General features: G+C 40.7%; 6 protein-coding genes across 8 annotated transcripts; 4 read left to right on the plus strand and 2 right to left on the minus strand.

The window, feature by feature from the left end:
* Positions 1–6,563: 6,563 nt before the first annotated feature.
* ddr1 (discoidin domain receptor tyrosine kinase 1) lies at positions 6,564–61,565 on the plus strand. The gene is made up of 18 exons (XM_053493645.1): positions 6,564–6,886; positions 35,111–35,259; positions 42,461–42,563; positions 45,422–45,650; positions 45,773–45,920; positions 47,408–47,510; positions 48,179–48,365; positions 49,754–50,003; positions 50,247–50,387; positions 53,412–53,587; positions 53,672–53,873; positions 55,148–55,261; positions 55,649–55,941; positions 56,139–56,266; positions 56,376–56,573; positions 56,692–56,956; positions 57,472–57,621; positions 57,729–61,565. Exons 2-18 carry the CDS (start codon positions 35,163–35,165, stop codon positions 57,867–57,869), a joined length of 2,925 nt encoding a protein of 974 aa, XP_053349620.1. The 5' UTR covers positions 6,564–6,886; positions 35,111–35,162; the 3' UTR covers positions 57,870–61,565.
* Positions 61,566–61,611: 46 nt separating this feature from the next.
* Positions 61,612–77,978, minus strand: flot1b (flotillin 1b). Its single transcript, XM_053493647.1, has 12 exons — positions 77,829–77,978; positions 72,944–73,004; positions 70,685–70,760; positions 67,507–67,741; positions 67,205–67,324; positions 67,022–67,117; positions 66,717–66,869; positions 66,406–66,587; positions 66,248–66,293; positions 65,846–65,983; positions 65,589–65,753; positions 61,612–62,986 (listed from the first exon to the last, which is right to left on the minus strand). The coding sequence occupies exons 2-12, from the start codon at positions 72,984–72,986 to the stop codon at positions 62,963–62,965; spliced, it is 1,278 nt and encodes a 425-aa protein (XP_053349622.1). The 5' UTR covers positions 72,987–73,004; positions 77,829–77,978; the 3' UTR covers positions 61,612–62,962.
* A 4,722-nt stretch (positions 77,979–82,700) lies between these two features.
* tubb5 (tubulin, beta 5) lies at positions 82,701–88,277 on the plus strand. The gene is made up of 4 exons (XM_053494635.1): positions 82,701–82,814; positions 84,962–85,070; positions 85,822–85,932; positions 86,041–88,277. The coding sequence occupies exons 1-4, from the start codon at positions 82,758–82,760 to the stop codon at positions 87,096–87,098; spliced, it is 1,335 nt and encodes a 444-aa protein (XP_053350610.1). The 5' UTR covers positions 82,701–82,757; the 3' UTR covers positions 87,099–88,277.
* A 4,754-nt stretch (positions 88,278–93,031) lies between these two features.
* On the plus strand, positions 93,032–114,102 carry mdc1 (mediator of DNA damage checkpoint 1). Of its 2 annotated transcripts, none has more exons than XM_053494633.1 (12): positions 93,032–93,066; positions 93,402–93,552; positions 97,055–97,618; positions 97,729–97,810; positions 98,015–98,982; positions 99,650–99,709; positions 101,376–101,669; positions 104,050–107,174; positions 107,402–107,584; positions 111,797–111,922; positions 112,205–112,315; positions 112,574–114,102. In XM_053494633.1, exons 2-12 carry the CDS (start codon positions 93,408–93,410, stop codon positions 112,772–112,774), a joined length of 5,859 nt encoding a protein of 1,952 aa, XP_053350608.1. In that variant the 5' UTR covers positions 93,032–93,066; positions 93,402–93,407; the 3' UTR covers positions 112,775–114,102. The 2 variants fall into 2 exon arrangements, with proteins under 2 accessions (XP_053350608.1, XP_053350609.1); XM_053494634.1 differs by having other exon boundaries at positions 98,015–98,976.
* Positions 114,103–114,350: 248 nt separating this feature from the next.
* si:dkeyp-77h1.4 (uncharacterized) lies at positions 114,351–137,191 on the plus strand. 2 transcript variants are annotated; one of them, XM_053495363.1, is made up of 9 exons: positions 114,351–114,503; positions 121,846–121,898; positions 122,723–122,743; positions 122,866–123,129; positions 124,482–124,787; positions 126,396–126,692; positions 128,554–128,732; positions 130,028–130,129; positions 130,244–137,191. In XM_053495363.1, the coding sequence occupies exons 2-9, from the start codon at positions 121,853–121,855 to the stop codon at positions 131,150–131,152; spliced, it is 2,124 nt and encodes a 707-aa protein (XP_053351338.1). In that variant the 5' UTR covers positions 114,351–114,503; positions 121,846–121,852; the 3' UTR covers positions 131,153–137,191. The 2 variants fall into 2 exon arrangements, with proteins under 2 accessions (XP_053351338.1, XP_053351339.1); XM_053495364.1 differs by lacking the exon at positions 126,396–126,692.
* A 2,116-nt stretch (positions 137,192–139,307) lies between these two features.
* On the minus strand, positions 139,308–142,950 carry si:ch73-54f23.4 (zinc-binding protein A33). The gene is made up of 6 exons (XM_053495306.1): positions 142,803–142,950; positions 142,540–142,635; positions 141,815–142,048; positions 141,404–141,426; positions 140,513–140,628; positions 139,308–140,003 (listed from the first exon to the last, which is right to left on the minus strand). Exons 1-6 carry the CDS (start codon positions 142,866–142,868, stop codon positions 139,453–139,455), a joined length of 1,086 nt encoding a protein of 361 aa, XP_053351281.1. The 5' UTR covers positions 142,869–142,950; the 3' UTR covers positions 139,308–139,452.
* Between the last annotated feature and the right edge of the window lie 1,229 nt (positions 142,951–144,179).

Below are 144,179 nucleotides of genomic sequence, written 5' to 3' on the forward strand. Positions count from 1 at the left end.
GGGGTTTGAACCTGGGATCTTCCAAACCGTAGTCCAATGCCTTAACCACTGAGCTACCCCTGGCTTATATCTGGACCAAACAAAAACAACATAGGGAGACAGCAAGTGATATGAAGACATTTTATCTTTATTACAGAAGGCTACTTCAATATAAGCAATAAAACTTGTTTGTTCACTGGGTCACCCGCACACACTAGACAAACACACTCCAGAACAAACCTGTCTACATTCATAAGGCATACATATTTCTAACAAGTCTCTGCTCATGTTCCCTGCCCTTGTGTCAGTGTTGGGATGTCAGGTCATAATAGGAGGACTGGAATTGCATCACTCCTGGTTCGGGAGTCCTATACACAAGTACTGTATAAGTGGAATATGGACATCCGGTTTGACTCCAAATACAGTGTATTAGGCAGTGGTGGAAAGAGACAAAACACACTTTGTTATTATATTGTTACTTTAAGAAAAATGATGTACTTAAGTAAAAAAGTAAAAGTACCAGTACTCATGAAGAAAAAATGTTCAAGTATGAGTGAATAAGTTTTCTAGTGAAAAACTACCTAACAAAGTATTTTACAAATGATTTTTTATACATCTATAACGGACACAACTAATGTAAAAAAGTTATCTATCGGAGGAATGCAGTTTTAAACAGTTATATAACTATAGCTAACACCACTTCAGTTGTTAACAGTGTCACAAAAGGTGATGTTAGCTGCATAGCTAGCAAATACTACTGAGGTTTATGAAGCGGCTAACTAGCTTATGCTAGTTCACACAGGAAGTTAGCCGGCTAACAAACCCCAGTAGTATTTGGCTAAGAAGTTTAATATTTTGTTTAAAAAAACTCAAGTTAAAGTAAAAGTACTATGATTATACTAGAAAACAGTACAATAATATTAAACCCTACACTCAAGTACGGTAACTGCTGTACAGTATGTCTGGTATTGATTTAGTATAATGATAATAATAAAGTGCAAAGTGCATTTTATGCAGTTTCCTACTATGTTTTACAATCTCACGATCAGTTGTGTGCAAGTCCCCCTTATTCGATAAGAAAGTTTTAAAAAAGAAATTTCGCCTGCCATGATTTCTTGTTTTTGTATTTCTCCAGTTGAAAACTCATAATGATGTACAGTACAGTGTAAATATTACACCTATATTACGCCAGTATCTCTCTGTTCTAGCAAGCTCTACTCGATATTCTCTGGTCAATTTATTTGACATTCCTCGAGTGTCTATTGATTGAAAACAGCAATCACAAGACCTTAAACAGCAAATACTGACCTTTCACATAGCTGGAAAAGTAAAAAAAAAAAAAAATGCATAAAAGGATACCTTTGTGTTTGTGGATAGCATTTCCAACAGTGAAAGCCATCATTCACAAAGAGAAGAAAGCTGGACACAAGAATGGAAAAAAAAAAAACCCTGCCAGAAACATTAAACAGAAGGAGACCTGACAAAGTCCTTGAATAAAAGTCAATGTTTCTATCATATTCAGAATTGTCATTTGGGATGTTTTTCCTATTCGTATTTCAGGCTATACTTTTTAATCATCCTGCTTCTGGTGTCCATTATGATACATCTATCTGAACTTTTTAATTTGAAAACAAAGAAACTTGTCAGACGCTTTGTTGGTTTCATAAAGTTAAAAAAGGGCAAGTATACTTTAGTGCTCAGCTGTAATTTGCAAGGTCCAATTTGCACAGCTGTGTCATCTATTTCAGCTTTGTGCAGCTCCTGCTGGCTTGTGTAGTTAGTGTGTGTTAATGAGGCATTACAGTGTTACTGTGTACTGTCCTGCTCGGGTATTTATTTTGTTATACTGCACTCATTTTTACCGTAGGATTCACATTCGTCTTGTTTTACACTCAACAAAGTAGATGCACTTTCTGTAGTCTTGTACACTAATAATAACAAGTTGCACACTTTAATATTTAGTTTGGTACATAATACTGCTTCCAGAGGCTTGTACAGTCGCCAGTATGCATAATGGGTGCATCACTTAATATTAGTCTGGACTCACACATGATCGTTTTCCATTTCTCCAAAGTCTTATCTGTATGCACCTTAGCAAAAAGTTTTTTTCAGATTAGTCATACAAAAAAAAATGAATTTCTTTGTCACACAGTTCTTGTCACATTTTGTTTGTGAAAATGCTCTTAATTTCATTAAAAAAAATTAGCTGCAGTTCTTTTACCATGAAAATTCACCAACTGTTTAAGTGTCTTGGCTGGTTTGCTCAGCCGGTTAGCGCATGGTGCTAATAACGCCAGAGTCATGGGTTCGGTCCCTGTATGGGCTGGAGTAATGATTTACAGTTTTGGGGCAGTGGAGGCTTAGAGGGCTGAGGCAATGAGTTACTGTTCGGCAGTTAGAGTTCCAGCTCCACTAGGGTGCCATTGTTGGGCCCTTGAGCAAAGTCCTTAACCCTATCTGCTCCGGGGGTGCTGTATCATGGCAGACCTGCGCTCTGACCCCAGTTACGCTGGGATATAAGAGGAAAGAATTTCACTGTGCTGTGATGTACAGTGTGCGCCAAAGTATACGGTACTGTAATGAAAAGACGAACAATATTACCGTACCTATTTCACCTAAATGAAACGAACATACTGTGTACACTATTAACGTGTTGATTTACCACGGAATACGTAATGTAAGTGTTTGCAGTGTGTGTGCACCGCCTGTGTGTATTCATTTCATTCACTCAGATTCTTAACCTATATTCTCTGAGCAAAGGTTGCTGCAGACTACTGCAAAAAGGAAAGAGCTCTTGGTGAACCTTCACAGTACTGTAAACTATACTGTACAGTACTGTATATTTTGCCGCATACCGTATATTTGACAAATAAAAGCTTAACTTAAGTGATCTCTGGTCACAGTAATTCCTGATTCACATTCCTTCCGCAAAGTTCACCATCCTTACCTCAATTCCATTCATTTAGAATCTCTTTAGTTGTTTTCTTTGCTTAATGCAGGCCAATAATGTGATGAAGCTGCAACTTTCTTTGGCCCGGCAGTATATTTACAGATCTCTGATCCCACTTGTATGGTGCACTGTACTACATGCTGATCCTCCAGTACAACCATGCTGTAAATGAATAAAATACTATAAATACCCCCCTCTGACTGCGTCAACTTTGGTTACTAACTGAAATGTGTACAGTGTGAGTTCACTGGTTTTGCAAATCATAAAATATCCACATTGACAGACCATCAGCTCTGTGAATGTCAATACCGTTATTTATTTATTTATTTATGCATCTTTAGAAACTGCTTCATCCTTGTCAGTTAGATATTGTAAAGAACACGCCCTAAACAAAATGCCAGGGTTTCTGCACACAGACACACAACTCACACTATTTGCAATTAGGCATAGCCAATCCACCTACTGGCTTGTTTTTAGAAAGTGTGAGGAAACCCACACAGACACCAGAAAACGTGCAAAATCCTGCACGGAGTGTTACCTGAGCTCAGGAACCTGGAGCTGTGACATTAGTGTTCCATCGGGTAAAATTCCACATAGACCTATTCAAGCCAAATGCCATTAACCACACCAGCATGGCAATAAAGCAGAGTGAGTTAAGCAAACAGAAAGGGAATAGCAGGAAAGCAGAGAACTTCATGGTTGTAAAGAGACTCAGGCTAAGCACCTGCATTGGGGTCAGTATTTAACAATCAAACACCTGGGCTGGACGAATATCTTCAGGGATCAGGTAAGAGAGTGTAAATACCATGCACACCCAAATAAATTACTGTTCTATAAGAGCTGGGTAGAGAGGAAATTTCCTGCATTAAACATGTCCTAGGTGCTGATTTGCTTTGTATTGCAATTTTGTAAATATCACATTTAATATTCAGTATTTTATTTCCAGGGTTGATACCATTCTAAACAAACTTTGCAAATAATTTGCTTCTACCACACAGGACTCTGTGCTTCCTGGTGACTTGTACATAGTTTAGAGCACACCACCTGTAGAATTATAGAGGAACAGACAGTTTGCAATTAAAATGCAAACATATACATTTTAATGGTAGTTTTACAAAAAAGTTATTCTGAAGATATATGAATTGCCAAACAAACAAATCATTATACTGTATATAACTGAATTCATTATCCCCTTCTCTGTATACTGTTTAAATTCCTTAACTATCTATTTTTTTGTTTTTTTTTTCCCTTCAACCTGCAATTGTTTTTCTTCTTCTTTTTTCTTGTTCATATCTTGTGCCTTGTCTAAACCATTTTGTATTTTTTCAGTAAACCCATACCCACAGGCTCATGTAAGAGATATGTGCTGATGCAGGAATACCTGTAGAGTCATAGCGCTGGATCCCAGTCTCTTTTGTTACAACCTTGCAAAGAGATGGGCAAGTATTAACACATGACTGATCAACACTCTCTCTTTTATCCTCCCTCATCCTTCACTTAGCCACACCCTTTTCTGGCTTATATTTGCGAAAGTGAGACTCCAATTGAGCCATTTTTCCAACTTTGTTACCTGAGAGCGATGCATGAGCATAAAGCGCAAAGCTCTGCTAACAGTGAAGCATTCAAATCACTGTCTTTACTGCCTCAGGCAGGTAATTGTATACAGTTAAAGATGCCTGCTCTATAATAAGGTACTCCTTTGAAGCAACAAAGAGGGAAAGCTTCAGGTGAAGACAGTACTGTGGTTGACTCTTTATTTCTCTATATAAACTCAAGGGGCGGCACTGTAGGTTCCTTTAGGTACTCTGGTTTCCTCCCACAGTCCAAAGACATGCAGCCATGCAAGCCTAATTTCCAAATTGCCCAAAGTGTGTGAATGCACATGTGAATGTTGCCTGGAGGCCCTACAACGATCGTAAAACCATGGTCTGTATATTAGCCATAACTTGCTCCTTTAGTAATATATTTATGTGTTATACATAGGAGGACCCAAAACTAGTCTGGAAAAAAAATCTGTCTGTCTGTCTGTATGTCTGTCTGCCCAAGCAGATTTTGTCATAGCATCACGCAAAAACTGGCTGGACAGAATTTTATGAAACTTTGCCTGTCCTTAGGTACTTGCCTAAAGTTAAACCTGTGCCATAAATGAAAACAAACTGTTTAGTACAAGTGAAGTTATGAGCAGTTATGTGCCAGGTTATAAACCACAAGTTTTGACAGTGTACTGCGCATATGTCAAACTTTGGGTCTGTCTTAAATCGACCTCTGGACAAAATTTAATGAAACTTTTGCAGTACTATCTGTCTGAAGGTTTACCTGCACCTTAAAAAAAATTAAAATGTTGAGTTGAAGTTATGTTATGAGCAGTTACGTGCCAGATTTAATGAAACAACATGCAATGAAACAAGCTTTGCGCTTTATGTTTATGCATAAAGCATTGTTTTGTTTTTTACTGTGTACTGAATTGTATATGGTTGAAATGACAATAAAAGCTTACTGGACTTGACTTGACTACTTTAAAATAAGCTACTAATAGGCTACTAATAGGCTACTAATAGGCTACTTGCTCAATGTAAACAAACACCTGCACCAATAGATATTAATTAGAAAATGTAAACTTTTTTACTAAGATCAGTTAATATTTTCAAGTTTTTAAAGTAGTATAAGTTAATTTTAACTCAGTGACAAAACCTAATCTTCAACCGATGTACTTTTTCGATTTCTCATCTGTGGTTCCCTGCTATCCGTTATCACCCAAATGAGGATGGGTATTGACTGGTTCCTCTTAGGGTTTCTTCCTATTGCCATCACAGGGAGTTTTTCCCATGCCACCTTCGCCCTCGGCCAGGGAATATCTAATCATTTTGCTTCTTACACATTCACATTTCATACAAACTTCCATAATTTCTTTAAATTGTGTAAAGCTGTTTTGTGACAATGACAACTGTTAAAAGCGCTGTACAGAACAAATAAAATTGGATTGAATAGATTACCGAACAGAGAATGTATTTATTTGGCTGATGACAAAAGATGTACAACTTGGCGTAAACAAGACATAACTCAGAAAATTTTATTTGTTTGTATTTATAAGTTAGGTAGAAAGTTCTGCCTTTACAGAAAGACAGCCAGATATGTAAATGGGCTTCAACCTGAAATAATAATAAAAATGATTACATTAAAGCTAATTTAAAGCTAACATTTGAACAATATCTACAAACTCTTTAACGGTACGTCAGCTAGTTCAGGTTATAATTGGTGTCGTAAAAATGACAGAAATGACAAATTCTCCAACCAAAAAAAAAACAGACAAAAAAAGACGATTTTTAGGCTATGAACGGGTTAACAAGGTGAATCCTGTTGTTTCCTTTTCAGTAACATGATCGCTCATATCCCCCCCTGACAGGGCTGTAAAAAATGTTTCTCTCAGGGGCGCGAGCGCACGTCAAGTATCATTTACAACCGCGCGCTGCCAGGTCACGGGGTCTTTTCTTCAACGCGCGCCCTGATTGGCTGAGCAACTGATCGAATATTTAAATCGGCGAGCGGTGATTGGACGCCGGCGGGATCAGGTTATGCAAATGAGCACCTGGTAGCGGTCTCTAGGAGAAGGGCACGGGCAAAGCAAGCGCGAGCGTCTTCTGCTCGAAACGTAGGAAAGTAGTTTGCGCGTGACTGTTGAGATTAAACCCCGCCGTTTGCTTTGCAGGTGTGTACAGGTGTTTACATCTGTATCGCAGTGTTTAATACCCTGTCTCTGACTTTAGTAGCGCGCAACGAGATTGTGTGTGTTTTAAACCCTGCGTGAGAATAAAACCGTTGGATCTTTTTTTAAATAATAATTACTTTAAATCTTGCACTGATACACTAGGAGAAGTCGGATTAAATCAGGACAAGAAAGCAAGAAACTTTTTAAACAGCTGTTAAATCTGAAAACTTCTTCTTGCCTCTGCCTTTTCGGTAAGTAATAAGAAGACTGGACCACTATTTTTATCCACACTCAGTCTAATAAAGTGTGTGTGTGTGTGTGTGAGAGAGAGAGAGAGAGAGATTTGGGATTATAAACTGCTTTATCAGAGTTGATATGGCGGATTCAGGGATCTGTTGAGCAGTTGTTGTTCCAACTGTTGCTGGTGTGTAAGGAGAGAGAGAGAGAGAGGAAGATCACACATGGGCTTAAATGGTCTGATATTTATTTGTTTATTTTTCTCGATCATGTTTACATTTTTTCAGTTAACTTGTAGCTACAAAGTATCATTCTATTTTTGTTTGATCTGTTTACACTCTCTAAGAGGTGCGTAGTCTTTAAATCTTTCCCGGTTTCTCGGCGTCAGTGTGTCTCTGCTTGAGTGTGTGTGTGTGTGTGTGTGTTCTCATGTAGTTTCTGGGGCAGGAGTTCATAATGCCTGAGGTCTTTATACACCTGTAAATCAAACCAGTGTGACTAATTCCAGGGATAACCGATATGCTGTTCATTCTCATCGCGATACCGATTTATTTATTTATTGTAGTGGCTTAGTGGTTAGCACCGTCGTCTTGCACCTTCATGGTCTGGGTTCGGGTCCCGCCTCGGCACTGTGTGCATGGAGTTTGCATGTTCTCCACGTGCTTGTTGTGTTTCCTCCCAAAGACATTTTTTCAGTTTGCAAATTGTCTGAAGTGTGTCTATATAGGTGTGTGCTCTGCAATGGATTGGTGCCCAGGGTGTCCCAGGTGTACCGCACCTTATGCTCTAAGTCTTCTGTAATAAGCTCCAACCCCTCTGTTACCCTGTACACAGGATAAAGTGGTATAGACGAGTCTATTTCTAATACTGCAGGAGGCTGACAGACCATTATTGTGCTAGATTTAGCTCTATATTTAATTACATTTATGAGCATTAAATAACAGAAAAACTTTACAAACCATGGCATTCTTACAGTTTTGCAAATATTATATTTTTGATTCATGAACATGAAAAATGAATGGACCCATATCAGTGCCCTGAGGATCAGTCGCTACCTGTGTACTGACCTTCCCTGTGTGAGACATCATGGCCTGTGTAATATGTCAATGGATTTTTTAAAGATGTATTCAGCTTAAATTTTAACTTGGAATATCACAACAGATGTGTAATTATTCACAGCATTTTGGCAGATTTCCCCTTATCCAGAGTGTCTTACATCTGAGCAGTTAAAGGTTAAGCCTAACAGTGACAGCTTGGTGGTGGTCGTGGTGGTGAGATTTGAATCAGGGGCTCTCCTTCGATCAAAAGAATGGTTAGAATAATGAATATAATGTGACAAATCTGTCCAAAATAAATGTGTTAACATGTTTAAAATAAACCTTTTTAAAAAGCTAAACTTAACAGATGTTTTCAAAAAGCGTACTTAGTCATATGACTTGGGATTGTTATAAAACGATTTGTTAAGTTGAGAAGAAAGCGACAGATGTAAAGTGACATCAAACAGTTTTTAATCAAAGTGCAGCTCACAAAGGACAGCAGTTCAAAAGACGTCTCTCACATGATTTTTGCATGTGTTGAATGCATTTGCACAATTTAATATTTAGCAATACTTGTGGTTGTTCTAAGAAGCAAAAAGTAAAGTTTTATATGTCTGCATGTAAGTCAGTTTTATTTTTAGTCCCAAAAAGCATTTCATGTGTCTTCTCAGATGTTTCTCATCAGTGTATCCGTAATGTGCTTTCATCATTCAGCCACGGTTATCAGCTTGTTAATATATGACACATCATACTCCTAACTCTAAATAGTCACAGAAATATGTGCGTTCCATATTTCTCTTATAACAAGTACAAACAGTCAGCCCTTATCCAACATCTTCTCGAAAAGTTTATGAAGGAACCTCAAAGCTGTTTGTCTTGAAGCTATGGGTTGTTACCAAACACTGATGCTGGAGATTTCTTCTATAAATGTTAAATAACCTTGTGTCCTTGCAAAAGACTTGACCATTAAAAAATGTATAAGATATAGATTATGTTTCCTATCTACCATACAAATCACTGAGAAACGCTAACTATTTAGACCAAGCACATCAAAATCGATGCTTCTTGGCATTTCTGAGCTGCGGTTTTACAGAACTAATCAATGCCCTCTGATCAATCTGTTTAGAAATTTCAGCAGCGATGTAGTGTAGAGCATATAATATGTTATGAGGAATGTCTGAGTAAGGAGTTAACCTCGAACCTTTAATGTGTTTACCTGGATTTACGGACACTGCCTTTTTAACAGGTAGTAATAAAACCACAGTGCAGCACAGAGACTCAGTTTATCCGAATTGCACTGATTTTTCCATGGGAAATTCCACACCGCTCAGTGAAGGGAGCAGTGACTTTCACTTTTTCTTTTAAAACAAATATTAAGAAAAACTGTCACATGCATAATTCTTCCAATATACAACAATAGGGAAAAAAAAAGAAAGACCTCCCTGTTCTTCTCAGAAAACAACCAAACACAAACACACACCCCTGGTTCAGATGGATCCATGTGCATCAAACAGGTCACATGTACACTCTGATGCATGACCCAGTTCGAACATTCAATCAAGGGATACCTGTAAATTTAATAATAATAATAAGAGATGTCATTTCTAAAAGAATGTCTCAGTAGAACCTCGTTGTGCATATTTAATCTTCTTTAGCTTAAGACTTTAATCCATTAAAAGATGGAAGGACACCTAATGGACCGCCAGTGTAAAAGTTTGCAATGTCTGGCCAACAAAGATGAAAAAAGCGATAACATCTTTATGTGCTGAACTCAACAGAACGGAATCATCTGGCGTCCCAAATATAGAAGTTAACAGACATAGTTTGTACTGTACTTCAAATATACCGGACATGATACTGAAATAAACCTGTCTAGAACTGTCCAGTTAACTTAAGTGACGTAAAGAGGAGTGACAACTGTCATGTCCTCAATCGGGATAGATTACAGCCAGCCTTGTTTTTGAAAAACCATAAACTGAATAAGACTGAGCCGGGCACAGAAAATGCTGGAGCGTATCCGGTCTGTGGCTTTCTCCCACCATTCCTCACTCAGTTGGAATCCAATTCATTTTCCCAAGCAGTTGTTGTTTTGGTAATTTTAGAATTACTAACTGATAAGATAAAACAACATATATTCTGGAGATCATTCCTCGTGGATGTGAATTAAATATGACCTCATTCCTTCCACACCCCTCAAGGATCTGTTGGGAGGCATCGAAGGAAAATTGGGAAAACACTTCGATACAACGTTGCGAATTTGCAGGTGGCAAAAGAAATGAGCTGCAGGCGGGCCGCACTCCAAGGACGTTCTTGCGAAACTTTTAAACACGCTGTGTTCCTGCAAATTATGAAAATGTTTAATGCCTTTGTCATGCCGTAATGAAAATACCGAATCTAGAAGTGACTGGGGAAACAAACTTTTTTATGCAATGGACCCAGTGCTGTTCTTAAGTGTATTGAGTAGCGCTAGATTATTGAGCAGTGAACTGAGCTTGGTTCTTTGGAAAAGAAGTGTAAATTAGAGCAGATCTAGAAGATGATCTACAAGACAGTAACTCTCAATCCATCGCAATTTGGGAACGCCGATCAGCCTCATGTCTTTGGACTGTGGGAGGAAACCCAACAAGCACTGGGAGAACTTAAAAACTCCATGCACACAGAGGCAGGAATTGAACCCAGACCCTGGAAGGGCAAGCTGACAGTGCTAACCAACTAAGCCACCGATTTTTCCGGTTGGAGGAAGAGGTAAACCACTGCAAACATTACCAAGCAGTAATAAGAGCGGAGAAGTTGGCATAGAAGAGATCAGACAGAGCGAGTCATGTTAATTTCATTATAATTAAAGCTTGAACAGTTAAGTTTAAAAGGCAAGTGCAAAAACAGCGTCTCTCATGCAGATTTAGTTTATATCCTGAGAAACAGCCGAAATGATCCAAAATGATTGAAAACAGCAGGAACAGAGGCTCCAGGGTCAGGTCGGTCTCGTATAACAAAAACTCATCAGCATATCGTGATAATTTCTGCCCCACAACGTTATGTGTTGTTACCTGTAAAAGCAAGACAAGATCTTTGCCTAATGGATAGCGGTTCAGTGGCAAGGGCAAGGAACATTGGCAAAAATGGGCACCCCTGCCGGGTCCCACATCAGAGAGTGAAATAATCACAGCTAACATCATTTGTGTGAACGCTGCCTTGAGGAGATTTGTAAAGCAGGCGATAATTTTATCACCAAACTCAAATTTCTTTATTAATGCGAACAAGTATACCCAAAACTTTCTCAGCATCCAATAAAATTACAACTTCAGGGGATACAGATGTTTCTTTGGAGTAAATTATATTAAAAAGTGGATGAGCATTTAAGAAAAAGTCAGATTTTTTTTTTTATGAAACCAGTCTGTATTATGGATTATACATCCTATAAATCGGGATGCGGGAACTTTCACATCAGCATCATTTAGCAAGGACGATAGTCTATAGGGCCTATAAAGAGTGGGATCTTACATTTGTTTTAGTAGACAGACTATTGAGAATTGGTTGAAATGAGGTGATAGTGAGCCCTGGTTTTGGCTTATTGATGGAATGAAGGATTGTTTTAACACACCAAGGAGCTGCGGTGCCAATTTGTCACCATCTGGGCCTGGAGTTTATTAGATTGCATTGCTTAGCAGGGATTTCTCCAACTGAGTTCGGTCACATTGCTTTTTACAACTCTTAATGGATTGCCTAGGCATAATAATAATAATAATAATAATAATAATAATAGCGCTTAGTTGTGAAAAGCAGTCGTATAGGGCTTTGCATTGTTTATACCCATTCAGTCATGTTAACCACCATTCAGTGGTTTGTGTGTAGATCAGCTCCTGACATGCACTGGATGAATGAGCTGACGGTTTTGGAGTAAGTGCAGGTGGCTTCTTTGTGTGTGTGAGAGGAAGTAGTGCCTCATTGACCTGCTCAAGGCCAGGTCACAGGGGGTGGGGCACCCGAGGACCGAAAAAACAGGAGAGATTGCGTTAACGGTACAATGAGTGAAGGAGGTGTGAAGATCAGGAAGTAAACCTTCCTCCAGTGAGCGGGTTTAGAAAAACGGGAAAAGTTTCTATTGGGATAAGTTATCGTCCTCCATGATATCATACTCTACTCTCAATTACTCAGGAGTTGAACAGATGCACTTTCCTTACACTCTTAGCTGCGTATATATATTAGTAATTTCTCTGCTAAATGATTCATAGTAATAACGGATATTAACAGGGTATTTTAAGGGGTTATAACTAGAAGGCAATATGCTTTTGTTTTATTTTCTTTCTGTTCTTTGTTAAATGGTTTAAGTGTTTATTTGTTCAATTTTTTTTTTCCGTGTCTAAGTGCAATATCATATTTTTCCCTTATATCGCAAACTATGTTGATCTAGTAGTGTATTCTCCAATGTCTTATTATATTGTGGTGTTTAAATTGTGCCAGAAGTTTATTTTTGTTTTAGTTTGTTCTAAACAACTCTTATTCTAATAGATACAGGTACAACGTTATATCTGAAAATGTAATACTTTGAACAATTGAATTTTTCACTTTTGCTTTGATGATGAACATTTGTGAGAATTAAATGCTCTTGGAGACGGACATATCTCACAGCATGAACAGGGTGTTGACGTTGTCGACGTTCTTCATCAGTATGAGTAAGTAAAGAGGTCTAATGGAACTCGTCACGAAGCTGTCGTGAGGTTTGATTAGATTTGATGAGGGTGTGGTGGATCTGGAATAGAGTAGAGCTGCACTATTAATTGTGTAAAAATGGAAATCAAGATAAATACTGGTGCACTTATTTAATCGTAAAAGGCTGAAATTTATTACACGTAATATAGGTATAGTCAGGTTTGTCTATATTTAACTTTTTTATTTATTACTTTTAATTCATTCAATACTTTTGATCTGCACTTTTGAATAAATATCGACAAACCTCATCTTAATGAGATCATACACTTAACAGTTTAAATCATAATGTGTCAAAATAATCGCAGTGTGGTGGGACGTTGTTTTCTTTGAGTGTTTCAACGGATAAAGCACTTTTTAGACTTAATATGTGCAATAAGATGAGTGGATAAAAATAATCTTTTTTTAACAAATCCTGCCTTCTGTGTTCTGATTGGTTAGGAGAAATTATTGGATCTCTGGTTGGGTAAAACTTTACAGGCTGTGAAATGTAAACCAAAGTTCATTATTTAACTGGGATTAAAAAATATCCTTAAAATAAAGCAATAAAGGGGACAAGGCTTATGCACTGTGATGTTGCATCTTTTCATACGGTGAGCATGTTTTTTTTATGGAAATGCATTCTTGTTTCAAAATTTTGTGTAGTAGCCTAGTGACTGCTGTCTACTGGTGTCCCCTGTGCTTATAGAGATGTGCGATTGAATCGATTATGCAAATTAATAAAGCTTTTGCAAAACTATAGCTGCGTTAGACGAATCAGACAATAAACTTTAGTGCTATTGAATAAAAAATTGCAATGTCCAAAAATCGAATCAAGTCGACAGTCTACTAACTTATTGTCTACAGTATACCGCTAAATCCTGTATTCAGGGTCACGGGGGGGTGGGGGGGCTGGAGCCTATCCCAGGAGACTTGGGGCCCGAGGCGGGGGTACACCCTGGAGAGGGTGCCAATGCATCTCCGGGCACACACACATACACTCACACGCACATACACATACACATAGATCTCACACACTCATTAACTTATTACAGGCAATTACAGCAAGACCCTGTCGGTGCAAGGTGCTAACCAAGACACCCTCATGTCATATGCATGACAGTAACTACTATAATATCAGCAGTTTTTATCCTGACACTGCAGTCCTTTTTCTTTTAATACTGAAATACATTAGGCGTGTCTTCACTTGCAGTCAACGCACCATTATCCAATACGGCAGTGAGTTTGATCACAAGGAGCAATACATCAGGCTGGTATGCCTACTGGGTACCTGCTATCTAATATATCTATGATTTTGACACATCATCATTCCGATGTTCCAATCAGAGCCAAGAAGCCATTTCACAGGCTCTTACACTCTCGTATGGGATTAATGAGGGAGAGACCTTGATAACTTCAGTGCAGTAGATGTTCTAAGAGTGTGTATCTTTTTTTTTTACTGTTAGCAATTTTCCCAGTATTATATCTGCAGCCTAAAGCAGTGATTAAATGTGTCTGCTCTTCTCCTCTCAGGTTGTTGCATTACTTGATCTAGTGCCTTGTCTCTCATCATAATATATCCCAGCTTCATGTCTTGTCCTCCTCTCGACACTCCCTCACTTCCTCTACTCCGCCCTGCCACTGCGTTTGAAGGCTCCATAAATCATTCACCCATCATCGCGTATTTCCCTGTCATCTGTTCCTCTCTCTTATCACAATCGACTGCTCTGTGCATCTTTGTGCCCGTATCTTTAAATTCATGTTTTTGTCTTTTAATGCCCCGTTTGAACTTCCGTATATAGCAAGTGTATACGTACAAGCCTTGGATTAAAGTACATTTCTTTTCTTTAGTGAATAAAAAGCAGTGTTGGGGGGGGGGTTACTTTTTAAAGTAACTAATTACATTACAAAATTACTGTCTTTAAAAAGTAATCAGTTACATTACAGCGTTACTTTCTGATAAAAGTAACTAGTTCGAGTACTTTTCCATTGCAGAAAATGAAAACTCCTTTGTGATTCCTTATGCATGATGTTTTAGTCAAGACCTTTATAATTATTCTACCGTCATCACTCAGCGAAGTTTGGCCCATAATCTGTTAACTAATACCCCTATCTCACCTACGCGGTTTCACGCGGTGGCCGTAAGTACATCATGATTCACCGCGAGTTTTGGCGCTGTGATTAGGTCTCCATTTTTCCGCGTGTCGGTCCTCGCATAGTCAAACCGCATAGGAATAACAGGGGGGGGGGCGGGTTATTGGGGGCGGGGCTTGTAGGACGACTGTCTGGCTCACGGATTACATAAATCGTCTGAATAACGGATTACATTTTCGAAAATATAACTAAATAAGTGAGTACTTAAATGTTGGTCCTAATGCGTGAGATCACTCATTACATCAAAAAAGTAATCCAAGTACTTTGTAGGGCGTTACACCCAACACTAATAACAAGTAAAAGGTTAAAATAAGTTGAGTACATGTTAATATTTACGGATTAGTAGCGCGCAGTAAAACTAAAAATCTCACATGATGCTTGGAGTCCATCTGATTTAGTGCTGCAATCAAATAATAATGTGTCCCGTGATATGTTCAGGCCCGCTGTACCCATCATGCATTGTGCCCACTGTACAAGCATCTGGAGGCAGTGTTATGATCTGGGTTTGCTTTATTTGGTCAGGTCTAGACTCGTAGTAGCGTTAAGTGGCAACAACATGAAGTCAGCTGACATGAATGTACTGAATGACCAGGTTATCCCATCTGTCTGATGTGAGGAATATTTTAGAAAAAGAGTACTTCTCTACACATGAGCTGGCCAACACAATATCCCATTGAAAGCCTTTAAGAGAACAGTTTACGGAGTGGTTCAACTCTCCTGTCATCAATACAAGCTCTCAGCCAAAAATTAATGAAACTCTGGAGGGAAAGACATTTCGATGTTGCATGAGTTTTTTGAAACAACGCCATGAAGAATGCGCACCAGAATCAACACTAAACGCGCTCCAGTGAAATATTAGAGGGTGCACATTTTTTTGGGCCAGGCAGAGTGATATATAAAAAAGACATTTGCCTAATGTATTGCCGTTATTAGAAACACTGTCAGGTCTAATATTCTCTTGTATAAGTATCTGTTTAGCACCCATAAGCATTTGCCACAACGCTGCTGTGAGGTTAATAAGGACACCGAGGGCACTTTCACACTACTCATGATGGATTTGTACCATGTGAAGGAACGATTGCTCCACATTCCCACCCCCTCACTGGCCAGCGTTCACATGAGACGCCATTAAATACAAAGAGGAGAAGAGAATGAGGAGGTCAAACTTTATGCTAAGCCTAATATTTCAGGAAAAAAAAACGTCTGAAGTAATGCTCTCTTGTGCCTTCCTACTTTATCAGATGTGGCCGTGGAGGTCAATTGACAAGATTAGCGCATGCTATATGTTATCAGGGCAGGGGAGATTGGGCCATGCCACACGCTATCAGGGCAGGGGAGATTGGGCCATGCTACATGCTATCAGGGCAGGGGAGATTGGGGCATGCTACATGCTATCAGGGCAGGGGAGATTGGGCCATGCTACATGCTATCAGGGCAGGGGAGATTGGGCCATGCTACATGCTATCAGGGAAGGGGAGATTGGGGCATGCTACATGCTATCAGGGCAGGGGAGATTGGGCCATGCTACATGCTATCAGGGCAGGGGAGATTGGGCCATGCTACATGCTGGGCACCTCAGGGCAGCCCCCAGGATGATGCGTCCACTACTGTTTTCAGGTACAATTGGCTTCCATATCTGATTTAATCTGTGCTTAAGTGCGCGCATCCCGAGTGTGAAATGCTTGCGTTCTCACTGATCAGGGCCCTAATGTAAAAACGCCCTGAACGGGAGAATGAAATACAATGGTTATGAAAATAGTACAATACTAGCCCAGTATTTTTCTTATCTGAAAGGTAATAGTTTGACAGACTGCACGAAGGTGCTCTGATTTCTCTTATCATGTATTCAAACGATCCAGTATTGGATATGATTCAGTCTCAGATTTGTGAGTTTTTTAGGAAACTCTGCTAATATCACCCACTAAAGATTCAGTTAATTGTCACATGTACCTTCCACATGTACATGATTTTTTTTACATGAGCTGGGGTCAGAATGGAGTGCAGGGTCAGTCCCCATGGAGCATGGAGATAGGGTTAAGGGTTTCGCTCTAGTGCCCAAAAGTGCTACTTGGCAGTGCTGGTGTTTAAACCCTCAACCTTTCAATCAGAAACCCAGAGCCTTAACCTTGACCATCATCTATACTGCTTTATCCTGTATACAGGGTCGTGGGGGGCCTGAAGCCTGTCCCAGGAGATTTAAGGGGGCCAGTCCATTGCAGGGCACACACATACACACACTAAGGGCAATTTTGGGAAATGCCAACTAGCCTAATCTGCGTGTCTTTGGACAGTGGGAGGAAACTGCAGCTCCTGGAGGAAACCCACCAAGCATGGGGGGAGCATGCACAAAGAGCCGAGTGGGGAATCGAACCCTCGACCCTGGAGGTGCAAGGCAACAATACTAACTATGCCACCATGCCGCCAGAGCCGTAACTGTTAAAAAACATTTTTGTTTGTATTACTGCCTGCCAGTATGCCCACTAGAAGTGAGGCCTGCTCCACAGATGTTGACTTTAATCTATCAGAAGTGTACACACCCACCTGCGTCAACAGACCTTTTTCTAAAATGACTCAGCCGTCTCACTGGAGGCTGACGAGCCTTATAAGCAATCAGCATTAATCCTCATTAAATGAGCAAATGTCCTACTGCTGCGAGGGTATCAGGTACAGCTTAGGGGAATTTCACATCTTTAGTGTTGCTGCTGGGAAAACAACATAAGCTGTTGTCTCATAGTGTTTTAAAATTATGCTAACACTCGCTCCGGGGCAGATGATCCACCTAACTGCGAATGATCCACCACCCCCGCGATATAATGTCCTCTGTGGTGGTCCGTTTTATTGATAGACAGGGTACAGGGGGACGGACATGTTTTCCACAGCAACTCTGTAATTGTACACCTACAGACTAAACTGCAGAACTGAGCAACGTCTATATGTCCATGTCAGTTTAAAGCATAACTAAGCCTCAAAAACATCTGTGTGTCCATGAGTCCCAGGGCGTGTACTTTTTGTTGTTAAGCATACAAACCTCTTTTTTTTCTGTGTGCCTGTTCTTTTTTTTCCCCTTTGTTAACGAACTAAGGTGGTCAAATACCGGCGAATATAAACAAGCTTTCTTTTTAACCAGCACAAGATATAGCGAGATTGATTTCTCATGCAAGCAAACAGTCACGAGCCAGGAACCCTCGGCCTGAATGCAAATATTTACCTGGTGAAAAAAGCCAATTATTTTAAAACAGGGAGGATGCGATGTTACCAGAAAAGAAAGAAACTCACTCCTGGAAGAGACGAACGTTGAGTTCATCTAGATGGATAGTAAAACAAACATGAGCCGATAGGAACCAGCAGGGCCATCCGCGCTCTCTCGCCTTCCTGGAAACAAAAAAGGAGGAATGCTGATCATTAAAGTTATAGTTTTTTTCCTTTGTTTTTCCTTTTTTTTTCAAGTAAGTCTTAAATCAGTATCGAAGTGCATACAAGTAGAATACGATAGGTCTTGGGTGTTTTACGTTTTCCTGCTCTGGTTTAAAGCTCAGGACCAGGTAGGATACAGCGCCCACGGAGCATGGAGATGGGGTTTAGGGCCGTGCTCAAGGGTGCAACAGTGCTACTTAACGGTGTGGGGTATTGAACCCTCGACCTTCTAATCAGTAACCCAGAGCCTTAACTGATTGATTGTGAAGTTTGTCACCCGGAACGTGAGTTACTTTGATTATTGCTGATGAAAGTTAAATTTCACAACCCTCGTTCCATGCACAAATACATTCCAAATTTCAGCTGAGGGAAAAGGAAAAGAGTTTATTTTTTGGGGGGATTTTTCCCAGATTTTCGACCTTATTTTGTCATGTTCAATTCCTTCCCGTGACTAGGGGGCTCCCACATTAAGGCTACTACTACCACTCACTCGGGAGTGATCAACCGCAGCTTTTCGAACTGCTCACTCACTCGGATACGAACCTCGATTTAGCTCAAGTGGGACTGCAGAAGCTTTGCATGAGTCTCAGCTGACCCTTGGAATTGATTTTTGCATGAACCGATGGTTGTATAATCTAAAAGGACTTACATTGTACTCGCATTCGTGTGCCGTGGAGGGAAAATGTCAAATTTAACCGCCGAGACCTATTGTAATGTCCGTACATGCACCTCACTTTTGATTTAAGACAGACTTGAAAAACCCAAACTATCTATTTAAGTAGCTCTTTTTGATCTATATTTCTGACATTATGCTCCAGCCTGTGAAGGGAGGAAACGTCAAGCGTGCATGACCTTTTTGTTAACCATCTAGACGATAAAGTGTTTAATTTCACTACAGTGAATCATGAAGCTCTCCTTTATCCTTTCCTCTACAGTTTGTTTTTTTGAAGGTTTCGGGACACGAGATGCTGCCTCTTAGACTACACAAGGATTATGTTGGTGATGCAGATGACATTGTCTACAGATGCTTCCTTACAGAGAATTTATAATTAAAAACTTTACAGGGCGTAAACGGTTATAAAGGTTTCCCGTTTCATTCGCATCAGAGTTGTGGTCCTGGATACGTTCCATGTTGAATTCTGATACACTATGGTTGCATGACCTAACTTGTTAATCCTGAGCGTCTTTGCAAACCGCAGTCTTGTTTTCCGTTAATTATTTAAAAAAAACATTAAATAAATTCTCACAAATGCTTCCCTTGCTTTACCTTCAGGCCCAAACATAATAACATCTTCATGATCGGTTAGAGCTCGAGGCACCAAACGTATGTCACATCTCTTCTGTGTCAGCATATGCTTCGTGCTTTGGGTGTGTGTAAGAGAGTGTGTGTGTGAGAAAGAGGTTGGGGGGGAAGACAGTTTTCTCACCAGTCTTTGTGAAAACCACAAAGTCGTGCCACATACTTCAGGGGCCAGAGTTACCACCACCATATAGGTGGCATAATTACTACAGAGCCGTGATGTTTAATCATAACGTGCTAATGGGTGCTCATCCACCCATGCCCATTTTGTTCCCGCAGTCTTCACGGCCTTTATATAAACATTCGATCCACAGATCTCGAATGGTATTTGATCTGGTACTGTGGTGTCTCAAAACAATACGTTTTAATACAGCTCCACCCGAATATGTGTCTTGGGCCTCTGTAGCATTTTTGTGGGCTCTTAGCGTCGGATAAAAGAACAAAATGTGTGCATTAGAACGTAACAAAGCACGACATGGATAATTAAACATCAGCTCTCCGAAGCACTGGGGTTTTTATTTCCCGTTCTGCTGCGAATATTACACAGCTCTCCGTAGCCCTAAATGTGTTTCTCAGTTCTGCATTCTCTATTACAGAGTAAAGGCTCACACACTGCCAGCCAGATGTTTAGACACACCTTCTAATTCCTTGTTTTTCCTGATTGTTATTTCTTTACATTGTAAAGCAATGCATAAATGCGAAAGTATGCAAAAATCTCTTTGATATTGTGGTGTACCTGCTACTTCTGTTCTGTGAAGCCACCTTTCATCTGAGGTGCAGGTTGTTAATTGGTGCTTTTCGAGGCTGGTAATTCTAAATGAACTTCTCCCTCTGCAGCAGAGGTAGGTTTTGGTCTTGATTTTCTGGGAAGGTCTTCATGAGAGCCTTCACGATGGTGCTTGATGGGTTTCTCAAATGTACTTGTCAATACTGTTCTCCAGTATTGTTGCAGAAAGTAGGAAATACATCACTAAGCAAAACACATTGAATTAGAAGGTGTGTCCAAACTTGTGACTGGTATTGCACATGCAGCTATGATGGTCCTGGTTGCTGCTGGGATTTTTTTGTTTTTTGTTTTCACTTAGGATTGAAATCAGAAAAGAAAGAGCTGCTTATCTGCACACGCGTCTGTTTCCAACTAGATTCACTGACCAGACGTTTATTACCGGTTTAATGTTTCATGCATGTTTCTGTGTTATACATTAGGATAAAGCCAAAGTATTCACAAAAAAAACAGACATAAAAGGGGACCTGTTTCTTTTTAGTTATTTTTAGACATCCGGTTGTGTCTCTAGTTTGTGTGTGTACAAACAAAAAAACATTCCCTGCTTTTTGTCCCTTTTAATTTTTGTATCAGACAAGTTTAAGCAGATTACTTCTAATTTTCCTGCCTATTGTGACCTCATATGAGCTGATATCCAATCTGCAGACATTATTAACATAGGTTTGTGAGATCGAAGTACTCATGGCAAACCAAAAACCTCCCAATCTCTGCAGGTCTATAAAGAGGCGTGGCTCAGGAGTAACCCTGAAATAGACTTTGAAACAGCACATTTGGAGAAGGATAAAAAATAAAGGAGGAATAAACCTCACATTACGAGTAACGCGGTTTGCGAGCATTTCATAAGACGAGCAATAATTTTTAATAAATTTTGACTTGGAAAACGAACAAGTCTTGGTTTACGAGTACCGAGTATCATGTAACGCGCATGCACTTCTTGTTTTGCTGCCGAGCGTCACGTGATCACAACTAAGCCAACGGTTTTCTCTCTCTTACACTGCGGAATTGTGGGTAATTGTCACCCCTGCTGGGTCTTAGTGCTCGTCTCTTACTGGTATAATCAACATCCGTGCACACGCATACTGTTTACTATAACGCTGTGACCACGTGTCTGTGTTTGTTTGTAAAACATATTTTATTTTGTGTTTGTATGCGTGTGTGTAGAGCGTGCTTGTAAAGCAAAAGCAAGTCTCATTAGAGAGGTTAAAAATCCCTTTTCTCTCTCTGTATCAGCGCGTTATTGGACACTGTGCCACACACACACACACACACAGACCCCTACACAGAAACACTGCTCTGTCGCGATTCTTTTACTGAGAAACTACTTGTTTAGAAGATGGAACATGGGTTTGATTAACGTTCAAGGCTGGGATTTTCCATCATTTGCTGTCTAGTTTAGCCTTGACCTGTTCCCATTCACTCGTCTCCTTCATCATATGATAAGGAGATCGAAAGCTGACATGCAAAGCAAGGCAACTGAATTTTGTTGAACTTCTGATTTTCAAACTGCTCGAGTGCTGTCCGCCCCCTTCCACATGAATAAACTCTCAGATTCAGATGATTGGCCAGTGTTGCTGTGATTGATATGGGAGAGACGGGACGTCTCATCCCCCGCAGAGAGCGCAGCTATTTTTACCTGTTGTTGTCTGATATTTAGTTAAACTGAGTTGGGGGTCGAATGACATGATTTAGCCTATTGTAATGTTACATTTCTAATACAAGCAGAAGCATTGCATGTGAAATATATCTATTTTTTTCTAGTTCAAAGAGCAGACATGTCAAGCTTAAACACACCAACCATTACAGTCAGTTATGTGTGTGTGTGTGTGTTTTTGTACCTCGTCAGGATTTGCAAAGTGAGGAACCCAAATTTGTGTGTGCGTCAGCTGAAACGCTGGTGTGTGGGAAAAGTAATAAATTTAGCTTTCCGTTACAAGCAGCACAAGTGTGCTGTGGGAACTGTCAGAAAGCAGGTGCGAAATTATCACCAGCACTGAAGATCAGGACAAGAGCAGACCTGCTCGTCTCGAATGCCGCTGTTTTTCCCATGATGAATAATGACGGTTAGTATCGTTCACAGTTTGTTTTTTGCATAAAACTGTTTCGACTGTTCAGAATGCAGAAACTGTTCCTGCATGACCTGATCCGCACTCATCATTAGAATTTGTCATTTTTACAATTACTTGTTTTTGTATAGAGGTTTTCTTTCTGCATACAGATTAAAATTTTTATTAGATAAAAAGAAACACATTTGCTTAATACAATTTCTTGCCCTTTTATGTAGTGTCTGTAACTTTTAATGATCTTAACTGTCATTCAGATGAAACTTTACCAAATTAGATTTCACATGAAAAAAGTCAATTATTCTAAAATACAAAAATGTTAAGATATTGCAACATTTGACATGGTTACGGACACTACAGATGTTTTTGCTTTTTAAGCTTTTACCAAAAAAAAAAACTATTTAAGCAAGAATTTTTACAGGTCATTTGCTTCTAGAAAATTACACCAATTTTAGCATTTCATCATGAATCAATCATGAAGCAATATGAATAATTAGCATTTTTTATTCTTTTTGTTTGACGCGAAACAGTATAATGCTGAAAAACTGACATTTTTGGGGAACATATAAAATCATCTCTACAAAATGTCTAAAGTTAACAACCTGAAATCTTTAGGGAAGCAAGATTGGCCACTTCCATGATGCATAAACTTTAGAACCTTCGGCAAGGTTTAACTGAAACTGAGAGCCCTATCCAGTCAACACTGTTTGTTTTTATCTCCCATTTCAGTACCACTCTTCTTTCCTCTCGGGCAGTTTAGAATGAGTCAGGCTTCCTCGTATTATGCTCGTCTTCCATGCGCTCGTTCTTTATTTCTGGTCCAAACATGAGTAACTCTTAGTCTTCCTGCTACTCACGCAGAATCCTCACTGAAGGTCGGCACGGCCGGATGCCTGAGTCACGCCATTAAAACGAGACACGCTGAAGTCATTGCTTGGCATTAAAATCATGTTTTCTTACATAAAAGACCAGCGAGCATCACAGAGCGTGCATGTTGGAGGTGAGGATGTGAACCTCCAGGAAAGGTCAGAGTGCATGTGTTGAGTGAGCGAGGTATTCAGAGGAACGGAAACAGGCAGTAATACTGGAATAGTAGTAATAACAGTATTGAGACACAACACACACTCCCACATTGTATTTGTTTAATTTTAAGGCAAATGGTAATGTATGCACTGTATGTAACGTTAATATTTTTGGTTGACCACCGTTAGCTTTAATGCAATGTGGTGGCTAGATCCTGTGGGAAAATAATTGCTTATTTTCCCAGGAACACCCGAGTCCTGGTATTTACCCGTGCCATCAGGGAAGAAAAAAATGCACTAATGTGATAACCTGGTCATTCAGTACATTCAGGTCGTCAGCTGACTTCATATTATTATTATTATTATTATTGCCACATAACGTTGCTGAGCCTAGACCTGACCACATCACCCCAGATCATGTGCATTAAGGGTTAATCGCTTCATGTGCTTCCCTTCTTACCCTGACACACCCATCGCTCTGAAATAGGATCAGTCTGGGCTCATCAGACCACATGATGTTTTCCACTGCTCCAAAGTACAGACTTTTTTTTTTTGCTTTCTAGGAAATTAAAACAGGGTTTTTGTCTGATTAGTCTGACTTAAACGTTTTTTCTCTTCTGACCACACAGCTGTTTAGTCCCAGTCCTGTGAATTCTCACTTTTTGTGTGTGTAATTGCTATTAATTACTTTTTTTTGTGACTTCACTGTGTTTAAGTGATCTTCAATGACAGTTTTCTTCAGCCCACATTTTTTTCTGCAGCGTAGATGGTTCAGCTCTGTCCTTCCGGGTTTTAATGAAGGTCAGTTCTTATTATTGATTGGTCGATTATCGATTGTAGTCAGTGATTGGTTGATTTTCTGTGTATTTTAAAGATCAGTTATGATAAAAGTAGTCCATTTTAATTGTTGCCATGTTGAGCTTTTCTTTCCTCTGTGCACTCTCACAACACAGCCGTGAATGGTAAACCAGGACTAGTTAGCCATGTGGCTAACTAGAATTAGCCGAATAAATGTACGCGAAATTAAATTGGAAAAGAAAAAAGTAACATTTATTCTAATGTAATTTTGAAAGATCCCAACTTGATTGCTCTCAGTGGGACTTTAGAATGCATTTTTACATGGAATTTGTGGAATTTGACCCCAAATCCTTGCAGTGCACTCGCATTTAGGATGACAAACAAGCCGGAAAATTTATGACGACCAAGACCTAGGGTAATGCACTCGTATGCACTATTTGGTTTTTAAATGACAGACTTGAAAAAACCCCGAACTATTAAAGAAGCATTGAACTGTGCAGTTAACCTGACTGTTAGCCAATCATCCATTTGTTTACTCAAACTAATGATTGATTATGGAATGATTACTGACTCCCATTAGTTCTACTCCTTAATAGAATTCATGTAATTACAGGAATGTTCTTAATTGTTTTCTGTGCTTGATGCAGGCCAATAATTTGACCCTACTGAAACATGGGTTCTTGTTGTTCCAGACCGAATGATAAAATCTTTATAAAATAAAAAGATATCATCCTCACCATAACCTCAAATAAACCCTTTGGGGGTAAAAAGGTACCCCCTTTTTAATTTGATTTATGTACATCTCCCGCCATAGACCGGACAATTTCATTTAAACAGTTAACAAAACCTATACTCACTTCAATTCTGGGCAATCTGACAATATACTATCAGCATTGTGGTAAGTAGTTGCAATGCTTTTTTTCAGAGATATTATAAACATTAGGATATTTTAATGCATTTAAAAAAAAAAAAATATATATATATATATATATATATATATATATATATATTTATTTTTTTTTTACAGTTTTTATCTTTGACAATTTGTTTTAACAGTCAATTTTTCAATTTTTTTGTATTTTCCTTTTGCTCTGAAATAGGATCAGTCTGGGTTTATCAGACCATATGACCTTTTTTCACTCCTCCAAAGTACAGTTTAATTGCTTTCTAGGTTTTGAATTGCCTTCCAGGTTTTTTAAATAAACTATTTTTAATAACTAAATTAAAAAAATTATATATATGCACACATTATTTAAAAGGATCTAAAACTGAGAAAATGTTAGAAAAATTAACTTACTTTTTTTTTATTATTAAAAAAATAAATACATAAAAATAATTAATACAAAATATAAAGTAAAAATAAAACAAATTAACCTTTGAAAAGAATCGCGACAGAGCAGTTGTATTAATTCCGCCGCACAAGAAAGAGAAAAACCATTGGCTCAGTTGTGATCTCATAATGCTCAGTGTCAAAACAAGAAGCGCATGCGTGATACATAATACTTGGTATTCATAAACCAAGACTTGTTTGTTTTTCAAGTCAAAATGTATTAAAAATCTTTGCTCGTCTTGCGGAACACTCAAAAAGCACTGCATTATTTGCAATCCGAGGTTCCACTGTGATATCTCCAGTTTATCCAGGTTAACTCTGGTTCCTGTATATTGTGTTGCATCTTGTGTATACATTATTTGCTGGAAAACACTAAAAAATACTGAAAATTAGCACTAAATTGTCAATGATACGAATAGTAAAACATTATTAAAAAACGTTTTAAAATGCACTAAAATATCGATATCCATAATATCTCAGAAAAAAGCATTGCAACAATTTATCACAAAAACGTATCACAGTATTAAAATAAATATGGAAATATTGTGGTAAGATATTTTTGTCATTGGAATCACTGGAAGGGTTAGAGAGTCAGTCTACATAGCAACAATAAAGTGTTGCTATAAGTAGATAACAATGAATCAATTTGAAGTAGTACGTTGTTGGATAAAACTTGTGTAGTTTGTCAGTGTGTAAAGATGTTAGTTGTACAATAGGCCTGTATTTACAGTGTGCCTGTAGCCATGCTTTACTGCTCCAGGTTAGCTTTGGGTGGAATTACAGCTCAGATAGAGGGATAGGACTCCAGCAAAGCTGTGCTGTAGCGTACGGACAAAGACCTTTCAGATAGTTAAAATGGCTGTGATGAAGGGATTAGATGAAGGCAGTAGTTAACCTGTGTGCTGCACACAAGCCTGATTAATGCCTCAAATGTGTGTGTGATCACCGCAAGCGATCAGCGTAATGGATGTCTGCTAATGTCAATGTGCACTGAAACAACCATCAGACAGCGATTCACACAGTAACATTAATGACTCATTTTCACCAACAGGTTGTGGAAATTAGCCAGGACCTTTAGTCACTGAGGTCATTAGTGCGAACTGGCTCCTGTTTACTCTGCCAACTGCCAGAAGTATTACCTTATAAGGGATGCTCATTACAAACACCTACTGAGCTTGGTTATGAAATCTGCGTATACTTTTATTTTATTATTCTCCATGGGCATAAACTCACAGAAAAACACCGCCCGGTACTGTATTTATCCAATCTTGTGCGCAATGAAGCCTTAGATTCCCGTTCTCGTCAGACAGTTGTAGCTCAACCTATTCAAAGGTTTGACACGTGAGCTCTGAGATGTTGTTCTGCTGAGCGTGGTTGTAACCAGAGTTTATTTATGAGTTCCTGTTACTCATCACCAAGACATTTCTTCTCCCAGATCTACTTCTCTGTATACTGAGTGCTTACAACTCAAGAGTGTTAACTAGTAAGATTTCTTTTGTATTTGTAAGATTCTACATTTTTTAGATATTTAGGTTTATTTATAAACAAAAAAACAAAAAAAAAACTTTTCAACAGTGGTTGATTGATGGTACCTACTTAGTCCCCTAGTAACCAGTGTAAGGATCTATCCAATGACGGAACCTTCAAAGCACTTTTGTAAGCCGAGCTGGATGTCTAAACGCCTGAATGTAAATGTAATGTTTATGTGTAAGACAGATTCTTAAGGAATTAAGTGATTAATTCAGTATGCCTCCAACTCTGTCCAGCTTATCTACCTAACCACCATTGAGTTTTGCCCAATCAGGCCTGCACTGTGCTGATTTCTGAGCGTGACTTGGCAGCGAATGTGTCTTATAATTAGACCCCCGGCACATAAATCAAACTCATTGGCCACAGTCTGGTGATATTTGCACTCATTTGCATGAAGTCAAGAATTCTGAGTCCTCTTCTGCCTCGTGCGACGTTCAGTCCTACAGACCTCAGGTTTTTTATCCATGCTTGATGCTTTACCTGAGTGCTGGGTGCCATTTCTATAAAGCAAATGGACAAATAAAATACACAATATGGACTCAGGGTTATTGTATTCAGGTGTTTAAATCAGGCCCCTTATCCCCAGTGAAGACTTTAAGGAAGAACTTAATGCTTCAGCTAGACATCAAGACCTCTTGGACAATGCTATGCTTCCAATTTCGTGGCAATACTTTTGTCTGTATAGTGTATGCTACAATTATAATTATGCATCCTTAGAGAGAAGAAGTCAATTTTCTTATGTAATAATATTAAACGGCATGTCCAGCATGGACAGGTTTGGAATCAGTGAACTACTTTTCATAACTTTTAATGAAATGTCTTTAGCCTAAGAACAACAAATACTCAAAATCCATATTTTTCTCATTCCATGTACATCCAAAAAATATTTACCATATTATCGATGTTATGGATGTGACATTAATTGAAATTTCATGAGGGGGGACGGAACTTTTTAAAGAATTTTAAAGACACCTGCAGAAAGCATTACACTTTGAAAGGGATCTGAATAACCTCAAGAAATGTAAGTTTGAAGATGTTTTCCAGGTTTGGAATAATGATTTTGGTTGAACTTTTAAAAGTTTTGTGGACGTACAAGTCCAGTTACAGTTAAAACTTAAGAATATGTAGTATTTTGGTGCATCAGCATGGTTTGAGGAGAAACCTTATGAATGATGCTGACTTGTTTCCCCATATACGTACACTCACCGGCGGTTCCATTCAACAGGTGCACCTGTTAAAACGGTTGGTAATGCAAATATCTAATCAGCTGAGCTCCAATTTAATGCATTCGGACATGCAGACATGGTCAAGACGATCTTCTGAAGTCCAAACAGAGCATCAGAATGACTAGGAAAGGTGGTTTGGGTGACTTTGAAGGCGGCATGGTTGTTAGTGCCAGAAGGCTGGTCTGAGTATTTCTGAAACTGCTGATCCACTGGGAAAAACAAGGTTTAAAGAGAATTGTCTGACAAAGAGAAAATATTCAGTGAGTGGCAGTTCCCTGGGTGAAAATGCCTTGGTAATGCCAGAGGTCAGAGAAGAATGGCCAGACAGGTTCGAGTGGATAGAAGAGCATCAGTAACTCAAATAACATCTCATTGCAACCGAGCACCTTTGGGATCAGCATCATGGATGCAGGACAAATCTGTGTGATGTCATTGTGATGCCAGACCAAAATCGCTAAGAAAAGTTTGCGAAAGGGTTCCAACTCAGAACCAACAAGGTGTAGCTAATGAAGTGTATGTTAATGCACCACAGCTGGTAAATTCATTTCACTGTGCTATAAGGTACACGTGACCAATAATGGAATTATTATCAATAATTAGGGATGCACCGAAATTTCGGCCGCCGAAAATTTTCGGCCGAAATAGCATTTTCGGTTTCGGCCGAAACGTAAGAATGCGCCGAAAATAAAAGCCAAAATTGTTGCCACGCCTCTCCCATCCTCCCGTCTCGTTCGCGCTGTCAGTACGCATCAAACACGGAGTATGTCGGCGGTTTGGAAGCACTTCAAAGTTTCAGATGAGGACAGCAAAGTTGCAATATGCAACATTTTTTTAATACAAACAAAAAGAAAATATTTTAAACATGTTTTTTAATGAAGCCATTTTCGGTTTCGGTATCGGTTTTCGGCCAAGTGCATCCAAAAATTTCGGTTTCGTTTTCGGCCCAGAATTTTCATTTCGGTGCATCCCTATTAATAATTATAAATGATGAGCGCCTTGTATTGTTCTTTGTCTTTTCTAAGTAAGAGCCTCTTAAATCCACAGGAATGAGAACCTTATGTACGAGGAATCTTTGATGTTCTTCCTTAAAGGAATTTCTATTCGTTTTACTAGCTGAAATTAAAAAGTAGTCGCGTAGCGCGGTAGGATTGCCAAGATTAATTGTACCTGATGGGCTGCTGCCTCTCAGTGTTTGTTTAAGGCCGAATCGTGTACGCTCTTCAGATGAGGCCAATACCGTTTTATGGCACACAGATGAAAGAAAGCGAGTTTATGAAAGGACGTGAGGGAGTGCACATGATGAACAATACGCCTAATTCTCCACCAAACACTAATAATGTCTGGGTGGAAGAAAAAATAAGACAGGGTTTTATTTCACAATAAAGGAGGGCTGAATCTAGTCCGACGTTTTTTTTCTTCTTGCTGAGGGGAAAAATTTTCCTGCCGTAGGGGCTAATTTGTGTGGGCATGAGGTGTCAGCTGAATTCTTTTCACGCAGTGTGTTAATGTGTTTATGCGAAGACACACTCGGGAACCCGGGGCACTATGTATAAGGGCAGATGGTGTTCCAAGTAAAAAAAAAACCTGAATGTCAAATCCCTACTCAGATTTGTTAGCTTCGGATCTAGATCTGCCCTCTGTTCTACGGTTTGTATTGGGGTTCGGTGGGATTCGGGTTTGAGCACCATTACATCATCGGTTAAAAAGACAACATTTTAAAGACACTCTTAAGTGAATATATGAAACAGCTGTAACAGAATGATCTTAGTGAAAGTTTAGCTTTTTAAGATTTGTGCGCCTACTTCATGTTCATCTTGCACCTACAGGGTCTGGGATCGATTCCCTCCTCGGGGTATGTGTAAATAGAGTTTTCACGTTGCTCATGTTTCATGTTCGTTACCGTCAATAAGGAATGACGGTAAAGTAAGAAATAACACAATAGGCGGTAAGGTTGGTGGCACAGTGCCGTAGTGGTTAGCACTGTCACCTTGCACCTCCAGGGTCCAGGTTTGATTCCCGCCTTGTGGTCTGTGTTCATGGAGTTTGCTTGTTCTCCCCTGTGCTCTACAGATTTCCTCCGGTTTTCTCCCACAGTTTAAAGACATGCAAATTAGGCTAGTTGGCGTTCCCAAATTGCCCATAGTGTATGAATGAGTGTGTAAATATTGACTGGAGGTTCCACCACGGTTGAGAAAATAGAAACAAATAGGTCAGCACTGGCCTCAATGGTCCTTAGATTGACTAAGTTCCTCGATGGATGGAGGCTGTAGGGTTATACAGAAATGGTTCACACTGGACCCTTGAGATAGGCATGACATCAACTGATTATGAGCTTTCATTTATTTATGAATGAAATGTTCCACATTTTATCAATTAGGAGTTAAGATTTAGATAAGAGGAGTTAATCCCCACAGTCATTCCTTCACCAGGTTAATTGATGAAGGATGACGGAGCATCATGATGAAACCGTCTCTCATGAAGACCATCCCAGGAAAGCAAGAACAAAACGTACCTCTGCTGCAGAAGAGAAGTTCTTTTAGAGAAATCATCAATTGACAGGACTTTACATTAGAGCTGTTATGAAGGCATAAGTAGCAGACACATCTCAATATCAACTGTTCAAAGAACATTATTGCATATTTTGGACGCCTTCAGTATTAAGAAATAAAAATCAGGGAAAACCGTGGCGTTAGAAGGTGTGTCCAAAAATCGATGAAGGACTCAGTGGTAGATTTCTCGCCTGCCATGTTGGTTTCCACCCGGTTCCCAAACCCCAGCCACTTGATGGGCATCCAGCATTAAACCTGTGCCAAGTTGTTGTGCGGATCAGAAGATGGCTGTATCAAAATTGAGCATAACTTTAACTGGCAGAGGTTGTAACTCTTCCCCTATACAGAGCTATTACTCCTCCATATCGTTTCCATCGCAAGCCGTGCATTTGCACCATCTTCAAACCCGACTCTCGAATCCTCTTTGAAAGCCCTCTTGTCGCATTTGATGGTCTCTCACTGCGTGATTCATCTTCAAAGCTTTGAACTTCTTTATTCATCTGTTCACATTGCTCTTGTCCAAGGTGTCCTGTCCGTGAACAGTCTGTAGCACAGTGGGAGACCATCAGCTGCGACAGAGAGGGTTCAAAGATGGCACAAATGGATATCTTGTGAATGATATTTGTGTTGAGTTGAGTTGGTATAGAGGAAGAGATACTCTACCAATATGTGGAATTTGAACAACGTACGTAAAGTAAAAAGAGTTATGCCTATTTTTGCTTGACTTTCTGGACAGTTCTCGTAACTTGTGTAATACTGGGCATTTCACTTCAGTGTTCTAACTATAAACTACAGAAAGAAGCAACATCTGAACTGAAGTGTAGTAGTTACAGTGAAGTGTTTGTCTGCGGTACAATAGCGTTTTCCGTGGAGGGTTCATTAGTTTGACTTTTTTGGTAAACCAACTCTAAGGTTTAGTTGGGGAAAGCCCTAGTGTGTCCTCAAGTCCCTGTTTTGTGTGGCATTTATCCAGCTTCTTGCCGTCGAATGTTTACTGGCTAAATAAAACCGCCGAGTGAAATTCCCCAGAAATGGATTTGGAGCGCGAGCCGAGATGTGTCGGGTGTGTTGTTGCGTCCGAACCCGAGCGTAGTCCTGCAGCTGTTCCAAATCCCAGATCGTTCCTGAAGCTCTTCCCTCAGCGGGCCTCTTGGCGCTGAAAAGCTGCATAGGTGGAGGCTGTTTGGCAGACTCGCCATCCAAACAGTGAACTCATTACAGCTGTATTGTTGCTGTGTGTCTCAGGGCACGGGGACAGAAAAGCATTTTGACTCATAGCTGGAGCGTCTCCAGGCCTGTCTCATCGCTTCGCTTCAGGTCGTTGAGGCTCACTTTTCAGTTCCACTGTGGGGACTCGTCAAGCTTCTTTCAGAAGCCTCTGTCTCTCTCATTCTCTCGCTTTCAGTTTGTCTCTGCTTAATTGTCCAAAGGAAAAACAGAGGATCTAATCAAGCCATATAGAGGTTAATCCTTTTCTGTGTTTTGTGGATCTGGCCCAGTGAGTTTGGTAACAGGTTGCCAGGGTTACTCAATAGCCCGCCATATTGTTAGCGGATGTGCGAGGAATCAGTGAGCCAACAGTAATAAATGCACAGCTTGCTTTTCAGCACTGAATCACGAGGCTCACGCTTTCCACATATTCTCGCTGTATGTTCTCTCAGTATTGAACACACTTGCATCCTGTGTCCGTGCATGTGTGTGTGTGTGTGTTGGCCACCGCCTGTCTCTGGCACAAGACAGCTGCACTTGCTTATACGCGCGCACGCTGACACGCACACGTTCAAACACCCCGGCGTCCATTAAGCAGGGATCTCTACGTGCTTCCCTTCTCAGTGTATCCCATAACAGTGAACGCTGCTCCTTTTCCACACCTCACTCTGGTTTCTTTCTCTCACTCGCTTCGCCCTTGTGCCTGCACAGCTGTGCGTCAGCTGCTTCCTTCAGAGGCTCCACAACAAGCCCTCGACTCTCCACGACGACAACTGTCACCCCAACTACCCCCCCCCCACACCCCCCCCCACACCCGCCGCCCCTCGTGAGTGTGTGTGTGTGTGGGTGTGTTTGGGGAAACAGGGAAGCACCTAACTATTAATCAGTGCCACCGTCAAGGTAGCTTCAGTGATGTCCGTGTTGAGAGCAGATGGTGTGCGGTGTAATTACAGCGTAACGTGCGTACGAGGCGTGTTTACAATGTGGGAGGATGAATATACACCGTCGCGCTCGCTAAGGGGAGGCAGGCAGAGGTGCTCGGCTTAATTAATGAAATGTTCAAGGCAGCGAGTTCCAATTGCAGGGAGACCACATCACCTGTTCCTGCTGCTTAAATGAACCACACACACACACACACACACACACACACACACACCAGGAATACTATTTCTATGAAAAACACAGAGTACTGCTTGTCCTGTCCTGAATGCAGTTTTATAGTTTTTACATGCATATTAGGAATGCATTGAAGCATTATCTATTTTTTTCGAGCAAGTTCTATAAACTTTTTTTTTTACGCTCTTTCCATGTTAATAAGACAAAGAAGTGCAGCTTTTTAAGCTACAGAGAAACTGAATAGTCCTCTGTTATTCAGTTACAAAGTGCCGACTCCTTCTCAGAGGTTTTTTTTTTCTCTATTATTAAAGGCCAGGTAATCGTTAGCTTTAGAGTGTAGGGGCAACTGGTGGCTCAGTGGTTGGTTTCTCGCCTGCCATGCGGAAAGCCTGGGTTCGATCCTCAGCCACGGGGTGCAGTGCCATCCCACGTCTGAATAAAATGGGACGGTTGCGTCAGGAAGGGAATCCGGCGTAAAACCTGTGCCATGTCAGTTGGTCCTCTGTGGCGACTCTTCAACGGGTACAGCTGAAAGACCAACAACAATTAGCTTTACAGTATCCTGATTGTGTTCTATAGAAATCCCTGTGAATGAGATTAAAGCTTTGTACAGCTATTATAATAAAACTCTTTGTATGCTTTGTATGCTTTGTATGCTTTGTAAACATGCTTTGTTAAACAAAAAAATAAAATATATCACAGCGGTACCCCGGCATACAAATCTATTTCGTTCCAGAGGCGAGTTCTTAAGGTGGAAGTTTGTATTGTGAAACGCATTTTCTCATAGGAAGTAATATAAAAGCAGATAATCCGTTTCAGCCACCCATAAAAATATTACCAACACTACATACACCAATTTCCAACAATCAAAACATTTCAATGAATTAAAATATAAAATAAATACACATCAAACCTCACTAAAATGCTTCAAGGCAAAAATTCTTAAGATGGGCTGTTCGTATGTCGTATGGTACCTCTGTATTAGTCTTAGATTATGTGTCACGTCCACTGTAAAAGTCTCTGCATACAATCTGTTATTAGAGAAACAATAACTTAAATCTGACTGAGTGCATTTTTATTACTCATTCATTCACGTTACTGTCCAATACACACATAATGCAGACCAGTCAGATTGAAGAATCCAGCCGTGGTGTGTAATCCACTTTAGGATGGGAACGCTTTGCATCATGGCTTATCACGCCACCTCGCTGCGGTTTATTTTCCTATAACAGTAACACCCGGTCATGTTTCATTCATTCATTAATCCATTTTAAATACCACTTATCCTTTTGAAGGAGTCTACACAAGGGGATTTTGAGACACGAGGTCGGGTGCATACCGGATGATTCGCCAAAAACATGACAGGGCACAAGCACTCACACTCACACACACACACACACACACACACACACACACACACAATATGACAGTCAGCCTACACAGCATGTCTTTGGACTGTGAGAGGACAACCTCCAAGCACAGAGACAGATGCGAGATTTAAACTTCGACCCTGGAGGCTGGAGACAACACACCCCCCCGACCTCAACCCCAACTTGTGCTTTAATACTTGCATACTATGAAACAACATGAAGTATAAAGGATACTGAATAGAACATTGCATTATTTTTTATACTATATCACTAGTCTATTTCAGCCAAGGTAGTTTAAAGCATTTGCGCTCATTCCTCAGGTTATGTTCCAGATAAGGTGATTGGTTCGACCTATAATTAAGTTAACGCAATGAACTTATCTTTTCCTCGCCAGTGCGTGTAATGCAATAAACTCGCTTCTTGTGCCAAGTCTCTTCTAATGTCAGAAAAAAAAAACAAAAAAAAAAAAACCAGACAATTTCCCAGCAGTCTTTGGCTGATGGTGCTTCTAGTACTTCAGTAACCTAGTGATCCAGTGTTAAGAATATACAGTATTTACTGATGGAGACTAGAACAAGGAGTAGTTTGCAGGTTTTTACTTCATGACTAGTATTGAACACCATTCTCTCTCTCTCTCTCTCTCTCTTTCTCAGGCATGTCTGGGGCAGTCAATCCAGACAGGTAACCAGGTGTGTCGCTGTTGCCATGGCAACACGGCTGCAGCCGATGTTGCGTCTCCTCCTCAGCGCCCTCCTGCTCTCCTCGACGACGGCACAGGAGCACGAGTGGCATTTTGACTCGGGTAAGGAGAAGCAGTCACCCTGCGCTGCTATTATGTGTGCGTCAGACCGGATTTATGACTGTGGACTCAAATCCTCAATCATACTCCGCTTAGACACCACGAGTATGGAACGAGGTTTTTGTTCTTCCTCTCGCTGCTGAGCTTTTTACAGCACTATTAGCGGCGGTAAACCTGCGCGACCGTTGACGGCTCACATGCTTACAAGTCCATCTGGTGTGTTTGTGTTTATTCGTCAAATTCATTCATTATTTTGTGTAGGTTTACGCGGGGCTCGGAGCCTATCCCTGGGTCACAAGGCGGGATATACCACGACGTAATAGGGTGCCAACCCATCGCAGGGCACAACACACATTCTCACACCGAATCACAAACTTTAGAAATAAGATAAGATTCAATTATTAGTCACATGAACATTACAGCAGAGTGAATTTTTTTTCTCGCACATGGCAGTTAAGAAGCTGGGATCAGAACGCAGGGTCCATCACGATACAGCGCCCCCTGGAGCAGAAAGGGTTAAGAGCCTTGCTTAAGGCCTCAACAGTGGAAGCCTGGCGGTGCTGAGACTTGAACCCCCACCCTTCTGATGCAGATGGAAATCAATTCAATTCAGATGACAATAGGAGGAACCTTGAGAGGAACCAGACTCAACAGGGAACTCACCCTCATTTGGGTGATAACGGATAGCAGAAATTATATAGTGACGTTGTGTGTTAGTGATGGGTTTGTCCATGAACGATTCGTTCTTTTTAAAAGAATCTTTAACGTGACTCAGAAGAACGAGTAGTCTCGGAGAGTCTACTGTCTACAAATCATCATAAAACCTCTGTACAGTAGGTTATGTATAGGAAACAGACTTGAGCGATTATTTTTCAATGAGTCTTCTACTCCGAGTCGTTCATTCTTTTGTCACGTGATTCCCATAGACGCTATGCGGTGCAATAGATTCAAAAGAACGAACGACTCAGACTGGAAGATATGAGAGGGGAGCTACAGTATTCATTCTGTTTATTATAAAATGTCCTTAGCTGCATTGTAATATTTTCATTAATGGAACTATAGCCAAAATTTGTGTATGTGAACGTATTGGGGTACGTTTTTATTGAAAATGCAACATTTTATTTTATTTCTGATCAAAAGAACGAAATGAACGTAATGACTCAAAAAAAGATTCGTTCATTTTAATAGCCGAGATTCAAAGAACCGAGTCGCTAAAATGATTCAAACTTCCCATCACTAATGTGTGTTAGACTGCTGGAAGTTCAATATAACAGAAGTTGTCCAAGTTATGATGGAGTCCAGGGCAGCACAGGGATGAGGCAGCAGGTGCAGAGGACAGAGGGGGGTCTGGGTGAAATCAACCTAGACTGCATCGTTGACTTTCAAGTCTGGGAGAAAACCCACCAGGCGCTAGGAAGAAACCAAATTAATATGACATAAAAGGAAAGAAAAAAATGCCGTCTTTATAAAGCAGAAAAGCCTTCAGTCGGATACTAGATCTATTAAAGGACCTTGTGTTAGGAATATGTTGGCAGCTCTTTCAGAAAGCGGTGTAGCTCATACCGTGTGGCCTGGGAGGAAGGGGAAGGATTTTGGCCGTCCTTGGAATGTCTCGAAAGCTTATTAAAATATTGTCAGCACTGTTTCATTCTTTTAGAGCTGAATTAACCTTAATCATCTTAGGTTTGGAAGCTGCCGTGATAGTATGGCCTGAGGGGTGATGGAGACAAAAACTTCCAATATATATATATATACATTAGATTATTACGATTATTTTGACACATTTAGTGACCACAATGTTTCACTAGTAAATGGATTACTTACTCATATAGTCTAAAAACAAATAATAGCACTAGAAGGTTGCACAAAGGCATCTTACCTTATACATTCAGTCTCATGTGTTTAATAGTTTCTGAAATATCTCTTTAACCACACAACCACCATCACCTTCGCTAATTAATATGTGACAGCATCTGTTATTTCTTGTCTCTCCGACTCTTTTTCTCATTTGTCATGATGCCTGCAAGTGCCTCCAATTAATTAATGCACCAGATTAATCTTTCCCAGCTAGGTTCATCATAGGGTTTTGATTTCTATGTGATTAATTGTGCTGCACTAATTGTATTTATACAGAGTGGCTCAAAAATCTATATCCATAGATATTTTTTTTCTATTATGAAATTTGATATTTTACTTCTTATTTCAAACCGAGAAATGTCTCCAGAACTTTTAATAGCAATATGAAATAGAACCAGACCTATAATCACTTTTTTTTTTATATCTGAAGTCAGAACGTTCACTGCACTCTATGAGGAAATCATCTCTTTATGTAACATCAGTTCTGATCGATTAAGAAGAACTGTTCAGTGTGCGTGCTTGTGTTCAGAGTACACACGAGTGCTACAAAGCCAAAAGCATCTGGTGTAGTTTATACAAGGGTGAGTCAAACAATATCCACAGTCTGGCTGTAAAATTGATTTTAATCAACTCGTAGAAAAGACAAATACAAATGATCTTTCGAAGTCATCTCCTTGCATCTCAATACACTTTGTCCATCGGTCAACAAGCTTTCGTATTCCCTCATTACGAAAAAATGTTTTAGGCTGAATTATGGATGCATCGCTGTCTTCACTTCTTCATCGGAAGTGAATCTTCATCCTCGTAGCAACCAAACCGATGATGGTCGGCGATCGAGGATGTTTCCGTTCCATACTCTGCTGTTTACTCTCAGGGTCAGAGTGATGAGTCCACGTCTCGTCACCAGTAATGATTCTCTTTAAAAACTTTCAGCTTCCTTAGAGTACCAGTCCGAGTTTTGTTTGCAGCTCTTCAAATCACAAGCGAGCGTCCATCATCGTTCGCACCGCAGTTGGAAATAAACTGATGTAACACGTTCACACCTGCACAGCAGTGACTGCGGAATGAAGAGTGCTGATAAGACGGAACAGAAGTATTAATATTGTATAACTGGAGCGCCAATCATTTTTGGCTCATCCCTGAAAGCACCTTCAACAATAGATAACATTTCAGAAATCCAGAGGTGATGGCCTTCAGAATATTCGAAAGTGCAAGTGTGGTTGGTCAGCTCCCAAGTGTAGCATGGAGGTTCAGGTATAATAGTAAGGGTGTGATATGCGTGTAGTGTTCCTGTACCCCGCCAACTAACGCAAGCTGATGATTAATTGACCAGAACGTAGCCTATTAGTAATGTAAAAAAATTATCACAAATAATAACTCCCTGTTCACTACTGATGCGCCAGTATCTAGGGTATAAAATAAAAGTCCCTTAATAAAAGTCACTCCACCGCGTGTCCCGTGTGCCATGTAGGTATGTGTAAGTTAGTGTGTAGTGTAAAAAGTCTTGAATACATCACTTTTACTCGAGTAAGACTAAAACATCGTTCTCAGTTGTGCAGTTTCTGTTTTGATGAAGCTCAGAGATGAACCGATGATAAACTACGTTTGTCTGTGAATGGAAAATCTGAATGAAGTTTCCTCTTTCACGCTCATAGGAGGGATCCGTGCTAGCGTCCGAGTGAGTAATAACACAAAATGCATGACTCCGTGCCGAACAATGAGATGTCGTCGTGCAAACAAGCTACATCCGGGAAAGTGATAAAGTCTTAAGGATTGTCCTGAACGCTCGCTTCTACACCCCATATTAGTCACAGTATCCATAGTGCGGGCATTGAGGAAGACTCCAGGGTCTTCAGAGGCGACAAAACAACATTCACTGCTGCTGTTTGCAGGTAAAAAAAAAATGTCAGCAGTGTAATCACTTATATAGTCAACTCATGCGTTCATCCTGAAAACTCTCACCAGGAATATCTGATTGAGTCGTTTCCTCAATCAGATATTCTCTGCGCCGCAGTATCTGTGTACACTTTACCTACATAATCCTTTATCACGGCCATAAATGTGGTGAGGCCTCTTTTTTTTCCTGGGGGGGGATTGGGGGTGTTTGCACATGATTGGATGAGTGAGGTTTAGTGGGAGCAGAGAGATGACGTAATGGTATAGAGACATGTGTGCCTGTGTGTGTGTGTGTGTGTGTGTGCATGCATCACAGCAGGGGCAGAATTTGTCCCCCATCCATAACATTCTTATTCAGTTACTCATGGAGAGCAACTGAGTCCCCTCCCTCCTTGTGAATGCACACACACACACACACACACACACACACACACACACACACACACACACGCAAACTGACAGCCTAGGTTTAATTGCATTGTGAATATTTTAGGAATGCATGCATGGATGCTGTACTATGGAACTTATTTCCGAGTTCACTACAATAAGAAGTTATGAAATTATACATCAAACATCAATATCTGTACTTTGATAATACAGCATCATTTCTTAGACCAGAGCCACTGATGGCTGAGAGTTCTTACTTTCGAATGCATCGTCAATAAAACTTTGTTTCAGAATCGTTGTTACTCCAAACTGTGTTTTATATATACGTTAGTGGTGGTCCTGATGGCTCAGACCTCCAGGGTTAGGGGTTCGAATCTCACCTTTGGGAAAACCACCTGCGTGTCGTTCTCATCCGGTGTAGCTGGCTTGGTGTTTTCTAATTGCCCATAATGTGTGTGAGCATGTGCCCTGTGATCAAACCATCCTGGAATGCACCCAGCCTTGTGTTCCTTGTGTCCCAAGTTCCCTGGGATAGACCTCAGACCTCCTGTGACCCCACATGATAAATGATATTAATGATGGATGGGTAGCACTGGGTTCTGACACCTTTATTATTATAGCTTGTGAGCAAAGAAACAACAGTTTAACAGCACTAGAGCATTTCTTTACACAGTTAAAGTGCTCTAGAGCGCTCGCTGTCACATTGTCAAGCTACTGCTACAGATTACAGCGTACAGTTAATGGAGCTAATCAAGCAGTGCATCATATTTTGGAGACCTGTTACCCGCACGAGACGATGATCCTTATTTAGTGAACTAATGATCTCAGAATGACGCGAGACCCAATCTGCTTCAGATTCATGAAATTGTTGTAGAACATCAAAACAAACAGCGATTTGAACACTACCGATGAATTATTTTCAGATGTGGTGGAAACAACTGTCAGCCAACTAATCCTTTATTGTAGACACCGCACTAATCTGATACTCAGAGTGGGTATGGGTCTGAGTATAAAACTGTGGGTGAAATGGGTGAAAAATAAAACTTTGATGGGATTATTAAATAGATGTGTATCCGGGAATCGCTTTTAGAATAACAGAGTGAAGCATGTGACAACCATGTGGCTTGACATTAACACAATAAGGGAGTTGACTGGCTCCATAATGTTCCACAAATAACCGGACGAACCGCACAATCTGAATAAAATTGCAATCACGTAACCCCCTCAGTCAGAGCAGTCTGACCCGATTCGTTCCGATAGGAATGAATTTCCAATCAGAATGAGAGGTTTTGAGAGGTTCCTGATCGATAATCTCCGTGAGAATCTCCCAACAGTCTTTACTTTCATCCCTGGGGTCTCTGGTTGAGAAAGGAGCATCGATTGGCTCACGTTTCTCACGAATTAAAGCATCCAACCAACATCCAACTTGAAATTAAATAAAACCAATGCAGAGCCTATTAGAATTGTCTCTTTGTTTTTTATTTTTTAATAATGCAATAAGTCCCCAACATATGAACAAGTTCCATTACGAGAGCGTGTTCGTAAGTCCAATTTGTTCGTAAGTGCAACAAACAGTGTCTAGGTTATTGTACCCGGATACTACCACAATCACACAAGTCTTGTTACACAGTATAAAACAAACATGTTCCATGATCTTGTCCTTGTTCTTTGGAATTGTGCCCATTCAAATTCAAATTTTATTCAAATTCAAATTTTATTTGTCACATACACAGTACGATATGCAGTAAAATGCTTAAAGAACAATCAGCATCTTTTCACCTCGCTCCATTCTCAATTATTTTCACTTTTGTCTACATTGTTATCGGTGGTAGCAGTACCAGCTTCATCGCTGCGGCTTTTAAGCTTGTTTTGACCGTTTGTAACTCGAATGGTTGTATATAGGGGATTTACTGTATTGTGTTTTGAAATGACTCTGTGTCTGTGTACACACACTCACTGCTTTATTAGGAACATCTGCATGTGTATGGCTCTGTCCAATCAGCCAGTCGGGTCAAGACCTCGCTGTTCACCTGTGTATCCGCAGAATGTTTTTGTATTGCACTGCTGCCACTTGACTGCCTGGTTAGATAACTGTACACATGTCCAGGTGTGGTAATAAAGTGGATGCTGAGTGGATGTACACACTTTCAAACCCACCAGAGTTTTCAGACTACAAAGAGATTTGATGGTAAAGAATCTGAATAAGAGCGTGTATGAATCTCAGGACATCATGAGTAGCATCTGACTGTATGACTCAAAAGCCAGCTTTTCACCTTTAATGAAAGAACTGAAATGACTAAGCATGTACAGTGATACCTCGGCATACACATTTAATCTGTTCCAGAGGCGAGTTCTTAAGTCGAAACACATTTTTAAATAGGAAATAATGAAAATGCAGATAATCTGTTCCAACCGGTCAAAATTAATACCAATATTACCAATTTCCAGCACTATAATCTTAGTTTTTAATATAAATTCAATCAAGAGATTTAGGAAATACATGTAAATTAGGTAAAATATGAAATAAATAGACATTAAACCTCACTTAACCTTGATTTATGATTCCTCTAGGCACCGGCTGCTTTAAAAACATAACTAAAAGTGGCTCCGTTTTATTCTTGCTGACGTGCTCCTTGGGAAACGTTCTTGGGACCCATGGTGCTGTGTCTTCACTAAATCTTGCACAAAATGCCAAAAAAAAAAACCACAAAAACTTTGTGAGCCCGTTTCGCTTGGCTTTCCGCTGACACAAACAGTTTTGAACGGCTATCGGATGCAAGCACAACTGGATAACGATGACCGGAAGCACACATAACTGGATGTACACATGACCGGCTGGGTTCCTCCAATGCCCGAAAATGCTTCGCAAATTTCTTGCACAATTTTAGTTTTTAAGGCGAGAATTCGCAAAATTTCCAAAATCATATGCCGAGGTACCACTGTATAATTGTTGACCATGAACAAGGCGGTCCAGATCTTAAAATATTAAGGACTGTTTTTTTGTTTTTTTTTAGAGTTGAATAATCTGTTTTATTTATGTCTCTCTTTGTCCCGCACCCCCTAGCTAAGTGTAGGTATGCACTCGGTATGGAAGACGGAACGATTCCAGATTCTGACATCTCAGCATCCAGTGCCTGGTCTGACTCCACTGAGGCCAAACATGGCAGGTAAGCGTCTCCGTGCGCATGTGTGTGTGCAGGCGAGGGTGTGTGTGTGTGTGTGTGTGGCTGTTGTGCTCTATATAAATCACGTCAAGCGACACTATTGCATTACGTGAGATGTTAGTAATGAGCTGTATCCTGATATAGCACATTAGGTAATGGCATTACTGCACTGACTGTCTAGGGTAGACTTACTCGATACAGAGCGCAGGCCAAAAAACACACGCACACTCCTTTATTATTTTAAGAGAGATCTTTTAGTCTGGTCTGCGGGTGGCTCGGTGGCGGGGGGGAAATCTGTGTGTGCGTGCGTGCGTGCGTGTGTGTGTGTGTGTGTGTGTGTACGTCCTTGGCGGACATGCCGGTCATGTGTTTGCGATTAAGCTCATATAGGGTGTAAGTCAGGCACGAGTATTTACATGGCCTTACAGGGATCATGTGGTTGTTGGAACGTTCTCAGGGTCTCCACCAGTGAGGTAGTGTGTTACAGGGTGGGATACAGAACAATGTAAAACTCTCACTTGTATTTTAAGTGGAAGAGATTGAGTGATTGATTGATAGTGATGCACCGTTATGCGTCGGGCAGGGCGCACTCGCCAGCTTGAAACCCATGAAAGGCTGAGCTCTAAAGCTCAAAAATCAAGCTAAACATCCTGATAATAAATTTCATGCCCTAGTTATAAAACGCCTTCGATATTACTCATCCTGCTTTCACATTTGGTCTGGGTAAGCTGTTTCTTTCGTACACACACCAGTGACAGGTTTTTATCTCTCGGGGTACGCTATAGTGTTAGCACACATATAATTCTACCCTGCAAGAAGTGACACTGAAATAACTGCGACGGTAAGGAAGAAGGAAACTATGTGGAAAGTCTCCGCTAAGTATCACTTGGATCTCAGCAGCTTCCTAATGAATTACCGCCACAGTGACACGTTTCTCAATGGCCCCTTTAATATTGTTCTGTCTGTTCTAGCATGCTTTAATCCTCAGCAGGCTCTCACACCAGGTGTGTACATATGGTACGGTAGTGTGAGGTCTTGGCAGCGCGTCGGAAATCCATCATCTGTATGCGCGGGCCGTCAGATAACTAAAGTGTAGTTGGGTTTCCGTCAGGATTATTATTGCAGTTCAGCCTCAGATCATCTGCGTTCAGAACAGTCATGCATCACTAGAGCTTTATAGACATTAAAAAAGTCTGAGGCTAACGTACAGGGCCGTTTGCGCCCGGATTCTAATGCGTCCTGTGTGTAATGGACGGAAATGTTGTACAATACACATGGCAGCACACAAAGCGCTACACCCTCTTCTTGAGTATATTAAACCCAAATGTCTTTATTATTCATCAGAAAAAAGAATAAGTGGTGTTCCAGTTTCGAACTGGGCGATATACACTGATCGGCAATAACATTAACATCACAATAAATGAACACGTTGACAATGACTCACTGTATACAGGGTCGTGGGGGGCCTGGAGCCTATCCCAGGAGACTTGGGGCACGAGGCGGGGTACAATCACAGTACTAATCCATCACAGGGCACACACACACACACACTATGGGCAATTTGGGAATGGCAGTTATCCTAATCTTCATGTCTTTGGACTGTGGGAGGGAAACCCATGCAAACTCCATGCACACAGAGATGGGAATCGAACTTGCCCGGGAATCGAACTCAGACTCTGGAGGTATCCCTCAAAGGCCAGTCCGTCTGGTCCAGTCCAACAGAAAAGCCAGTGCAGCACAATTTGCTCAAAAAAAAATCAAAGCCTGGCCCAGATAAGAAAGACACCAGAACTCCCAGTACACCACAGCTGTGGGATGCGCCAAACAAGTCAGATCCACAGAGGCCCCATCCCACCACCCACAGCACCACACTTCTCCACCAGTACACACCATAACACACCTCCCCAGAGATCTTGCCCCAAGGGAACAAATACTGGCCATAATGTTTTGCGGGTCAGGGGTAGCTCTATGGTTAAGGCAGTGGACTATGGATTGGATGGTTCTAGGTTCAAACACCATGACCACAAAGTTTCCACTGTTGGGCCCTTGAGCAAGGCCCTTAACCCTCAGACGTATAAAGAGACAATGTGAGTCACTCTGGATAAGGGTATATAAAACGTAAATGTTTTGTGTCTGTGTTCCAAGAGCACAAATTTGACTAGAATCTTTAAGAGATAGTGATGGGGTGCCTCGAGAGTCTTTACTAACATTAACATTCTAACATAACTTTTTACAGCTCTATAAGCGACCATTTTCACTATTTCAAAACAATTCGCACTTCGCATGTGGAACATGTATTACGTCGTCCCAGGCAGAGTTAACATATTGAGCTTGGACTTGTGTAAATGGAACGTGAATGGCAGACATATTGCGAGCACATTGTGCTCTGTGCTTCTTCACATACATACATTTGGCCCTTTGAGTTTGAAATATGACTGATTATACCTGGCAGCTTGCCCTGCTTTACTGATATGCGTCCTTGGCACTTATTCTATTGAAGTATAAGCATAAGTCAGATTTCCCAAACCAGGCACTAAACTTGGCCAAGAATCACCTCATTCTTTTTGCACATGACCAAGCAGAGACCAACTGGCAAGATCCTGATAGTTGTGGCTAGTCCGGCATATAACCTAGAGTTTAGAGTGTCCAGAGCTGGGACCAAATACGCAAGTTCAATTCCAGAAGATCCGCAGAGTCTCTCTAGAGATGCCTTTAACAACCCTGCTGCTAATATTCAACTTCTTACCTACATGGTAGTGGATTTCCTGGATAGGAGCTTGGAAACTGTTGCTTAAGGTTGTCAGTTACATGCATTAATATATAGTCATATGCTAGAGAAAATCCCTTTCTGTTTTCCACAGGCTGAGTACAGGAGAGGGCGATGGTGCGTGGTGTCCTTTAGGGCCGGTGTTCCCTAATCCATCAGAGTATCTCCAGGTGGACCTGCACCAGCTGTACTTCCTGTCCCTGGTTGGGACGCAGGGCCGCCATGCCGATGGGCACGGCCGGGAATTTGCACGCAGTTACCGGCTCCGTTACTCCCGCGACGGTCGTCAATGGATCACCTGGAAGGACCGCTGGGGCCAGGAGGTCAGTCAGAGACGGCTACATTTGTTTTTTTTTTGGTCTCATCTAACAAGTTTTAAATTGTGTGTACGATTTTGGGATATATATTAACATATTTAAAATCGTCTTCTGTGTGTATGTCTCAGGTGATCTTGGGCAATGAGAACACGTATGATGTGGTTTTAAAGGACCTGGGTCCTCCAATCATAGCACGAATGGTCCGGTTCTACCCTCTGGCTGACCGCATGATGAGTGTGTGTCTAAGGGTGGAGCTTTACGGCTGCTTGTGGAGTGGTAAGATTATTAACGGAACAAAAAACTTACTTCATTTTTAAAAGACGGGACACTAACTTTTACAAAGGACTGTAACATTATCAGGTTATGTTTACGTTTTAAAGACGAAAGCTATTTGTTTTGTTGTGCAAGCGATTGCAATGTAGGGTCTACAGCACCAGTAGGTTATACACCATACACCAGACAATTGTTTGGAGACATCATAATGGGTTTTCTTAAATTATGCTGATTTGGACGACACCATAACGCTTTACGTACCAGAAAATGAGGAGGAAAAGCCATCAATAGCGTATGGAACTTTGAGATCAAATCATATGAGTTTAATTCATGACAGTGCCCAGGGGATGGGGTGGGTGGGATGACTTACTGTCTCTCCCCTGTCAATCACAGTGAAACTAATCATGGGTGGTGAGCGCCTGGTTCCAAGTATGTTATGCCGCTTAAGCACTAGGTCAAAAAGATGCCCATGGTTGGCTTCACTTGGGGAAAAGAGGGTGCAGAATCTAAAGTATTTAATAGTATTCCTGGCTGAGTGGTTAGCACCTCACACATCATGGTGGGTTGGTTTTCCCCTCACAAAGCCCAAATACTTGCGTTGTAGGCTGATTGGTGTTTCCAATCAAAATGCCCATGGTCGATGATGATGCATGGAAAAATAAAGAAGGGAGCAAATTGAGAGCAGGTCCTTGGTTATAGCCGTACTCAGTAAAATAAGAGCATTGTGTGTGTGCAGATATTAGAATAACTGGCCGACCATTTGTCAGCTGTCAGTACGGAATCTGAAATCACCTTTCAGGTATTCGATTTCTCCATTAAGTTAGGAAGAATGTATGGAAATGAACGCCACATCTGGTAGTATTTTGATGCTGAAAGAGCAGCACAGTTGTGGTGTGCAATTTAGAGGTGCATCAGAAGTAAAAACGGTCCAGAGGGATGTGCGTCCTTACTTTTAAGGGGACGAGAGCGGTTTGGCAGATATGCGGCTCATGGATGGAGAGGATTACAGATGAAAGGTGCACATACTGTATAGGGTCCATCAGAGTTGCAGATTGAGCTTGTTTTACACCAGGAATGACTCTTTGCCAACTCTTTAAGTAAACACTGGTAAGTTCTATACTCTGGTTACATTTTAACATTTGTACAAATAATCATTGCTACAGACGAAGGTTAGAGGTTGGCATGGCCACCTCGCATATCCGGGGGTGAGGGTTCGAATCCCGTCTCCGCTCTGTGAGTGTGTGTAGTATCCATGTTCTTCATGTACTTAGTGGATTGTTTCCTCCAGGTAGTCTGGTTTCCTGCTATGGTACTGCAGTGTAAGGTGCTTGCCATGTTCTGGCTCTGGGTTGGCTCCCCATCCATGATGTACCCTATCTAGTGCCCTAAGCTCCCCAGGATAGGCTCCAGGCTCCCCTACACAATTGATGGATGTTACTGTATGTCTGTTCTGTGAACTCGTAAAGTTACGTGAATGTTCTCTTGATTAGATGGACTGAAGGCCTACACCGCACCAATGGGTCACATTATGCACCTTTCCGGCTCCCCTGTTTATCTTAATGACTCCATCTATGACGGCAGCGTGGAAGGAGGGTAAGGCATGCACACACACACACACACACACACACACACACACACGCACTATTTCGAGGTAGTGATGGATGAGGTGACTTTAAACAACAGCTGGACATTATTACAAAGCTCCTGCGATTCTTTTCACAATTCTGTATTATAAGGAGTTTTAAGATATTACTTATTAAACATATAGTACATACAATACTGAATAAAACTTCCCCAAGAGGCCAAAAGCAATTCCATTTACTATCCTCGCTCACAGTGATGTAATAGACACTGACCTAATGTTCGGTTTTCCGTCTCCCCTCATCCTGTGTGGTTTCGTACCTCATGATAAATGCGAGCTTCAGTTTCCTCACCCACTGTCATCACCGACTGTCAGGTTCCCTGTGTGTCAGAGCTGGTACGTGTGGGGTGTAAGCACTCCCAGATGTGTTTTTAATGGGCCTGAGATGTTTGCATTAGCTGAGCTAAGGGCTTTTTTTTTTCACCGAGGCCAGATGTGACTGCTGCAGCTGTGTATACTGTATGTGTGTGTGTTTAACTTGCTGGATGATTCGTCTATGGGGATTGCCCATGTTTTGTGTCAAAGCTGTGCATGCTCAGTTGCCTTCAGTTGTGTATAAGATTGGCTTTCAGATTAATTTGCGGTTTCTCTCTCCCGCTCGCTCTTTTCCTCTCCACAGGGTGTTGTTTGGAGGTTTGGGTCAGCTATGTGATGGGGTGTTAGGAGGGGACGACTTCGCCGAAAGTAAGGAGACACGCGTCTGGCCAGGTTACGACTACGTGGGCTGGAGCCGTGAAGCGCTAGGCAAACCCACAGTCGACATAGAGTTCCACTTCGAGAAACCACGCCTCTTTCACACCATGCAGGTGAGCATCCGTGTGTGTGTGTGTGTGTGTGTGTGTGACAATTTCTTCCGCAGCACCCACATAACACCGTATTAAATTCCCCATTATTATTGGATATTCCCCACATTCCTACCCTTCACTCACACCCAGTGTCCACTTTATTAGGAACGCTATTTACTTCGTTCTCCATCAATTAGAAGCAGAAAAATGCATAAACTCGTGAAGATACAAGTTAAAGGCCTTTCACTTCAAACAGCATGACATCGGCCACGGCGAAGTCACCGGTGTCACAAAGCGAAGACCTCCTGGGACTTTCAAACCCAACAGTGTGTAAAGTTTATACAGGAATGGTGTAAAAAAAAATGTCTCATTGATGAAAGAGGTCAGAGGAGAGCTTGTCGAGAGGCGTGCTGACGGACAGGAAGTCTATTGTAACTCACTCAAGTAACTTGTTGAACGTTGAGACTGTAACAGCGAGAACAGCTTTGTCAGGTCTGAGCAGGCTCACCCACAGCTACACATTTTCCGCGGCCAGTAACTATTCCATTCACACAATCCACACAATTCCCATGAAACTCTTCTCTCTCACTCTCTCTTTCTCTTTCTCTCTGTTATTTTCATAGCCTTTTTTTTCCTTTCGACCATTTGCTACGTTCAGCCACATTCCCTGGAGCTTCTAGCATTATTTCATTCGCGCGCAGGATATTGCCCAACAGCCTGACAAGGCAAGAGGCGCTCACTCGGTTGTTTGTTTTTTTTTCCTCCTGAGATTTCACCCTCCCTCCTTCCCTCCGCGCAGATTCCTGAGTTAGGCCCTAAGAATTCCCATTTCATTTTTTTCTGCAGGGGAAATGTACTGCTTTGAACGTCCGTTTTTCTGCCTCTCTCAGGACGCCCAGTGCACGGCCCGCGGAACCTTGTGCATTTTATCTACCTCGACTATTCGCAGACATTCGATGGGTTAATTTTGTAACCGATCTTCCCTTTATATAAATCCGCACGCGCACCAGTTTTTACTTAAATTGACCTCACGCATGTCCGGTTAATAACCAACCTATTACCCTCTAGTCATCTGTTTGCCCCCTTCTTTCCTCGCTCGCTTTCTTTTCTCCCCCTCATTTCCAGGCAGAGGTGTGACTACATGTGGTTTTGATTTTTCTTTGCTGTCGTCATCTCATCAGCTCTCTCTCTCTCTCTCTCCCGTGTCTTCTCAATCACATCAAGTCCTCCATTGTTTTCTTCATATATTTTTTTTTTTAAACCAAAAAAAAGAAAGAAAGACATTTTCTGCATTCCAGGAGTTCCAGTGTTGTTTGTGCGGTCCAGAAATTTGCCGCGCCGCTCCCCGTCTGCAACTCGGGATCGGATCGAGTCACGTTTAAAAGTTTTCTGTCGTAACGCTCTTGCAGGTGCACAGCAACAACAGGCACATGCAGGGCGTGCGCGTCTTCTCCGAGGTGCTGTGCGAGTTTAAGGTGAGCCTGCTGAGCCCGTGGAGCGAGCCGGCTCTGAGCGTCCACGTGCCCCTGAGCGACCTGCGTGACCCCTCGTCACGCACCGTCACGCTGCCTCTCGGGGGCCGGCCTGCGCACATCCTGCGCTGCCACTTCACGTTCTCTGACCGTTGGCTGCTTATCAGCGAGATCAGCTTCTACTCTGGTACGCACACACACACACACACACACTCCAATGCTGTCTTGACACACAAGTCTCATACACTCATACAGTACATACCAATCTCACACACATACACACACACCATGTGACGAAACTGTCACTTACCCCTGGGGTATACATGGCACATAACTCTATACACACATTTACACACACTTGTTTAATTATTAAAAATTTTATTCTCCATAATAAGCTACTTAAATGAATCTCTCTCTCTCTCTTTCTCAGAACCGTTCGATAGTGGTTTAGCATTACCATCTGTAGCGACCCCTCGCCCCTCCCTCACTCCTCGCTCTCCTCCCAACACTTCACCCTCCATGACCTCTTCCATCTTTCCCAGCACCACCAACTCCAGCAGGCGCCGAATGGGTGAGTCAGGGTTCTAATACCAAAGTCTTACTTACATGTGTGTGAGTGTGTGTGTGTGTGTGTGTGAGAGAGAGAGAGAGATTAATGGTGTGAACACACAGACAACAACAGTCAAGTTTTTAAACCAAAACAAATGCGCTGTAAAAAAAATGTGTGTCTGTTGGTGTTTTGTTAATAAAAGTGATTAGCGCTACACTACATTTATAAAGTCTGTAAAATTGGCGGGCGCTACTTTTACACGCCAGAAGCACTGCTGTGTTGTTTTTGTTTGCTTCTGGAGAAGGTTTGCTTTCCACAGCGTTAGCAACTTTTTATCACTCATGATAAAGAACACACAGACAGATATGACTTTCCTACTCAAAGTTTTCTTTTTTATCTTTTTGGAACTTCCAAGAATTTAAGCTAGCTTAGTAGCTATTGTCTGCTAGCTGGTTAGTGTTAGCCATAGTGTTAGGCATTAGGGATGGGAGTCACCAAGGACCACCCCGTACAATATTATCATGATATATTATTATGCTTTGTGGTTAATGTTGTTACCATTGTATACAAACTTTTATAGCAAATAATTCACTTCTAGCACACAGCTTACTGCCAATGTGGGACTAGTTTAAAGTGTTGGATCCACCTGTTGGATTTTTAAGGAACTGCAGCATTTTTTACATTTTCAGATGCAAACATTTATTCAGTTAAATCTTGGATTGCGAGCATAATACGTTCCAGGAGAAAGCTTGTGATCCAAATCACTCGTTTATCAAAGTGGGTTTCCTCATAAGAAATAATAAAAATAATTAATATATAAAGTAATTGGTGTGAGTGAGGGAGACGACAGAGAGGGGGAGGGGGTATTGTGTAGGACGACTTTCTCACACACACTAACAGAATCTTTTTTCGTTTTTTTTGTGACTTTAACAAGTAACCTCTCTAATGACACATGCTTTTGCCTCCTTTTTAGGATTTTGTGGAAATGTGATGTTGCATTGTAGGTAAACAGATACATCTCCTGCACTGCTACAGCCTTTTTAGCATTTTACTTTACGAGGGCTGTTGTTGCAGTACACTTACTAAAGAACAGTCACTACACTTGAACACAAAATTAAAAAAAATGCTTTATGCACACACACACACACACACACACACACACACACACACACCAATGTTGTGGTCACGCAGTAAGAACAGTGCATGTGCACATGGAATGTGACTATACGAGTGACACGCACACTGAGACTGAGCACGGGAGACGATCACCTACAATTCCACAGTGGAGAGAGAGAAGAAGTTATCACATGACGCTCAGCACATAAAGTGCATGCGTACTACTTGTATTGCAAGACCTTACTAGTTTATTAAGTATTACACATTTTTTGCGCATTTGGCAAAACACTCGCAGACCAGGTTATTCACAATCCAAGATTTTACTGTGTGTGTGTGTGTGTGTGTGTGTGTGTGTGTGTGTGTTTACATAATTGATTTAAAATCATGTTTATTAAAAGCCTGAAATCTGCCTTTTTCTCCCATCTATAAGTAAATTAGTGTAATCTCCTCTCATTAAACAAGTCTTAAAACACCCCCAATGCTAATTAGTCTGAGATCATGCATGATTACAAGTGATAAACTAAGTGGCTCAGGGAACAAAACTTTGAAATGTTGGATTTGTAGCCAGGAAACTCCCCAGACCTTAATCCCTTCAAGCATTTATGCAAGTACGGGCTGCCATCTGTCAGGATGTGGCACAAAAGTTGATTGACAGCATGCCAAGGTGAATTACAGAGGACTTGAAAAATACTTCAGTGTTATCATCAACAGTATATTGCAATACAATATTGATCAACAGGTCCAATACTGACTCTTTGCATAAACTTAATGTAATTGTCGATAGTAACATTGAAGTAGCAGACTTTGTGAAACGTGACATTTGTTCCATTCTCGAAACTTTTGGCACAGCAGACCTACGATGATTAGTAAAAATCTATGCACCGATTTCTTTTCTTTCTTTTTTTTTTTCTTGTTGTTGTTTTGGTATGCGCTCAACAAACTCGCAGCCCACGCAGTGAAGCTGCAGATCAGTCCGGTTCATCCCAGCACAACCCCTGTAATAAGCCATGATCTTAACCTTACGACTACCTACGGCTGGTTACACTTAGTGAATTTCATTTTCAGACTGAGTGTGTGAATTTTTGTAGCTCGAATCGTATCCAGGTTATAATCTGATCAATATGAAGTTATCTGATGATCTGATCTGCGAACTCCGTCCAGTTTTGTGACACACGCTGAGTCACATCTACTGTAGAAGAAGAAAGCTGAAAGTAATACTGCAGACTTGCACTCAGTCACAATTCGAACAAGTGCAGCCTCCCACCTCATTGTTCCCGAGTTGTTGAGGGTCAGAGAGCTGTTTGAGTCGACAGATGAAAAACATCTGTTGGGTGGCTGAACGCCGAGGCTTGCTCTCACCCCTCTCTCCGTCTCCTGTGCTCTTATGCCCTCTTTCTTTCTTGTGTCTTTTCTACATTTCTAAACACAGCTAGGCTATGGTGTTGAAAGAGTGCGGAAAGCAGAAACAGAGGAGGCTGAAGGTGAGATGAAGAGGGAGAGACAGGCCAGACATGCAGATAAGGGCTGTGCACATAGCCGCGTTTTTTGTTTTTTGTTTTTTTCAGTCCGAGCACCGCAGTAGCGCTTCTACCCCGATGTGTTCTCTTAGTGATACTCGCTTTGCATTGGAATTCTGTAAAATCTGCCTCGCATACAAATGCACAAAGTCAATCGTGTGCACCGTGGTTATTTGTCCGAGGAAAGCATTGCGGTCATTCGAACCTTAACGCCGCCGGTGTGAGTCAGCACAGGGAAAAGATAGGAAGATTTTTACCTCATTGTAGCATTCATTCATAACACCTTCATAAAGAGCAGCGTAACCTCCCCGGGGTGAGACGGTGTTCTAAAAAGCATTTTAAATGTAAATTAATGCAGACACTTATAAATATGTATGTTTTTTTTTTCCTGTCTCTTTTTTTTTTTTTAAAGCTGACGCCGGTGATGAATTTGCTGCTTTCACCCCAAGGCCAGGGTTACCTGTTGCTAAGGATGACAGCAGCAACACCGCCATCCTGATCGGCTGCCTAGTGGGCATAATACTGCTGCTCCTGGCTGTCATAGTTGGCATTCTGTGGAGGCAGTACTGGAAGAAACTGCTCGGCAAGGTGAGAGGAGCGTGCCCGAGAGAGGCGCTGTTCAAAACCAAATATAAATTCTGATGTTTGAAATGTGTGTGTGTGTGTGTGCAGGCCCAGGGCAGCCTCTCGAACGACGAGCTGCGAGTTCACCTCTCGGTCCCGTCCGAGAACGTGGTGATCAATAACACAAACACGCACACGTACTCCAGTCGTTACCAGCGCATACACACTTTCCCCGAGGACCCGGACAGAGACGCGGAGTACCAGGAACCCAGTACTGTGGTCCGACCCCGAGAGCAACGTGACAGCACGGGTGAGGCTCATTAATACCACAGCTAATTCATATTAGTGATAATAAAAATAATAAGGATGACTTATATGACTTCACAATAGGGGAAAATTCTAATTAGCTTTTTTTTTTTTTTTTTGAAAAAAGCACAAAAAGCAGGATTTTTCCCCTCACGTTTGTACCCTGGAAACCTCTGAAATCTGAATATGTAAAAATGACTAAAAAGTAACCTTGCATAATGACGACCCCTTTGATATATTTATAGAAGAAGTTATAGAACGAGTCTATTGACTTTTACGGTTTAGAGCTGCGAGACTCTCTTCTTGTTTCTGGTTGAACAACCTCAGCTGAACAGTGTCAAGAACGAGTTATATTACATCAGGAGATCAATGAAATACTCTCAGCATTAAATAATAATAATAATAATAAGAAGAAGGACTTTGTAGCCAGTAGTACAGTACAAGCTTTTATTTCTTAAGGATTAGTGTGGAATACACTAGTTTTTCCGCATGCTGTGGGTTTAGCATACAGTACTGTGTAAACGTCTTGAGCCCTCATTTCTTTATATTCTTTATATTAAATCAATAACTGATATAGATTGAATTAAAGCAGTGGTTAAAGCAAAGTGCCTAAAAAAATAGATTTTTCTTTTTAATGTTACAATCTCAGCAGCAACCTAAAATGGCTTTGTAAAACAGTCCAAAGTCTAGATCAGAAAAATCATTTTGAAATTTGAAAACACGTGGAAACATCTGTATGCACAACATCATACAAACGTGTAGAAAATCAAGGTTTCATGTTACTATTCAAAAATAGTGTGGCAAAAAGTTGGCAAACTTGTTTTAGTGTAAAAGAGAGTAAGAGGGAGACAGACTACTGAACGATTCTGTGTGTAAAGACTCCCCATCTTTACCGAAACGCATCACTCCAGACGCTGTTACTATAACCTCTGATCCACTGATCGCCCGGTGTATCAGGATCCGTGAGAAAGAGAGGACATGTCGACTCAACTTACTGATGAAACGTTGATTAACTGCCTGCAGTATGAATAACTGTAACCCTGCCTGCTTTGTTGTCTTGCACCTGCATCTGATCTGTGACAGTTCTGTCCTTACCTGCCTCCCGTCTCCCCTAACCATCATCGTTACTTGTGTTGTTTTTTTACATGTTCTGGCTTGTACTAAATGGTGTTTGCTTTGTTTTTGTGTTGCATTGTATTTGGTGTGTCATGCATCGTGGTATTGTTACCGTGTTCTGTGAATGTCTGTGTGTGTGTGTGTGTGTGTGTATCCGACCAGCCTTGCTGTTAAACAACCCAGCCTATCACCTTCTCCTGTCTGACCTGAGACATGGCCACAACAGGCTGCCAAACTGCTCCAGAGAGTCTGTTAAGCCCCAAAACCTGCCCCAGGGTAAGACCGAGGCATGTCTCTGCCTCACAGGGTAACGAAAAAAAACAAAACAAAAGAACAACAGAGAATCAGACAGGAATAATGAGGGAGATTCAGTAGGATGGAGGTTAGGTACAGCGTCCTCAGAGACGTTGTGACACAGTGCATCGTGTTTATGCCCTGATCACATAAACAATCGTGACCTTCAATAGCATGGACGTTATCTAATCAATGTGGTCCGGTAATTCCGAGACTGTTAATTAAAGGATCATGAACTTTATCCAAATAAATATCTACTATTACTTGTTAATTTCAATCATTTTTATTTAGAACTAGCATTTCCGTTCCCACCCCCGTGTCCTCTTTCATCCCTCCCATGTCCTGCTTATCTGAATATTTTTTTCCCAGCATGCAGTTCAGACATGGACGAAAAAGCGCTGCCTGTTCAGGAAGGACCGCCCCCATACCCTGGAGCCCCGCCTCCTCTCCTAGGAGCTCATTATGCAGAAGCCACAGGGGGCGGGCCCAGTGTGCCTCATTATGCAGAAGCGGACATCATCAGCCTGCAGGGCGTAAGCGGGAACAACACGTACGCCGTTCCTGCCCTCTCAGCCACGCCCACGGATTGCCCGCCCCTTCCCGAGCTGCAGCGGGAACGGCTGCTCTTCAAAGAGAAGCTCGGAGAAGGCCAGTTTGGAGAGGTAGCGTACAAATGAGCACCATCGAAGAGAAATCAGTGCTATACTGTTACACAAATTGCTGAGAGATGGTTGATTTAATGCTGATTGAGTGAGTGAGTCGTTCAGCATAACACGAACTATATTGTCTCCCGCATTATAATCCCAAATTTATTTCGAAGCGTCGCTTAACAGCCGCATGTCCTCGTTCCTCCTCCTAGGTTCATTTGTGTGAGATCGAAAACCCTCAAGACCTCCCAAATCTCGAGTTCCCTTTCAATGTGAGGAAAGGGCGCCCCCTGCTGGTGGCTGTTAAGATCCTGCGACCTGATGCCTCGAAAAACGCCAGGTTAGATGCACCTGCTTTTTTTTTTTCTCTCATGCTATCTTCACAGTTGATCTGCACGTCATGCACCCTGCTATGGTTTGTAACCTTCCACCTGTCTGTCCTTTTGCAGGAACGACTTTCTCAAAGAGGTGAAGATCTTGTCTCGTCTGAAAGATCCCAACATAATCCGCTTGCTGGGTGTGTGTGTGAGCAGTGACCCGCTGTGCATGGTCACTGAATACATGGAGAGCGGCGACCTCAACCAGTACCTCTCCCAGCGAGTGTTACTGGACAAGGCCGGCCCGCTGCACGACATGCCAACCATCAGGTACAGTCTGCGTTTTGAATGATTTATTTTTATTAGTAAACTAATGCATGAGAATGTATAGCTGAGAACATTGCATAAGGTTTTTCTAAGATATAGGCGTATGTGTTCTGTGCTCCAGCTACCCTGCTCTGATCTCCATGGCAAGTCAGATCGCATCTGGAATGAAGTTCTTGGCGTCGCTTAACTTTGTACACCGAGACTTGGCTACGCGCAACTGCCTGGTTGGGGGTGATCGAGGGGAAGGAGACGACAGAGCGGGAGAGAGGCACATTAAGATCGCCGACTTCGGCATGAGCCGGAACCTGTACGCTGGAGATTACTACAGGATCCAGGGCAGGGCCGTGCTTCCCATTCGATGGATGGCCTGGGAGTGTATTCTCATGGTGAGTGAGGGTGTGCATTAATGAACACCATTAGTAATTTTCTATCGTAATACTTACCATGATACCATAATAACGTCTCAATTAATGTCAAGTTTTTATTCATTTTTTGATCTGTATCATTATGGGGCGGCCCGGTGGCTAAGTGGTTACTGTCGCCTTGCACCTCCAGGATCCGGGTTCGATTCCCGTCTCTGTGTGCATGGAGTTTGCATGTTCTCCCCGTGCTTGGTGGGTTTCCTCCAGGTGCTCAGGTTTCCGCCCACAGTCCAAAGACATGCAGATGAGGCTAACTGGCGTTCCCAAATCGCCCGCAGTGTGCGAGCGTACGTGTGTGTGTGTGTGTGTGTGCGCCCTGTGATGGATTGGCACCCTGTACAGGGTGTACCCTGCCTCGTGCCCTAAGTCTCCTGGGATAGGCTGCAAGCCCCCCACGACCCTGAATACAGGATAAAGCGGTATAGACGATAAATGAGTATTATGATTATGATTATCTTTATTATGATTATTATTATTAGGGCAAGTTCACTACAGCCAGTGATGTGTGGGCGTTTGGGGTGACTCTGTGGGAGATGCTGAGTGTGTGTCAGGAGCAGCCCTATGGTCACATGACTGATGAACAGGTCATCGACAATGCAGGCGAATTCTTTAGAGACCAAGGAAGACAGGTATACACACACACACGTGCACAAACAACACATTGACCCATATAAAAGCCCAAATTAGCCTGGAAATCAATCTCTTCTCTGTCCCTCTCTGTCTCTCTGTGTATTAGGTATATCTGACTCGTCCGGAGGTGTGTCCCCAGGGCCTGTACGAGCTGATGCTAAGCTGCTGGAACAGAGACTGTAAACTCCGGCCCTCTTTCACACAAATTCACTCTTTCCTCACCGAGGATGCCATGAACATGGTGTAAAGAGAGACGGACGCAGGAGACAAGCGGATCCCTCCTTCGCGCAGACGAGACGTGTCCGTGCAGCCTGCACAAGCCGGCGAAGGCGATAGTTGGAGTAGAAGTAGGCAGAGCTAAGCACACTTATGTAAATTACCGTTTCGCAGGTCAGGGCTGAGAGATGCTGCTGGTTCGGTTCTCGTGCTCGACCTGCTCCGGCCCTAGCACCCTAAACCTAGCGTTAGTTCCTCTGTAGTCCTGAACTAATCACCGATCCGCAGTTCATCGTAAATCTCTCACTGGTAACTGTTTTACACTAAAGGTGGAGGGCTTTTCTGTTGCTGAAGACTATATAGACTGTGAATGAACTAGTTTATATTATTACACACGTAGCCTTTGCGATCCTGGTAAATGAGACGTACTTGATCACAGCAGTAGGCTTTTAGAAACATTTCTAGGCAGAGGTAACCAGTGGTCAGGAGCAAATTCTGTCGAATCTCAGCGCTCCCGCCGCGGTACGACGGCTCTTCATTCCGATCTCGAGCCTTTTCGCCGGGTTCACGTGCGAGTGCTAAATCTAAAGCGCAAGGCTACAGCACTTCTCTCTCTGAATAACTCAGTATAGACACTTAAGACTGGTTGGGGGATTTTCTGTTTGTAGTATAACTAAGTACATGCTTATTATTTCAAGGTGTTGTTTTTTTACATCATGAAATCACAGACATGGTGCTCCATAACCATTTGACACATTCTCATTTTACACAACCTCAATCACACGTGTTTTTTTTTTTTAGGTTGCTCTGTAATTCATGATAGACAAGTTCGATTGACTGATGCTGCCCAAGTTATTCATGTCACAGGTTGATTTCTGTTACAAATTTAACATGAATAAGGTAAAGCGCTTTAATTGTATAGAGTCCAGTACAGGTGGGTTTTTTCAAGTGATCGCATATTCTATAGACGACCCTAAATCTCTCTGACGTCCCCCAGCAGCAGTGGTTTTAACCCTACCTGATGATTATGATGATGATGATGCAGTGATTTCTTTAAAAATGGGTCTATTCAGGAGGTTGTTTTAAATAGTCTGTACTTTGATGTACAGTATGTTTGTACAAGCACAATTATATCTCAAAGAAATTCTGTCACTATATTACACTGATAATAGCCTAGTCAGAAAAAAAACAAAACACATCATCAGTCAGGACAGTCTGACTCGATCCGGTGTAAAGCTTTGAAAATCCATTCAATTGGTAAATATTAGCATGAATTTATTTTCTTGACTCCAACATAAAGGTGAATAAATATTAGATGACGTGAATGTGACGAGGTTCTAGGATGGAAATTTGGCTTCGATAAACTCCTCATAAACAGTTGGGTTTATTTATATCCACTCTAGCTGAAAACAATACAAGGGTATAGAATATAGAAGAATATAAAAGGATATAAAATGAGATGTCTTTCTGCATACACTTCTGCCATTTAAAAAGGGACACTTGTGGTTTTTTTCTTTTTTTTTGCAATCATCCAAACAGCCAATCATTTGGCAGCAGCACGATGCATTAAATCATCCGGATACAGGGTACAGACGGCCACATCTGTCACTATAAGTGAGCGGCTTGTTTAAGCGTGAGCAGAGGAGCTGACAGGAAATACAAATTGCCATTCTTTACAACCATGTCGAGCAGAAAAACATTTTAAAATACACAGTACATCACCATCACACCTAGATGGGCTATGACAGCCAAAAAGCCACACTTATTTCTATTGCTGTCAGTGTAGAACAGGAATCTAAGGCTACAGTGGGCACAGACCCAACAACATTTGATGGACAGTGAAGACATAGTATTTCAATCTCAAATTTAGGATAAAATGGAAGCAGACTCGGGTATTATTTGATCTGGCTTACCTTTATCCAAATAACACACAGTCGATGCTGTACCTAAGACAGTTTTACTGTTTTATGCTTTTTGGCCACTAGGAGGCTCTAAGAGTTGGTTTTAAAAGCTTTAAAGCCTTGTCTTTCTTCTATTTGGAAGAAGAAAAAAAAAACATTCCCTGCTTTTTGCCTTTATTTCTTCTCTATTGGCCAGGGCTTAAACCAGGCCGTTTAGATTTTCCCACCCAATGTGACCTCATATAAGAGAATTTCTCTCTCCCGGCTTGTTTTGTTGATCAGCTCTGGTGGAGTGTGGCTCAGCAGTAGCCCATTTACATTTACACTGAGTATGAATTTGAAAACACCTGATATATTTACAGAAACACTTTGGGGGAGCTCTAAGACCTATTTTAATTTGTTAAAGAAATATTAAAATATGGGACCTTTAATGATGAATGAATGAATTTGTGTACCTCCGAAGGATAAGTGTGATGTTTTTAGTATTTGAATGAAGTTTTCAGCAAAGCGAGCAGTGAATCGACTTTCATCAATCAACTAATAACATACGTACTGGTGGTTTTTACACAGAATGAATTGCTTATGATAGATTAATTAGTTAGGTAAGAAACTGTTTGCTTATTTGTCCTTGATATTGAGATATGTGAGATTTTGAATATTCAGTGTGGATAAACCCTGCACTAGTTGCACTTTAACAAAGTAAAATAGGCCTCAGAGCTCCCCAAAGTGTGACTGGTAATACTAGACTCACTTTTTCTTTACCATAGTACATAAAAATTAATTAACAGTTTTCTTTGGGATTAATACAGTACTCTTTCTATATAATACTGACAATTGGTCAGTTTTTAGCTTAAACGTTTGTATCCAGAACAACAGAATTGGAACCACTGCTGCCTCGTGTATATACGGTCATTAACTCCACCCTTCTCCAGCGCACCACCGATAACTGGTTAATAACAGGAAATAACAGTTCCCCCCGCTCCCGACAGTGAATATGAAGGTCCAGTTAACATAGCAGGGAATTATTGCAACCTGTTCGGTCAAAACCAGCTATGAACTGCATCTTATTGTCAGTAAAGATACTTAAACGATTTCAGATTCGATTTGGTAGGAACATCTTTATCAGTAGGTGAAAGATTTAGGAATGTCGCTCAGTGATTGTTATCCAACGCTACAAGAGGTTTATTTGCACTTTACCGTCAACTGTGATGTCATCGCTTACACTCCGTGACAGCGGAGCCGTTACAAGCCTTTATTGTAAGTTTTTAGTGTGAATGAGTACAAAGTGTAAAATGTAGATCAGAATGCTGTGGTTTTGTTTTTTCCCCCGGCACTTGAACAGCGAATTGGTCATGACTTTTAGGTTGTGAAACTTGCGAATGGTGGGGTCTGAGGATTGTAAAGCCCCTCGCTTAACCCTTTTAATACTGTAACATTCAGAAGCAAATAATGTGATTCACAAATGGTTATGTTGCCATGTCAGATGTCCTTTAACCTTTTTTTTGTCCTTTAACCTTTTTTTTTTTTTTTGATACACTGTAATCCTGAACTAAAACTTGTATTTTTATAACTCCGATTTCAGGCAGCGTTTTTTTGTTTTTTTTTTGGTTCAGGCAGCCTTGTGCTCCTGTTTCTTTATTGTAAAGGGATATGAGGAAATGTAAATAGTCAATGGGACATAATGTTCTTCACTGATATTTGGTATGGTTGTTGTTGTGAATGGTTCTGAATGGGTCTGTCTCTCTGAGCTTTGCTAACTGTGTTAAGTGTTGTTGGCTGTTGTCTTTTTTTTTGTAGTTTTAATAAAGTAACCATTTCAGAAACAATGTGTCAAAAATGAATGCAGTTCATACTACTTACGAAGAAACCAAATTCAGTGAATTTAGTTTATTTTTAAAATAACCCGAACAGTCATACAGCGTTGCCTTTATATATATATAGTCTTGTATACAGTGACAACATATTTTGAGGAGTTTAGTATGTGATAATGTATAAAACACAAATGCAAAAAATGATTGACACAAACACTACAAGGTAATAGAGTGGCAATTTTGCATTAAAAAAAAAATCAAAACAGTACATTTTGATTCTGTACAGATGTGGGCTATGATTGATGCATGCATGCTACGCAGATGTTACTTTGAATCGATGCATGAACGTGTGTATTCAGGCACTTGGTGATAACTGAAGGCAGACGCTGCAGATAAACCTTGTAGTAATAGCTAACAAATCGCACTTCAGTTTGAGACTAAACAGAGGCACGATTCTCTTTCTCTCCATAACAAAGAAAACCTTTTTTTTTTTTTTTTTTTTTTGAGGTTATGGTTGAATGAGTAAAATTTCCCCCCTCACGACTTGACCTACATTAAACAGGTTTCACTTACTGTAGATGTGGCCAACTTTACCCCACTTCATTTCTCTCCTCTACTACACTTCCTTGCACCGCTCTTTGCAGATTTCTGCAAATCCAGTCACTTTCTCTCCACCTGTGATTATCTGCAGTTTTTGGTCACTGACCTTAGGAATGAAGCTCTGGCTTCCTAGTCAACAGTAAACAGGAACAGTAGTGGAAAGTAGAACAGTAAAAGAAGGGCAGTGTGATGGCAGGAAGAGCGATCACGTCATTTGTCACACTGTACAAATCTCAATACCTGCTTAAAACACACTTCTGTTTCACTTAAGGCTTTCATTTAGGTGTGTTTTACTTAAGAGTATAACTTTATCCTGTTTAAACCAGTATTAAGATTTGTAAAGCCGTTAGTAGTACGCACACAAACACGTACACACAGTAGCTTGAGTAACAGTTAGACAATGAGGATTACACAGGCTAAAAGCACTTTGGTTTTTAGGAACTATTAACGGACGTGCATACTTAAACACAAATCACAGGATTTAAAAATTATATATATATATATATATATATATATATATATATATATATATATTTAAAAAAAGCAATGGTGCACACTCTTATACAACTAACACTAATTACCTGAATAATGTAGCTTGGGGTTGGGGGGACTTTTCCATATAAATTTAAATGTCTCATGCTTGCATATAAAAACAGAAATAAAAAAAAATAAAAAAAAACACCTATGACTATCATAATGCTACAGCAACTAGAACATTTATAACATGCAGGTATACACAGCAACAGGACGACTGGTGACCGCAGCATCCCTTAGTGAACAGCTTCCTCTCCGCACTTTCCAAGCTTCCTGTTTTAGCCCATGCGAGTGGAGGTAGCCTGATAACACAGAAAACACATCATTTGTCTTTGTATTTCTGCAACCAAACTTAAAGAGCATCTCTAACTACTGTACACACGCTAAACTGTACTGTGTAAAATAGGTGGTGTGAGAGAACCCTTTTCAAGGACATGTTAGTTAGCGAGGCTGTTTTTATTTACTCTAACTCCACTATAACTACTGAACACCTTTTCACTTCCTGTGTGTAATGAACATTTAAATTCTTCAATTGTATCATCAGGTCCATATGAATATAAACCAGTTATATTGTCAATAGCACCCAACTTGGGCATCTTATACCTTCCTAAGGCTCAATATGCCTTATAGTTTCATAATAGTAAATGCAAGTGACTGATAAGCTGTAACATAATAAGTTACTCATTACTGTAAGTTAAAGATGGGGGAAAAAAAGAATTCGGTTCAGTATAAAAATAGATCTTTTTTTAAATAAATGTTTAAATTATACACGGCAAAAGTGTACAGTACTGAAACTCGCACATCTAAAACACGACGCGTGTGCGTTTAGCGACGGGGCAAAGCTCCAGCCGTATGTTTCCAGTAGTGAAAAGGAAGTTGTGTTGTACAGTTTTATAGATGAGTATATTTTTGCTCATACGGGAGTGTCTAAAAAAAATAATAAAAAAATTAAAAATTGGCAGAACTAACGATTGTTAGTTTTTTATTTTATTTCAGTACTGCATATTTTGGAGCATACTGTAAGGTGGTAAAATGTTGCAGTTCCTCTATAATCCTGCAGGTGGTGAGCTCTAACCTACCGCACAGCATCCTTTGTGGTGGTAGCAAATTGTTTGACAAGTTTGTTTAGAATTGTAACCAAATCTGAAAAAAAGATTAACATGCAGATGAAACTCGAAAAATTTGAATATCGTGCAAAAGTTAATTTATTTCAGTAACGCAACTTAAAAGGTAATACTAATATGAGATAGACTCATTACATGCAAAGCAAGATAGTTCAAATCATGATTTGTCATAATTGAGATGATTATGGCTCACAGCTCATAAAAACCCCAAATCCACAATCTCAGAAAATTAGAATATTACATGCAATCAATAAAACAAGGATTGTACATAAAACATATCGGACCTCTAAAAAGGATAAGTATGCATATGCACTTAGTACTTGGTTTGGGCCCCTTTTGCAGCAATTACTGCCTTAATGCGGTGTGGCATGGAAGCTATCAGCCTGTGGCACTGCTAAGGTGTTATGGAAGACCAGGATGCTTCAATTGCGGTTTTCAGCTCATCTGCATTGTTTGGTCTCATGTCTCTCATCATGTCTTTCTCTTGGCAACTCGTCTGGTTCAGGTCAGACGAGTTTGCTGGCCAATCAAGCACAGTAATCCCATGATCATTGAACCAGGTTTTGGTGCTTTTGGCAGTGAGGGCGAGTTCCAAGTCCTGCTGGAAAATGAAGTCCGCATCGCCATGAAGCTCATTTGCAGAAGGAAGCATGACGTGCTCTAAAATGTCCTGGTAGACGACTGCGTTGACCCTGGACTTAATGAAGCACAGTGAACCAACACCAGCAGATGACATGGCTCCCCAAATCAACAAAGACTGTAGAAACTTCACACTGGATTTCAAGCATCTTGCAGTGTGTGCTTCACTATTCTTCCTCCAGACTCTGAGTCCTTTGTTTCCAAATGAGATGCAAAAAGCTGCTCTAATCAGAAAAGAAGACTTCGGACCACTGAGCAACAGACCAGTTCTTTTTTTCTTTAGCCCAGGTAAGACGCTTCTGACGTTGTTTGTTGTTTAGGAGCAGATTAACAAGAGGAATACGACATGTGAAGCCCCTGTCCCGGATCCGTCTGTGTGTAGTTGCTCTTGATGTACTGACTCCAGCCTCAGTCCACTCCTTGTGAAAGTGCCCAACACTATTGAATGGCCTTTTCCAGGTTGCAGTCATCCCTGCTGCTTGTGGACCTTTTTGTTCCACACTTTTCCCTTCCACATAACTTTCTATTAATGTGCTTTGATACAGCACTTTGGGAACATCCAACTTTTTTTGCAATTACCTTTTGAGTCTTTCAGTCCATATGGAGGGTGTAAATTTATGGTTTTCTGCACAACCGTCAGGTCAGAACATGGTCTTTCCCATGATTGGGCTTCCTACCGAACCAGACTGAGAGATCATTTAAAGGCTCAGGAACCCTTTAATCAGCTAATTAAGCCAGAACACCTGCAGAGTGGGATACTTTGAGGCTAGAATATTAACCCTTTACACAATATTCTAATTTTCTGCGATTATGGCTTACAGCTCATGAAAACCCCAAATCCACAATCATCTCAAGTATGACAAATAACTATTTTGCTTTGCATGTAATGAGTCTATCTCATATATTAGTTTTATCTTTTAAGTTGCAATACTAAAAATAAATTAACTTTTGCACAATATTCTAATTTTTAAAGTTTTACCTGTAGAATCTTGGGTATTTATAATAGAGATACTTACAGAATCACACTACAAATCCAATCGGCGCCTGGGTATGGTGATAATACCATATCGGGAGTTACCTGGCACTAGTGTATGTATCCATGCGTGCGTACACTGAGGAATGAGTGTGTATCTGTGTTTACCTGAGAGATGTTGACTCCGGTCAGTTTCTCCACGGTCTGAGGCAGACGGACCATGATGTCCAGGACCTCTCCTGTCAGTTTGGCTGCTCCGACCTCTGATCCTCCGCTGGACACCATGGTGACTTTCTGAGCTGCCGAGAGCGGCTTGCTGATCTCTTCCGCCATCTTGAACAAAGAACACATTGCATGTTTATGGAACTGCTCTACTATGAGGAAAATCAGGCAGGATTCAATTAAAAGTGGGTGTGGTGCCTGACCAGGGGCAGTTTCTCCAGCAGCATGTCCACCATGGCTCCCTCCTTGTACTGTTTGAAAGCTTCTGCCTTCTTGGCCATCTGCTCAGCCTCGGCACGGCCCTTCGCCTCAGTGGCAAATGCTTCTGCCTCGCCCCTCATCTGAGAGACAGTGATATGAAAGAGAGAGAAAGAGAGAGAGAGAGAGAGAGAGAGAGAGAGTGATGAAATTAATGATCTTTATTCAGGTTTTTTTTTTTTTTTTGCTATTACACCTTTTTAGATTTATTAAATGGGAGGGGGGGGGGGGACTCCAGGCTTTTTTATGTCGCCAGGAATTTTTACAGTCATTAAAATAATCTTTAACTGTGTTGTTTGGATTTTTTTATGAAAAAAATAAAAAAATAACAATAATAACCCACTTACTCTAATAGATTCAGCCTCAGCTTCAGCCTCCATGATCAGCTGCAGCCTTCAGATTAAAAAAAAAAAAAAAAGAAGACATGACTAACGTAGGTCTGAGCCGTAACAATACAGAGAGGTTTAAGTGAAAAACAGAGCCGTGTTGTGATGCTCATTTCCACCTTTCAGCCTCAGCGAGTTTCTCCAGCTTGTATTTCTCTGCCTCCGCTGGCTTCTTGACTTTGGCCTCCAGCTCCTTCTCTTTGCGGGTGATCTCCTGCTCCTGCAGAGTGATCTGCTGAGTGCGCTCCACCACCTGTACCTGCATCTTCTCCTCCTCAATCCTCTGCTTCGTCTTGGCCACCTGATGCAAAGCAATTCATTTGATTATAGTTTTTTTTAGAAAAAAGATTTCTCTTCTCATCACCTTAGCTACGAGTTACAAATCGCACGGTTTTTGCTTGTTTTTAGATGCGTCATGCGACTGCTGTACCTGAAGCTGATAGGCCATCTCAGACTCTGCTTTTTTAGTGTTAACCTCCATATCATAGACCGCCTTTTTCAGCTCGTAGTCTCTCTGAGCCTTCGCCATCTCGATCTCGTTCTTGTACTGTGCAGAAACCTTCTCCTGCATGGCATGGGCTTCCTAAACACACACATGCACAGATAATTCACTAATTGAAATCTTCAAAAACGTAAAAAAATTAATAAATAAATAAAAATAAAAATAATAATAATAATAATTTAAAAATAATAATAATAATTAGGAAAGCACTTTAAGAAGAAAAGCAATTGTACCCGGATCACTGCGTCTCTCTTGTATTGAGCCTCTCCGATGCGGGCGTCTCTCTGCACCTGAGCCGTGCGAGCTTTACCCAGAGAGTTCAGGTAGTCCTTAAAGAGAAACGTCAAAGACAGCGTCAGCAAAAGTTAAAAGATGCGAGTGTGCGAAAGAGGACGTGTTGCACACGTGAACGTTACCTGGTCATCATGAACATCTTTAAGCGTGTAGCTGACCACGCCGATGCCCATGTTCACCAAATCAGAAGACGCCACCTTGAACACTTGCTCGGAAAACTTCTTACGATCCTGATAGATCTCCTGCAGGAAATCAGGGAGCGCACACAAAGTAAAAACACTGTTTAAAATGATATTAATGAGTGTTACAAACCACAAATGTATACAAAGAAAGATAATCATTTAAGCCATTTTCACATATTTAACTATCCCTCCTCCATTTCTGTTTTTTTTTCTTGTGTGTGATATGAGAGTAGTCTCAGTACCTCCACAGTCAGGTGAGCAATAATGGCTCTCTGATGGCCTTCTAGTGTCTCCAGGGCAATCTGGGAAACCTCAATCTCTGATTTCCCCAAGAACATCTGACAGGCTGCCGCCAACATCTCCTTATTCTGGCCCTGGATTTTCACCTGTGCAATGCCAGTCACTGAGATGGGGACACCATGCCTGGTGTAAACCTTATCACTTTTTACATTAAGAGTCAGAGTATTCAGAGATATCCTGAAAGAGAGAGAGAGACCAAGAGACAGACAGACAAGCTGGATTTAAAGGCAATAGCAGTCTATTGTGTATTTATACAATCTGTAGACAAACTAGATCATGCTAATGATGTTGCTCAGGTCTAAGCAGCAAAAATACAAAAAACAAAAACCATATTTCTTTGTGGCTGCTAAAATAAATAAATTAATTAATTACGTAAAATAGCTACCTGTGGGCCTATAAACCATGGACAAGCACCAGTTTGAAAAACATCTGGATACCTCTTTGTGTCCATTCATGCCGAGACCTTCTAACAAACTTGTGTATAGATGCATGATGACGTATTTATCATAAATACCACCTTCAGGCATTAATCAGTCTTATAACTAAACTGAACATGGATTAAAAATACTTTTTCTCCCTAATTTCCAGGATTAGTACAAGACATCATTCAATTCATTTCTATTTTATTTAAATAGCACTTTTAACAATGGTCATTGTCAGACAGGAAGGAACACTCTACAGACTCTCTGTCCTCGAAAGCAACAAGGTCAATAATCTGATTCACATAGTTGATCCCAGAGTCGTCCTGCTACCAATGCAATCTAACTTGACAGCTCTGTTAGCTGAAGTGACTACTGGCAGTGATCTCTGTAGAAACCAAGCTCAAACCACTTCTTCCAGCGAGGGGTTCATAAGTAGCAATCACCCATTACTGTTCATTTGTGTTCCAGTATCTTAGTCTATGTACTCTGGAAGTGTCTCTTTTGGACCTTTTATAAAAAGATGCTCCTGTATCCTCAAAGTTAAAATTATCTTGCGATCTAAACTCTTGTGATAAGAAATGGCTTGCTATGTTAACCCTCAACTCAATGTTCCCTCAATGTTCCCTCACAACCCTTCTTTCTCACTGAAGTCTTTAAAAATTACTTTATAGATATTCCTCTTCTGGAAAGGGCCTAGGAGAGGCAGCATCACAGAAAACCTTCAAAGCTACCACTGAGGAATTTCTTCCTACAGTTATTGCTTTTATTGAGTGTCTCTTCTAGTGTTCTTAACAAAAGACGATATCACAGAAATCTTGTACAAACCATACCATTTAGTGCCTTACAAAATTTTCATGGTGTCTGAAAATGACTTTGGGCAGCTAAAGGGTGGCCAAAACTATTGAGAAATGTTAAATTTAATGTTTTTATTCATTTTTTTAATACATTATAATAAATATGTTTTTTTATAAAATTAAATTGTTATACAACAATCAATATTTAGTATGAAGCCCTTGATTAATTAAAACCTGCTGGATCCAGATGGCCATAGCATAAAAAATATGACTCCAATATGTCTCGCTCAATCCATGCCTGCTTGATTGTTTCCTAAAGAGCGTGTACAGAAGACGGTTTCTTCACCGCCACTGCCTTCTTCACCATTGTCCCACAGCTTTCTATTGGGTTTGTCAGGAGTCGACCCAGGCCATTTATTTTTACTAGTGTTTTACCAATGAATAGCATAGCCAGATAGACAAAGAAATATACTTTATTTTTAACACATAGCAAAAAAAAAAAAAACCCTGTGGTTAATGTGCATAACAGCCTGCAGAGTCTTATTGTCCACAACAACAATAAGGAAAAAAAAGACGACAGTAAAAGGCACATAATCTGGTTTTCCCGGGTAAGTGGATTGTCCAGTCCTGCTATAAAGCCATTATGTTATACTACATACTCGAGAGACTTTAGTCAAGAGTGCATGCACAGGGTGTTTGGAAGATCTGGTGTATCAGACATACTGATAACATTGATCACAGTGTAAACACTGACCATGCGATGTTTCTAGTAAACACCTTTCCCATCATTCACCACGATTGTTAAGATAAAGCAATATGCGCCATTTTAAAAGCATTTATCTCTAGAAATCAATTGTAAGGCTGGATTTAATGATGATTATGACCTTTGATCCTAAGCAATGTATGCAAAGAATTCCTATTCAGACAAAGACAAAAGAAACCCTGCTGACTTTCCTAAGTCAGTTTTCCCTAGTCATTAGTCAGAACAGAAAAACGGCAAAATAATTTTCTGTGATGGACGCAAACTAGACTGAGTCAACAATATACAGATAATCTCTGTCTTACGAACACGTTCTGTTTCAGGAGCACGTTCGTAAATCAGATTTGTTCTTAAGTCCAACAAAGTGAGTTTGACGCCTTTGACATGAATATACAATGTAAAGGATACCGATCCACTAAATCTCGGTTCCCTTTCCGCCCACACTGCTATCATGTGGCCAAAAATCTTACCCGCACCTAAGGAAATTAATCTCACAGTAAAATTTAACAATATTGTCTCTGCACTTTTAAATCACTAGGAGAATCCCAGATGCCATTTTGTCTCTGAGCTGTTTTCCACTGTATTGGACTGTAAACTCTGTTTTGTTAAGGATTTCCTGAAATTGGGATTATTCACCATCTGGACAGCTTTACAGGACAGACATTTTCTATCAATGTGCTTCCGGACTGATTCATTGAAACCAACTCGTTTCTCCGCACCCCCACACAATATACCAGACTTTAGACATTTTATACATTTACTTAGACACTGAAAATATTGTATATAATTGTAAATATTGGTATCTGGAACTGCAGTGTCTATTTTTAGGACGATAAATGTGAGCTACTTCCACAATTTGTTCGCATATACGAATGTTTGCATCTACGAATGTTCATAGAACGGCGGTCCGTTCGTATCTGCGGAAATTGGTAATGTAAATTCGTAGAATGTTAGTAAGTAACTACCTGTATGTTACATTTGCTTACACTGTTGAATTTCATAATTAATTATTTTAACTATGAACACTTGCAATTGGATCACCCAAAACAAATAATGAGTGCTGTGCTTAAAGGAATTTAAACTGTGATGCATGTTTGATATATGCAAGACTTTAAAATCGGACAGACAGGCACTGAATTTGTACCTCTGTATCTGCTGAATGCAAGGGATGACAAACACTCGTCCTCCGGCAACCATGAGTGGAGGAGAACGGCAGCAGCCTGAAAAAGAAATATAAGGGGAAAAAATTACAGATCAGCACCCAAAAATCTACAATTCATGTAGAAGGATACCTCATCACTTTCCTCAACCTAAAGTTTCACATCATACAAAAATCCATTCTAAGAAAAAAAAACGTCTATTTATCTGAAGTGGAAACATGGAAGCACTAAGCAGTGGTTTGAAATAATGGGAAAAAACCAAAGGTCACTGCACCGAAACATGATTGCAACACAACCCATCACTGACTTTAGTGCAACCACTGGACAGGAAAATGAAGACAAGAGTATGTCACAACAAAGATCGAAGACGCTAAAAGTTAAGAGCAAGGTTTTTCTGCTTCTTCACTCTTTACAATGATTTAGATCTTTATTTTCATAAACTGTGAACCGCCTCTACACTGTAGATACAGGTGTGGTTTAAATAAAAGATGGAGATAAAATTATTCAGGTCAACAAAAAATCTAGATTTTTAAACAACATGTTTAGATACATTTAATGGCAATGTCAAGAATTGAGAAACTCTAAGAACGGTTGGGATATTTTGTAACCTGACATTTTGTAATTCCCCCAATTGAAACACACTCCTTACACACACTGACAGATTCCAAATATAACCTTTCAATTCCATTTACACTTCCTAGGCACTAATGGTGCACCTGACCGTAGTTGAGTTGCTTGTCCATGGTTCAGTAGGTACATAAACCGCAGATGAACTGATGAAGTCTAAGCATCATAGTGCAGAATGTAAATTACATTTGGCCGCTTTACATTTGCGTCTCATTCCTGATCCTGATTTTGCACATGAAAATTATAATTTCACTAGTTTAAATAATAAAAAGTGTAACGTCTGTTTGTTTTAAATGTCTTTCTTGCGCTTGTTCCACAAGGGTTGCTACTGTACATATTAGTGATAAAATCCCAGACTCCAATAATAATAATAATAATAATAAAAGCTTAAATATTTGCGGTACTAGATGCTTAGTTTCAGTAAAATTAGCCAAATTATCTATTACACGTTTAGGGTGATGCATATAAATTCATAATAGGAGTAGCCAGTGTTTCAATCACATAAATTCAAGAAGAAATCATCATGCTTTATATCATACTGCATGTTTATTTTATTTAACAATTAAGTATTAAATATTTTAAATATTTGAATTTTTGTATTAAATCTTCCTCTTTCGTTTAAGGCCATGTTCCTCATGTGTCCTTTAAGTTCTAAAAGAAATAGAAAAGAGAATGATGTTTTCCTTCCTGAAAAAAAATATTCTAAACCGTTACACAAATCTGTGATATGGTCTGGACCATGAGTTTTCAACACTTTGCTGGATGCCACAGCAAGTCTATAAGATGATCAGGAGAAAACTTTATGCAGCACCAAGAAAGGGGTTTTGGGTTTTATTTTTTTCCTACTTTTTTTTTTTTTTATAGACTACATTAGGAGTTTTCAGGTCAGTTGTACCCCTTACTTCTTAAAAATATTAATATTTCATGGGTAATTAGCAACATGAGGTTTAGTGTAACCACGGTTTAGTTTTCAGCAGAAATATTTAGAGCGACACTTCTCAATAATTCAAATAGAAAATTAAAAGCATAAAGTCCATGTACAAGTCCTATTATGGTATTTTGTGCATCTATCAAGAAGAACCATCCCACCCCCCTTAATTCTGTATTAATAAACCAAACAAATTGATATTCGAAAACCCAGCATTATTTAGATTCACACCTAGTTTGTGTGAGACTTGTTAACTCGTACTTTTCAATCACAAGCTGTAGTAGGCTTTGTCTGGACACAAAGCAAGAAGAAAGTATACTGTGAAGAACTGAATTTTAGTTGCTCTAATGATGACATGCATGTTTTGTCTGAACAAAACTTTATTAAAAGTGATATAACTTTAAACTGTGAGATTTTTAGCTTGCTCTCGGGCTGTCTGGGCACACTGAATGCCTTCATGTTTTATACTCACGACATCTGTTACTTTTGTGATTTTCATAATATGCTCGTAGGCGTGACTTTGGAAGCGAGTTGTTCCTCCTGTTTGTTTAAAGCTTTTCATAACAAAACGGGAGATTATTGTGTGAGACACTGTCCTAGGGAAAAGGTCACATTCTTGCAAAGGATTTACTCGTAAATAAATAGTAAAAAAAAAAAAAAAAAAAGAAGTGAGGAGTGACGTGCTTACCTGACACCACCATGGCCTCGTTGGGACCGCAAGTGTAGAACATTGTGAGACTGTCCTGGACCTGCAAAGAGTTGAGATTTTAACTTCTTAAAAATATGCACAAAAATACAAAAGACATAAAACCTGTTGACATTTACAGAAGTCGTGGAAGAGACACATCTGTCTGTGGGAACTGTACACGAAATCATTCACCAACATCACTAGACATTACAGGAACTTGGCTGGGAGTTTTAAGCCATTTCCACAGGGTAGTAGGGTTATCGCTTCAATGCACTGTGAAAACTTTACACTTTGATAGTGTCCAAGCACTAATGAAATGCTGGGATACACAGTCAGTCCCCAAAGCTGCCACACAAAGGGGAGTTAATACCGGCATCCTGATACAGCCATAAAATTATTTCAATATGCTTTTCTTTTGTCTAATGCATTTGTAACCTATATGATCACACTGGTGGTGTCACTACCTGTTAAAAGTTCTGGAAAGTTCTTATTCGGCTTTATCTTTAACTCATAAAGTCCCTGAGTGACATCTAATGAACGTCCCGGTGCAGGCATGTGACAATCTGTCTATGTGTGTAATGTGAGACATCATTTCCAAAATGGTGGTGTGTCTGGGTAGCGCTTGTTATAGCTCATTTTAAAACACTGTTTAAAGCTTTTTAAGCTAATTGTTACTCTGTAAATTAAATTTTATTTAACACCACTTCTAATGATTTAACTACATGTCGTGTTTTATATTGAACCTGTTGTGACTAAATAAAACAAATGAAGAAAATATCACTGTGATCCATGTCACATAGGGCTTTTAACCCTAAAATTGGCATCTTTCCACATGTGCTCTTCATCTCATCTATTTGGTCGTCCATGATTTCTCTACACAGGCATCACAAAATGGTGGGCTGTGGTCCAGACCAGGACTAAGTGACAGTTCCCCAATGCTTAACAGATAAATGAGAATAATTAATAATGCAGTAATAAAGTGCTTTTTCCTTCGAGATGGGCATGGCTATACATGCCACTCAACTGAGCCAATCAATGAGATTGTACAGACAGAATGTGCGAAAGAAACAAACAAAAACACAACCACAAAACACAACTGGTTTAAAATAGAGGTCGACCGATATATCGGTCGGCCGATATATCGCGCCGATATTTGTCATTTTTTAATATATCGGCATCGGCCGATATCCTTGTTTAGTAGCGCCGATTTAAAGTCAGGCACATCCGCGGGCAGTCCCATGTTATTGATGCGGTGGAATGTGCTGCTGCCGCGTGTGAAGGACCCCAAGCCAAAACTTCAATGCACTAGAATGCACTTCAGATGTTCTGTGTCATTTATACCGAACACAAATGTTGCTGGTTGCTAGTAGTGCTGCACGATTAATCATATCGCAATGTCAGCCTATGCGATTACATTACAGCAAATGTTGCGATTATATTAAATAAACAAATGCGTTCGCGGACGTAACAAGACATTTATTCTAAGAGCTGCATGGCCATTTCTTATGTCAAAAATAAAAAATAACCAGTCAGTCTTGTGTAGCGCGCATGCTGGTGGTCACGTGACTTTCCGCAGCGCAGTGTGGAGACGGAAGAAAATGGATACAGAAGAGACCGACGCTGAACTTGTGCCCAGAAAAAATGCAAGCTCTGTTATTTGGCGATATTTTGGTTTCAGGATATCGGACACTAAGCAGGAAGCGGTACTGCGCAAAATTGGCAAAACTAAAGTCGCCACATCAGGTGGCAACACGACACATTTATATCAGCACCTGAAGCAACACAGAAAAGTATGATAAATGCATGGCGGTAAAAGCCAAGAGTAGTAAAAAGACCAAACAAAGCACAACCCAGTGTGAGCAGAACAAAACAACACATTATTACAGATGTGTTTGTAAGTCTCAGTAAGTGACGTAGCGACGTTCAACTTGAAATAACTGCAGTGAAATTCTTTTTAACTCCTACGGACCTTTGGTCAAGCAGGACGACTGAGACATATAATAGCCTAACCGCGCACAATGAGTTTGAACTGAAAAGCCGTTGCCTGCAAACATCGTATTTCCCTGACGATCACACCGGAGAGAACACACTGTAGCCGCGGGTTTAAGAAGGCACTGACTGCATGGGACCTCTGTAAGGATGGTTTGGTCGCAGTCGCAACAGACAACAGCACGAACATCGCCAAAGCGGGGGGTTTAATCACTGGACTAGGTTACAGTGCTTCGGGTATAGACTTCATTTGGCCATCGGTAAGTTAAATTAATTTAATCTTTTCATATTTAAAGCTACTTAACTGTATGTTAGAGAGGACAGCTATTAACAGATTTATTTAAGAATAAATGGAAATACAGTGTAGAAATCTGTGTCACAAAGAACACTAGAAATGTCTCATTTAAATTATTTTCATGATTATTAGCATGACTCTAAAATTAATATGTTTAAAGGACACTTTTCTTTCCTTTAATCTCTTTTTCATCATTAGATTAAAAATGGTGAGTGATTTAATAAGAATACCAATAAAGTATGTTACATCCTCCTTAAATGTCCCTGTTTTGGGACAAAATGTAAAAATATATTTTTTTAAATAGGTATTTGTTTTATTTATCTGTACTTTTGACTTTCTAATTTAATTTAAAAGTTAATTTAATGTAATTTAATTCAATAATGTAAAGATGTTACTCTTATTTAAATTTGTAAAATTTTGTTTTAATTAGAAAACATTGTTCATTTCTAGTTGCTAGATTGCACTGTACACTATATCTCAGTTAAGAAATTAAAATTTCAGCATTATTAGTAATGTAAGTGCATTTTCCTTGATAACAAGCAAGTTGAGTCATACCACTTGTTTATCGTATCGCAATCGTAAATCGCAATTTTGACCTTAATAATCGCAATGTAACATTTTTCCCAAATCGTGCAGCCCTAGTTGCTAGTGTTTCAGCACATCATTATAATTTTTTTCTTTTTATGTTTTGTATATATTAGTTTTTATTTTTATATTTTTCAGTTTAATTGATTTTTATTTATTTTATTTATGTTGTATTCATTTTATTTAAATGTATATTTAAGTTTATTCATGTTCCAACAAACTTGAAAAATTCTGCTAGATAAATGCTCTAAAACATTTATTTAAATGATTCACAGTTTTTTTATATTACCTGTTTTATTTATAAGTCAGTGTTCAATAAATTATGTTAAGTTTAGAAATGTTGTGCATCCACTCGTTATTAGTGTGACCTTTTAGCATGCAAATGAAAGGGAAAACTTTAAGATATCGCCCCTAAAAATCGGCCAAAAAAATCGGCAGCACATATCGGCCATCGGCTGACCCTGACCTCTAAACATCGGCATCGGTTATAAAAAAACCCATATCGGTCGATCTCTAGTTTAAAACCAGTTTATAACACATATCTATATCCAAAAGCGTTACCGCTAATAATAAGCTGTAATGTAAAGCGCCACATTGAGAGAAAACAAGTCATTTAGAGCAAACATATCCACAGAAGTCAGAGGTGAGGGCGTGTAAAATACCCGACCTGAGAGCCCGGTATGACAGAACAACCAGAGTCCTTTCACATTCATTTACAGCCCAGAAGCGTGAAAAAGAAGATTCTCTAAAGTTAGTTTTTTTTCCCTATACAAATACAAAGACATATACAGTACAAGGCCATCAAAGATCAAATTGTCCACATGTTTTACATAGCTACTGAAAATAGACAATAAATATTTAATTGCTTATTTTGTATAGACTTTCAAATTACTGCATATAGAGATCTGGTTAGCACTGTCGCCTTGCACCTCCAGGGTCTGGGTTCAATTCCCACTTCAGGAACTTTGTCAAGAATCTGTGAGTTTGCATGTTCTCTGTGCTTAGTGGGTTTCCTCAGTTTCCTCCCACAGTCCAAAGTCTAGGCTAATCTTGGTCCTACCATGGTGGTAAAAATAGTATAGTAATCACCATCGGCCTCTACTGTCCCCTAGTTGGACTACAAAGGTTCCTAGATGGATGGATCTATAATGTAAACGTCTTGGACGTGCAGTAGACGGGTGTGTGTGGGCTTCAAATCAAATTGATCCATAAACGCAGATGAATCAGATGTCAGATTTCAGACAGAAAATGAAATGAGCCAGGTCACATGACTTCTCCTTTATCACACACCCTCCTTTTCCCCCTCACTCACATCCTCCCACTTCCTGTTTGTACAGCTCCATTCGTCTGCAGCCCACATCCATCCATCCCACACACCAGATCATTTACAGACTTACAGTAAAGCCTCGTGCATCCTTTGAGCAGGGCTGCAGAGGCACTAAATCAAGCTGTTACAACTGTCTTCATCACGCGCACGCACGTGCGCACGCACACTACAAAGTGTTTACACTGCTGCTGCAGGTAGCTCACCTCACAGTAGCGTTAGCTAGCAGGGTTAGGATAAACCAGGCCCTACGCAGTTCTCAACTGAAATAAACTACACAATAACTAAAATTACACTGCGAAGATACTGTTTTATCAAAAATATTGTTTTTATTTTCCGACAGGAAAGCGTTATGTTATATAAAACGCAACAAATTGTTAATAAACTGCAGCTATGACCGATTAGCTGTGTTAGCTCAGCTAGCGTAGCCATGGAAACGACACGAAATGAATTAACGTTCACTGTGACACCACTACGACGACGCTCATATCCTGTCGAATTAACAGACAAAACCGATTTATATTTAGAAGAAAAAAAACACGTCAAATATATGAACACATTCAGCACTGTGCTGTACCACCGCTAGTTCATGTAAACTAATCCCATTATGTGTGTGTGTGTGTGGTTTAAATCTTCACTCCGGTCTGTAGTAACGTTAAGAAGGAATAGCGCGAGACACGGACGTTACTTACCGAGAGCTAACACCAAGGAAAAGGCGCAAGATTGCGGGGCAGAAATACGCAATACCCTGGAAGGAATGTAGACGATTTAAAGTAAATCCCCTCCTCCAGCCGTCTGTGTACGAGAGAGAAACACGACACAACGCATCATACACACACTGACCACGCCCTGAGGCCCGGAAAACAACACCACGCCCACTGTTTTTCCTAGTTCACAGATTTTCCGCCCCCTGGTGGTAAAGATGCTCCAATGCAGCTTTTCTTCAGAAGGAAAACTGGCTTAAGTCTAAAAAAGTCTCATCCCATTGTCTCATCGTCTATACTGCTTTATCCTGCATACATGGTCACGAGGCCTGGAGCCTATCAGAGGAGACATCTGCAAATAACCTAATCACAAACAGACCCCAAGGTGGACATTTGGAGGGGCAAGGCGACAGTGCTAATTAAATGCATGTGCCCACTGTCTTTCTGGTGCAGCCAGGTGGCAATGGTGCAGGTGCTTGGACCCGATCATTGTTTTCAAATATTGCTTGGACCCTTTGCATATATATATATATATTTTCTCATTTTTTTGGTCAGCATGGTGGCTTAGTATTGTCGCCTTACGCCTCCAGGGTTTATGTCTAATGAAACTTATCACAGCAATGTACACTGATCTAAAAAAAAAAAACACTGACTCTCCCTCTAACTGTTAAACTGAAAAAATAACCCAGAGTAAAATGTTTTTTTGTCCTGAGATCTGTGTTATGTGCTGTACAGTATGAAGCTTCTGCATGATTATTTACATGCAAATTATCACAATGAAGTGAATTAGCCATATTAACTGAGACATGAAGACTGTAATCTCACTCATCTTCTATACCAAGTTATCCTGTATTTAGGGTCGCAAATTATCACAGGTTTTTGCACACACACACACTCAACGGGCAATTTGGGAACATCAATTAACCTAACCTACACAACTTTGGAATGTGGAAGGAAACTGGAATACCCAGAGGAAACCCACTATGCACAGGGAGAACATGTCACATTATGCCATAAGATATAACTATATAATTATATATAACAAAGAATGTTACTATAACTTTGAAAGTTATTAGACACTTTTTGCATTTTAAGGCCACACCATGGATAAACCGTTTGAAATATCAAAAATTCCACAATTTTGCAACCTCTTTTGCTTGTTTAAAAGAACAAGAAGACACTTCACTACTATGCTACAGTGCTTGGGCCCATGACTTAGTGGTTAGCACAGTTGCCTAAAACCTCCAGTATTTGAAGCTCACCTGCAATCTGTGTATGTGTGGAGCTTGCTTGTTCTCCCTGAGGTTTGTGCATTTCCACCCACAGTCCTAAGACTTTCCTATGTGTTCCCAAATTGCAAACTGTGTATGACTGTGTGTGTGTGTGTCTGCATGCATGTGCCCTGGAATAGGTTGACACCCCCTGCAAGGGCCCCCTCACCACTACCCTACACAAGATATCATTAATTTATTTATTTAAGCCAGTGATCATAGCTGTAAGGAGAAGACATGGTGCTGAGAACCCACCTCCTTGAGACCTACAGATCTACACATATTTACACACCTCATTTATACACTACAGGCAATCGCCAATTAGCCTACAATACATGTCTTTGGACTGGAGGGAACCTGGAGTACACAGAGGAAACCCCCCAAGTACGTAGAGAAGATATGAACTCCATCTTAGTGATCAGATGCGGGATGCAAACCCCCAACCCTAGAGATAAGAGGCGACAGCGAAACAAGGACCACAATATGGAAAATGACTGGGCAACATAGCACCTTATACATCTGCCAAAAAGAAAAAAAGAAATGCTTCCATAATATAGTCATTAGGGCAACTAAGTAAAACAATAAGAATTAAGAAGAAAAACAGATGGTGGACATCTTAGAGAAATAGGATTTCTGTCAATGGTGGTTTAGTTTAAATTACATTATCACAGATTAGATTAGATAAAACTAGATCTGATTAGACACAGGGCCGAGGGCTGGAGGAAATGGTCATGGGCAGATTTGTTCCACAGACAGCAGAACACAGGATCTCCACACAACATACTGCAAATTCCAGACACAGAATTAATACTTCATATCTTTTCTAAATCTCTGCCATGGTAATATATAGGGGCCCAACATGAAAAAAAAAAAATCTGACCCTATTCTGATGGTCACATGATAGGAACAACCATGGTGCAACTACTGATATCTTCAGAGGAAACATAATACAGTACTACACATTGCTGCCATAATTATATTCGAGTTTTAATAAAGGGCATGGATAACAACTGTTGAAATGTGTGTACATTTTTGGACCCCTCTGTGTATATATAAGCCACAAACTCAAAGCATGCAAGTGCAAGAGGGCTGATGTCAATGTGTATTATGGTATTAAGATCACTTGATCTGTAGTAATCATATATGAAACATGTTTCCCCTCTGTGGAACTTCTTAAATGTTATTAAGAGAAAGCTGTCTTTAAAGAAATGTTTATGAGTACTTATCATTTCATCTTTTAAACATGTTTGTTGGCACACAAATTCAATGCAAAACTACACACTACTGTACTATTAAGAACTCATTTCTAATGCAACATATGTACATTTCTTAGATCGTAAAAAAAATGACATAATTTTATTCTATAAACAAATTCCATAATTGCATGCAATTTATAAAATAAAAACTATTTATGTGACATTCATAACAATGTCATATATATATATATATATATATATATATATATATATATATATATATATATATATATATAGAGAGAGACAGACAGATGATAGATATAGATAGATAGATAGATAGATAGATAGATAGATAGAGTACTTTTATCATTCCAAAGGGAAACTGTAATGTTACAGCAGCCAGTTAAGTTAAAAACAAACAAACAAGAAAAACTTTTATGATACACTGATAACAAAAGTACAGTTAGACAGGAATCTGAAAATCTACATGGTACCTAGCACATTTGGTGATGGGTGTTACTTACAGGGTCAGATCGCCAGCTTAATTCCCTATTTTATCTGAGCACTTAGGAGTAAAAGACCTTCCTCAAGGGTCCAACAGTGGCAACCCAATGGCGTCAGGGCTCAAACCGAAGACCTTTTGATCAGCAGTCCAACACCGTAACTACTGAGCTACCCTTGTTTCTATGCACATGTACATGATGATTAAATACATTTTGTGTTATTAAGTACACAAAGTGTTGCTTAAAATGAAAATGAGATCAGATTTTTTTTTTGTTTAAATGCATGTGGCTGGTTTTGAATGTGCATTTTGGCAGGTAACTGCTCTCTGCTCAGTACTGCTTTCTACACTGACCTCCTTTCACCCATGCTGTGTATGCTAGTGCAACTAACGATTGTGATACATATATTTAAACATCCCAGTTCTGTTTGCGTTGTGTGTTGTCATACTGTATGTTCTGTGTTGATGCATAATGATCCTGGAGAAATTAAATTTTGTCACAAAAGGAATATCTATATAATTAAAAGAAAGGTTTTGTCTGTACATTGGTCAGAACTAGCTTATTTAATGATACCTTTACATTTCATACATTGGAGGACCTAAATCCATTCTCATGAAAAATTCTGTCTGTATGTCTCTATGTATGTCTGTCTGTATGTCTGTCCAGCCAGATTTTGTCACAGGATCAAACATAACTGACTGGACAGAAATGAATAAAACTTCGGAAGTACTTAGGTATTTGGCTGGAGTTAAACCTGTGCCATAAATGAAATCAAAATGCTGTGTAGAAGTAAGGTTATGAGCAGGTCTGGCACAGATTATGTCACAGCATCACACAAAACTGGGAGTGTATTATTAGGCTGACGACATAAGAAGTACAACTTAGTGTAAACAAGGCGTAAGATACTTAAATTTACAAAATTTGATTTCTTTGCAAAAAGTTAGTCAGAGAGTTCTGTCTTACAGAAAGACAGGCAGACATGTACATGTGCTTTAGTTAAGAGTTGTTCATGAACGATTAATTATTTTTGAACAAATCTTTACCGTGACCCAAAAGAACGAATAGTCTTGGAGAGTGTTTTGTTAATTTTCTACTGGTATGCGCAAATCATCGCAAAATCCTAGTAGGTTATGTACAGGGACCAGAATTGAGCGATTCTTTCTCAACGACTCTTCCACTCTGAGTTGTTCGTTCTTTGGTCACGTACCTCCCATAGATGCTATGCAGTGCAGTACACAGGAAACAGAATTGAACAGTTCTGCTCAATGAGTCTTCTAGTCTAAATCGTTCGATCCTTTGTCACTTGACTCCCACAGACGCTATGCGGGCCAATAGATTCAAAAGAACTTGAAAAAATGACTCAAACTGGAAGATACAAGAGGTGAGCTACTCATTGTGTTTATTATAATATGTCCTTAGCTGCATTGTAATATTTTCATTAATAGAACTATAGCCAAAATTTGTGTATGTAGACGTATTGGGAGTTTTTTTTTTAATTGAAAATGCAACATTTTATTTTATTCAGAAAAGCGAAATGAACTAAATGACTCAAAAAAGATTTGTCCATTTTGATGAACGTGATTCAAAGAACCGAGTCACTAAAATGATTAAAACTTCCCATCACTAATGTGCTTTAATCTGAAACAATAATATTACTGATTATATTAAAGCTAATTTGAAGCTAACATTTCTACAAACTTCTTTTTTTTTCTGTCAGCAACGCGACCCTATTGCTAGCTCAACAGTAACCTTTTTGACTTGATCTTTGCCGCGTTTGCTTCTTTGCATCCAATCAGATTGTAGGTGGGCGGGGGCTTGAATCCGCTCCGCCCACAGCGCACCCAGTCTCGCGCTGGAGTAAATCCAGGAATATAAAGCCTTTGTCCGGCTACAGCGAGCAGCCACGCCGTTACATCCGAGACACCAAGACCGTTCCATCGAGCAACCATGAGGGAGATTGTGCACATCCAGGCCGGCCAGTGCGGTAACCAGATCGGTGCCAAGGTAAGCAAAGCTTTAAAAACGAAATATAAAATATATTGCACATGCATTTGAGACAGACTGCAGCTTAGAGATGCAACAATGAAAAGACTCCAGAGGAGTGGCCTTCCTGCCTCATTCAATCCTTTATCTCTTTTTCATTTGTATAACCGTGCATATATATATATATATATATATATATATATATATATATATATAAACCAGATGTCTGCATGACTTTCAATTCCTAATATTTATATTAATTATAAATATCTTTCTATTTTCCAATCAATGTAATGTAAAATAGTTTTATTCTACATACAGCAATTTTAATTTGCATATGAAATCAGTCCAAAATATCATTATTTACTTTTATTTGTAATGGTAAAAGAATAAATCTCAGATAATCAAACACCCTCTTGTGCAGACAAAAATGTCTCGATCTCTTTTTTTTTCCTATCATAGCCACATCCCAAACCCCAAAGTTAAGCTATGTGAAAATAAATGTGATTATTAATAGGAAATACAGCGCTGTGAAATGTGGACTTGGGTGCGAACCATGAGCCATCTTTATCGTGTGCTGTTGCTGGGTGTCACCCGTCCCTTTAAACAGCTGTCACACCGGCGAGGAGGACATTTCATTAGATCAGTACTGGTATTAGATCAATACATTATGTATTTATAAAAATATTATAGAAATATTGTTTTCTCTTTGGTTAGACATATACATGCATAATGAATTTTTAGACTATTTACCTCCGAAAATGTGGATATCTTCATCGGAAGCTGTTGCTTTTCGCTTGGAGAATAGAGAAGGGTGGGGCAAGAGAATCATGGACAAAGAAAACTAGTCCTCAGCCTAGAAACCTCATCACAGCGACATGGAGGAAGACTTTTAGCTTTCTTTTTGTGTTATCCTGTAGGACGTGCATGATTTTATATATATATATATATATATATATATATAGGAGCATGCAGATCCTTTTGAATATTTTGTTGTTGAACGATGAGCTGGAGTAGATGAGGTGGAATGTCTGCCATGATGGGCTGCAGTCGACGCTAATTGCATGATTTGTTCTTATCACTAGAGAAATCTGATCATGTTAGGAAAATCATATACAGTATTATGTAATGACTCATTATATCTTCTATTAACATTATTGACGCTTTCCAGTTTTATCACCATAGGCTGACTGAAAATGTCCTGATTAAAAAATTTTCTTTAAAGAAGAGTCACATTTGTCTGAGATATTCAATAGGCTTGGTCAGCCCAATTCTTTTAAGATAATGCCTTCAGTGTATTCCCCGCATTAGTGGGCGTGGATGTGCCTCGATATTCAGGAGGCATTGAAGTCTGTGTGTGTGTGTAAGAGAGAGAGAGGGTGTGGGGAGGGGCGAGCCCCAGCAGATGGAAGACGTGGCTCTAGCAACGGGGTCTCCAGCTGCTCGGAGACTTGGGGTGAATAGCAAGTTGGTAAATCACGGGTTTGTCCCTGGCTGTTTAACAATGCAGCCGCCCTGAGAATAGCTCCGGCAGAGAGATGTGTGAATACCCTGACATTACTGAGCGGTGATGTCAATTGATTTTTTTTTTCTCTCTCCCCCGACTGGTACAGTTGATGAGAAAGCAAGTTAGGTTTGGTTTGTGTGTCTGATGCGGGAATGGGTTTTGTCTTCGTGGTTTGACGGAGTAACGAGAGGGAGGTCTTGGCTCAGACTTTGCGCTACACATTGTCCTCATTCTTTCAAAGCCATTTCGCCACACTCACCTCGATGTCTGTCGACACAGCCTTTTCATTTTATCCTCTTTTTCTCAGCACTTTTAATCTGAATCAGACTGTCGTATTTGGAGTATACAAAGATATTTTGCCTAAACATCATTAAAATAAATTAATTAGCAATTTCAGGCAAGTGCAATATTTTCAGACACAAAGAAATGAGGACGCCACATGTTGCATTTGATTCAATAAAGACTTACATTTGAGTCGATACATGAACTGCGGGGGTACTGGAATGCAACCAGACACATGCAGTGCTGTCGTTATGTTTCCACCCGTTCCAGCCTCATGTCTCCCGGACATGAAATAACAAGTTATTTTGGACTGTGGATGAGCTGACAGCATGATTTTGTAATGGAAAGAAGTCAATTAAGTTAATGATTTTTATTTCAGTTCTGGGAGGTGATCAGCGATGAACACGGCATCGACCCAACAGGAACCTACCACGGGGACAGCGACTTGCAGCTCGACAGAATCAGTGTCTACTATAACGAGGCTACAGGTACTACTGTAAAAAACACACACTTTACTTTAGCTCAGAGATCACATACAGGATTAATTAATAGCTATGTAATAAATAAATTACCGCTGTCGTTATTAACCTTAACGCATATTAATCATACGCAAATTAATCATATTAATCACATACAAGTTTGACCCTAATGGCTTCCCATAATCGCGTGATAATAATACATTTAGCTTGGATAATAAGATGACTGAGGAAGCATCGCCAGGTGTGCTGAACAGTGTGCTTGAGCTACCTTTAAGCGGAACTGATTTTACAAGTACATTAAACGTACAGCACTGATAGAAATATTAAAGATGAGGAAAATTCGTTTCAATTACTTATCTCGACTCTTTGTGTAGAAATTCACACATCACAGATTTTTTTTTAATGATTTTTTATTTTAGTTATGTTTATATTTGAGGTGGCAATACTGTATGTTGCAGTTTCTCTATAATCCTGCAGGTGGCGCACTCTAACTTATTCACATATTGCAAGGCAGCACAGCATTCAGAGTTGTAGGAGCATGTTATTTGTTTAGTCTAAAAATCATATAGAATCTGGATGTTTTTAAAATCATGAATCGCAATTCAAATCGAATCGGCTGCTAGGTATCGTGATAACATCGTATCGACTAGGTTCTCGTCGTTCCTGTCCCTGATAAATAACCATTTACCTAATCCATTATATGTTATCTTTATGTGTGTTAACCTGCTGTCCTTTTTTTCTCCCTCTCTTTTTAATGAAGGAGGTAAATATGTGCCCCGTGCTATTCTTGTTGACCTGGAGCCTGGCACCATGGACTCAGTGCGCTCTGGACCCTTCGGACAGATCTTCAGACCTGACAACTTTGTGTTTGGTGAGTGACAGGGAGAAAGATTTAAGGATTGATTTACTTCATTTTTAGAAAAATATCTGCCTTATTTTATGACAATCGTTGATATTCACTCCTTGTATATCGATCCAGGTCAGAGTGGTGCAGGTAATAACTGGGCTAAAGGCCACTACACCGAGGGAGCAGAGCTGGTGGACTCAGTCCTGGATGTGGTGCGTAAGGAGTCTGAGAGCTGCGATTGCCTCCAAGGCTTCCAGCTCACCCACTCCCTGGGTGGCGGCACCGGATCCGGTATGGGCACGCTCCTCATCAGCAAGATCCGGGAGGAGTATCCCGACCGCATCATGAACACCTTCAGTGTGGTGCCTTCTCCTAAAGTGTCTGACACGGTGGTGGAGCCCTACAACGCGACGTTGTCCGTGCATCAGCTGGTGGAGAACACAGACGAGACCTACTGCATTGACAACGAAGCTCTGTACGACATCTGCTTCCGCACTCTGAAACTTACCACTCCTACTTACGGCGACCTAAACCACCTCGTCTCCGCTACCATGAGTGGCGTCACCACCTGCCTCCGCTTCCCCGGGCAGCTCAATGCTGACCTGCGCAAGCTGGCCGTCAACATGGTGCCCTTCCCGCGTCTTCACTTCTTCATGCCTGGTTTCGCACCTCTTACCAGCCGGGGAAGCCAGCAGTACCGCGCTCTCACCGTGCCCGAGCTGACACAGCAGGTATTCGATGCCAAGAACATGATGGCTGCCTGTGATCCCCGTCATGGCCGTTACCTTACCGTAGCCGCCGTCTTCCGCGGCCGCATGTCCATGAAGGAGGTGGACGAACAGATGCTGAACGTGCAGAACAAGAACAGCAGCTACTTCGTGGAATGGATCCCCAACAACGTCAAGACGGCCGTGTGTGACATCCCACCACGAGGCCTCAAGATGGCCGTCACCTTCATCGGTAACAGCACAGCCATCCAGGAGCTGTTCAAGCGCATCTCTGAGCAGTTCACCGCCATGTTCCGGCGCAAGGCTTTCCTGCATTGGTACACCGGAGAGGGCATGGACGAGATGGAGTTCACCGAGGCCGAGAGCAACATGAACGACCTGGTGTCCGAGTACCAGCAGTACCAAGATGCTACAGCTGAAGAGGAGGGCGAGTTCGAAGAGGAGGGCGAGGAGGTCGCCTAAGAAGCGGAGACGATTGGGAAAGGGCAGGGGAGTGGGAGCAGGATTAGTGGTTTTTAAGGGGGTGAAAAATGTAGCACAGCACATGCGGAATCAACCGTAAGTGTCTTGAAGTTAATGTTAGCACTAGTCAAATGGGGCCAAAACAACCAGAGGAGTCTTGAACAAATGTTCTTCAGCACAGAATAAAAAACACTAGTAGTTATAGTTATCCATTACGAGCGTTATATTTCTTTACCGTACCAATGTCTTCACTTCCTCTCCGATTCACAGCAGGGAAGATCTGATGTGGCCTACTTTCTCTTACCCAGACTAACTTTGATCCCACCTTAGACATGATCTTCAGATGAGAAAAGCACTGAGACCAGTTTAAGTCTGTGTTTGGGAAACCAGCTATATCAATCTGGCCAATAAGATCGTTGCAGGGCTAGACGAATGCACTCATGTTCAGTAAGGATGCTGTGATGGAGAAGGTAGGAAGCTTCCCTAAAGGTAATATGTGTGTTCAGACCCATCATTTTTTATTTTCTGTTTTTTCCCCTTTCTTTTACTTTAGACACTTCCTTTACTGTTTAAACGTACATCGGAACCCCCAGAACAGATTCAAGTCAGAATGATTCTAAAAGTGTTCGTGTATTCCTCCTAACGTGGGTGTTGCACTACAACGGGACAACTTTGCACAACGATGCCACTTCAGCATGTCCTTATTCACAGTATTCAGTCAAAAGGTTTACAAAGAGTGTCAGGCTTTGATGGAACGATGGAAGGGAAACGAAAAACAAGGATGAGACTCGGACAGAGAGCATTGTTCAGTCTTCCTGCCTGGACGCCAACCAACGTCTGCAGAGAGGGAAGCCTGGACGGCTTCGATGGAACTAGGAATGTAGAACGGATGGTGCGGGAAACTTTAAATTTTTTCCAAAAGACCGATTGTAGAACGTTAATAAGAAAGTAATGCAGTTTTTTTGACATAAATCTAGAGAACACGTGTCGTGTGTCCTGTATCTGAGCCCAAAGCTTTTAGACTTTTTTTTTTTGGAAGTTTTTTTTTTTTTTGCATGTTTTTTGTTTCTTTTCGATCATGAGGTGTTAAGAATGTCCCTTACATTTTATACTTCAATTTCCTAATGGAAGGACCTGAGCCTCTGGGGAAAAAAACAATAAAATAAACGTGAAACATTGGCTACTTTTTGACTCTTTCTTTCATATCGACAAACACATGGCAAGACATTTTACAGGGTTAGCTTATGAAATATATTTATTATACTGTTTTATACTATAATGTATTACAGTATATAATATTAATAAACATTAATAATAATATAATTGACATAAAAGCAGAAAATTCACCACATGGCACAAATATATCAGAGATCAAGCAGCTTTTGGTCTTCAGGCAAATTTTCACTTGGTCCCTGGTAGAACACTGGTTCCTTTATAAAATAGTAGGACACTCCTAAACAGCTGGGATAAAAGTTTTAAATGCTCTCTTTGGACCTTAACAATCCTGGATCCAACGCCAAACCACAATATTTCGGCCACTAAATGGCACTGTGTGTAGTATAAGAAATGATTTTAAGAACTCAAGGCAGCATGGTGGTGTAGTGGTTAGCACTGATACCTTGCACCTCCAGGTTTCAGGTTCAATTCCCAACTCAGGGCTGTGTGCATGGAGTTTGCATGTTCTTCCTGTGCTTGGTGGGTTTCCTCCGGGTACTCCGGTTTCCTCCCACTGTTCAAAGACATGCAGATTAGGCTAACTGGCGTTCCCACATCGCCTGTAGTGTGTGAATGAGTGAGAAAATGATTCATTCCCCCTATACTCTGACCCTGTATACAGTATAAAGCAGTATAGATGACAAGGTCGAGTGAGAGTATAAGAACTCAGTATTAAATGCCTACATATGATAATGACTGAATGGTGCTGTTCAAATCAATCACAGACCCCCTGCGGCTGTGCTGCACGGTAGAAGTCATAAGACTAACCTGTTTACTGTATTCTGTCATTAATGATTATAGGGTTCAGCTGCAGGTCTCGCACATACAGTAATATAATGTCTTTATCTGTTTAGTGTTTTAAAGTGTTTAATGACGAGGTTTAGAGCACAACCTAGGCAATATGATGAACTCAATTTGATTGCATTTTAACAAACTATTCAAACATGACTGTGAAAAAAAGAGATCAGAAATAAGCAAAGAAATAACAGATACACATGATCACTTTTATGATTGTTTTCGCAAGTTTTTTTTAAATTTTTTTTGGTTATATGATCTTCCCATATTCCAGCAATGTTATAAAAGTAATGATAACTTTTATTCTACCTGACATATACGCACCCCAAATCCACAGTTTGATGTCTAAAGGCTCCCCATTAGCACACACTGGCAAAGCTTCCATATAAACACATATTTCTTCATTGAGTTGCCGACACAGATCAGAGCCCGCATTCACAAAAGTTCTTAAGCCTAAAAGTTGCTCCTAGTTAGAAAATTCTAAGAAAATGTGTAGAATTATGACATTTTCTTAGAATTTCCCCTTATATTTAGGACTAAATCTTGATGAAGATAAAAATTATTCATGAAAGACCTTAAAAAGTTAAAATTTGTTAAAAGTAAGGAAGAGGACGTTAGGAGGCTTCAGAGTTTCTATAGCAGAGGACAAAATGGCGAAAAGAAGAAATATTCTCCAAACACTAAACATTAAAGTAAACACTGCTCTACTGTCCTATTTGGGTTTTCTTGTTGTTTTACTTCTTTCCATCTCTCCTGGATTGTTGGCTACATACCATCCAAAAGTGCGACAGTCCTGCAATCATGTAAATTGGTAAAAGCTGAGCCATTTTGCTCCCATCAATCTAAAATGTATTCCAAGTAATAAAATCAGTATAGTAAATAAATGTAAGAACTTTAATATAGTAACTAATGTTTGGAAATTCATTGCTTTAAAAGTAGACACATCTTCAACATTTGGCTGTTTAATTAACTGTAAGATATATGGCCTATAACAGAAACTTTACATAAAGTGGCCAGCATTCATGATTATACAATTTACTTATCAAACTCCTCACTAAAATAAAGGTTTTTGGACCTTACTTACTCAGAGTTGCTCTGAGAAGTTTCCTAAATGACTTTTAGTCTAGGATTCCCAGCTAGGACATTTTTTTTGGGGGGGTTCCAATTTTCTCCCCAATATTAGTCGTAGCCAATTCCTCCCCGTCACTAGGGGGCTCCCACATTAAGGCTACTACTACCACTCAGTCGGGAGGGCGAAGACCTTCCCGTGTTTCCTCCGAACCGCGTGACGTCAGCCGACTGCATCTTTTCGAACTGCTTGCTCACGCACCATTAGAGGTGGAGTAACACACTCAGAGGAAAGCGCTAGCCGCTCCTTCCGCGTGCGCGAGCTCACAGATGCCCCTAATTGGCTGTGGAGCCGTGATTGGAGAAAAGAGTGTTGGAGAAGAGAATATTGTCCAAAATAAGGTCAATACTTGACACTCCTTCACACCCACTACACTATATGATAGGCAGCCACAGGAGCTCATTTAGCAACAGGCTAAAACTTCCACGCTGCACAACTGAGAGACACAGGAAATCATTCCTGCCGGTCGCAATCAAACTATTTAACTCGCATATCTGATCACACCAAACCATAAACCACACACATATGCACAATTCACCTTAATAACCATGTATACTGTGTATACGTCTGTTGATAATAACAATGTCAATATAATTTAATGTCCATATAATTGCTGCTATAGGTTTTACTTTTATTGGTTATTTGACTATTTTTTTTTAATTATTTTTATTTTATTTTTATGTTTATATTATTCTATTTTTATTTGTATTATTTTTATTGTAATTACTTTATTGTTTTATTTTTATTTAAATCTTCTCTACCATCTTTACATGTCTTCTTAAATCTTTATTTTCATCAGGAGTTTGTTCTGTAATGAAAGAGAATTTCCCCACGGGGATCAATAAAGTAATTCTGATTCTGATTCTGATTAATGTGGGAGCGTGAGTACCTCTTATCCCTCCCCCCTGAGAGAGCTCGGCCAATCAGCAGGCAGGTGTGAGCGCATCTGCACGCACAGTGAGGCGAAGACTTTTGGAAGGTGGTCTGGTATCAAGAAGGGCAGCAAAGAAGCCACTTCTCTCCAAAAAAAACATCAGGGACAGATTGATCTTCTGCAGAAAGTATGGTGAATGGACTGCCGAGGACTGGGGCAATGTCATATTCTCAGATGAAGCCTCTTTCCGATTGTTTGGGGCATCTGGAGCTTGTCTCTAAATCTAAATCTAAATTTAAGTCTCATCTAAAGGCTTGTCCGAAGAAGAAAAGGTAAGCGCTACCATCAGTCCTGTGTCATGCCAACAGTAAAGCATGTGTGGGGTTGCTTCTCATCCAGGGGAGTGGGCTCACTCACAATTTTGCCCAAAAACACAGCCATGAATAAAGAATGGTACCAAAGCACCCTCCAACAGCAACTCCTCAGATCTTAATCCCATTGAGAACTTGTGGACAATCCTTAAGAGGCGGTGGACAAACAAAAACCCACTAATTTGATAAACTCCAAGAAGTGATTATGAAATAATGGGTTGGGCTATCAGTCAGGATTTGGCCCAGAAGTTGATTGAGAGCATTCTCAGTCGAATTGCAGAGGTCCTGGAAAAGAAGGGCCAACACTGCAAATACTGACACTTTGCATAAATGTCATGTAATTGTTGATAAAAGCCTTTGAAATGTATGAAGTGCTTGTAATTATATTTCAGAACATCACAGAAACAACTGAAACAAAGATCTAAAAGCAGTTTAGCAGCAAACTTTGTGAAAACTAATATTTGTGTCATTCTCAAATATATATACATATACATATATACAGTACATCACTTTATATAAGGTACACAGGATGGGCAAAAAAAAAAGAATATATATTACAACAAACAAACAAAAAAACCACACTGGCTGGAAGCAGGCCAAATTACTGCTCCTGGTGCTCCGGATGGCTAATCTGGGCCTGGTGCACAGACATGCAGACAATGTAGGTGGCAGCACAGTGGTTGCTTAGTGGTTAACACACTGTCGCCTTGCACCTCCTGGATTGTGGGTTTAATTCACGCCTCTGGTCTGTGTGCATGGAATTTGCACGTTCTACTTGTGATTGGTGGGTTTGGTGCAGTCCTCAAGACATGCAGACTAGGCTAATTTGTGTATGTGCCCTGATGCAGTGCTACACAGGAGAAGTCATAAGATTGCTGATTAATATATTCTGTGATTACTGATCATAGGGTTCAGCTGGAGGTCTTGCACATACAGTAGTATAATGTCTGTGACATTCTAAAATGTCATTTTTAGTTTGCTTCCAAAGAGACTTACAACACAACTTAGGCAATATAATGAACTGAATTTAATTTTATTTTAACCAATACACGTGTCCAGGGTGTACCCCGCCTTGTGCGGTATAGGCGGTTAAGCAGTATAGGTCCTAAGTGTGTGTTATCAGTATGTTCCCAGACAGGCTCCAGGCCTATACTACCCTATACAGGACAGGCGGCATAGAAGGTGAATGAATCATACACTGATAGAAGAGGGCCTGGTCTTAGATATGAATATGAAATATGATGTAATTTCTATAAATATAAAAAATTTTTAATTAAAAAAGTTTAATTTGAAAAATGAAAGAAATCATTGTATTATTATCGTTATTATTATGAAAACACAAACATGTGCGCGCACACCAGTGTAACACAGCTCGTGCACGTTACTCAGTAGAAACGCGGGGAAATTTTCACAATGCATTGCGCACTTCATGCAACATCCAATCAAAGAGCACGCTTTTTTGCCTGACACACATGACAACCAATCAGCGTTAGGCAGCAACTAATCTGACCAATAGGCAGTCGTGTTTACATTTAAGGCGTGTCTTACGTTTCCGGAAGTGTTCATCGCTGCTGCAGCTGCGGGGTAAAGTATACGTTTGTAAAGTATTTAAAACAATTAAACGGGTAAAGGCGTTCACAATAAACTAACATGCTTTAAATGTAACACTTTGGCATGTTTGTACGCCTGTAATGATTTCTTTGAAAGTGGAAAGTGTCGGGTTAGGAAGTAGCTGGAGAGCTAACACCAGTGCAACACTTATTTATTCAGTGTGTTTATGGTCACATTGAGGAGATCAGCTGGGGGGTTAAATACAGACACCTGTGCTCTATGTACTGGGAGGTTGCCATGACGACGACGACGATGATGGAGATCTTACTGTAATCCTTGATGAGTGTGTGTGTGTGTCTCCTCGGAAGGCCTGCATGGACGCGACCCAGCAGATCGAGGACTCTTTCTTCGGAGAGGAGGATGACTCTGATGAAGAGCACGAGGATGGGGAAGGAAAGGGTCAGAGAAGGCCACTGGCTGTACTGAAAGTGTTCAAGAACAACCACATCCCAGAGACAGGTGCACACTCAGCACTACACTGACAAATGTGTGTTTTTAACCTGGCATGCACTCAAAGTTTAAATGTTAAAGCAAATCTCCACTGTACATTAAATATGTTGGTGTTGGAAGTTAATGGATAGCACTGTCGCCCTTGCACCTCCAGGGTCCGGGTTCGATTCCCAGCTCGGGTCTGCGTGCATGGAGTTCGCATGTTCTCCAGATGCTCTGGTTTCCTCCCACAGTCTAAAGACATGCATTTAGGTTAATAGGTGTAGTGTGTGTGTGTGTGCGCGCCCTGCAATGGATTGGCACCCTGTCCAGTGTGTACCCTGCATCGTGCCCTGACTCCAGGCCCCCCGCAACCCTGTATACAGGATAAAACGGTATAGTCGATGAGTGTGTGATATTGGTATTGAAATGTCTTGCTCCTGATTACCTGCTAGCTGCTGCATTTAGAAAAGTCATCTGACAAGATACAGTGACATTTAATAAGATAATGTCCTTAAATGTACTTGCATTTACTATATGCACAAAAATATTTAGACAAACCTGTTAATTATTGAATTCTGGTGTTTCAATCAGGCCCCAGTAAATGGCAATCCTAATGCTTCAGCATACCAAGACATCTTGAACACTGCTCTACTTCCACATTTACAGTTTGGAAAGGCCCTTTTCGATACCAACATGACTGTGTATGACCCCAGTGCACTAAGCAAGGACTATAAAGACATGGTTTGATGAGTTTGATGTGAAAGAACTTAACTAGCTTGAATGCACAGAGCCCTGACCTCAACCTCATCAGACACTTTTAGGATTAACTGGAACAGAGGCCTTCTCGTCCTGACCTCATCAATGCTCTACAGAATAAATGGCCACGAATTCCCACAATCCACGATCTTGTGGACAGCTTTCCCAGAAGCGTAGAAGCTGTTTATAGCTGCAAAAGTGCAACCAACTCAATATCAAAGTATATGTACTCGAATACAGGTTTGGCCAAATAGTTCAAACACTTACCTTTTGCCTTTCAAAAACACAAGTGCTTAAATATTACAGCATCATATTTGTGCCATATTCCCAAGCAAACAATAAGATGTTCTGCAAACAGGAAGTGCTGTAACTGTTGTTTTTTTGCATTTTTAATGCATGCAAATTGTATTTTTTGCTTACACAAACCCTCTGTTTCTCACATTCGCTCAACATCTGAGCCCTGTGCTTGTTCAGCTGGCAGAGCGTGACATGTGGCACAAAACCAGCCAACCAGAGACTGAGAGAAGGTAAATTCTGACTGGGTGTTTTAGAAGGAGCCAAACAGAATTGACCTACTTTAAGTTTCTGACGGGCTGGTTTTGTAGCACGTTTGTCACAATTACATAAAAAAAAAAAAAATAATAATATTTGTTAAAAATACAGTCATACACGATACACGAGCTGATATGCAGTGAAATGCTTAGACGACGGCCTGTGACCTGTAAAAAAAGAAAAAAGAGGATTATTAATAGGAAATAAATATGGAATAAAATAAAAAATAAAATATAGAAAATAACTTTAGCTAAAGAAAATATATCTTTAGAGATAAAACAATATAAAATATAATAAAAACCTAGCTATACAAATACACACTATATAAAAAAAAAAAAACCCTAGCTGTACAAATACAGAAAAAAGTATTACTTTGTACAAATATAGAAACTTTAGTGTGAAGATGATAGTGGGACTTAAATAGAAATGTCTGGGGAGCGTGCTAATATGCATAAAAGTGTTTATGTGCAACGAGCAAAAATGAAATAGAAATATGTGTAAATGTTCATAAATGTGCAGGTGTGCCATGGTGTCTATAAACATTACATTACATTACCACCAACACTGGAAGCTAGGTGGTGCTGTGGCTTGAATCTAGGACCTTCCGAGCAGTAGTCCAATGCCTTAACCACTGAGCTACCCCTACCTACCCTGTCACGCTGGGCCAAATGTTGTGCGCAAAGAGCTTGAGTGAACAAAAATACTGTATGTATTAGGAATTAAAGCACAAAATGCCCATTAAGTAAATAATAACAAAATGTTCATGTGAATACGCGTTCTTAGGTTTTCTATCTGCAATATAATATATATAATGTGTGTGTATATGTATATGTGTATATAGATTGTTTAAGTAATATAATTAGCTTTGTTGGATCCCGTCCCATTGGTGGTCTAGTGCATGTGAAAGATGGTTGTCGGAGCTTATGAAATCGACCATGCTGGAGACTTTTTGCATAAGTGATGAACTGCACAGTTCTGTAAGATGGAAATAAGATACAGTTTTGATCATCCTGACACAGTAGAACATACTCACCCGACAAGAATCTTTTCCCGAACTCATCCGTTTGACACACATTTGATACGAACAATTTTACAAAAAGTGTCACGGTTACTGCCTGGAGTGATGAATAATAAATATGGAAACCTTCATGCAAATCCTTTAAAAAATGAAAAACAGTCTATTTAGGAAATTTATGCAGCAGCAGAAGAGCCAGAACAAAGCATAATAAAATTAAATCTAGTTTGAAAGCTAGAGAGTAAAAAATTTCTCTACTGTGGCATGAATAAAGGTATATCTTATCTTATTCTAGTCAGAGTTAGAATGAATTTAATGTGAGACTAACATGAATTTAATCTTTGGCTGTCCATTGTTGGTCTTAGGGTGAGCTTTACAGTAATAAAGGACAGGATAATGACTCTTGGCATTACATATCCTATGCGCATTTAATTACAATCAAAATGTTTGGCACATTGTGTTTGAAATGGCTGTCTAGAAGATTTAAAGCTACAGAGTAGAATTTTCAGAAATCAGCACAATGACTAAGCAGGCTGATGACTGTAGAGGTGTGAGTGAGACCTGCAAGCCAGCTGTAGCAGCAAAAATCGTGGCTGCGCAAGGTCTATGTGTAACCAAAAACAAGTTGTATATTTTCGCATAATTGTTCATTAAAGCCTTATTCCTTATTAAAACTTATTAAAGTTTACTGCACAACATGCATTTGCATTGGATTCTTTACAACATTTATTTAACTAGGGCTTTACAATTTGATAGAAATAACACGTGACATATTGTAATAAATAATACCTATTAAGTATTTAAAAAAATAAACAAATACTTAAATTATAGACAAACTCTAAAAAGTAGTAAGCCCCTTCCTGACTTTTTATTTGCGTAATTGTCACAATTGGATGTTTTAGTTGCTGAATTAAAAGAATTCTGCAACGAAGAGTGTGCCAAAATTCCTACAAAGCGATGTGAAAGACTCATTGGCAGTTATCACTAACACTTTATTGTTAGGTTATTAAGTTTAGGGGGCAATTACTTTTTCACATAGGGCCAGGTAGGTTTGAACAGCTTAAAAAATAGTTTTTGCCCTGAAATAACTGCAGAGGTCAATACTGTGATTTTCGATTTGTATTTGATTAACCTTTGAATTAATAAAGATGTATTATAGTGGGTAACTTCAACAACAAGTTTCTCTCTCCACCGTGTTTTCCACAGAGGTGCCTCTCTACCAGGGGGAGAACGTTTTGGGGAGAGACCCTACCTCTTGCTCGGTGCCGCTCCAAGCCCGTTCCGTATCCGGCCGGCATGCCGTCATCTCCGTCTCTGTGTTTGGTCCTAACGAACGTCATGCCCACAGTGAAGCCACGGAGGCCCTGCTGTGGGACCTGGGCAGTTTAAATGGCACTAGGAAGGGTCGGCTTAAACTGACCCCGCATGTACGATACGCGCTGACTGAAGGAGACGGCCTGGTGCTCGCTGATCTGCCCTGCCAATACGTCAGCCTAAAGAATGCAGACACGTCCACAGCTGACAATGGGAGAGAGAAAGCCAAGGGTCTGAAATCCGCTAGCAGCAGCTCAGGAGGAGGGGTGGGGACAGGAGCGAAGAATGCTGGGAAGAAGTGTGCGCTACCTCCTGTGCCCTTGTGGACTGAAGAAGCGAAAAGTGCTGAATCGGTACAGATGAGTCCCAAAAAGCCAGAGAGAACCCTGGTGCCTGAGTCTGACTCGGACTCTGATGGAGAGAGACATGGAAGAAGAGACAGGAAGAGGATTGTGGGTAAGTGAAGCGTGTAGCAAGCATGCATATGATTTATAATGTACTGTAAACAGACATGCATTCAGAGCATCTTTCTCGACCTCTTTTTTATTATTTTTTTTTTTTTTAAGTCTCCGATTCGGCTTCTTCTGACCTTTCCAGCCCAACGTGTTCAACATTCTTGTCCCCGGCAAACAAGGTCATTCCAGAAAGGTAACCAGCAGATTAGACACCATATTTGCTCTAACAGTGTGAAAACATGCTGTATGTACTCTGTGTGATGCTCTAGAGGTGAAGGAATAGCAAGTTGGCTACCATCACAGAGATGTTGCCATGGATAACATCATGGTTGATATATTTCTTATTGATGCAGATAACAGACTTGTCTTCCCTTCTTTCTCTATCTTTTTTACGCAGTGAGGATGAGAGCTCCATTACTCCGTCCTCAGCGCTAAAGGGTCGGTTTCTAAAGACGGGGAACGACACCAAAGTCTCATCAGACTCCCCTAAACCAGACCCTCTGCTCTTCAACATAGACAGCGATACGGACGTCGAGGATGAAGAGGAGGAAATGATGAAAGACGCACCAAAAACTATCACAGCAGAAGTGGGTGCTGTATCTCCTGCTGATCTGCATATGGACAGTGACACCGATGTAGAAGACGAGGACATTGAGAAGGCCAAGAGTGATCCCGAAGCTGTACCCGTGAAACAGGATGCAGTAAATCCAGCTGTTTTGAACATGGACAGCGATACAGATGTGGAGGACAACGAGCCCGTTAAAATGCACACCACGACGGTGCTATCTGGAGGTGAGGTGTCCCTAGAGGAGAAGAAAGAAACAAAAAGTAGTTCTGGTCAGCTCCATTTGGAGAGCGATACTGATGTAGAAGATGAAGATGATGTTCCTCGTATGCAAGACGCGAAACCGCCGACCAGCCATCTAGCTGAGTTCAACCTGAACAGCGATACTGATGTAGATGAAGATGAGACAACAAAAGGCGATGAGACAGAAAGCAAAGATTTGGAACCCAAATCTGTGGACAACATCAACGTTCCAGATGCCAAAATGTCACATGATCAGTCAGACAATGATACAGATGTGGAGGATGACGACGACACTGAGATCGGAACCCCCGCTGCAGCCAAGGTAACAGGAAAGTCTCTGACGCGTTCAGAGAACCAGACTGCTAATACAAGCAGTACAAACGCAGAGCATGACAGTCCTGTTCAAGGCGAGGCTCCGTTCAGGCTGGACAGCGACACAGACGTGGAGGAGGATGAAGACAAGGTGGAGGAGGATGAAGACAAGGTGGAGGAGAAAGAGCAGAGGGGTGCAGAATCAACAGTACAGGTTGTCCACTCCTCCACACCAAAAGGTGCAGGTGGGTTTATTTAAAAAAAATGTTCTTACACTCAAAACACGAGGGGTGTTCAAGTCAAACCGAGACTTTTGATTGCGCAGAATAGCAGTTATGAGAGTAAAAACTCCACTTTATTTCTCTATATAATCTCCTGCTACACTAATGCACTCATCCCAGAGTTTCACTAGTGCTTAGAAACTATCAAGGTAGAAAGTTTACTGACCACTTCGACTGGCCTCTCAGGAACTCCTTTATTTGACCCAAAGATGTGGAATTGTCTTTGCATATGTTTTTGCAAATAATCATATTTTAATATGTTGGAGTAAAATAATCTGCGATGAGGTGGGGTGGACCTAGTCTTTGAAGATTCAAGATATAGTGGAAAACCCCTGATACCCAAGACGCCTCCCAAATGTTAAAAAAAAATCCCTTTGGAGAAAACCTAATCATATCAATGAATGCAAATGTTTCTTTGCAAAATAAAATTGTCTCTTAACAGGTTTAAAAGTCATTCATTATGTGGAGCCCCCATTGGACAAGTCTGTTTAAATGAACTGTTACCATGGAAACAATAACATATAAGAAATGAACAAATACTTCTCAAGTTGTTATTTACCTGAAAACAGTTTGAGAATCGAGCAGCACTGTGGGTTTAACTTATGTGTGTGTGTGTGTGTGTCTTCCACAGGCGTGTCTGGAGAGGAGCTGGAAACACAAGCATTCCTCAGTCCGTCTCAGCTGTTCAAGCGTGAGTCATTCACATTCATCTCGGGTGATCAGACCACAAGTGGACAGTGTTAAATGCAGGTCTAAAAGCGAACGTGTCTTGTGATCTGATCACTTAATCACTCGGACCACTTGTAGAGGGGAAGCACGTGTCCGCGTGGCATTTCCTGTCGCCGTTTTATTCGTTTCCACAAATGAAGAGTCACTAGCATTGTAAGATTTGTGGAATCAACTGCATTGAATTTAGCTACTTTTATGTCGTTATATGAATTTAATCTGTAGATTAGTCCGACGTTTTCTTTTTTGTTTATAGACTCTTTCTTATCATACTGAAAATGAGCTCTGCCTGTTACTGTGTGTTAGGGGATTAGGCAATTAATTCGGATTTATGGCAGTGTGTAATAGTACCACATCATTTCAACACTAGGTACTAGTTAGTAACCCAGTGTAAGGCTCCATCCAGTGATGAAATCTGCAAAGCACTTTTTTTCAGTCGCTCCGGGTAAGAGTGTCCGCCAAATGCCTAAATGTATAGCCAAAAGTATGTGGACACCTGACTGTCGCACCCACAAAGTTGGAAGTGCACTAATTGTATAAGATTATTATTTATATATATATATATATATATAATAAATAAAAATATTGTTAATATTTTAATTTAATATATGGGTCTAAAGCTAAATTAGTTCCTGCATGATATTTGCACGACAGATCGAAGAAACAGGTTTTAGAACGGCAAGCACATACGGGAGTGATTGTCATGCGTCTGTATACTTCTGGTCATTTAGTGTATTTTAAGAAATGCATTGCATTAAAAAATATTGTGGCATTATTATTGAATGATGATGGCCTTGGATACAACTTCTAATTCAGTGGGGTTTTTTTTTCGTGATTTTATTCTTTACATTCTAGCACAATACTGGAGATTTTAAAAATAAAAAAATTAAATAACATGTATGGCATTAGGTAATTAACCGACTACAACAACAACAGTCAGTTGTTATTTTAAGACATGAAGGTCAGCTGTTCTGGAGCAGTTCGTGCTAGAACAGTATTGTCAAGTGCCTTTGCAAAACCCATTAAGCACTTGCACGAACTAGTCAAGAACAGCTGACATTTATACCAGATATCGATATCGACTGTTCAGAGGAGATCATTGCATATTATGGATGCCTTTAGCATTGTTTTGCAATGTAGAAAGAATTAGAAGGGGTGACTGGTAGGGTATTTCTTTAGGTTTTAAGTGTTGTGGCGTACTGTACTGTATATTCAGGTGTTGCAAAGCTCTGATAAAGGAAACTGTATAACCTGATGTGTGAGAAGGTGGGTGGGAAGAAGCACTCTTCAGAACTGAAAAGTGAACTTTTTCTTATTTCTGCTGAGTGTTGAGAGCGTGCTTCTTTGAAAAATAAAGTCAAGACTCTGTAGCACGCTCTCAACACTCAGCAGTAATAACAAAAAGTTCACCACTTCAGACTCCTGGTGTGCATGTGTTACGTGTGACCTCGGCCACTCTATTTCTCCCTCTTCTCTACTTTACCACATTTTTGCTTTTTTTTTTCCCATAGGGCCGACCATGCAAACATCAGTTAACTTGCTATGCTCTTACAAAGGTGAAAGTCTTGCCTCCTATCCGCTTCCAGTACACCATTTAATTTCTTGTCTTGGTCTCTTTCTCACTCATTCAGGGCCGGGTCTGCCCTCTCTCCTTCACCCGTCTGTCTCCCCTGGAGGTATCATTCACCCAGATGATGACTTTGCTGTGGCTGAAACTCAGTCCTTTGTGTGCGATGCCGCTCAAGTCGATGCCACTCTAGACGAGACGCCTCAGTCGCTGGATGGCCCCGAATCTCGGCACTCACATGGAGCCTCATCCTTCCAGCTGAGCCTTTCAGACAGCAGCCATCAGTTGCCAGAAGCTGCTGAGCACGATGGAGAACCTGCAGAGGAGGAATGGCAGCTGCAGGCAACTCAGTTATACGGTAATTACAACTATCATGTCCTTCAGCCAGCATGAAAAACAGTACTGAAGCCAATGCTTCAGGATTTTAGTGCAGGCATGGCAGTCATAAGTTTAATAATCTTGCTACACAGTAATACCAAATAACGCCACACGGTGGCACTTCCTGTTTTGATGGGGTAGATTATAGTTGAAAGTGTGTTTAGAGGAATTTTTTTTGCCATGTGCCCTGTGATGGCTTGGCACCCTATACCTCTCTCCACCATGTTAAGGCTTATGGTTGCTGAAATTATTTAAGTATAGCAGTTAAATAAATGAGTAGTTGCGTCAGATCTAAATCAGACTGTAAATGAGTGCTTTATTAAAGACTTTTCTGATAAATTCATTAATCCTTTTTCCAATATTAACTATTGACTGCGAGCTTTTAAATATCAAGTCGGGTATTAAGTCGCACAGACTAGTTTTGCTGTGTGGCAATAGAGTGTAGTAGGTGGAGAGTATCAAATTTAACATTTTGCCAAAAGTTGTTGATAAATACTTTATTATCCTGAATCTTCAACAGAATTGAGAGAGTTTTAATCCTAAACATTGTTTTAAATAACTTTAATGAACTCTGTTCAAGCTGGTTACTCCAGTTATAATAAAAAAACATGCCTTTTTTTTTTGTTGCTATGTTCCTGCCCTGGAAAACTTATTTAGGGGTGCAGAGACATCCTGGTGTCAGAATGAGTATGAGGATTTCCTCTTTCGTACTCAGACACTGAATCCTAATTTAAATATTTTTAAAATTGCATTTTGATGTACTTTTTTTATTTTCCCACACTGGCCATACCTCAGGAAACGGACATGATAGATAATAAACCTGGTATCAAAATAAAGCTTATTGAACTAGGAATCTAAAAATACTCTCAAATTTGAATCTGATTTTCAAATTTTAGGACATTTAGAGTGAGATAATTTAAACAATAATAATAATAATGTTGATTTATTAAAAAAAATTTGTCTTTTTGTTTTTACTTTTATTACTGAATCTATTCTCATTCAATTATTAGTGTGCAAAGAGCTTTTTTAGGAATAATGTTAGGCTTTTATAATTAAAAATATTTTCATATATTTATAGGTACTTTATAATTCCTCCAAGTTCTTTTTTTAGTGTTAATATCGTCATACTGTATCTTATAATGAAAAAATTATATAGATTTTTTTCAGAATATGATGTCATTATTATCATAAGAATAATATCTTCATTATCTTGAAGTGGTAGAAAATAGTAAAATAAAGAAATCCCCTAGGTTATGATTAATATATGTATTAGGAAATTCTTAGCATTTGAAAAGTATGTTACATGTAACACAGATTTGTTCAGTACATGGAGTTTCTCTCTACTTGTTCAGCATGCTTGGACTCGAATGGTGATTAACTTATAAATGATGTGTCCTGGAGTGTGGTATTTTAATTAAGAGCCTTTTTTTTTCCTCAGCATGAGCACTAAACAGCTCTTGCATTTATGCACTGCTCCTATTTCCAGACATTTCTCCTGTTATGAGTCACCAGGTTGGCTTACATTGTTTATCCTGCTTGGGCATTACTATTCAAGTAGGATAAATATGTCATGAATGTATAACTTGCATTTCTGTATGTTGCACTGTACGGCATTACATTTCATTAATAATCTTGAACCAAAATTTCAAAAACAACTACTAAAATGATTATGGCTGTCAATATTAACGCATTTTTATATATGAAAATTATATTATATTATATTTTTTTGAGCACAAATTAATATGATGTCCATATTTGACCCTAATGGCTTCCCATAATCGCAGCGCGGTTACCCGGCTGTGTGTAATAATGGTACGTTTAACTTGGATTATAAGATGATTGAGGAAACATCACCAGGTGTACTGAACTATTTTTACAAAAATACATTAAACATAAGATGTGGGAGTGGTGGCTCAGGTGGTTAAGGCTCTAGTTTGATAAATTTCGGATTTGAGAATCCGGGTTCGAGGCCTGCCATCGGTAAGTTGTCACACCCATACTACCCAGGAACTGCATGCAGTGCTGCTCCAATACGAGAGGTTTTAATTTAACATTTGTTCAGTCTTAATGTTTGAGATATTATAATACTGCATAATCTGTTTTCTCTAACCAGTTTGTCTGCATGTTTATAATACAAGTAAATCTGAGTATTTTAACATTATGTTCAATCGTGATTAATCACAGACTGCAATTAACTAGATAAAATTTTTATCGAGCACTAAAATAATCCAAAACAGTGTATAAATTGTAGAGAATTCCTTTTGTTTTCGCATTTACTGCCCAGTTACATTTTCTCATCAAGTTAATAGTACATTTTACTCCTTGCTAACCGTGCTGTTATTATCATCTATGTTTTATAGAGGGCAGTACTAAAGCTGGGGAAATACAGGATCTGGACTCTACGCAGGCGTATGTTTGTGCGACAGACCAAGAGGAGGAGGAGGACGATGGAGAAAAAGATGAGGAGGAACAGGCGACGAAACCACTGGACACTCAGAGCTATTCCAACATCCACACTGCTGAAACTCAGCTCATCAAACCCAGAGCGCTGAATGAAGATAACAGTGATCGTGACACTAATGAGGAGGTTGTCGCTAGCGAACCGGAAATAAAGGCCAAGGAGGATGTCAGCGACGAGATGCAAGTGGATTCGCATCTCTCCACTGCAGACACTCTGCTGATCGTCAGGAGCCCGAGGCAGGAGGAGCACACTCAACCCTACGCATTCCTCGCTGCCCAAATCCAGAAGGGACAGGAAGAGACAGAAAAGGAGGAGCACGAGAGCAGGGATTTAGGAGATAGAGAAGATCAGACAAATGAGGGAGAAACGGCTCAGGAAGAAGAAAGAACAGGGATAGAAAAGGAGAATGAACTGACGAGAGAAGAGGACAAGAAGGAACGGGGTGAGAATGAAAGAGTAGAAAATGATAATGAAGTAGATGATGCACAAACACAGCTTACTGAGGCTGGTCCTATTGTCGAAATACTGCCTATGTGTGAGGAAGAAAAGGGACAGGAGGAAAAGCAGATGAATGAATGTAGATCAAGCAGAGGAACACGGCCTGCTCATGTTGAGTCAAGACAGTCTCTCGAGCCTGATGATCACACTCGTCTCGCTATTGCGGAAACACTGCTAATGTGTGAGAAAGAGGACGAACAGGATAAAGAACAGTTGAATGAACCTTGCTCAAGCAGAGGAACGCAGCCTGCTCACATTGAGTCCACACAACCTCTCGAGTCTGATGATCACACTCATGTCGCTACTGCAGAAACACTGCCTTTGTGTGAGGAAGAAGAGGAACAAGAGGAAGAGAAGAATAAACCTAGGAAAAGCAAAGGAGCTGGCAGGAAGAGACAGACTGCTAAGGTTGAGACAATTCAGCTTGTCGAGTCGAATAAAGTCACCCGTGTGAGCGTTGCTGAGACGCAGCCTATGTGTAAAGAGGATGAGGAGGGACAGGAGGAAGAGCAGCGAAACGAAACCACTTCTACTAGGAGATCCAGCACGAGGAGACAAGGTGCTAAGACGAAGCCTCATGTTGCCATTCCTGAAACTCTTCCACTGTGTGAAGAAGAGGAGGCACAGGAGGAAGCGCCACCGAGCGAAGTCGTATCTGGTAGAAAATCCCGCCGAGGAAGGCAGACTCCTAAAGTCGAGACCGCACAAGCCAACGAACCCGATTCTACTACTGATACAGTGAAGATGGAAGAAGAGGAGGAAGTGCAAGACAGCAGGAGGAACCTGAGAGGAAAAGAACGAGGAAGAGCAGCATCTGGAAAGGTTAAAGGTAAAGGAAAAGTTGCTGCAGGGAAAGAGAAGAGAGGAAAGAGAGGACAAATGGAGCAAGAGGAGGACAGCGAGGAAGAGGTCGAACGAGGGAACAAGGGAAGAGGAAGAAAAAGTCTGAGGCTGAAATCTAAAGATGATGACGAGGCCAGACTTGAGCTAATGGAAGCAGGAAATGAAGAAATGGATCATGTAAAAAAGCAAGAGGAAGAAGAGGAAAGTAAGAGACTACAGATAGAGAAGAAGAAAGAAGCTAGAGATCAGCTAGAAAGAGAGAGGAAGGAAAGAGAAGAGAGTGCAAGATTGAAGAAGGAGAGGGAGGAGAGAGAAGAACGTGAAAAGATGGAGCGATTGGAGAGAGAGAAGAGGGAAAGAGAAGAGAAAGAGATGAAAGAAAGAGAGGAGATGGAAAGGTTGGAAAAAGAGAAGCAACTGGAAAAAGAAAGGAGAGAACAAGAAGAAAAGGACCGATTAGAACGAGAGAGGATAGAAAAGGAAAATAGGGAAAAAGAAGAACAAGAGAAGCTAGAAAGGATGATGAGGGAAAGACAAGAGCTGGAGAAAGAACGGAAAAAACAAGAAGAAAAGGACCGGTTAGAAAAAGAGAGGATAGAAAAGGAAAATAGGGAAAAAGAAGAAAAACAGAGACTAGAAAGGGCGATGGCGGAAAGACAAGAGCTGGAGAAAGAAAGGAAAAAACAAGAAGAAAAGGACCAGTTAGAAAAAGAGAAAAGAGATAGAAATGAAGAAGAGAAAAAATTAAGAGAAGAGAAAGAAAAACAAGAAATTGAGCAAAATGAGAAGGAAAAAAAGAGTAAGGACGATAGAGAGAATATGGACAAGGAAAAAGAAAGAAGACCAGCACCAGGAAAACGAAAAGCAGGGCTGCAAAGAAGGGGGAAAAAAAGCAAGAAAGAGGAGGATCAGGAATTGGAAGAAGAAACTAAAGAAGGACTGGAGACTAAACAAGAACTGAGTAAGATGCAAAAAGAAGAATGTGAAGAAGGGAAGAGCAAAAAGCAAGAGCAGGATGAACATGCTGATGGTGACAGCAAGACCAGACGAGGTCGACGCACTACCAGGAAATCTGTTGCGCCCCCTGCTGGTGCGGAGGACGAAGGCGGTCCAGCTAAAAGAACTCGCTCGCGGTCCAACTCCTCCAACTCTGTGTGTTCAGAGCAGTCCGCTCAGGAAAGCTTAAATGGAGGAAGAGGGGAAAGGAGGAGAACTGCTGAAGAAGAGAATGACAAAGTCAGGGCATCAGGGAGAAGAAGAAGAACTACTACCACAGCACCATCTAGTGAAAAGGAGGAAATAAAGCAGGCTTCTAACTCTCGCTCCAATTCCAGAAGCTCTGAGAGATCTAGCAGCAGCGCAGCCACTCCGAGCCGAGGAAGAGGAAGGAAAAAGAGTGTGAAAGTGGAATTGCCGGAGGAGGAGGAGAGGGAGCAGTCGGCAGCTGTGGGGAGAGGAAGAGGAAGAGGAAAAGGAAGAGGTGGGAAACTTCCTGGTGGAAATTATATTAAAGAAGATGCGGCAGAGAAGACTGAGGTTATGGTTGTCGCTGAGGATGGTGTTACGTGCCAAAGCAGCAGCAGGGGGCGTAAAAGAGGTGTGGATGTTTCTATGCTGATGGAAGAAACTCCTCAGCCGACCCCTAAAACCCCTCGCCGCTCTCTTACAGGACAGACACACAAGGTAGAACATGTATATGCACTTCTTTCCTTCTTCAAATCTGAGTAGCAACAAACTGACAGAAGGCAAATCATATATTAAGTATTAACCCTGCATGCATGTGCAATGGCAACATTTAGGCAATATTATAAAAGAAACAAAATAATTATGAAGGCTTAAAACTGTATATAAGAAATGACACAATAGTAGAACAATCCATTGATGTAGAATTCTCTCTCGCTCCTTTGCAGGTTCTGTTTACAGGAGTAGTGGATGAGGATGGGGAGAAGGTGGTGGTGCGTCTGGGTGGAGGTTTGGCGAAAGGCGTGGCTGATATGACTCACCTGGTGACCGATAAAGTCCGGCGTACTGTGAAGTTCTTGTGCGCCGTGGCCCGGGGAGTGCCGATCGTTACCCCTGACTGGCTAAGCAAGGTGAGGGATTTATTAAGGTTTGAGCTTAATCCCAAGAATAACAGCAACGTATTAACATTCTTAGGTGCTTAACAGTCCTCTAAAATGCCAGAATATTAAACTGGTTCAGCAATGCATCTGAAAGCTGATACTATCTAAATTAGGCAACACTAACACAGAGTAAAAAGGCAGATCTTCTGTGCCTGGATCGTTGTTTTCCACAGCACAGTGTGTCACAATAACTCCATTTACATAAACAATGTGTCTTAAATCTGATGAAAGTCATTCCAGTTAGAGATTCTACCCTGACTGATTATGTGGACGCCGATCTGATGAGAGGTGCATTTTATATATGGTCAAATTTATTTAATTAGAATATGACTTCATTTGACGTGTATAAATTGTCTTGCTTACTGTAACACACGTAATCTGCCAAGAAACATAAAAGCAGAATAAGTAGTTGTAATTTTCTAAAACGTTGATGTTAGGTTTGGCTTCCCATCTTTGGCACTGTGTGAAATCCCAGGTTCTGCATTATGATTTGTTAGAAGAATTCTGACTCGTATAAGATTGGTTAGAGCCTTTAGGGTTTTTTCACATTAGGATCGGATCTGGATTGTTTTCGAGAACACTTGACCCCAAAGTCTGGTTCATTTTGATCAGTGAAAACACAATCGTTCCGCGCTCGAGAGCCATGCTTAAGTCCGCTGGGAGTCTCGAGAACAATGCAGCGCATTCAGGCATGGATCAAATCAGACATGGGAGCCAGTCATACATGAGAACGGAAGTAGATTGCCGTTCAGACGATACACCCTCAGTCCTGTCAGTCTCCTTCAAAATCTTCGGATGTGCGTAGCACACTTATCTCAACTTTTGACTTGCACAGCCATAGCTAATATAGGAGGCACACAAGAGCATTACTCTTGACATTTTTTCCAAAATATCAATAAAATTAGGCATAGTTAACTTCCTTATTATCTTACTGTATTGTGTTTAATGGCAAATCACAAACCAAGCTGTTACATACCGCCACATGCTGTATCAGAGAATGTAAATACGCAACCGTACCAGAGAATGGAGAACAAAAATAATGTGAACGCTTACCTGCGGGGGAGAAGCAACCATTCTTGGGCATGGTAAAAAAACAACAAATCGTGTCTAATGTGTGAAACCATTAACTACGTGGGACAAAAGTAAAGATTGATGAAAGAGAGATGTTCTTATGGAGTTTATCAATCAGACATGGAAGTAAAAATTTCCTCCTGGTTATCGTTCTCTCCATGTGGGGCAAACATGCACAGAAATGATGTATTTTTTCCTATAAGAGAGAAATGATCAGATCAAGTGTTTACATTGCAAATTTTTTCCTATTGAACAGATTATCAATAGTTTACACCATCCCTCTCTTTCCCAATGAAAATGATTTCCGATCCACCAGGCAGACTTCTTTGATTGAATGTTTACATGCACAGATTTATTCTGATTGGACTACAATCTCAATTACTAGTGGAATACTAACTAACGGTCCATGTAAAGGCACCTAAAGAAAGGCTGTTAGAATTAGAAGCTGCAAGTAGGTATGAATATTTAAAAGTAAAGCATTATCACAATATCTGTTTACCATATTCGCCCGCCAACTTTCAGCACCAATGGTTGTTTGAACGTAAATTTCTAGCTCATATTGAAAATTAATGACCCTAAGCTACTTTGTTGCAATGCCATTAATGCCTTATTTACTGGTGTGAACACAGCTCAAAACAATGCTTCCTTCACATGCAGCACTGCATGTTTTCAAACTGCTATTTCACAACGCTCCCAGATGCCCACAGTTGCTCGGTGTTGCTTTAATGTTCCCACCCAGAGAACAAGACCCCTCTATTTTGGACTGCCAGCTCTGGGTGGCTATGGCATCATCAGAATTCAAACTTGTGATCTCTTGAGAATTATATGAGAACTCGAAAAACAACATGGCAATAAAGACTTCTAGAAGCTGACGCAACTGTTTTGAGTGCACCAGAAACCAGCATCTTTGTTCCATTTATTTCAACGACATGTCTGTGTATTATAAATAAAAAAGTCGCCAGTTCAGATGGGTCAAATTATTGGGCGAGAAAAAAACTAAGGAGACTGAAATTACTGGAACTGGGTTAAGAACTCAACACGTTATGAAAAACCTGTAAGGATAGTTGCTGAACCATCGACTGTAAGACAACTGGAAGAAATGTGGTTCACATCTATGAAGTTTTATTTTACTACACTAATGGAACACATTATGTTCTGTAATCTGTGCTTGAATTAGAGTATTTTACTTCTTTTGCCAGGCAGCGCATGAATAACCATCCCTTTCATTTATAAAGTGCTAAATATATATATGAATGAAATGAAACACGCCTCCGAGTGGCGCAGTGGTAAAGCGCTCGCCCTATCATCCGGAGGTCGCTGGTTCGAACCCCGGGTGATGCTGTTTTCCTCTCACAGCCGGAGGCACAGAGAGAGCTGATTGGCCGAGCTCTCTCAGGGAGGAGGGACGAGAGGTACTTGTGCTCCCACATTAGTCACGGCGCTACAGCCAATCAGGGGCGTCTGTGAGCTCGCGCACACGGAAGGAGCGGCTAGCGCTTTCCTCCAAGTGTGTTACTCCGCCCCTAACGGTGCGTGAGCGAGCAGTTCGAAAAGATGCGGTCGGCTCGCGTCACGTGGTTCGGAGGAAACACGGGATAGCTTTCGTCCTCCCGACTGAGTGGTTGTAGTAGCCTTGATGTGTGTGGGAGCCCCCTAGTGATGGGGAGTAATTGGCCACGACTAGATTGGGGAGAAAATCGGGGAAAAAAAGAACTGGACAGGACTAAATTTATATAAAAAAAAAAAATGAATGAAATGAAACACTGGCCAATTTAGTGTTGGAGGTTTCATGGCTAAATTTGACCAGCCAGGTGGCCAATCTTCATTTATTGCACATTGCAATTGTAAGAGCAGAGTGTGAAGGTTTATTTAGCAGAGTAATAGCACAGTTTTGCTTAAAATATTGCACCGCACACAACATTATTCGTGAAATATCAGAGTTCAAAATAGGATTAAATTGTTGGTGCACCTCGATGGCGCATCTGTGACCAAGACAGAAAGTCTTTGTGATGTATTAAGAGCCATGGTATCCAGGGTAATGTCAGCATACCACCAAGAACTACATCCAACAGTAGTAACTGTGGACACAGGAAGAAGCTATCTGAAAGGGATGTCTGGGTGCTAACCCGGATTATATCCAAAAAACAACCACAGCTGCCCAACTCACTGCAGTATTAAATGTGCACCTCAACTCTCCCTGTTTCCATCAAAACTGTTCGTCGGAAGCTCCACAGGGTCAATGTACATGGCCGGGCTGCTATAGCCAAACCTTTGGCCACTTGTTCCAGTGCCAAATGTCAGTTTCAATGGTGCCAGCAGCGAAAATCTTGGGCTGTGGACAATGTGAAACATGTATTGTTCTCTGATGAGTCCACCTTCAATGTCTTTCCCACCGGGAGAGTTACAGTGTGGAGAAGCTCCAAAGAAGCGTACCACCACTGCTGCATGCCCAGACTGAAGCATGGTGGATCAGTGATTGTTTGGGCTGCAGTATCATGGCATTCCCCAGGCCCAATACTTGTGCTAGATGAGCGGGTCACTGCCAAGGACTACCGAACCATTCTGGAGGACCATGTGCACCCAATGGTTCAAACATTGTGTCCTAAAAGCAGTGCCGTGTATCAGAATGATAATGCACCAAAATAAACAGCAAGACTGGTGACAGAGTGGTTTGATAAACATGAAAGTGAAATTGAATATCTCCCATGGCCTGCACAGTCACCAGATCTAAATATTATTGAGCAACTTTGGGATGTTTTAGAGGAGTGAGTCAGGAATCGTTTTTTCTCCACCAGCATCACATAGTGACCTGGTCACTATTCTGCAAGACGAATGGCTCAAAATGCCTCTGGCCACAGTGCAGGGCTTGTTTCTGTCATTCCCAAGACGAATTGATGCTGTATTGACCGCAAAAGGAGGCCCTACACCATACTAATGAATTATTGTGGACTAAAACCAGGCATTTCAGTTTCATCATAGAGCCCTATTTTTTATGTAATTTGTTTTAGCTGAATCAGAATTGCTCACCTCTACTTCAACAGTGGTTTTAACTGGTTTCTAAACAGTTTTCTCTCTCTCTCTCTCTCCTTCACATCATGCCCATTTTTATAGTGTGGTAAAGCTGGAAGCTTTCTCTCACCTAATGGATTCTTAGTAAAAGACACAGAGCAAGAGAAGAAGTTTAACTTCAGTCTGCAGGAGTCACTGAGAGTAGCCAGCTCCCAGCCGTTATTACAGGTACGTGCTCTCTTCCATCATCTTCAACTTTCCGGCACGAGTGTTCTGAATCATTTGCACCAGAAACAGATTTGTGTAAGACTGTTCTCAGGAAAGCAGAGACGCACTAACATGGCTGTGCTGAAACTACAAGCCGCGCTAGCTTATAGCCTGTTGCTGTATACTTGTACAAATGACTGTATTTGTGTATATAGTATATTGATTCTAAGCACTTCTTAAATATTTATGGAGCTTACTGATGTGATGGAGTATGATGACCTACGCAGTATATTTCTCCAACAGGGCTATGAAATCCATGTCACGCCCTCTGTGAAGCCTGAGCCGGCTCATATGAAGGAAATAATCACCTGCTGTGGGGCGCGCTTTCTTCCCAAAATGCCCTCTGCTCGCAAGGTAACAGCATGCACACACACACACATTCACACCTGCATTTACTAACACTACTAAATATATCGCAGCAACTTTTTATTTTTAGCGTTCGTTCACCTGTACACACTTGCAGCTATTAACGATTCAACAACAAATCCCTGAAAACAAAACAGCCCAGTATCGGAATCCACTCATCATATTTCTGCCACTAACTGTATATCCCAGTTGCTTTCTTAATGTGTTGTTGACTCGGATGTCTCTTTCTCTCTATATCTGTGCCAGGCTCAGACGGTGGTGGTGGTGTCGTGTGAAGAAGACGGAGCACTGTGTGAAAGAGCTCGGAGTTTGTCCTTTCCTGTGGTCAGCGCAGAGTTTCTGCTGACCGGCATCCTACAGCAAAAAGTGGACTTGCAAACACACGCGCTCTCTCTTTCACCTGCTGCCGCAGCGACCAAACCTGTCCCCCGCAGCCGTGGAAAGTAGGCTCTGGGCTTTAAACACCCCTGCGGAGTCAACTCCTTCGAGGGCCAGTGTTTCCTCAGAGCACTTACCAAAAGCTACTAACGACCAATCATCCTTTTGCAACTCTGAGTCATTTTTAACTTACACTCTTAGTGAACTGTATCTTTCCTCGTTGCTGTGTTCGTAGCCTTTAACATGCATTTTTTACCTGGAAAGATGAAAACTAGTGTACTTTTTAAAATATGATTTAATAGTACATATAAATGGACCCTGATTACTTTTTAGTGTAAAGCTTTAAAGGTTAGAAAACTAAAAAAAGACTAAATAAAAACTTTGCTATCATCAGTTTTCCAACTGACCCCTTTGTAAAATTCTCACTTATCGTCTACTGTATACTGATTTATTCTGTATACAGGATTGTGAGAGTCTGGCGTCTATCCCAGGACGCACAGCGAGGTACACCCTGGACGGGGTGCCAAACCATTGCAGAGCACACAAACACGTACACTCACCCTCTTATTCACACCATCGCTGTTTGAGCGTAGCAAAAAAAACAGGGGGCACATGCATTTAAAGGAAAATGTGACATAACAGTAGCTCATACTACTCCACACCAAGCACAGGAAGAACATGCAAACTCCATGCACACATACCCAAGGCGGGAATCGATCCCAGGCCCTGGAGGTCCAAGGCGAGGAAAATGTATCATAATCTGACGTAACAGTGTCATCAAACTTATTCGCCACTTTTCGCCATAAGTGTAATTAAGGCATTGTCACAGCTGCACCCACTCATTCATCGTCTATGCTGCTTTATCCTGTATAAAGGGTCGCAGGGGGCCTTGAACCTATCCCTCCCAGGAAACTTGGGGCATAAGGCGGTGTACACCCTGGACAGGGTGCCAATCCATTGCAGGGCACACACACACACACAGACACACACAATGGGCATTTTGTGAACGAAAATTAGCCTAATTTGCAGTTCTTTGGAGTGTGGGAGGAAACACACCAAGCATGGGGAGAACATGCAAACTCCATTCACACACAGAGATGGGAATTGAACTTGGCTGGGATTCGAATCCGGACCCTGGAGGTGCATGGCGGCTGGGCTAATCACTACACCACCATTGGAAAATGCCAGTTAGGCTAATCTTTGGACTGTGGGAGGAAACCGAAGGACCCGGAGGAAACCCACCAAGCACATGCAACCTCCATGCACACAGACCACGAAGTGGGAGTCGAACCCTGGTTCTGGTGGTGCATGGTGACCGTGCTAACAAATAAAATGTTGAATATAGTTATTATATTTCACAGCTGAATTAAACATGTGAATAAACATTTCTAAGCTGCTATGATGTTTGCCTGACTCTTTTTTTTTTTTTTAACTAGTCAGAGTGTACAGTAAAAACATGAATTATAAGAAGAAGAATTCGAAGTGAAGTAATCCGAGTGCTCTTTTGATCATATCGAGCGCGCACCGTTAGTGCTGTAGGGCGGGAAATCCGGGCTGTTCCGACCTCGCGCGAGCGTCTCCGAAAGCGTCTCGCCAATGTGAGCGCGCGCTGTCTCCTCTCGAGCGGCTGCGGGAGGCGGAGAAAGCGAGCGGGGTGAGGAAGAGAGGGGAAGGAAGAAGAGGAGTCAAGAAGGAGCGAGAATAAAACGATTAGAGCAGAAATAAGAGCTGCGATCTGGGAATCAGGGCTCGTTCCATCTCCTTGTGCATCACTGCGGATCTGATCACTGCAGTCACGGTAAGGAGGAACAGATGGCAGGCGGGAGGCTTTCTGTAGGCATGCGGGATGCCAGGGGTTAAATCTGCAGCTTTTTCCTTGGGATTTAAATTTTTTCATTATTAAGGTTTTGTTTGTTTTTTTGCAATGTATGGTAAATGTCAAGTGCATGATAAATGGAGATGATTTGAGTTTAGGTTAAGAGTTAGATCTTCTTTTTTTGTGGGGGTGATGCGTTATTTAGGAGAAGCTGTACATGTTAATGACAACGCAGAGCATCAGGGGCAAAACGCGTCGTCAGCATCCGCGCGCACCGGCGTGTACTGCTGCGGTACTCCATCCAAACCAAGCAGATTACTTAGATAATTACAATAGCATGTATGAATGACGATGATCATATTAATGTTATGTGAGAAGATATTATTCTCACCATGCATGTAGGCGAGGTCTCTTTGCTTTTCCTCTCCTTGCATCGTGTCACTGTGTGGGAATGTGTGGGAATACCAAATATTTCTAGGACGAGAAGGAATCATTGTTCTTGTTCTACTGAGAAACTGAGACAGATGCATATGATTAACTGTTAGGAAAAAAAAAGAATGCATGTGATATACAGACTATCTAAATATATAGAATATGACATCATTCATATAGAATATGAATGATGTCATAAATAGATATAGATATCTCACATTGAGGCTTGCACTTGGTGTGTGTGTTATATCAGACCTCACTGATATGCATCCATTCAAAGACTGAGCTTTTCTTTAAGATTCACCAGGATCCGCCCACCGGCCACATTTCTGATATGGCGGCATGGTGGTGTAGCGGTTCGCACTGTCTCCTTGCACCTCCATGACCCGGGTTTGATTCCCGCCTCGGCTCTGCATGCATGGAGTTCACATGTTCTCCCTGTGCTTGGTGCATAGGGAGTAGTTTGAGCTTCTGTTATGTCACATTTCTGCTTTAAATGCATGTGCTCACTGTCTCTCTGGTACGCCCAGGTCGCGATGGCACAGGTTTTTGGGTGGGCCTGATCATCGTTGCATTGCATCTAGATTTTCATTGGTTAGTGCTGTCGCCTTGCATCTACAGGGTCCGGGTTAGATTCCCGTCTTGGGTCTGTGTGCGTGGATTTTGCATGTTCTTTTCGTACTTGGTGGGTTTCTCCGATTTCCTTCCACAGTCCAAAGACATGCAGATTAGGCGAATTGGCGTTCCCAAATTGCCCGTAGTGTGTGAATAAGCGTACGAGTGTGTGTGTATGTGTGTGTGTGTGCCCTGTGAAGGATTGGCACCTCATCCTGGGTGTACTCCGCCTCGTGCCCTGGGATGGGTTGTATACAGGATAAAGCAGTATAGACAACGAGTGAGTTAGTAAGTGAGCCTTCTGATAAATTAGTATCACTAGATTGATTAATCAGCAAAATAAATCTTATACTGTAATGCTCTTACTTTTAATAGAAATTCCATTTAAAATCCTCATTTACACCTTCAGGATGTTCTCTGGTTGTGGGTTTCAGAAATGTTAAAAAATGCGTGCACACTGCTTTATGTGTGTGTCATGTGTGTCCCTATGCCTTTAGAATATTATGGGATATTTGAGTGCTATGTAAGAGGAAGTCGTATAGGGTGGACAGATGGAAAGGAATGTGGGGGGAGGGGGGGGAGGATCATGCAGGAAGGAAATGGAATAAGACAAAAAAAATTGCATCACTGCATGTTTGTGGTCTAGAAAGAGGGAAAGTGCATGTGTATGTTGCTTTTCTCTCCTACAGTACATAGGCGTTTGAAGAGGATTTGATGTCTGAAAGGCCGAAACAGAATTATATCATGGTATCATATGGCTTGTAGACTTGGCTGCATGCCTTTCGGTCTGACTCAGTCTTATTCTGATTCCTGCTTTAATGAAATTAGGCATGAAGCATGGGTCTGGCTTTTTTGTGTGTGCAGCCTGGCGATAAGTTAAAAAAAAAAAAAAAAGAGGAAAAAATAGGAAAGGAGTGTGGCTCCCGTTGCAGCTGCTGCTCCTGCTGTGGGCAGTTGTTGATCAGACTGTGGTCAGGTTTGCAATCTCTCACCTTGTATGGCGCTATTCTGGGAAAATAACACCGAGGTATTTCTATGTTAAGCTGCAAATATTCCATGAAGAGAGAGAAAGAAAGAAAGAGAGAGAGAGATTGGACATTATGCTCCCCACGTCGTTTAACAAAAGCAATGTTAAGGCATAATAAAGATCTATAAAAAGCTAAAACATTGCGGCAGTTAATAAACATTTTTCATTTGGGCGCACCAAAAATAAAACCGTAAAGCATAGTTTTCTCGTTCTTTTTCTATTGCCATATGGTTGCATCAATTTCTTTTCTCATCAGTCATTTGCTTATTACGAGCCTTAATTTTTACGCTCCTTAAAAAGACCCCAAGACTTGTGTTTTTGCGAACAGATTTAACAGTAAAGCAGAACACAAATGTTATAGGATCTTAATCGTGTAACTCTCCTACCACAGTTCAACACATGCTTTAAATGATTTTCTTTTCACAAAGAGTGCATTACAGAACTTAATCCCCAGGCGAAATGTTCGCCCGCCTCCCAAAAATGTGCCAGAATAAACTGCTAAATAAATGCTGCTCTTAGACCTGCTGCTCTGTGGTCTGGAAGATTGGATGGTGAGATGCGATATCCTTTACTTTATTTTTTCATTACCCTGTGAGTGGCATTCTGTTATACTCCGCAGTTTGTTGGAGGGAAGACAGATAGAATCAGCAGATTGGTTGTACATAGATCATGATAATAAAGAAGATGCAGTCAACTTTATTGCCATAAATGCAAACTAAAATTCAATCATTCATCTGCATTACTGCTTATCCTGTACAGAGAGCCTGGAACCTATGCCATGAGACTTTGGGCACGAGGTGGGGTACACCCTGGACAGGGTGGCAGTCCTTCGCAGGACAAACACACATGTACACACAATCGAACACTCTGGGCAATTTGGGAAAGCCTAATCTGCATGTTTTTGGACTTTGGGAGGAAACTGGAGTACCTGGAGGAAACCCACCAAGCACGCGGAGAACATCATGCACACATAATCGAACCCGAGCTCTGGGGGTTCCAGACCAAGTCCAAGTGATTTTAGCAAACATTTCTGTGCTGAAATACATAAACGCTCACATGTTAACTTCAGGTAATTTTTACTCATTGTTATCTATTCGTAGTGGCTTTTGTGCACGAAAGAAGAATCAGAAAGTTAATTACACGTGTGTGTATGTAAAAGTCGTCCTACAAGCCCCGCCCCGATAACCCGCCCCCCTCTTATTCTGTTATTCCTGCTGTTATACCCCTATCTCACCTATGCGGTTTGACCTTGCACGGACCGACACGCGGAAAGATGGAAACGTGATCAAATCGCGGTGAATCATGATAAACCGTACTTACGGCCACCGCACGAAACCGCGTACAGTAGGTGAGATAGGGGTATTAGTAGTAACAGCCAAACTTTGCTTAGTGATGATGGTAGAATAATTATAAAGGTCTTGACTAGAATAACATGCATGAGAAATAACAAAGGAGTTTTAACTAGTTACTTTTATCATAAAGTAACGCAGTAATGTAACTGATTACTTTTATGTAATTAGTTTCTTTAAAAAGTAACGTCCCCCAACACAGCTTGTGAGGCACCTGGAAGATATGAGATCATATATAATATATTAATCCTTGAAGCTCAGGGCTGCAGAAGGCTCCTCAAGAGCGTAACCACCTTCTTCAGCACAAGCTGCACCATTTCTCATAACTCCGCATATGTTTTTTCACGGGACCTGCCTTATCTATCCCCATCTATCAACCTATTAAGCAGAAATGCAATAAGAGCGAGGCAGAGGCCGGCTATACCTCATGTAGCGGAATGGCTTTTCATGTAATGCTTCAGCTGTCAAACCACACCCGAGTCCCTTTTTTTTTTTCCTCGCCTACTGAATTCCTGCATATTTAATCTTGTTCTACTTTTAACTTTAATCTACTTCGTACCATTTCACCCTGCCCCAAAGCCCTTTTCTTCTCTGGAGAGCCACTGATGGACCTCAGAACAAAATCCTTAAATCTTAAGTTCCAAAATCGTCAGTGCTGTGGGTTTCAGGGTAGGGCCTCCATAGATTAGACTTGTTTGTCCTGCACATCACTGCACTATGCCATGGTTTCCTTTTTTTCAGCAATTTGTGCTGTATTGGTTTATCTGACCGGACAGACTGGCCTTTGGTCCCTGTGGGCATGGGTGAGCCTTGGGTGCCCATGATCCTGTCACCATTTTACCTTGGCTGGTGCGTACCTGGTGATCAATGTCTTATATTTTCTTTCTCAGCATTGAAGCAGTCCTTGAGATTGGTAAATGTATTCGAAGCAATCTCACTACCCTGGCAGTCTGCTATCTGTCTCACGTCCAAGCACTTGGCATTTACAGGAGACTCGTCTATTCGGAGTTGTCTCTACTTTTGTCTTATGCTGACGATGTGGTTGTAGATGTTTATGTAGGCATGAGCGATGCCCCAATTTATCAGTATGAGTTTTTGGATGAGTTTTGGACCAAGTTGACGTTGTTATTTTTCTTGAATAACCAGATTTAGCACGCTCTGACCCACACAAATAGCTTTACCATATTAAGTAACTTTTTTTTACGGTTGCATCAAATGCGGCATTAAGTAAATACAGCAAAAATGTCTAATATTCCGCCTGCTCGAATTGTAGATGGGTATTTAAATTTGGCCTTTGTATTTGTTTGCGATTGTGTACTGGTTACATCCTGACCTTATAAACTATGGAACAGACCCAAGATGGCTGAAATGTTCACTAAATCGCAGTCTGGGAGTTGAAGATAGATGTTTATAAAGGAGTAGGAGAACGGAATGTGGGCGCTTTATAGAAGCTGTTGAAAGTTTGGCACGAGGTATTTTGTCCACTGTGGCGCATTATCATCTCTAAATAAATGAGTAAGTTCTGGAGCCTATAGAGTAAGGGGCCTGGAGCCTATCCCGGGAGACTTGGGGCACAAGGCGGGGTGCAACCTGAATGGGGAACCAATCCATCACAGGGTGCAGACACATACTGTATATACACAATCACATGCTCATTCCCACACTACGGCCAATTTGGGAACGCCAATTAGCCTGCGTAATAAGTCTTTGAACTGTGGGAGGAAACCGGAGTGACTGGTGGAAACCCACCAAGCACGGGGAGAAAATAAACGATGCGGGAAATGAGCCCGAACCATGGAGGGGCAGTGCTAAGCCACGGTGCTGGCACTATAACATAACAGTATATAATAGTAGTTTGATGTCACATGAAGTCAGGACATAAGCTCTGTCAGATTTGTTAGAGTTTTATAAAATATAAGTTTTTTTAAATATATTTATTTTTTTCATAATGGGTTTCAGAGTGCATCCATTCATTCCTCTCATCAAATCTGTACAATCTCTAAAAACTCCCTCTCTGTATAAACCCTGAATAGTGAAGCATCTAAACCTCTATCTGTAAGCCATTTAGCAGCAGAATGCACGGAAGCATCCGAGGGTTTTTATAGTCTTAATCGGTATCAGATTGGCATCTCTTTAAATAAATCATGAAATTTCAATTTATTTAATCCTTATTGTGGTTTATAACTTTTCCAATAGACATTGCTGCACACAAAGCAGCTTTATTGTACTGTTGATTTATATTTAGATCCCTAATGAGCAAACCATCGGCGACTGTCTTTAAGGCGACATGAGGAAGAAACTATGAGAGGAACCAGATTCAAATGGGAACCCTCTCCTCTTCTAGTGGATTGTGGCATTATAAATCGTTACGCTTCTACAGTAATATACCCATTTAAATATTCCCATTTAAGTCCGTGGTAGTCAACATTCACACGCGTATTCACACACTACGGGCAATTTGGGAACGCCAATTAGCCTAATCTGCATTTCTTTGGACTGTGGGAGGAAACCGGAGGACCCGGAGGAAACCCACCAACACGCATATATCCATGCGAACGTTATTTATATATATATTTGCACGCTGCTGAGCTGTAAAGGAGACTTGTTGCTCTGTCATACCGGGCTCTCAGTTCTGGTATTTTACTTGCGGATATATATATATATATATATATATATATATATATATATATATATATATATTCTCTCTCTCTTTTCTCTCGATATATTTTTCTCTCGATATATATCGTGTTTTGTGTCATAGTGGCTGTACACATTATTGCCTTTTATTACTGCCACGGTTTCGAAAAATACGAGACAAACCGCAAAACTTCCCGCAGGAGGAATAAAAGTGTATATTGACCTGTCCAATCATCTTTGAAGGTTCAGTTTTCATAGTCTACTTTCCATATTTTAGAATGTTTCTATAGACTATCACTTTGGCTCTGTTGAATGCTGCGTATAGCCACGCCCACCTCAAAAAGAAAGATTCTATATTAATTATTCTTATTTATCAGAAATGCATCAGGGCTTGGACAGAACTGTCAGTCGGTTCGGGTCCAGAAAACGCTCCACCATTTAGTGATGGCCGATTTGGTATCCATGTGAGGTCATCCACAACGACAGAGGGTGAGTCAGGATCAGGCACCAAGATCACATCAGGCAGAAGGAATGTGTCTACTGCTCAGCAGAAAAACACAGAGAGAAAGAGCAGATTATTGCTGTAGGTATGCTCCTCAATCAATGTCCTATTGTTGGAGGTATTTTTATGGCTCAGGCCAATGTTTTATTTAGGGATTTTTTTTTTTGTTTATCCCCAACAGACACTCAGATTCATGTCATTCCACAGCAAAAACTAAACTTGACCGGTGTTGCACAATGCATCATATTGTTTGATGCTAAAAAACTGATTTCCACACAGGAACCCAGTGCACCGCTGGTGTATTTTAGAAAAAGCAATGCACTCTGCTGCATCGACAAGAAAGTGGAACATCAAGCACATTGCCTGGGAATCTCAACTGTTAAATCAGCTAAGAGCAAATTCATTATTTTTCGTTAATCTCAGTGTCCTACACGGATCGACAAATCAATGGACAACCCCGGATCAGCAATAAATCCAGCGAGGTCCGGACTCCCGTGATCACAAACATGCAGTATTAAGGTTTTTTTTTTTTTTTTTTTTTAATGAGCTCAATCAGCAACACTGCCCTAAGCAACCATTAACGCTCTCAGTAATTACAGGAACAGAACAAATTAGCTTCCTGATCCAAACCTGAACGAGGGTACATTGCTCAAAGTATGTGTTAACTGAATCTCTTATCTGAATGGCGAAATATCTGGATATTAATATGGTTGTTTTCTTTCGGTGATTAAGAATGAATTACATTCCTGTTCCTCTGTTCAGATCCAGCATGGAGGGCCTGAGAGTCGTGGGCTTCAGCATGCTGCTCTGTGTAGGTAAGAAATGCAGGTTTTTCTTTTAAATCCTTCATGATTATTGGTTATGACAGCAAAGTTAAGTGTTATTAGTCATATTTGAGACTACCTACACCAGCAATAAAAAAAAAAGCATCAAATTATGACATCAAATTAAGAAATGCGATCGAAACGGACATCACTTAAACATTTGGTGAAATTGCATGGTCACAATGTGATAAGAACTCACAGGATTGGGACTAGACAGCTGTTTGTCAATAAAAAAATCACTTATTAGTGAGAATGGTTAAAAAAAAAAAAAAAAAAAATATATATATATATATATATATATATATATATATATATATTGGATTGGTTTGGGAGCATAACGATTTGGAGAAATAGAAAAAGGTCATGTGATCAAATGAGTTCAGATCGACTCTATTCCAAAATGATGGGTGTGTCAGGGTGAGAAGGGCGTCATACCCACTACATAAGCTTCTGAACGCAGTGTTGTGATTTGGGGTTGCTTCAGTTGGTCAGGTCCAGACTCAGCAATGTTATGTGGCAAAAAAATGAAGTCAGCTGACGACCTGAATGTACTTACACACGTTAATTGGCCACTACAATACATTGTGTGCTGTAATCAACGATAAAGGATGAAATCTTAGAGCATGCAACTTTTTTTGGTTTGCAAGGCAAAGGTATTTCGATCAATGGTTTTAATAAAAATTATTTTGTGTATTGTTATATAAAATAAATGATGAACATGAAGAAATCGCTCTTAGTATTTAAACGTGTGATTTGCAATGAAATGATTCACTTGTGTCAGACTTGAGTATTAACTTACTTACTTTATTTTCCAGCTTTCTCTGAGAATCCAACTGGTAAGATTTCCAGCCATGCAAAAAATAAATAAATAAATGGTACTAAATAAATGTTCTAAGTGAAAACCACTCCCATCTGTAACTGATTGATCTCTCTGCGCTTTGGTGTTTCTTAATGAAAGATGTGGCGGTGTTCTTGGGCGAGGATTATCATATCTCGTTGCCGGAGGGGGGTGCCAAGGTGACCTTCAAGCCCAGTATCGGTGCAGCGGACCGGGAGCTGGAGTTGATGAAGGATGGGAAAGTGGTAAACCCACGGGGCAAAGTGAACCAGGCTCTAAGTCACCTGATTCTGGAGAATATTGGAGAAAGCGATGAGGGCGTGTACATCATCACATCTGAACAGAACCCTGACGTCATCAAGCAGATCAATCTGTTCGTCAGAGGTAACACACGGCTCAGTCAGATGAACCCTCCAGGCTCTGTCACAGACTTACAGTGGTTAATTCTTATAAATAAAATTATACTGCGTGAGATAATGGTAATAATGGCTTTATTCATCCCTGAGCAATACCCAGGACTTCTCTGCTGTTGGTGTTTAAATACGAAGTGTAGTGTAAGTTCTTCCCAAATTGTACATGATATAAAAGATCTCAAATCTAATGACGGTAAGTTAGAGGCCAAGAGTCTTCCCATTTCAATTAAATAATCCTTCTGGCATGAGGTAAGCTGAAAGCAATCCTATCAGATTGATATCTGTGTATTTTAAACTCCTAACAGGAAACGTCCAAACGTTGTCGTGTACAGTGATGGAGCAACTGATTTCTCCCAGATTTCCTAGAAAGTCACTGACTCCCACATTTAAACCATGTACAACATTGTGGATGAAAATGATATACATCAATCATATGTAGACTCTAGACTAGTCAGTTCAACTTTAGACCAATTCATAGACCAAGTCATATAATAGGTAATACCTTCTTATAACCATATGTCAAAGGAGTTGAAAGGGCAAACAGGTCATTACTTAAAACCCATGCAGCAGGTGAAAGATCATAATAGAGTGTAATCCCTCAAGGTTTCACATACAAGGGGTGTTCTTGTCAAACTGGGACTTTTGATTATGCAGAATTGAAGTCTTCTGTACATATCGATCGGTTTTACACCTTCATTTAGAAGAAATGTTATCACAAGTCCGGTTTGATTTAAGTGCTCCTTGTAGAATGGATGGAACATTTTAATGTTTAGGTTCCAGTAACACTACATAATACATGTATAATATTTGTTATTGGTAGGTTAATAGAATTTTAATGGTAAAAATAGTTTAATAATAGCTTAATAGTATTTTTTTAAAGAATTTAGATAACAATTAATAATAATAATAGTAATAATAATAATAATAATAATAATATAATCCCGTTATTCTTAATTTTTCAATTAAAGAAAACAAAATTTTAATTTGTTTGTTTAAATAAAAATTTCAAATGGATTTTTTTTTTATCAAACCTCAAAGGGATAAAGTGGCATAAAATTATTGTGTAACATCCATGAATTGTAGCCTGCTACACATTAGTACTAACTCTTATGTACAGTGTGTTGTAGTCACACAGAAGCGAATGCAGCATCAGCCCCGAATAGTGTGCATTATTACAGGGTGCATGTGGTTAACAACACGGGGGTGTAATGATGCAGAAGTTAATTGCAGCTCTGTCAAACCACCCTCGGTGCCTTCCGTTTTTCGTTTTGTCTCTTCCTTTCATTTTCATTCTTTCCTCAAAATCCCATATTCTTTGTACAGATTGCACAGCGGAGACGAATGTGATATACGGAGCCGACTTTCACATTACGCTGCATGAAGCCTCTACCCCTGTGACTGTGGGCTTTCGTCCCAGTGCTGTGGAGGCCAACCAGACGTCTCAACCCGCAGTGGAGCTTCTGAAAGCTGATGGAACTTTCCATGACGGTTACGAGGGCCGTCTGAGCGTTACCGAGAGCCGCTTTGTTCTGAAAGCTGTGACTGGGACTGATGAAGGCAGCTACACCATCAGTGGAGTAGCTGATGGTGTAGGGAAAGTGAGCAATAAGATCTGCCTTAATGTTAAAGGTGAGAAAAAGGAAGACAATCAACTTATAGTCCGAACCTATAGGTCTTATAGTGCCTCATTTGTAAAATAAATAAATAAATAAATTGAAAAGGCTATAAATATTGGCAGCATGGTGTCTTTTAGTGGTTAGCATGGTCGCCTTGTTTTTTTTGTTTTTTTTATATATTTTTTTGTTTTTTTCCAATTTTCTCCCCTAATTTAGTCGTGTCCAATTCCTCCCCGTCACTAGGGGGCTCCCACATTAAGGCTACTACTACCATTCAGCCGGGAGGGCAAAGACTATCACGTGTTTCCTCCGAACCGCGTGACGTCAGCCGACCGCATCTTTTCGAACTGCTCGCTCACACACCGTTAGGGGCGGAGTAACACACTCGGAGGAAAGCGCTAGCCGCTCCTTCCGCGTGCGCGAGCTCACAGACGCCCCTGATTGGCTGTAGAGCCGTAATTAATGTGGGAGCGCAAGTACCTCTCATCCCTCCCCCCTGAGAGAGCTCGGCCAATCAGCTCTCTCTAGACCTCCGGCTGTGAGAGGAAACAGCATCATCCGGGGTGATCGAACCAGCGATCTCCGGATGATGGGGCGAGCACTTTACCACTGCGCCACTCGGAGACGTTCCCCTCGTGTTTAATGGGTTTCCTCCGGGTACTCTGGTTTCCTCCCACAGTCCAAAGAATGTACGTGTGAGTGTGTGTGTATGTGTATCCTTTGATAGATTTGCACCAGTGTGTACCCCATCTCGTGCCCTAAGTCTCCTGGGATAGGCTCCAGGTGCCCCGACCATGTACACAGGATAAAGCAATATAGACGATGATGATGACGATGATGGGTTATAAATATACTCTTGATCAAAGGTTTTCTGTATTGACAGACTTATAGGTTAACACACACAAACAACAACACATCAATCTGAAAATGGTGTCTAGGTCTTGGCATAGTTGCCAAGCTTCCTGTCAACATGATTGGCTTTTGTTGAAACGTAATGGGTGTAATAATGACTCAGGAAGCTTGGTTGACTTAATCCTTGGCCCTTAAGTACCCATTATCACGGGCATAATGATCGTGTAATATTAATAGTGCACCAGTTAGGTTTAAAGTTGTATCACTAAACATGTCCTTTTATCTTTTATAAAAGGGAAATTCAGAGACAGGACCCAGGCAGGTTGGGGAGGGGGCGGGCTTAGGTTGTAGCATTGCGGGAATCGATTCTGGCTTTTATAGCACAGCCAGATGAGAAGGCAGGACAAAGGCGAGAATGACAGAAGACGTGGCACAAGAGAGGCAGGCAGGATGTATAGATGGGAACAAATGAATGAGATCTTTCAGGACAGTGCATCCATTTAAAGAAACGATGTACGACCGCAGTGAGATACTGCAACAATGCAGTGAACTAATAAATTGTTTAGAATTCCTCCTATCTTGACTGCACTATCCATCTTATAAAATATTCATGCTGTCTCTTCCTCTCCTCCACTGACCTCATTCCCATTCTCATACTCTTTGTTCACCACTGTCTCCTGCTTCTCTTCTCTGCTTGTGCATTGAAGAATGTAATAATAATGTAATCTTACCACTTTCTTTCTTTCTTTCTTTCTTTCTGTCCTTGCAGAGTTTCATAAATTCATCACAGTGCCATATGGAGGCACGTTTAAGTTTAACCTGCATCTAAACAGTTCCTTTGCCCGTCTGACATACTCACCCGACACCTCTGAACCTAACAACCCCAGTTTGATGCTTGTGGACAGAGGTACGATTACCCTGCCTCCTGAGCGCAACATGGAGGGCCGATTCTCCATGGAGGACTCGATGTGTATATTGGAGCAGGTGACGGCCAGTGATGCAGGAATCTATCAGGTCACTGATCTAGAGGGCTTCCCTGTGTCCAGAATCTTCTTGGGGGTTGAACGTAAGAAAACATAGGCATTTTATACTTCTATACATGTATGATATTGTGGCGTGGGCGGAGCGGCGGCTGACAACCGTCATGCATTGCGGGGGGTTTTCAATGTGTTCACCCTGTTAGAGAAGGGTGTTTGGGTTAGTGGCTTCGGCCAGGGGGTGTGTTAAGGAGTGTCTGTGACCTGTTTCTGCTAAGGCTGAATTGGATGTGGTTCTCGTGTGAATGTGCTGTGTGCCATACAGTGCTGTGTCAAATAAAGTACTCCCAGCCATTGCATTGGGCAGCAATTAAGCTAACTCGTCTCTCCAACATCCTTTCCGGCGGTAAAACGCTACAATATTTTATGTATACAGTACTATATGGCCAAGGGTTTGTAGACACCGGTCTATTCATGCCCATATGCGAGTACAGTGAAACCTTGGATTACAAGCATAATTCGTTCCGAAAGTGGGCTCGTAAAAAAAAAAATAATAAATTTAAAAAAAAATCCTGACAGGTAAGTGTTATTGTTTATGTGTGAAGGCGCTCTGTGTGTGTCTGTGTGTGTGTGTTTGGGCCTCTCGTTATGTGTGTGCACACGCGTAATTTAACACTGTGCACAGGATTTTTAACCTCTAATGAGACTTTCTTTTGCTTTACACGCCCGCAAACACATGTTAACAGTTAATTTAAACACAAAATAAAAATTAAACACACACATGGTCACATTGTTATAGTAAACAGTACACGCGTGCATGGATATTGATTATACCAGTCAGAGACGCGCATTAAGACCCAGCAGGGGAGACGATTACCCACAATTCCACAGCGCAAAAGAGACAAAAACCGTCGCAACCATCAGTTGTGATCATGTAACGCTCAGCATCGAAACAGAAAGCGCATGCGTGATACATGATATTCCGTACTCGTAAACCAAGACGTGTTCGTTTTCCAAGTCAAAATTTATAAAAAATCTTTGCTTGTCTTGCGGAACACTCGCAAACTGCTTTACTCGTAATCCGGGGTTTCACTGTATTCCGTTCCAGATTAAGTCCCCCATTACTATAATAATAAGCTGTGATGGATGTGGGGAATTGCCCATTCAGACAAGAGCATAACTACACAGTAAGATTCCTCTTTGTAGATGCCATTTTGTTAGGAGACTGGGGTCAGGCCTTATACGGCACCCCTGGAGCAGACCAGTTTAAGGGCCTTGCTTAAGGGCCCAACAAAGGTGGCTTAATGAAACTGGGGCTTGAATCACCCACCTTCTGATCAAAAGCTCTGAACACACCAAGCTTCCCCTGCCCATTTCAGTTGATCCGTACATGCCACTCAAATTCTTCTTCTCCAACCTTGCAAACCATGTCTTCATAGACCTAGCTTTGTGCACAGGGCGTTCATTGAAATACAAAGATATTCTATTCCATTATTTGCGTCCGACCTTGTGGTAACAGTTTTGGCACCAATCAGATACTGTATAAGTGTAATAGACAGGTGTCAACAAGGTATTGTGATAATGTACTAATGCACTATATGGCCAAAAATATGCACTTCATATGCATCTGTGTAAAATGCATTAATTATGTATAACGAATTTACCATTTATTTCACAATATTATGGACAAATATAAGAAATATACATAGAGGCCATAAAACCAGACACAACCACTTCATCAGCAATAAGAATCATAATTTTTTTTATGGATTCTGCAAAGAAAGTTTGAATTCAGAATGTTTTCTGTAATATATGATGTTCTTGTATAGCAAGCAGACCTACACGTGTTTTTGTGGTTTTGAATCGGAGACTGAAAGACTGTAGTTATTTGGAAATGGGAAGCTTGTTTTTTTATGCTAATAATTGGACATTTTTCTCTTTGTGTCACAGCGTACAGGCTGCCTAACGTCTTTGTGGCAGTGATTTCTCTGGTGGCTTTGCTGGTGGTGCTGCTCCTGGTGTGTTTGGTGTCATGTTTGGTGAAGGTGCGCAAACGGGCAGCAAAAGCCCGGGCCATTGAGAAGATTGCAAAAAATGCTGGCAAAGAGGAAGGGGATGCCTTTAGACAGGTAACACACAGCTGTTAAACGTTCAGCATTCGTAGATAGATAGATAGATAGATAGATAGATAGATGGATGGATGGATGGATGGTTGGATGGATAGATAGATAAATGGATGAATAGATAGATAGATAAATAGATAGATGGATAGATAAATGGATGGATGGATGGATGGTTGGATAGATAGATAGATAGATAGATAGATAGATAGATAGATAGATAGATAGATAGATAGATAGATAGAGATTACTGTATTAAACTCAATAGGAAATTGTATTCATATATATATATAAAGTATACAGCTATTAACTGAAAACCCTTCATGATTTTAAGACTCGTATTAAAATATTAGCTTGATTGACAAAAACATGAATAACTTGGCTACAGAAGATCTAATTTATCTAGTCAGTAAACTGACACATTAATGATTGATGCTCAGTGTGTTAGACGCTAGTGGGCTGTACAGTTTAGCTCTAACAAAAAAACTCTTTTGTATTTTTATATATCTTTATAAATAGATGACAGTTCAGACATCATACTATATCATAAGATCCTAAAAGTGAATTATGAAGTTTTAGTCATGTAATTTGTCGTATGCACAGTATGCTAGAGACAATTGTGCATTGAAATGCTTATGGCGAGACTTCGTACAAGGCACAGGATGAATATGACTATAAAAAATGGGTTTCCCCTGTAGCACTATGTAGAATTAAAAATATATATATATATTTTTTAAAAGCATGACTCAATAGTATCGATCCATATTCAGGTCAGTATGAGTCAGCATTCCCAATTCCCAACAACTCCCCAGTACAGCCCTATCACATGACACCTATTAGACAAAGAGGTTGAGGGTTGAGGGTTGTGCTTTCTCCTAGAAAGATTGAGCCAGCCACCACGCCTTTTCAAGCTGCTGCCTGTGCTACAGTACTGTATGTCACAGGCCGTCTGAACATTTACACGAAAGCATTAACTGCCCTCGTCCATATGTATGATCATTTACGCCCTCTTCGCCTTTTGGCCACTTGGGAGCCAACCAATTAATTTCAAGTTCGTGAACAAATCAAACTAGACCTCTTCTGCCAACACTTTGCTATAATGATTGATATCATTTCGGTTTTAAAGGACATGCACACTTTGCTTAATAGAAATCATTGACCTGTTTTATGAATCTCAAGGATCGTGTCCTCATTGTAAGTGTATTGATTAGCGTTTTTAATTAAGAGAGGATTATTCAGTCAATAATAAAATCTTGGACCACCCACTGCAGCTGTGATGAATACTGCCCCATGTCTGTGTGCAGGTAGTAAAGGAAGCTTGCTCTCGTCAAAACGACGAGGCTCCAGCGCTCTCGCAAAAAGAAGATATTACAGAGAAATCCCAGAGCACTGAGATCAGCATTAAGGTTGGTACTCTAACAAGTATAAACCTTATTTTTAAGTAGAATAGAATATTTAAGGTATTTTTATATGCATGGTATTTTCCACCACATATGTTGTCCGTTATGTATACCATTCAGGGGCTAGAAGTATCTGCTAAGGACACAAGTATCCATGATAAGAACCTGGAGACCAGTGACTCAGGAGTAGGCTTCACCACTGCTGGCCTTCCACTGGACAGTGATACCGAGGCACCAACAATAGCCATTGCAGACACCGATAGCCAGTGCGATTCCAAACCTATTGCCAAACAAGAGTCCAAACTCACAGTATCTTCACCTCCCAAGCCAGCAACTACTCCTGAGACAAAGCCAGAATCTGAAGGACCAGTTACAGCAGCTCTGAAACCAGCACCGTCTCCTGAACCCAAGCTCTCTGTTACACCAACACAAGAGACAAAAATGACCATCTCACCCACTCCTGAGTCGAAACCAAGCCTTAGTCCGTCACCAGAACCCAAGCCGGCAGTAACACCTGATTTGAAACCAACAGTTAGCCCTACTCCTAAAGCTTTAGAAGTCCAACCATCTTCCACTTCTGAAGTCAAACTTTCCCCAAGTCATGAAGCTCCAAAAGCATTGACACCAACCCCTGAGTCAAAACTGGCCACAACTCCGACTAAAATGGCTGTCTCTCCAGCTTCTGATCTCACACCAAGCAAACCTGATGCCACGGCATCTGCTGTGAGTCCAACACCAGCAACTCCTGACACCAAGCCTGCCCTTACTCCAACTCCTGAACCCAAACCAGCTCTCTCACCAACTCCTGAGGCAAAACCAACCACCAATGGAACCCTTGAGCCTACCCCAGATTTAGGATCATCTGAGTCGAGTGCAATCCCTGAAAAAACCCCAGAGACTGATAAAAGCTCTGTAAAAGTCCCAGAAGTCATCTCGACCGTGGTTCCAGTTCCGGAGGCCAACCAAGACTCTGCCTCCTCCAGTGATGGTGCCCCTGCCTCAGGAGTGGAGGAAACCTCCACCACTTGAGGTCCAAATCATTGCCTGATTACTACTCCCTCCACATGTCCTTTAACACCGCTGACAATCGAGATCTAACAACAAAAACTCAACAACTTATTATGAAGGAGGGCAACTTTAGTCTAAATCTCACTCTTAATGCATACACTGTAAATTTACCCGATCAATTCCCATTTAATCACTTTGTAACACAGTTCCATTTACACAGTTTCAGATGTACCACTACAAGGTACCACTACAGGTATTTCCATTGACTGTTTATCTAACGCAGGCTGACAAAGGCTGCATCTTCCATGCAAACAAGATGTACAGATGCATCATCCTAATGATACCTAAATATGATTCCACTGCATGCAACAAAAAAAAGAGAAAAAAAATCAAGAGAATGAACTAACTTCACGTAATCTTTGATGTATTTGGAGATTGTAGTATTGAACTGGGTGATGGTGACCATAGACCCTTTTCCTTCTTGTTCCTAGCCCAAAGACTTTGGCTACTTTAGTTCCTTTTCCACATCCAAATCAATAGAAATATCAACGATATAAGAAATCAGAAAATATCACTGAAGGCCAAAAAGTGCACCGATCTTAAAAATGTTTACTGGGATGAGAAAAAAGGAAAGAAAGAAAGTTTACTGGGACTTGAGATTGATGCGGAACAACCATAACCTACAACATTACCTAGAGCATTTTGATGGAACTATTTTTGGAGTAACTCCATTGAAACTGAAACAAAAAAAAGAAAAAATCCAGACCACATTCGAAATTATAGGCACAATTTTACTGGATCCCCAATGTCGGCACATGAGCCAAGATTTCCAACAATGGACTGACTTAGAAAGGTAATCGATAAAACAAAAAAAACCTTGTCATAACATTCCATCCCTTTGGATTGTTTCTATTGTTAGATACTTTAAGTATAATACAGGCAAAAAATATTTAGATTTAGGTCTATCTGGCATGAGTGTGTTACAGTATTTGTTTATGGATGCCTATACTTAGTAGTTCTCAACGGTGTGATTTTTTTTTTTTTTTATGAGAAACTCTAGAATGCTCTTGGATAGTCCTAGATAATGTAGAATGATATAAAAGGCACTTACCACAGGACATCGTTACTGATTCTAATTTTGGACTACGGAAAGCTGATCGAAAATCGGTGCTTTTACTCCAGGAATCTTAGGGATGATTGATTAATTGATCGTTTAAAAAAAAAAAAAACAACAACACATTTTACCATCAGCTGTCAGAATCAGTTTACAGAGATTTCGTGCCTCTTGTGGAATCTGAACACCACTGCCCTTTTGCTATTGCACCAACAGTGTAGGAAAGGAAGCAGTTCTTACAGTGACCTGTTTAGATGGGTTTTAGATTTCTTTTAGATCCAGAAAAGGATGTGTTCAAGCTCGTTTACATGAAGTAGGTGTATAACAAGAAATGGGCAGGTTTTAGTACTGGGTAGATGTTTGGTAATGCAGATGATTTCTCTGAAGCCTCTACCTCGTGTTGTAAAACATCTTAGGAGACACTGAGGCCTTGTTCAGACTGCCAGCGCAAATCAACATTTTTGGTGTATCCAGATTCGAATCGGTTCGGAATCAGATTGCTTTTATGTTGTCTGAATGGTAAAAAAAAATCGGAATTTTGAAAATCCCATTTCAGCCAAGAAAACCGACTGCTATCGATGACAGCCTTGTGAGAGCTGTGAAGAGAAAAAGAAAACATTTAGTGACATCATCGTAACATCCCCAGGATGAGCATGAGTGCATCACAATCCAGCATTTGAGGAACACTTTAAGGACGGGAAATATACATCGCTGCCATACCACAAGACACAAACCACCAAAGAGATTTTATATCTCTACTCCTAACCGTCTTTCTGTTTTCTGTCTGTTGCTATAACTCGCCAGCATTTGACGTCACTTCACACCACCCACTCGCCACAGTGTACCCACACCTCCGACGTCGTTACCATAGCAACCAATGCAGATAGGTCGACAGTGTGTCCGATCTGGGCTGCCAGTCTGAACAGAACCGAATCCAATCTGATCAAATACCATTGTGGGGAAACTAATCGGATTTGCCTGTAGTCTGAACAAGACCTACTGTAAGAGAGCTGCCGTTACTGTAGTGCACTGATAGGGGATATAAAAGTTCTACACTTTTTTTTTTTTTTTTTTTTTTTACATTTCTGATTAAAGCACAAAATTTGATCTTATTACATTTTTGAAACCACAAATCTTGGGCACTGAGGGTGCCCTCCTCCCTCGCCGTTATCTCAGAATGGCCTTGTTCTTTCTAAGCCTTTTACACACATATACTGTACATATATATCAGTATTATGAATTGAAATTTTAAAGCCATATGCTCTTATAGTGTAATACATCATGACACGTACGGTTATTAGGTTTGTAATGAACTTATATTACCCACTCTAGATAATTAGAGACTTTGAGGTTAATACGGACGTTTTATCTGACGTTTTTGGCTTTTTAACTGAATATACTGTCTCAATATTGTCAAACCACAGAATTATCAGATAGGATCTTTTCTTAGAAGGTCTCAAATGGTTCTCAGATGGCTCGGTAATATGATTTCTGAGAAATAATTAGTAGCTCTAGCTGCAGAGGAAATTGGTTGCTACCAATATTACCAATATTAGCTAATAAATCTTGCAGTCACTCTCGCTTTCACGTCTCTCTCTCTCTCTCTCTCTCTCTCTCTCTCTAACCAAAGTGCTATAGGCCACGAGCCGTTTTTTTTTTCTCCCCAAAACAGCTGGTCTGTCATTTCGAGATCTATTTAAGCAATACTAAGTGCAAAGACTATGCACGTTCACGCACATCAGTCGTTAAAAGGCAGGAGCTCCTGAAACGGGTTCTGCGAGGCAATGACAATGGATATGCATTATTCCTTTTGTGTTGTCATCACAGAAATATACATTTATCACTATCAATTGGTGAATTGCACATTTATTATATAAGCATGATATTATACGATCGATAGTCCCTTCGTCATGATAATATAGATCCTGCGAATCTTATCAGATCCAGAATGCATCACTCTGAGTGTCTCAGACATGCATTTACACATGCAACTCAAAAAAAAAAACAAGGTGGAGGAATAATCAATACATACTGTACATGAAGATGTTTGGTTATACTGTATGGCATGAATACACTTTGGAACTCATTGAGATTATTACAGGTTTAATTAAAGCTTCTTAAAAACAAACAAAAAAAAAACAAACAAAAGAAAAAAGATTAAAAAAAAAAAATCCCTGTGAGTGTGAGTGTAGTGTGTCAATCAACTAAAGTTCTGGTTTTCTACAGCATGGTAGTCCTAGTAGAAGAGCATCAGGGTGTACACAGTGACAGGAGGAGGGTCAGGCAAAGATCTTGCTTTCGCCCCTGCGCTAGTTAAAGGTTAAGTGCCTTGCTTGGGGGCACAGCCGCGTTTAACACAGCAGAATGGGGCGTCGGACCCGTTCATATAGACACCAGCTCTTGAACACAGTCTGTTCGAGTTTGTATGATTTCGCCGTAACCCGCTCACTAACCTGCACCTTTGTATGTGCTTCGCCGTAACACGAAGAACAGCAACAGCCGTACGCAACAGACGAACGAAATGCTAGTTTAAATAACTACAGTATATAACCTCTAGACGCGTAGTAATCATAGTAACTAAGTGTGTTTGCAAAAAAAACAAAAAAACAAAACAGATAGCTAAGGTAGAGCATGAACTCAGTGAAATCATTTTCTGAACAGGTGATAACATGCATCTTTTTTGTTTTAAAAAAATAATAATAATAAAATAAAATAAAATAAAAAAAAGTTTAATATTTAGTGTACACCCACCAAGGCGGGGGAATGGGTTTTTTCTCCACACGTTTGTACTGTGTGCGCAGTATGTGTGTGTATTCCGTATTTGGTACTTATATGTATTTACTATCGACACAGTAAGTATGCATTAGATGGATGTGTGTGTGTATGGGTTCTGTGTTTACAATAAAACTACACTGGATACACGATGGATAGTGAATGCCGCTGTTTCAGAGAGATAGCTATTTCTACTTTCTCTCTTTCTCTCTCTCTCTCTCACACACACACACACACACACACACACACACGCCATTAAGACTTTTCACATGACCTCCTTTTTAATTTCTCTTGCCTAACATTTGGCCATGACGTCAGGAGTAACCGGAAATGAGATGTGTAATGGGTTCTGGGTTCGATTCCCGCGTCAGGGTCTGTGTGCATGATGTTCCTACGGGTACTCCGGTTTCCTCCCACAGTCTAAAGATTAGGCTAATTGGCGTTCTCAAATCACCCGTAGTATGTGAGTGTGTGAGTATTGACCAACAGTCGTAAAATGGGAATAAATACACCATTTGGTCACCATTGGCGTCCACGCTCCCTACAGGGGTCCCTATATATTAATGACACAAAACTGGATACTAATGTGATTTATTGTAAGTTATATCTTTTGTTTTTATTCCTTAATTGGTCTGTTTAATGCCACAACGGTCATGTTTGTATCTAGCGTAGGTTTAAATACATGATTGGACATAAGGGAAGAACAATATGCTCACCCTGTATACCGACTCATAAAGGGGAACAAAGTCGGAGACATCTGTACTGGGTTCTCATAATTTAAAACAATGCTTTCTAAGTCACGGTAGGTTTATGGTGAGGATGATCGGTCTGTGTACGTTGCTTTCATTTGTTTTTCTTTATGACATGAAAATGCTAAATAAAGAAACAGACTTTTTTCCCCCTGTATAGTAAAATCCAAAATAAATTATAATTATATTATTTTCTATATATTTCGAAAAAAAGAAAAGGCAAAGACACAGAAATTGCAGTAAAGTGCAATTGAAAAGTCAGGGTTACCTGGAGGTAGAAGTGAGCACCTCACCAACCTGATTTTACTTTTTCTAAAAGATACAGTGCCGTGAAAAAGTATTCCCCCCCCCCCCTTTTTTGGGGCATTTTTTACACTTAAACGATTGAGACCATTAGGCAAAATAAAACAAATATTAAGGTAAAAAAAGATGTCTAAACCCACCTAAACCCATGTGAAAAAGTAATTGCACCCCCTTGCTCAATCATGCTTGAACTGTGATTAGCTAAATCTTTTGGAAAGCTAATAAAGTTATAAATTTCACCCAGGCGTGATTACTGCCAAACCTCTTGAATCAAGAAATCACATAAATATATCCTGTCTGACAAAATCAGGTATGTTAAAATCTTTCACATCATGTCACGATCTAAAAAAATTCAAGACCAAATAAGAAAAAAACTGAATTGACTTCAGTCAAATTACAAAGTTATTTCCAAGCGAGCCACGGTAAGATCTGTTATCCACAAATGGAGAAAATTTGAAACAGTGGAGAACCCTCCCAGGGGTGGGAAACTACTCCATGAGCACAACGATGACTCATCCAGGAGCTGAATCATTCAAGTGTAACAAATGTAAAATAAATAAATAAATAAAATCAGGAATACCTTTCAAGTAAGTGTATAATAAAAATAGGATCCACATACTGTATAGTACTGTACAAACGATTCAGGCGCATGCAAAAAAAAATGCAGTAAAGCAAAGATACCTTCGAAAATTATAAAATCAAACCTAAAAGCATTTAGATAAACAGTAATGATTGGAATTATTTGGCGTGACGACTCCTCGCTCCCTGCCACAGTACACATTGAGACTCTGATACACGTGGCGTGTAAAACCCAGCAGCCTTCATTGGAGTCGGACAAGCGGTCTACAGTATGTTGGAAAAGTAACGTTTGGAAATATCATATGCAGCTGTTCTTGCTCTGAAAAGACCATAAGTTATAGACATCAACATCTATCAAATACTCAGCGCCTGGTGGAATAGTGTTTAGTACCTCAAGGGTGTCCTCGAGTTTCCTCCCACAGTCCCAATGCTTAGTGTAGGCTTACTGATGTTTCCAAATTGCCTCGTGTGTGTGTGTGTGTGTGTGTGTGAGAGAGAGTGTGTGTGAGTGTGTGTGATTGTGTGTGAGTGTGTAAGTGTGTGTGTGTGTGTGTGTGTGATTGTGTGTGTGTGTGTGTGTGTGTGTGATTGTGTGTGTGCGTGTGTGTGTGTGTGTGTGTGTGTGGGTGTGATTGTGTGTGTGTGTGTGTGTGATTGCATGTGTGTATGTGTGTGTGTGTGAGAGAGAGAGAGTGTGTGTGAGTGTGTGTGATTGTGTGTGAGTGTGTAAGTGTGTGTGTGTGTGTGATTGTGTGTGTGTGTGTGTGTGTGTGTGTGGGTGTGATTGTGTGTGTGTGTGTGTGTGATTGCATGTGTGTGTGTGTGTGTGTAATTGCGTGTGTGTGTGTGATTGCGTGTGATTGTGTGTGTGTGTGTGTGTGTGTGTGTGTGTGTGTGTGTGTGTGTGTGTGATTGTGTGTGTGTGTGTGTGTGTGTGAGTGTGTGTGTGAGTCTGTAAGTGTGTGTGTGTTTGCATGCGTGTGTGTGTGTGTGTGTGTGAGTGTGTAAGTGTGTGTGTGTTTGCATGCGTGTGTGTGGGTGTGATTGTGTGTGTGAGTGTGTAAGTGTGTGTGTGTTTGCATGCGTGTGTGTGTGTGATTGCGTGTGTGTGTGTGTGTGATTGTGTGTAAGTGTGTAAGTGTGTGTGTGTGTGTGGGTGTGATTGTGTGTGTGCGTGCGTGTGTGTGTGTGTGTGTGTGTGTGTACCCAATCTTGTGCTCTAAGTTCTCTTGGAGAGGTTCCAGAGGATCAGTACAGATGATGGATAATTAATAATTATGGTGCCTAATTCTTTTGAACAGCACTGTACAGTATGTTGAGATAAATGTTTGGGTTCCCAAAGTCTCCACAACAATCTTTAAGCCATTAACATCAATCTTTAATCCAACCGCTTCCCATTGATTGCTGAAAACCATTCACATGATACTGTGCGAGTTTTTAGATTTTAGCCTTATAATAAAACTGAAATTATAAAAAGCAAGCAAAGGAGATTAGATTGGAGAGCTTCTTGTGATATTTATTGTGTTAACGCCCAAATCTTATTTTAACATCTTGGGTGCAATGTACAGCATAGTACAGTATATTACATCATTATTGAAATGAAACAAAAGACAAATAAACGCAGCACACACAGACAATTATTCTCATGGAGAATCTACTGATTTTACACACATTTCCACTTCCCTTATCAGGATATAGATTTATATAACAGTAATCAGATACCCATGAGTTATTAAAAAAGCAAAAGTGCTTACAACCGTTGTGCGATTTATGCTTATTTCTCATCAATCTCCATTATCTCTCTCACTGTCTCAGTGCACTGTCTCGTGTGATTCGCAGAACTCCAGAAAAGCGTGGTCTGTATGGAATGGTCAGTGTCTATGACTTATTAAGTGTGTGTGTGTGTGTGTGTGTGTGTCCTAAAAGCATAGAAGACACAGCATTAGAACAAGCATTCAGATTTAGTAAGGTCAGTGGCCACTTATATCTGATGCAACCTATAGAGTGAGTGAGTGTGTGTGTGTGAGTGTGTGTGTGTGTGTGTGTGTGTGTGTGTGTGTGTGTGTTAGGCTGCATCCTGCAGGACAACATACGGTTCCAACTGGCTCCGACGTCTGTCCGTCACACAGCCACACAGCCCAGCGTCGCTTCGATGACCTATTTCCAGCCCGTCCATCTCTGTAGTGTTTTGCACAGACACAAACGCACACATTTTGTGAAGGAACATATAGACGTTTGTAATGTTATAATAAAAAGCAAGGTTTGAAACAGAAACCGATTCTGCGAGTTTTTCTTGCGTTTGGGTTTTCAATTTCCATGGTTTGGAACACCGACAAATGTACAAGACAACACACACACACACACACACACACACACACACACACACACCAAAACCCACAACACCTCCCCACCCCCAACCCAGTGGATTGTTCACATAGTAGCTCCTCGCTGGTACTCGAGTGTGCCGAGCTCAGCAGGTGCCTGGGATAATAATAGACAGCTTAAAGGGAACAATATAACACTCGAACACTGGCTTACCAACCGTCTACTGTTTACCTCTTTCTCTCCCTTTCTATACTTGTCTTTGATCTTTCGTTCTCTTTCCACTGTTCAATCCAGAGAAAGAGACGATTTAGGACATTAACATTCACAGTTGCATTTTTATTCCACCTTGAAACGCTTGACATTAAACATCAAACATACTGTACGCACACTCTTAAGCAAATGGAAAACTTATCAAACAGATCTAATTTAAAATGGTGTAACTTATAATGAATTGCAATTCCATCTGCTCGAAGCGTCTGTCAGAGTGAGGGATGGAAGATGGAGATAGGGGCGTCGTTCCTCCCGTCGTCTAAATCGCAAGGGTTGTAGAACGGGTAAACGGGCATTAGGACGGAATCCATGGGAAAAGAGAAGAGCGCCATCATGGTCAGGGCGTCGTAAAAGGACACTTCCTCCTTGTCGCAGTCCAGGAAGACGCCAACGCGGGTGGGCAGAGCGGCAGTACGTATGACCGTGGGCTTGGGGTCGGTGCAGGCCACGATCGAGCCGTTCTTCAGCGCCAGTGTCCAAAGCCCGTTCGCTGTGGTGGAGGAGTCCATCTCTCCACGGCATACGTCCTCCCTGGCCACGCCCACACGCCACGCACTCTTGCCTCGCACCGTCACCTCCCAGTAATGCCGACCGTGCATGAAGCCCTCTCTCCCCATCACGCAGTAGTAATAGTGGAAACGCTTCTGGTTCCCGTCCGCAACTGGTTCCTTCTTCTCGTCGAAATGCACCGTCGTGTTGTTCGCAGACAGGGTCAGCAGCGGGTGAGCGGTCTCAGGGTCGAAGGTCAACAAAGATATGTCTGCGCACAAGAGGGGGTGTTACAATCAAGCTAAATGACATTAGAAATGGATACAAAATAGGCAAACAATAAATCAAAGATCAAAGAGGTTTATATTGTACACACTGCCTTGGCCAAAGACAAAACTGTTATTGGTTTAGAAGAGGCAAATTGTTAGCCTGCATCAAGCAAAATGAAATATTAGACTGTGTGACTGTTTTTATCTGGCCGGGCAGTGTATATATAGTATATATACTCCCTCTCTCAGTCCTTTTTCCATTCTGTAAACCCTGCCCTTGACTGGCTAACACCCTAACAACCCTGTATTCATGAGCACTTTCTGTTGCCATCAGGTGTAACAGTTATGCTTCACATGAAATGAAAGCAGTGCAATTCCGTAGATCTTTTTTTTTTTTTGCACCAGTTATAAATGAAAAATCATAAATTTTTTTTATTTGCTTAAAACATCTGAAGGGTGCAATAGAGATCAGTATGCACTTAAGGCTCCCAGTGACTAATACAAACAGTACTTGGGTAGAGAGAAGCTTTCATGTGTTTCCAGATCCTGTACTGAATCGGACCCACAAACTGTCCTGAGCAAATCTCACAGTCCACTGGAGCTGGACGGACAAAGTTCACCTCACACCTGGAAAAAATGGGAAAGACTTAACTGATTAGTCCCAGTTTAGTGTCCTCGCATTTATACATATTAATAATGTTAAAGCACGTATAGTATGTAGGGTGTTCAGATCAAACTGGGACTTGTGATGAAATTTCTCGTGAATGTTTTGACATTGACTCTACTGTATTGACATTTACCTAAAACTTTGAGTGCATTAGAGTGATGAGACTCTTAGCCCCAGTAAAATATGTGAATGAAGGCTCTGATCCAGAAACGATGATGCTGGTCAAGATGGCTCGGACCCGACTGCAGTCGTTCCTGTGACCATTCAGCAAATGAAATATCTGATCCTTCAAAATCTGTACACACACTCATTCACGAAACAACTTGCACGTTATAGGATCTCGGCTGGGAGTGGAGGTCCACACACACCTCTTTACAGTCCTGACCTCGCTTCAAGCCATTTCTATTAAAGGAGTTCCTTGGGGACCAGCGCTTCGGATGTGAAGCAAGCAGTCTGATCATGGCTCGGGCATACTGAGAAAGCTTTCTACCTTGATGTTATTATGGATTATATAGCGAGATAAAGGTAGTTTTTGCGCAATCAAAAGTCCCGGTTTGACTTGAACATCCTTCGTAAATTGACATTAATTGCAAATTGATGTATTAATGAGGCTAAGGAATGGATGCTAGAAGTTTCAAGGGAGGAAGAAGTTTAGGGGTGGGTCCATATTTAAAAAAAAATGAAATGTGGGTTACGGGTTAATATAACCACGAAACGCTACACGACATTTCTTACCTCTTTAGGAGATCTTTGATTTCCTAAAAGAAGTTTCAAAAAGTAGAAACTGTGTCACAGACTGGTCAGGTCAATCTCAGTACTTTAGATTCCATTCACACCTATTTAATCATGTGATGTGGGCTAAACAGTGCCAGATAACATCCAGCATGTTCTGTGGATCTGATCCAAACCCCCCCGTGTGGAACCTCCCTCTGTACACTTAACACGTTACTCATAGAAATAATGCAGCGGCACAAAGTTAAATCAACTACTCAATCCAAATGAGATCAAAAGAAATCCCCTGTTCATGCAACTTGATCTTATTGAATCGAATAATCATATATGAAGGATTCTGCACTGAAGTCGATATTGAAAATTAATCTTCTAGAATAATGTTATTCCTGGAAAGAAAAATCCTACAAGAAACACCTTTAGTAATTTGGGACTGTCTTCTTCTGCCAGTTTGCTGTTCAAGGTCTCGATGGCTCTCTCCAGGTCTCTTCCCTGCATGGCGATCTTCTTCTCTCTCTCCTTCAGCATTTTTATTCGTCTGTCCCTCTCCTTCCTCAGCCGTTCCAGGTCTCTCTCCTCCTCCTCATCCAGGAAGTTATGAAGGTTCTGGAACTCGGCTCGGATTTCCCGCTCCATGTCCTCGAACTGATTCTGCGAGGGCACAGTGGGGAGATGAAATGAACCTCTGCTGGAGCAGGGCTTCAGAAACCATAGAGTTGTGAACCGATGTTAAGGAACACAAGACGGACTTTGTGTGCTGATATTTTGAAACGTTACCGAGCCTACATGTTCGAGGACGCTACATTGAGAATAAACTAAGAATGCTATTTTAGTCCTGACATGCTGCATTAGTGTAGGAGGTTTCTCCTACAATTTCATTTCTCCATCCGTCTACCATATGAAAATAAAATGATGCTGATTATGAATTGATAATCATTTTTATAAATATTACTGATAATAGTCTGATATCATAAATCAAAGGCCATAATGTTCACTTGGGATCGTCATCAGCTGCCTCTGTCTTACTGACAGTATTGAATATATAGTCCAGATTGTATATGCAGTACTAAAGGTGAATGTTGTAGAGATTTAAATGCTGTTCAGTTGGTTAAACAGATATTTCCACATTAATCCCTTATTACCTCGACATCGATTGCATCTGCAAAAGTGTCTTTTTCTGCTTCATAGCATTCGTCAACTTCATGCTTAATCTTCTTAATCGCCTGAATGAGCTTGTCCTGTAGGACGAGTGTAAGAACAAGTAAACATACAGTAAGTACTGTACAACAAGAATAAGTTCAGTACGGCATGTGTATACACATAACGATTCCACTTGAAAGCAGTCATGGACTTTCCATTTTACAAAATTTTTAAAAAAGTGACACTTGAAATGTTCAGCCCTTACCTTCTGGTCATTGAGAAGAGACTTGTTGCAGTTGTTGTTGGTGTCCTTCATGTGATTGGTGTACATTCCAGTTTCCTTGTCAAAGGCAAGCGAAGGAAGATAAACCTTCAGGACATCACACGAGAGAGAGAGAGAAAAGAGAGAGAGGGCAATGCATAAAAGAAGTGTGTGTGTGTGTATGAGAGAGAGAGAGAGAGAACTATAGGACAGAGTCTGTGTGAGGGTAATAAATCAGAAGGGGCAGTAAGGAGCGATTGGTCAGTCTGGAAGTCTGGCGGACATGCTGAGAGATTATGTTACATGTATGCACTGAGAGAACGTACATTCAAAACACTGGACTATCCCAGTCCATCATCATCATGGTAGGATTGCAAAGCACCAAAACAAAGGGATTTAGTTTATATCCATCACAGAGCACACCACATGCTCGATTTATGGCCATGACAGAAGAGCGTTCTATTTTCGTCTGCAGTCTGCAACAAGAGACGACGTCAGAGGACAGCGACTGTGAGGTCACGGTGTGTATGTGTGTGTGTGTGTGTGTGGGCACATGTGTGTTTACAATTGGAAACAGAGGAACATTATGTCACACAAATCAATCTCTGTATGATTAAAATTTTTCGAATATTTCCATAAATTAAACGATTGAGCGCTTCCAGAGCAGTGGAGTGTCCTACTGAGTACTGACAAGGACTTTTTCGGCTCTATTAGAAATCATGTCAATCAAAAGGTCAGATTGGCAGTCCCCGTCTCCCAACCTTACATTTCCACCCCTCAGCCATCCAAACTTAACACGCCTTGTCCCATCCTTCTCTTCATTTCTCCTTGCTAGACTCCTCTCACCCCTCCTTACAGCTCCTGGACCAACCTCCTGTCAAAGTCCTGTCAGTGTGTATAAATTTTACTTAGCAGGACAGATGTATAATTCATCCAGTCTGTCTGGGTGTCTGTCAGGACTCTGAGTCAGACTTAGATATAAGATAAGAAAATTGCAAGGGCTATTTAACGGTTACAAGCAAAGTACAAGCCTAAAAGATTTGAAAGAAAAGAAGTGTAAATTGACTCATATACTAAGACATTTCAATTGGATTTAGATCAGGTGATTATGGAGACCAGGTCATTAGATGCAGCACTCCATCACTCATCACTCTCCGTCTCAGACAAATAGCTCCTAAATAACCTAGAGATGTGTTTGGAGGTCATTGCCCTGTTGGAAAACAAATGATGGTCCCACTAAGTGCAAACCAGATGCCGGGGCACTCCCCCATCAAGACTTTTACTACCAGTCAGGGAGGGCCGAAGACGTGGGTGAAGAAGGGTGGAACACACTCGGAGGACAGCGTTATCTGCTCCTTCTGCCTGCATGAGCTCACAGAT

Source organism: Clarias gariepinus, chromosome 4 (genome assembly GCF_024256425.1).
Source record: "Clarias gariepinus isolate MV-2021 ecotype Netherlands chromosome 4, CGAR_prim_01v2, whole genome shotgun sequence".
Taxonomy (NCBI): Eukaryota; Metazoa; Chordata; class Actinopteri; order Siluriformes; family Clariidae; genus Clarias; species Clarias gariepinus.

What these genes read in the sequence shown, in the direction of transcription:
- ddr1 (XM_053493645.1), top strand. Translation starts at nt 35,163, where the DNA reads ATGGCAACACGGCTGCAGCCGATGTTGCGTCTCCTCCTCAGCGCCCTC. An exon ending in AGAGCAACGTGACAGCACGG is followed by an intron (nt 53,874 to 55,147) that starts GTGAGGCTCATT and finishes GTATCCGACCAG; the next exon opens with CCTTGCTGTTAAACAACCCA. An exon ending in GATGCCTCGAAAAACGCCAG is followed by an intron (nt 56,267 to 56,375) that starts GTTAGATGCACC and finishes GTCCTTTTGCAG; the next exon opens with GAACGACTTTCTCAAAGAGG.
- flot1b (XM_053493647.1), bottom strand. Translation starts at nt 72,986, where the DNA reads ATGTTCTACACTTGCGGTCCCAACGAGGCCATGGTGGTGTCAG. An exon ending in TGCATTCAGCAGATACAGAG is followed by an intron (nt 67,742 to 70,684) that starts GTACAAATTCAG and finishes TCTCTCTTTCAG; the next exon opens with GATATCTCTGAATACTCTGA. An exon ending in TTGCTCACCTGACTGTGGAG is followed by an intron (nt 67,325 to 67,506) that starts GTACTGAGACTA and finishes GATTTCCTGCAG; the next exon opens with GAGATCTATCAGGATCGTAA.
- tubb5 (XM_053494635.1), top strand. Translation starts at nt 82,758, where the DNA reads ATGAGGGAGATTGTGCACATCCAGGCCGGCCAGTGCGGTAACCAGATC. An exon ending in GTAACCAGATCGGTGCCAAG is followed by an intron (nt 82,815 to 84,961) that starts GTAAGCAAAGCT and finishes TTTTTATTTCAG; the next exon opens with TTCTGGGAGGTGATCAGCGA. An exon ending in ACCTGACAACTTTGTGTTTG is followed by an intron (nt 85,933 to 86,040) that starts GTGAGTGACAGG and finishes ATATCGATCCAG; the next exon opens with GTCAGAGTGGTGCAGGTAAT.
- mdc1 (XM_053494633.1), top strand. Translation starts at nt 93,408, where the DNA reads ATGGACGCGACCCAGCAGATCGAGGACTCTTTCTTCGGAGAGGAGGAT. An exon ending in CTCCACACCAAAAGGTGCAG is followed by an intron (nt 98,983 to 99,649) that starts GTGGGTTTATTT and finishes TGTCTTCCACAG; the next exon opens with GCGTGTCTGGAGAGGAGCTG. An exon ending in TCCGTCTCAGCTGTTCAAGC is followed by an intron (nt 99,710 to 101,375) that starts GTGAGTCATTCA and finishes TCACTCATTCAG; the next exon opens with GGCCGGGTCTGCCCTCTCTC.
- si:dkeyp-77h1.4 (XM_053495363.1), top strand. Translation starts at nt 121,853, where the DNA reads ATGGAGGGCCTGAGAGTCGTGGGCTTCAGCATGCTGCTCTGTGTAG. An exon ending in GATCTGCCTTAATGTTAAAG is followed by an intron (nt 124,788 to 126,395) that starts GTGAGAAAAAGG and finishes CTGTCCTTGCAG; the next exon opens with AGTTTCATAAATTCATCACA. An exon ending in AAGGGGATGCCTTTAGACAG is followed by an intron (nt 128,733 to 130,027) that starts GTAACACACAGC and finishes GTCTGTGTGCAG; the next exon opens with GTAGTAAAGGAAGCTTGCTC.
- si:ch73-54f23.4 (XM_053495306.1), bottom strand. Translation starts at nt 142,868, where the DNA reads ATGTACACCAATCACATGAAGGACACCAACAACAACTGCAACAAGTCT. An exon ending in ACAGTCCCAAATTACTAAAG is followed by an intron (nt 141,427 to 141,814) that starts GTGTTTCTTGTA and finishes AACTTCTTTTAG; the next exon opens with GAAATCAAAGATCTCCTAAA. An exon ending in GAAAGCTTCTCTCTACCCAA is followed by an intron (nt 140,004 to 140,512) that starts GTACTGTTTGTA and finishes TCTTGTGCGCAG; the next exon opens with ACATATCTTTGTTGACCTTC.